The following is a 144,179-nucleotide window of genomic DNA, read 5'->3' on the forward strand; positions in this document are numbered from 1 at the left end:
AGTAGTAATAAGTGGACTGTTCGGGATATAGAAACATTTTCACGAATGGAATCAAAATTTGTGAATTCAGTTAGTTCCCAGTAGCCTGTTCTTGTACTATGTGTACTTTTAAAGATTTATCAAAATTTAGTGACCCGAATCTGAGTAACATGGTGAATTCGGTTAGTTCCCATTAGGCCGCAGTAGTAATAAGTGGACTGTTCGGGATATAGAAAAATTTTCACGAATGCAATCAAAATTTCTAGGCGAATTCAGTGAGTTCCCAATGGGACATGCTTGTATGAGTTTGCTTTTCAATATAGAGCAACATTTTGTGGAATGGAATCTAAGTATCATGGTGAATTCAGTAGGTTCCCAATAGGATTTGCATGTAGTAAGCTTGTTATTCAAGATAGTGCAACGTTTTAACGAACTCAAACACTGTTTCTTTGTGAATTCAGTTAGTTCCCAGTAGCCTGCTCTTGTACTATGTGTACTTTTAAAGATTTATCAAAATTTGGTGAGCCCAATCTGAGTAATATGGTGAATTCGGTTAGTTCCCAGTAGGCCGCAGTAGTAATAAGTGGACTGTTCGGGATATGGAAACATTTTCACGTATGGAATCAAAATTTCTTGGCGAATTCAGTGAGTTCCCAATGGGACATGCTTGTATGAGTTTGCTTTTCAAAATAGAGCAACATATTAAGGAACGGAATCTAAGTATCATGGTGAATTCAGTAGGTTCTCAATAGGATTCACATGCAATAAGCTTGTTATTCAAGATAGAGCAACGATTTAACGAACTGAATCACTGCTTCTTTGAGAATTCAGTTAGTTCCCACTAGCCTGCTCTTGTAATTTGTGTACTTTTAAAGATTTATCAAAATTTGGTGAGCCGAATCTGAGTAACATGGTGAATTCGGTTAGTTCCAATGGGCCGCTGTAGTAATAAGTGGACTGTTCGGGATATAGAAGAATTTTCAGGAATGGAATCAAAATTTCTAGGCGAATTCAGTGATTTCCCAATGGGACATGCTCGTATGAGTTTGCTTTTCAATATACAGCAACATTTTAAGGAACGGAATCTAAGTATCATGGTGAATTCAGTAGGTTCCCAATAGGATTCGCATGTAATAAGCTTGTTATTCATGATAGAGCAACGTTTTAACGAACTGAAACACTGTTTCTTTGTGAATTCAGATAGTTCCCAGTAGCCTGCTCTTGTAATATGTGTACTTTTAAAGATTCATCAAAATTTGGTGAGCCGAATCTGAGTAACATGGTGAATTCGGTTATTTCCCAATGGGCCTCAGTAGTAATAAGTGGACTGTTCGGGATATATAAAAATTTTCACTTATGCAATCAAAGTTTTTAGGCGAATTCAGTGATTTCCCAATGGGACATGCTTGTATGGGTTTGCTTTTCAATATAGAGCAACATTTTAAGGAACGGAATCTAAGTATCATGGTGAATTCAGTAGGTTCCCAATAGGATTCGCATGTAATAAGTTTGTTATTCAAGATAGAGCAACGTTTTAACGAACTGAAACACCGTTTCTTTGTGAATTCAGTTAGTTCCCAGTAGCCTGCTCTTGTACTATGTGTACTTTTAAAGATTTATCAAAATTTGTTGAGCAGAATCTGAGTAACATGGTGAATTCCGTTAGTTCCCAGTAGTCCGCAGTAGTAATAAGTGGACTGTCCGGGATATAGAAAAATTTTCACGAATGGAATCAAAATTTCTAGGCGAATTCAGTGAGTTCCCTATGGGACATGCTTGTATGAGTTTGCTTTTCTAAATAGAGCAACATTTTGTGGAACGGAATCTAAGTATCATGGTGAATTCAGTAGGTTCCCAATAGGATTCGCATGTAATAAGCTTGTTATTCAAGATAGAGCAACGTTTTAACGAACTGAAACACTGTTTCTTTGTGAATTCAGTTAGTTCCCAGTAGCCTGCTCTTGTACTATGTGTACTTTTAAAGATTTATCAACATTTGGTGAGCCGAATCTGAGTAACATGGTGAATTCGGTTACTTCCCAATAGGCCGCAGTAGTAATAAGTGGACTGTTCGGGATATAGAAAAATTTTCACGAATGCAATACAAATTTCTAGGCGAATTCAGTGAGTTCCCAATGGGACATGCTTGTATGAGTTTGCTTTTCAAAATAGAGCAACATTTTAAGGAACCGAATCTAAGTATCATGGTGAATTAATAGGTTCCCAATAGGATTTGGATGCAGTAAGCTTGTTATTCAAGATAGAGCAACGTTTTAACGAACTCAAACACTGTTTCTTTGTGAATTCAGTTAGATCCCAGTAGCCTGCTCTTGTAATATGTGTACTTTTAAAGATTTATCAAAATTTGGTGAGCCCAATCTGAGTAACATGGTGAATTCGGTTAGTTCCCAGTAGGCCGCAGTAGTAATAAGTGGACTGTTCGGGATATAGAAACATTTTCACGAATGGAATCAAAATTTCTTGGCGAATTCAGAGAGTTCCCAATGGGACATGCTTGTATGAGTTTGCTTTTCAAAATAGAGCAACATATTAAGGAACGGAATCTAAGTATCATGGTGAATTCAGTAGGTTCTCAATAGGATTTACATGTAATAAGCTTGTTATTCAAGATAGAGCAAGGTTTTAACGAACTCAAACACTGTTTCTTTGTGAATTCAGTTAGTTCCCAGTAGCCTGCTCTTGTACTATGTGTACTTTTAAAGATTTATCAAAATTTGGTGAGCCGAATCTGAGTAACATGGTGAATTCGTGTAGTTACCATAGGCCCCAGTAGTAATAAGTGGACTGTTCGGGTAATAGAAAAAATTTCACGAATGGAATCAAAATTTCTAGGCTAATTCAGTGAGTTCCCAATAGGACGTGCTTGTATGAGTTTGCTTTTCAAAATAGAGCAACATTTTAAGGTCGGAATCTAAGTATCATGTTGAATCCAGTAGGTTCAAAAAGGATTCGCATGTAGTAAGCTTGTTATTCAAGATAGAGCAACGTTTTAACGATCTGAAACACTGTTTCTTTGTGAATTCAGATAGTTCCCAGTATCCTGCTCTTGTAATATATGTACTTTTAAAGATTTATCAAAATTTGGTGAGCCGAATCTGAGTAACATGGTGCATTCGGTTAGTTCCCAATGGGCCTCAGTAGTAATAAGTGGACTGTTCGGGATATATAAAAATTTTCACTTATGCAATCAAAATATTTAGGCGAATTCAGTGATTTCCCAATGGGACATGCTTGTATGGGTTTGCTTTTCAATATAGAGCAACATTTTAAGGAACGGAATCTAAGTATCATGGTGAATTCAGTAGGTTCCCAATAGGATTCGCATGTAATAAGTTTGTTATTCAAGATAGAGCAAAGTTTTAACGAACTGAAACACTTTTTCTTTGTGAATTCAGTTAGTTCCCAGTAGCCTGCTCTTGTACTATGTGTACTTTTAAAGATTTATAGAAATTTGGTGAGCCGAATCTGAGTAACATGGTGAATTCGGTTAGTTCCCAGTAGTCCGCATAGTAATAAGTGGACTGTTCGGGATATAGAAAAATTTTCACGAATGGAATCAAAATTTCTAGGCGAATTCAGTGAGTTTTATGGGACATGCTTGTATGAGTTTGCTTTTCAAAATAGAGCAACATTTTGTGGAACGGAATCTAAGTATCATGGTGAATTCAGTAGGTTCCCAATAGGATTCGCATGTAATAAGCTTGTTATTCAAGATAGAGCAACGTTTTAACGAACTGAAGCACTGTTTCTTTGTGAATTCAGTTACTCCCAGTAGCCTGTTCTTGTACTATGTGTACTTTTAAAGATTTATCAAAATTTATTGAGCCGAATCTGAGTAACATGGTGAATTCGGTTAGTTCCCATTAGGCCGCAGTAGTAATAAGTGGACTGTTCGGGATATAGAAAAATTTTCACGAATGCAATCAAAATTTCTAGGCGAATTCAGTGAGTGCCCAATGGGACATGCTTGTATGAGTTTGCTTTTCAATATAGAGCAACATTTTGTGGAATGGAATCTAAGTATCATGGTGAATTCAGTAGGTTCCCAATAGGATTGGCATGTAATAAGCTTGATATTCAAGATAGAGCAAAGTTTTAACAAACTGAAACACTGTTTCTTTGTGAATTCAGTTAGTTCCCAGTAGCCTGCTCTTGTACTATGTGTACTTTTAAAGATTTATCAAAATTTGGTGAGCCGAATCTGAGTAACATGGTGAATTCGGTTAGTTCCCAGTAGTCCGCAGTAGTAATAAGTGGACTGTCCGGGATATAGAAAAATTTTCACGAATGGACTCAATATTTCTAGGCGAATTCAGTGAGTTCCCTATGGGACATGCTTGTATGAGTTTGCCCTTCAAAATAGAGCAACATTTTGTGGAACAGAATCTAAGTATCATGGTGAATTAATAGGTTCCCAATAGGATTCGCATGTAATAAGCTTGTTATTCAAGATAGAGCAACGTTTTAACGAACTGAAACACTGTTTCTTTGTGAATTCAGTTAGTTCCCAGTAGCCTGCTCTTGTACTATGTGTACTTTTAAAGATTTATCAACATTTGGTGAGCCGAATCTGAGTAACATGGTGAATTCGGTTACTTCCCAATAGGCCGCAGTAGTAATAAGTGGACTGTTCGGGATATAGAAAAATTTTCACGAATACAATACAAATTTCTAGGCGAATTCAGTGAGTTCCCAAGGACATGCTTGTATGAGTTTGCTTTTCAAAATAGAGCAACATTTTAAGGAACCGAATCTAAGTATCATGGTGAATTAATAGGTTCCCAATAGGATTTGCATGTAGTAAGCTTGTTACTCAAGATAGAGCAACGTTTTAACGAACTCAAACACTGTTTCTTTGTGAATTCAGTTAGTTCCCAGTAGCCTGCTCTTGTAATATGTGTACTTTTAAAGATTTATCAAAATTTGGTGAGCCCAATCTGAGTAACATGGTGAATTCGGTTAGTTCCCAGTAGGCCGCAGTAGTAATAAGTGGACTGTTCGGGATATAGAAACATTTTCATGAATGGAATCAAAATTTCTTGGCGAATTCAGAGAGTTCCCAATGGGACATGCTTGTATGAGTTTGCTTTTCAAAATAGAGCAACATATTAAGGAACGGAATCTAAGTATCATGGTGAATTCAGTAGGTTCTCAATAGGATTCACATGTAATAAGCTTGTTATTCAAGATAGAGCAAGGTTTTAACGAACTCAAACACTGTTTCTTTGTGAATTCAGTTAGTTCCCAGTAGCCTGCTCTTGTACTATGTGTACTTTTAAAGATTTATCAAAATTTGGTGAGCTGAATCTGAGTAACATGGTGAATTCGGTTAGTTACCAATAGGCCACAGTAGTAATAAGTGGACTGTTCTGGATATAGAAAAAATTTCACGAATGGAATCAAAATTTCTAGGCTAATTCAGTGAGTTCCCAATGGGACGTGCTTGTATGAGTTTGCTTTTCAAAATAGAGCAACATTTTAAGGTACGGAATCTAAGTATCATGTTGAATCCAGTAGGTTCAAAAAGGATTCGCATGTAGTAAGCTTGTTATTCAAGATAGAGCAACGTTTTAACGAACTGAAACACTGTTTCTTTGTGAATTCAGATAGCTCCCAGTAGCCTGCTCTTGTAATATATGTACTTTTAAAGATTTATCAAAATTTGGTGAGCCGAATCTGAGTAACATGGTGAATTTGGTTAGTTCCCAATGGGCCTCAGTAGTAATAAGTGGACTGTTCGGGATATAGAAAAATTTTCACGAATGCAATCAAAATTTCTAGGCGAATTCAGTGAGTTCCCAATGGGACATGCTTGTATGAGTTTGCTTTTCAATATAGAGCAACATTTTGTGGAATGGCATCTAGGTATCATGGTGAATTCAGTAGGTTCCCAATAGGATTCGCATGTAATAAGCTTGTTATTCAAGATAGAGCAACGTTTTAACGAACTGAAACACTGTTTCTTTGTGAATTCAGTTAGTTCCCAGTAGCCTGCTCTTGTACTATGTGTACTTTTAAAGATTTATCAACATTTGGTGAGCCGAATCTGAGTAACATGGTGAATTCGGTTAGTTCTCAATAGGCCGCAGTAGTAATAAGTGGACTGTTCGGGATATAGAAAAATTTTCACGAATGCAATACAAATTTCTAGGCGAATTCAGTGAGTTCCCAATGGGACATGCTTGTATGAGTTTGCTTTTCAAAATAGAGCAACATTTTAAGGAACAGAATCTAAGTCTCATGGTGAATTAATAGGTTCCCAATAGGATTCGCATGTAATAAGCTTGTTATTCAAGATAGAGCAACGTTTTAACGAACTGAAACACTGTTTCTTTGTGAATTCAGTTAGTTCTCAGTAGCCTGCTCTTGTACTATGTGTACTTTTAAAGATTTATCAAAATTTGGTGAGCCGAATCTGAGTAACATGGGGAATTCGGTTAGTTCCCAGTAGGCCGCAGTAGTAATAAGTGGACTCTTCGGGATATAGAAAAATTTTCACGAATGCAATCAAAATTTCTAGGCGAATTCAGTGAGTTCCCAATGGGACATGCTTGTATGAGTTTGCTTTTCAATATAGAGCAACATTTTGTGGAACAGAATTTAAGTATCATGGTGAATTCAGTAGGTTCCCAATAGGATTCGCATGTAATAAGCTTGTTATTCAAGATAGAGCAACGTTTTAACGAACTGAAGCACTGTTTCTTTGTGAATTCAGTTATTCCCAGTAGCCTGTTCTTGTACTATGTGTACTTTTAAAGATTTATCAAAATTTATTGAGCCGAATCTGAGTAACATGGTGAATTCGGTTAGTTCCCATTAGGCCGCAGTAGTAATAAGTGGACTGTTCGGGATATAGAAAAATTTTCACGAATGCAATCAAAATTTCTAGGCGAATTCAGTGAGTTCCCAATGGGACATGCTTGTATGAGTTTGCTTTTCAATATAGAGCAACATTTTGTGGAATGGAATCTAAGTATCATGGTGAATTCAGTAGGTTCCCAATAGGATTCGCATGTAATAAGCTTGATATTCAAGATAGAGCAACGTTTTAACGAACTGAAACACTTTTTCTTTGTGAATTCAGTTAGTTCCCAGTAGCCTGCTCTTGTACTATGTGTACTTTTAAAGATTTATCAAAATTTGGTGAGCCGAATCTGAGTAACATGGTGAATTCGGTTAGTTCCCAGTAGTCCGCAGTAGTAATAAGTGGACTGTCCGGGATATAGAAAAATCTTCACGAATGGACTCAATATTTCTAGGCGAATTCAGTGAGTTCCCTATGGGACATGCTTGTATGAGTTTGCTTTTCAAAATAGAGCAACATTTTGTGGAACGGAATCTAAGTATCATGGTGAATTAATAGGTTCCCAATAGGATTCGCATGTAATAAGCTTGTTATTCAAGATAGAGCAACGTTTTAACGAACTGAAACACTGTTTCTTTGTGAATTCAGTTAGTTCCCAGTAGCCTGCTCTTGTACTATGTGTACTTTTAAAGATTTATCAACATTTGGTGAGCCGAATCTGAGTAACATGGTGAATTCGGTTACTTCCCAATAGGCCGCAGTAGTAATAAGTGGACTGTTCGGGATATAGAAAAATTTTCACGAATGCAATATAAATTTCTAGGCGAATTCAGTGAGTTCCCAATGGGACATGCTTGTATGAGTTTGCTTTTCAAAATAGAGCAACATTTTAAGGAACAGAATCTAAGTATCATGGTGAATTAATAGGTTCCCAATAGGATTTGCATGTAGTAAGCTTGTTATTCAAGATAGAGCAACGTTTTAACGAACTCAAACACTGTTTCTTTGTGAATTCAGTTAGTTCCCAGTAGCCTGCTCTTGTAATATGTGTACTTTTAAAGATTTATCAAAATTTGGTGAGCCCAATCTGAGTAACATGGTGAATTCGGTTAGTTCCCAGTAGGCCGCAGTAGTAATAAGTGGACTGTTCGGGATATAGAAACATTTTCACGAATGGAATCAAAATTTCTTGGCGAATTCAGTGAGTTCCCAATGGGACATGCTTGTATGAGTTTGCTTTTCAAAATAGAGCAACATATTAAGGAACGGAATCTAAGTATCATGGTGAATTCAGTAGGTTCTCAATAGGATTCACATGTAATAAGCTTGTTATTCAAGATAGAGCAAGGTTTTAACGAACTCAAACACTGTTTCTTTGTGAATTCAGTTAGTTCCCAGTAGCCTGCTCTTGTACTATGTGTACTTTTAAAGATTTATCAAAATTTGGTGAGCTGAATCTGAGTAACATGGTGAATTCGGTTAGTTACCAATAGGCCCCAGTAGTAATTAGTGGACTGTTCGGGATATAGAAAAATTTTACGAATGGAATCAAAATTTCTAGGCTAATTCAGTGAGTTCCCAATGGGACGTGCTTGTATGAGTTTGCTTTTCAAAATAGAGCAACATTTTAAGGTACGGAATCTAAGTATCATGTTGAATCCAGTAGGTTCAAAAAGGATTCGCATGTAGTAAGCTTGTTATTCAAGATAGAGCAACGTTTTAACGAACTGAAACACTGTTTCTTTGTGAATTCAGATAGTTCCCAGTAGCCTGCTCTTGTAATATATGTACTTTTAAAGATTTATCAAAATTTGGTGAGCCGAATCTGAGTAACATGGTGAATTCGGTTAGTTCCCAATGGGCCTCAGTAGTAATAAGTGGACTGTTCGGGATATATAAAAATTTTCACTTATGCAATCAAAATTTTTAGGCGAATTCAGTGATTTCCCAATGGGACATGCTTGTATGGGTTTGCTTTTCAATATAGAGCAACATTTTAAGGAACGGAATCTAAGTATCATGGTGAATTCAGTAGGATCCCAATAGGATTCGCATGTAATAAGTTTGTTATTCAAGATAGAGCAACGTTTTAACGAACTGAAACACTTTTTCTTTGTGAATTCAGTTAGTTCCCAGTAGCCTGCTCTTGTACTATGTGTACTTTTAAAGATTTATCAAAATTTGGTGAGCCGAATCTGAGTAACATGGTGAATTCGGTTAGTTCCCAGTAGTCCGCAGTAGTAATAAGTGGACTGTCCGGGATATAGAAAAATTTTCACGAATGGAATCAAAATTTCTAGGCGAATTCAGTGAGTTCCCTATGGGACATGCTTGTATGAGTTTGCTTTTCAAAATAGAGCAACATTTTGTGGAACGGAATCTAAGTATCATGGTGAATTCAGTAGGTTCCCAATAGGATTCGCATGTAATAAGCTTGTTATTCAAGATATAGCAACGTTTTAACGAACTGAAACACTGTTTCTTTGTGAATTCAGTTAGTTCCCAGTAGCCTGTTCTTGTACTATGTGTACTTTTAAAGATTTATCAAAATTTAGTGAGCCGAATCTGAGTAACATGGTGAATTCGGTTAGTTCCCATTAGGCCGCAGTAGTAATAAGTGGACTGTTCGGGATATAGAAAAATTTTCACGAATGCAATCAAAATTTCTAGGCGAATTCAGTGAGTTCCCAATGGGACATGCTTGTATGAGTATGCTTTTCAAAATAGAGCAACATATTAAGGAACGGAATCTAAGTATCATGGTGAATTCAGTAGGTTCTCAATAGGATTCACATGTAATAAGCTTGTTATTCAAGATAGAGCAACGTTTTAACGAACTGAATCACTGCTTCTTTGTGAATTCAGTCAGTTCCCACTAGCCTGCTCTTGTAATTTGTGTACTTTTAAAGATTTATCAAAATTTGGTGAGCCGAATCTGAGTAACATGGTGAATTCGGTTAGTTCCAATGGGCCGCTGTAGTAATAAATGGACTGTTCGGGATATAGAAAAATTTTCAGGAATGGAATCAAAATTTCTAGGCGAATTCAGTGATTTCCCAATGGGACATGCTCGTATGAGTTTGCTTTTCAATATACAGCAACATTTTAAGGAACGGAATCTAAGTATCATGGTGAATTTAGTAGGTTCCCAATAGGATTCGCATGTAATAAGCTTGTTATTCAAGATAGAGCAACGTTTTAACGAACCTAAACACTGTTTCTTTGTGAATTCAGATAGTTCCCAGTAGCCTGCTCTTGTAATATGTGTACTTTTAAAGATTTATCAAAATTTGGTCAGCCGAATCTGAGTAACATGGTGAATTCGGTTATTTCCCAATGGGCCTCAGTAGTAATAAGTGGACTGTTCGGGATATATAAAAATTTTCACTTATGCAATCAAAATTTTTAGGCGAATTCAGTGATTTCCCAATGGGACATGCTTGTATGGGTTTGCTTTTCAATATAGAGCAACATTTTAAGGAACGGAATCTAAGTATCATGGTGAATTCAGTAGGTTCCCAATAGGATTCGCATGTAATAAGTTTGTTATTCAAGATAGAGCAACGTTTTAACGAACTGAAACACCGTTTCTTTGTGAATTCAGTTAGTTCCCAGTAGCCTGCTCTTGTACTATGTGTACTTTTAAAGATTTATCAAAATTTGTTGAGCAGAATCTGAGTAACATGGTGAATTCGGTTAGTTCCCAGTAGTCCGCAGTAGTAATAAGTGGACTGTCCGGGATATAGAAAAATTTTCACGAATGGACTCAATATTTCTAGGCGAATTCAGTGAGTTCCCTATGGGACATGCTTGTATGAGTTTGCTTTTCAAAATAGAGCAACATTTTGTGGAACGGAATCTAAGTATCATGGTGAATTAATAGGTTCCCAATAGGATTCGCATGTAATAAGCTTGTTATTCAAGATAGAGCAACGTTTTAACGAACTGAAACACTGTTTCTTTGTGAATTCAGTTAGTTCCCAGTAGCCTGCTCTTGTACTATGTGTACTTTTAAAGATTTATCAACATTTGGTGAGCCGAATCTGAGTAACATGGTGAATTCGGTTACTTCCCAATAGGCCGCAGTAGTAATAAGTGGACTGTTCGGGATATAGAAAAATTTTCACGAATGCAATATAAATTTCTAGGCGAATTCAGTGAGTTCCCAATGGGACATGCTTGTATGAGTTTGCTTTTCAAAATAGAGCAACATTTTAAGGAACAGAATCTAAGTATCATGGTGAATTAATAGGTTCCCAATAGGATTTGCATGTAGTAAGCTTGTTATTCAAGATAGAGCAACGTTTTAACGAACTCAAACACTGTTTCTTTGTGAATTCAGTTAGTTCCCAGTAGCCTGCTCTTGTAATATGTGTACTTTTAAAGATTTATCAAAATTTGGTGAGCCCAATCTGAGTAACATGGTGAATTCGGTTAGTTCCCAGTAGGCCGCAGTAGTAATAAGTGGACTGTTCGGGATATAGAAACATTTTCACGAATGGAATCAAAATTTCTTGGCGAATTCAGTGAGTTCCCAATGGGACATGCTTGTATGAGTTTGCTTTTCAAAATAGAGCAACATATTAAGGAACGGAATCTAAGTATCATGGTGAATTCAGTAGGTTCTCAATAGGATTCACATGTAATAAGCTTGTTATTCAAGATAGAGCAAGGTTTTAACGAACTCAAACACTGTTTCTTTGTGAATTCAGTTAGTTCCCAGTAGCCTGCTCTTGTACTATGTGTACTTTTAAAGATTTATCAAAATTTGGTGAGCTGAATCTGAGTAACATGGTGAATTCGGTTAGTTACCAATAGGCCCCAGTAGTAATAAGTGGACTGTTCGGGATATAGAAAAAATTTCACGAATGGAATCAAAATTTCTAGGCTAATTCAGTGAGTTCCCAATGGGACGTGCTTGTATGAGTTTGCTTTTCAAAATAGAGCAACATTTTAAGGTACGGAATCTAAGTATCATGTTGAATCCAGTAGGTTCAAAAAGGATTCGCATGTAGTAAGCTTGTTATTCAAGATAGAGCAACGTTTTAACGAACTGAAACACTGTTTCTTTGTGAATTCAGATAGTTCCCAGTAGCCTGCTCTTGTAATATATGTACTTTTAAAGATTTATCAAAATTTGGTGAGCCGAATCTGAGTAACATGGTGAATTCGGTTAGTTCCCAATGGGCCTCAGTAGTAATAAGTGGACTGTTCGGGATATATAAAAATTTTCACTTATGCAATCAAAATTTTTAGGCGAATTCAGTGATTTCCCAATGGGACATGCTTGTATGGGTTTGCTTTTCAATATAGAGCAACATTTTAAGGAATGGAATCTAAGTATCATGGTGAATTCAGTAGGTTCCCAATAGGATTCGCCTGTAATAAGTTTGTTATTCAAGATAGAGCAACGTTTTAACGAACTGAAACACTTTTTCTTTGTGAATTCAGTTAGTTCCCAGTAGCCTGCTCTTGTACTATGTGTACTTTTAAAGATTTATCAAAATTTGGTGAGCCGAATCTGAGTAACATGGTGAATTCGGTTAGTTCCCAGTAGTCCGCAGTAGTAATAAGTGGACTGTCCGGGATATAGAAAAATTTTCACGAATGGAATCAAAATTTCTAGGCGAATTCAGTGAGTTCCCTATGGGACATGCTTGTATGAGTTTGCTTTTCAAAATAGAGCAACATTTTGTGGAACGGAATCTAAGTATCATGGTGAATTCAGTAGGTTCCCAATAGGATTCGCATGTAATAAGCTTGTTATTCAAGATATAGCAACGTTTTAACGAACTGAAACACTGTTTCTTTGTGAATTCAGTTAGTTCCCAGTAGCCTGTTCTTGTACTATGTGTACTTTTAAAGATTTATCAAAATTTAGTGAGCCGAATCTGAGTAACATGGTGAATTCGGTTAGTTCCCATTAGGCCGCAGTAGTAATAAGTGGACTGTTCGGGATATAGAAAAATTTTCACGAATGCAATCAAAATTTCTAGGCGAATTCAGTGAGTTCCCAATGGGACATGCTTGTATGAGTATGCTTTTCAAAATAGAGCAACATATTAAGGAACGGAATCTAAGTATCATGGTGAATTCAGTAGGTTCTCAATAGGATTCACATGTAATAAGCTTGTTATTCAAGATAGAGCAACGTTTTAACGAACTGAATCACTGCTTCTTTGTGAATTCAGTCAGTTCCCACTAGCCTGCTCTTGTAATTTGTGTACTTTTAAAGATTTATCAAAATTTGGTGAGCCGAATCTGAGTAACATGGTGAATTCGGTTAGTTCCAATGGGCCGCTGTAGTAATAAATGGACTGTTCGGGATATAGAAAAATTTTCAGGAATGGAATCAAAATTTCTAGGCGAATTCAGTGATTTCCCAATGGGACATGCTCGTATGAGTTTGCTTTTCAATATACAGCAACATTTTAAGGAACGGAATCTAAGTATCATGGTGAATTCAGTAGGTTCCCAATAGGATTCGCATGTAATAAGCTTGTTATTCAAGATAGAGCAACGTTTTAACGAACCTAAACACTGTTTCTTTGTGAATTCAGATAGTTCCCAGTAGCCTGCTCTTGTAATATGTGTACTTTTAAAGATTTATCAAAATTTGGTCAGCCGAATCTGAGTAACATGGTGAATTCGGTTATTTCCCAATGGGCCTCAGTAGTAATAAGTGGACTGTTCGGGATATATAAAAATTTTCACTTATGCAATCAAAATTTTTAGGCGAATTCAGTGATTTCCCAATGGGACATGCTTGTATGGGTTTGCTTTTCAATATAGAGCAACATTTTAAGGAACGGAATCTAAGTATCATGGTGAATTCAGTAGGTTCCCAATAGGATTCGCATGTAATAAGTTTGTTATTCAAGATAGAGCAACGTTTTAACGAACTGAAACACCGTTTCTTTGTGAATTCAGTTAGTTTCCAGTAGCCTGCTCTTGTACTATGTGTACTTTTAAAGATTTATCAAAATTTGTTGAGCAGAATCTGAGTAACATGGTGAATTCGGTTAGTTCCCAGTAGTCCGCAGTAGTAATAAGTGGACTGTCCGGGATATAGAAAAATTTTCACGAATGGACTCAATATTTCTAGGCGAATTCAGTGAGTTCCCTATGGGACATGCTTGTATGAGTTTGCTTTTCAAAATAGAGCAACATTTTGTGGAACGGAATCTAAGTATCATGGTGAATTAATAGGTTCCCAATAGGATTCGCATGTAATAAGCTTGTTATTCAAGATAGAGCAACGTTTTAAGGAACTGAAACACTGTTTCTTTGTGAATTCAGTTAGTTCCCAGTAGCCTGCTCTTGTACTATGTGTACTTTTAAAGATTTATCAACATTTGGTGAGCCGAATCTGAGTAACATGGTGAATTCGGTTACTTCCCAATAGGCCGCAGTAGTAATAAGTGGACTGTTCGGGATATAGAAAAATTTTCACGAATGCAATATAAATTTCTAGGCGAATTCAGTGAGTTCCCAATGGGACATGCTTGTATGAGTTTGCTTTTCAAAATAGAGCAACATTTTAAGGAACAGAATCTAAGTATCATGGTGAATTAATAGGTTCCCAATAGGATTTGCATGTAGTAAGCTTGTTATTCAAGATAGAGCAACGTTTTAACGAACTCAAACACTGTTTCTTTGTGAATTCAGTTAGTTCCCAGTAGCCTGCTCTTGTAATATGTGTACTTTTAAAGATTTATCAAAATTTGGTGAGCCCAATCTGAGTAACATGGTGAATTCGGTTAGTTCCCAGTAGGCCGCAGTAGTAATAAGTGGACTGTTCGGGATATAGAAACATTTTCACGAATGGAATCAAAATTTCTTGGCGAATTCAGTGAGTTCCCAATGGGACATGCTTGTATGAGTTTGCTTTTCAAAATAGAGCAACATATTAAGGAACGGAATCTAAGTATCATGGTGAATTCAGTAGGTTCTCAATAGGATTCACATGTAATAAGCTTGTTATTCAAGATAGAGCAAGGTTTTAACGAACTCAAACACTGTTTCTTTGTGAATTCAGTTAGTTCCCAGTAGCCTGCTCTTGTACTATGTGTACTTTTAAAGATTTATCAAAATTTGGTGAGCTGAATCTGAGTAACATGGTGAATTCGGTTAGTTACCAATAGGCCCCAGTAGTAATAAGTGGACTGTTCGGGATATAGAAAAAATTTCACGAATGGAATCAAAATTTCTAGGCTAATTCAGTGAGTTCCCAATGGGACGTGCTTGTATGAGTTTGCTTTTCAAAATAGAGCAACATTTTAAGGTACGGAATCTAAGTATCATGTTGAATCCAGTAGGTTCAAAAAGGATTCGCATGTAGTAAGCTTGTTATTCAAGATAGAGCAACGTTTTAACGAACTGAAACACTGTTTCTTTGTGAATTCAGATAGTTCCCAGTAGCCTGCTCTTGTAATATATGTACTTTTAAAGATTTATCAAAATTTGGTGAGCCGAATCTGAGTAACATGGTGAATTCGGTTAGTTCCCAATGGGCCTCAGTAGTAATAAGTGGACTGTTCGGGATATATAAAAATTTTCACTTATGCAATCAAAATTTTTAGGCGAATTCAGTGATTTCCCAATGGGACATGCTTGTATGGGTTTGCTTTTCAATATAGAGCAACATTTTAAGGAACGGAATCTAAGTATCATGGTGAATTCAGTAGGTTCCCAATAGGATTCGCCTGTAATAAGTTTGTTATTCAAGATAGAGCAACGTTTTAACGAACTGAAACACTTTTTCTTTGTGAATTCAGTTAGTTCCCAGTAGCCTGCTCTTGTACTATGTGTACTTTTAAAGATTTATCAAAATTTGGTGAGCCGAATCTGAGTAACATGGTGAATTCGGTTAGTTCCCAGTAGTCCGCAGTAGTAATAAGTGGACTGTCCGGGATATAGAAAAATTTTCACGAATGGAATCAAAATTTCTAGGCGAATTCAGTGAGTTCCCTATGGGACATGCTTGTATGAGTTTGCTTTTCAAAATAGAGCAACATTTTGTGGAACGGAATCTAAGTATCATGGTGAATTCAGTAGGTTCCCAATAGGATTCGCATGTAATAAGCTTGTTATTCAAGATATAGCAACGTTTTAACGAACTGAAACACTGTTTCTTTGCGAACTCAGTTAGGTCCCAGTAGCCTGCTCTTGTACTATGTGTACTTTTAAAGATTTATCAAAATTTGGTGAGCCGAATCTGAGTAACATGGTGAATTCGGTTAGTTCCCAAAGGGCCGCAGTAGTAATAAGTGGACTGTTCGGAATATATAAAAATTTTCACGAATGCAATCAAAATTTTTAGGCGAATTCAGGGATTTCCCAATGGGACATGCTCGTATGACTTTGCTTTTCAATATACAGCAACATTTTAAGGAACGGAATCTAAGTATCATGGTGAATTCAGTAGGTTCCCAATAGGATTCGCATGTAATAAGCTTGTTATTCAAGATAGAGCAACGTTTTAACGAACTGAAACACTGTTTCTTTGTGAATTCACTTAGTTCCCAGTAGCCTGCTCTTGTACTATGTGTACTTTTAAAGATTTATCAAAATTTGTTAGGCGAATCTGAGTAACATGGTGAATTCGGTTAGTTCCCAATAGGCTGCAGTAGTAATAAGTGGACTGTTCGGGATATAGAAAAATTTTCACGAATGGAATCAAAATTTCTAGGCGAATTCAGTGAGTTCCCAATGGGACATGCTTGTATGAGTTGGCTTTTCAAAATAGAGCAACATTTTATGTAACGGAATCTAAGTATCATGGTGAATTCAGTCGGTTCCCAATATGATTCGCATGTAATAAGCTTGTTATTCAAGATAGAGCAACGTTTTAACGAACTGAAGCACTGTTCCTTTGTGAATTCAGTTAGTTCCCAGTAGCCTGTTCTTGTACTATGTGTACTTTTAAAGATTTATCAAAATTTAGTGAGCCGAATCTGAGTAACATGGTGAATTCGGTTAGTTCCCATTAGGCCGCAGTAGTAATAAGTGGACTGTTCGGGATATAGAAAAATTTTCACGAATGCAATCAAAATTTCTAGGCGAATTCAGTGAGTTCCCAATGGGACATGCTTGTATGAGTATGCTTTTCAAAATAGAGCAACATATTAAGGAACGGAATCTAAGTATCATGGTGAATTCAGTAGGTTCTCAATAGGATTCACATGTAATAAGCTTGTTATTCAAGATAGAGCAACGTTTTAACGAACTGAATCACTGCTTCTTTGTGAATTCAGTCAGTTCCCACTAGCCTGCTCTTGTAATTTGTGTACTTTTAAAGATTTATCAAAATTTGGTGAGCCGAATCTGAGTAACATGGTGAATTCGGTTAGTTCCAATGGGCCGCTGTAGTAATAAATGGACTGTTCGGGATATAGAAAAATTTTCAGGAATGGAATCAAAATTTCTAGGCGAATTCAGTGATTTCCCAATGGGACATGCTCGTATGAGTTTGCTTTTCAATATACAGCAACATTTTAAGGAACGGAATCTAAGTATCATGGTGAATTCAGTAGGTTCCCAATAGGATTCGCATGTAATAAGCTTGTTATTCAAGATAGAGCAACGTTTTAACGAACCTAAACACTGTTTCTTTGTGAATTCAGATAGTTCCCAGTAGCCTGCTCTTGTAATATGTGGACTTTTAAAGATTCATCAAAATTTGGTGAGCCGAATCTGAGTAACATGGTGAATTCGGTTATTTCCCAATGGGCCTCAGTAGTAATAAGTGGACTGTTCGGGATATATAAAAATTTTCACTTATGCAATCAAAATTTTTAGGCGAATTCAGTGATTTCCCAATGGGACATGCTTGTATGGGTTTGCTTTTCAATATAGAGCAACATTTTAAGGAACGGAATCCAAGTATCATGGTGAATTCAGTAGGTTCCCAATAGGATTCGCATGTAATAAGTTTGTTATTCAAGATAGAGCAACGTTTTAACGAACTGAAACACCGTTTCTTTGTGAATTCAGTTAGTTCCCAGTAGCCTGCTCTTGTACTATGTGTACTTTTAAAGATTTATCATAATTTGTTGAGCAGAATCTGAGTAACATGGTGAATTCGGTTAGTTCCCAGTAGTCTGCAGTAGTAATAAGTGGACTGTCCGGGATATAGAAAAATTTTCACGAATGGAATCAAAATTTCTAGGCGAATTCAGTGAGTTCCCTATGGGACATGCTTGTATGAGTTTGCTTTTCAAAATAGAGCAACATTTTGTGGAACAGAATCTAAGTATCATGGTGAATTCAGTAGGTTCCCAATAGGATTCGCATGTAATAACCTTGTTATTCAAGATAGAGCAACGTTTTAACGAACTGAAACACTGTTTCTTTGTGAATTCAGTTAGTTCCCAGTAGCCTGCTCTTGTACTATGTGTACTTTTAAAGATTTATCAACATTTGGTGAGCCGAATCTGAGTAACATTGTGAATTCGGTTACTTCCCAATAGGCCGCAGTAGTAATAAGTGGACTGTTCGGGATATAGAAAAATTTTCACGAATGCAATACAAATTTCTAGGCGAATTCAGTGAGTTCCCAATGGGACATGCTTGTATGAGTTTGCTTTTCAAAATAGAGCAACATTTTAAGGAACAGAATCTAAGTATCATGGTGAATTAATAGGTTCCCAATAGGATTTGCGTGTAGTAAGCTTGTTATTCAAGATAGAGCAACGTTTTAACGAACTGAAACACTGTTTCTTTGTGAATTCAGTTAGTTCCCAGTAGCCTGCTCTTGTACTATGTGTACTTTTAAAGATTTTTCAAAATTTGGTGAGCCCAATCTGAGTAACATGGTGAATTCGGTTAGTTCCCAGTAGTCCGCAGTAGTAATAAGTGGACTGTTCGGGATATAGAAAAATTTTCACGATTGGAATCAAAATTTCTAGGCGAATTCAGTGAGTTCCCAATGGGACATGCTTGTATGAGTGTTCTTTTCAATATATAGCAACATTTTACGGAACGGCATCTAAGTATCATGGTGAATTCAGTAGGTTCCCAATAGGATTCGCATGTAGTAAGCTTGTTATTCAAGATAGAGCAAAGTTTGAACAAACTGAAACACTGTTTCTTTGTGAACTCAGTTAGGTCCCAGTAGCCTGCTCTTGTACTATGTGTACTTTTAAAGATTTTTCAAAATTTGGTGAGCCCAATCTGAGTAACATGGTGAATTCGGTTAGTTCCCAGTAGTCCGCAGTAGTAATAAGTGGACTGTTCGGGATATAGAAACATTTTCACGAATGGAATCAAAATTTCTTGGCGAATTCAGTGAGTTCCCAATGGGACATGCTTGTATGAGTTTGCTTTTCAAAATAGAGCAACATATTAAGGAACGGAATCTAAGTATCATGGTGAATTCAGTAGGTTCTCAATAGGATTCACATGTAATAAGCTTGTTATTCAAGATAGAGCAACGTTTTAACGAACTGAATCACTGCTTCTTTGTGAATTCAGTTAGTTCCCACTAGCCTGTTCTTGTAATTTGTGTACTTTTAAAGATTTATCAAAATTTGGTGAGCCGAATCTGAGTAACATGGTGAATTCGGTTAGTTCCAATGGGCCGCAGTAGTAATAAGTGGACTGTTCGGGATATAGAAAAATTTTCAGGAATGGAATCAAAATTTCTACGCGAATTCAGTGAATTCCCAATGGGACATGCTTGTATGAGTTTGCTTTAAATATAGAGCAACATTTATGGAACGGAATCTATTTATCATGGTGAATTCAGTAGGTTCCCAATAGAATACGCATGTAATAAGCTTGTTATTCAAGATAGAGCAACGTTTTAACGAACGGAAACACTGTTTCTCTGTGAATTCAGTTAGTACCCAGTAGCCTGCTCTTGTACTATGTGTACTTTTAAAGATTTATCAAAATTTGTTGAGCAGAATCTGAGTAACATGGTGAATTCGGTTAGTTCCCAGTAGTCCGCAGTAGTAATAAGTGGACTGTCCGGGATATAGAAAAATTTTCATGAATGGAATCAAAATTTCTAGGCGAATTCAGTGAGTTCCCTATGGGACATGCTTGTATGAGTTTGCTTTTCAAAATAGAGCAACATTTTGTGGAACGGAATCTAAGTATCATGGTGAATTCAGTAGGTTCCCAATAGGATTCGCATGTAATAAGCTTGTTATTCAAGATAGAGCAACGTTTTAACGAACTGAAGCACTGTTTCTTTGTGAATTCAGTTAGTTCCCAGTAGCCTGTTCTTGTACTATGTGTACTTTTAAAGATTTATCAAAATTTAGTGAGCCGAATCTGAGTAACATGGTGAATTCGGTTAGTTCCCATTAGGCCGCAGTAGTAATAAGTGGACTGTTCGGGATATAGAAAAATTTTCACGAATGCAATCAAAATTTCTAGGCGAATTCAGTGAGTTCCCAATGGGACATGCATGTATGAGTTTGCTTTTCTATATGGAGCAACATTTTGTGGAATGGAATCTAAGTATCATGGTGAATTCAGTAGGTTCCCAATAGGATTTGCATGTAGTAAGCTTGTTATTCAAGATACAGCAACGTTTTAACGAACTCAAACACTGTTTCTTTGTGAATTCAGTTAGTTCCCAGTAGCCTGCTCTTGTACTATGTGTACTTTTAAAGATTTATCAAAATTTGGTGAGCCCAATCTGAGTAACATGGTGAATTCGGTTAGTTCCCAGTAGGCCGCAGTAGTAATAAGTGGACTGTTCGGGATATATAAACATTTTCACGATGGAATCAAAATTTCTTGGTGAATTCAGTGAGTTCCCAATGGGACATGCTTGTATGAGTTTGCTTTTCAAAATAGAGCAACATATTAAGGAACGGAATCTAAGTATCATGGTGAATTCAGTAGGTTCTCAATAGGATTCACATGTAATAAGCTTGTTATTCAAGATAGAGCAACGTTTTAACGAACTGAATCACTGCTTCTTTGTGAATTCAGTTAGTTCCCACTAGCCTGCTCTTGTAATTTGTGTACTTTTAAAGATTTATCAAAATTTGGTGAGCCGATTCTGAGTAACATGGTGAATTCGGTTAGTTCCCAATGGGCCGCAGTAGTAAATAGTGGACTGTTCGGGATATAGAAAAATTTTCAGGAATGGAATCAAAATTTCTAGGCGAATTCAGTGATTTCCCAATGGGACATGCTTGTATGAGTTTGCTTTTCAATATAGAGCAACATTTTAAGGAACGGAATCTATTTATCATGGTGAATTCAGTAGGTTACCAATAGAATTCGCATGTAATAAGCTTGTTATACAAGATAGAGCAACGTTTTAACGAACGGAAACACTGTTTCTTTGTGAATTCAGTTAGTTCCCAGTAGCCTGCTCTTGTACTATGTGTACTTTTAAAGATTTTTCAAAATTTGGTGACCCCAATCTGAGTAACATGGTGAATTCGGTTAGTTCCCAGTAGGCCGCAGTAGTAATAAGTGGACTGTTCGGGATATAGAAACATTTTCACGAATGGAATCAAAATTTCTTTGCGAATTCAGTGAGTTCCCAATGGGACATGCTTGTATGAGTTTGCTTTTCAAAATAGAGCAACATATTAAGGAACGGAATCTAAGTATCATGGTGAATTCAGTAGGTTCTCAATAGGATTCACATTTAATAAGCTTGTTATTCAAGATAGAGCAACGTTTTAACGAACTGAATCACTGCTTCTTTGTGAATTCAGTTAGTTCCCACTAGCCTGCTCTTGTAATTTGTGTACTTTTAAAGATTTATCAAAATTTGGTGAGCCGAATCTGAGTAACATGGTGAATTCGGTTAGTTCCAATGGGCCGCAGTAGTAATAAGTGGACTGTTCGGGATATAGAAAAATTTTCAGGAATGGAATCAAAATTTCTAGGCGAATTCAGTGATTTCCCAATGGGACATGCTTGTATGAGTTTGCTTTTCAATATAGAGCAACATTTTAAGGAACGGAATCTATTTATCATGGTGAATTCAGTAGGTTCCCAATAGAATTCGCATGTAATAAGCTTGTTATTCAAGATAGAGCAACGTTTTAACTAACGGAAACACTGTTTCTCTGTGAATTCAGTTAGTTCCCATTAGCCTGCTCTTGTACTATGTGTACTTTTAAAGATTTATCAAAATTTGGTGAGCCGAATCTGAGTAACATGGTGAATTCGGTTAGTTCCCAGTAGGCCGCGGTAGTAATAAGTGGACTGTTCGGGATATAGAAAAATTTTCACGAATGCAATCAAAATTTCTAGGCGAATTCAGTGAGTTCCCAATGTGACATGCTTGTATGAGTTTGCTTTTCAATATAGAGCAACATTTTGTGGAACGGAATCTAAGTATCATGGTGAATTCAGTAGGTTCCCAATAGGATTCGCATGTAGTAAGCGTGTTATTCAAGGTAGAGCAACGTTTTAACGAACTGAAACACTGTTTCTTTGTGAATTCAGTTAGTTCCCAGTAGCCTGCTCTTGTACTATGTGTACTTTTAAAGATTTATCAAAATTTGGTGAGCCCAATCTGAGTAACATGGTGAATTCGGTTAGTTCCCAGTAGGCCGCAGTAGTAATAAGTGGACTGTTCGGGATATAGAAAAATTTTCACGAATGGAATCAAAATTTCTAGGCGAATTCAGTGACTTCCCTATGGGACATGCTTGTATATTTTTGCTTTTTAAAATAGAGCAACATTTTGTGGAACGGAGTCTAAGTATCATGGTGAATTCAGTAGGTTCCCAATAGGATTCGCATGTAATAAGGTTGTTATTCAACATAGAGCAAAGTTTGAACAAACTGAAACACTGTTTCTTTTTGAACTCAGTTAGGTCCCAGTAGCCTGCTCTTGTACTATGTGTACTTTTAAAGATTTATCAAAATTTGGTGAGCCGAATCAGAGTAACATGGTGAATTCGGTTAGTTCCCAAAGGGCCGCAGTAGTAATAAGTAGACTGTTCGGAATATATAAAAATTTTCACGAATGCAATCAAAATTTTTACGCGAATTCAGGGATTTCTCAATGGGACATGCTTGTATGAATTTGCTTTTCAATATAGAGCAACATTTTAAAGAACGGAATCTAAGTATCATCGTGAATTCAGTAGGTTCCCAATAGGATTCGCATGTAATAAGCTTGTTATTCAAGATAGAGCACAATTTAACGAACTGAAACACTGTTTCTTTGTGAATTCAGTTAGTTCCCAGTAGCCTGCTCTTGTATTATGTGTACTTTTAAAGATTTATCAAAATTTGGTGAGCCGAATCTGAGTAACATGGTGAATTCGGTTAGTTCCCAGTAGGCCGCAGTAGTAATAAGTGGACTGTTCGGGATATAGAAAAATTTTCAAGAATGGAATCAAAATTTCTAGGCGAATTCAGTGAGTTCCCAATGGGACATGCTTGTATGAGTTTGCTTTTCAATATAGAGCAACATTTTGTGGAACGGAATCTAAGTATCATGGTGAATTCAGTAGGTTCCCAATAGGATTCGCATGTAATAAGCTTGTTATTCACGATAGAGCAAGGTTTTAACGAACTGAAACACTGTTTCTTTGTGAATTCAGTTAGTTCCCAGGAGCCTGCTCTTGTACTATGTGTACTTTTAAAGATTATCAAAATTTTGAGAGCCGAATCTGAGTAACATGGTGAATTCGGTTTGTTCCCAGTAGGCCGCAGTAGTAATAAGTGGACTGTTCGGGATATAGAAAAATTTTCACGAATGCAATCAAAATTTCTAGGCGAATTCAGTGACTTCCCAATGGGACATGCTTGTATGAGTTTGATTTTCAATATAGAGCAACATTTTGTGGAACAGAATCTAAGTATCATGGTGAATTCAGTAGGTTCCCAATAGGATTCGCATGTAATAAGCTTGTTATTCAAGATAGAGCAATGTTTTAACGAACTGAAACACTGTTTCTTTGTGAATTCAGTTAGTTCCCAGTAGCCTGATCTTGTACTATGTGTACTTTTAAAGATTTAACAAAATTTAGTGAGCCGAATCTGAGTAACATGGTGAATTCGGTTAGTTCCCAGTAGGCCGCAGTAGTAATAAGTGGACTGTTCGGGATATAGAAAAATTTTCAAGAATGGAATCAAAATTTCTAGGCGAATTCAGTGAGTTCCCAATGGGACATGCTTGTATGAGTTTGCTTTTCAAAATAGAGCAACATATTAAGGTACAGAATCTAAGTATCATGGTGAATCCAGTAGGTTCCCAAAAGGATTCGCATGTAGTAAGCTTGTTATTCAAGATAGAGCAATGTTTTAACGAACTGAAACACTGTTTCTTTGTGAATTCAGTTAGTTCCCAGTAGCCTGTTCTTGTAATATGTGTACTTTAAAGATTTATCAAAATTTGGTGAGCCGAATCTGAGTAACATGGTTTATTCGGTTAGTTCCCAATGGGCCTCAGTAGTAATAAGTGGACTGTTCGGGATATATAAAAATTTTCACTTATGCAATCAAAATTTTTAGGCGAATTCAGTGATTTCCCAATGGAACATGCTTGTATGAGTTTGCTTTTCAATATAGAGCACCATTTTAGGGAACGTTTTCTAAGTATAATGGTGAATTCAGTAGGTTCCCAATGGATTCGCATGTAATAAGCTTGTTATTCAAGATAGAGCAACGTTTTAACGAACTGAAACACTGTTTCTTTGTGAATTCAGTTAGTTCCCAGTAGCCTGCTCTTGTACTATGTGTACTTTTAAAGATTTATCAAAATTTGGTGAGCCGAATCTGAGTAACATGGTGAATCGGTTAGTTCCCAGTAGGCCGCAGTAGTAATAAGTGGACTGTTCGGGATATAGAAAAATTTTCACGAATGCAATCAAAATTTCTAGGCGAATTCAGTGAGTTCCCTATGGGACATGCTTGTATGAGTTTGCTTTTCAATATAGAGCAACATTTTGTGGAACGGAATCTAAGTATCATGGTCAATTTAGTAGGTTCCCAATAGGATTCGCATGTAATAAGCTTGTTATTCAAGATAGAGCAAGGTTTTAACGAACTCAAACACTGTTTCTTTGTGAATTCAGGTAGTTCCCAGTAGCCTGCTATTGTACTATGTGTACTTTTAAAGATTTTTCAAAATTTGGTGAGCCGAATCTGAGTAACATGGTGAATTCGGTTAGTTCCCAATAGGCCGCAGTAGTAATAAGTGGACTGTTCGGGATATAGAAAAATTTTCACGAATGGAATCAAAATTTCTAGGCGAATTCAGTGAGTTCCCAATGGGACATGCTTGTATGAGTTTGCTTTTCAAAATAGAGCAACATATTAAGGAACGGAATCTAAGTATCATGGTGAATTCAGTAGGTTCTCAATAGGATTCACATGTAATAAGCATGTTATTCAAGATAGAGCAACGTTTTAACGAACTGAATCACTGCTTCTTTGTGAATTCAGTTAGTTCCCACTAGCCTGCTCTTGTAATTTGTGTACTTTTAAAGATTTGTCAAAATTTGGTGAGCCGAATCTGAGTAACATGGTGAATTCGGTTAGTTCCAATGGGCCGCAGTAGTAATAAGTGGACTGTTCGGGATATAGAAAAATTTTCAGGAATGGAATCAAAATTTCTAGGCGAATTCAGTGATTTCCCAATGGGACATGCTTGTATGAGTTTGCTTTTCAATATAGAGCAACATTTTAAGGAACGGAATCTATTTATCATGGTGAATTCAGTAGGTTCCCACAGAATTCGCATGTAATAAGCTTGTTATTCAAGATAGAGCAATGTTTTAACGAACGGAAACACTGTTTCTCTGTGAATTCAGTTAGTTCCCAGTAGCCTGCTCTTGTACTATGTGTACTTTTAAAGATTTATCAAAATTTGTTGAGCCGAATCTGAGTAACATGGTGAATTCGGTTAGTTCCCATTAGTCCGCAGTAGTAATAAGTGGACTGTCCGGGATATAGAAAAATTTTCACGAATGGAATCAAAATTTCTAGGCGAATTCAGTGAGTTCCCTATGGGACATGCTTGTATGAGTTTGCTTTTCAAAATAGAGCAACATTTTGTGGAACGGAATCTAAGTATCATGGTGAATTCAGTAGGTTCCCAATAGGATTCGCATGTAATAAGCTTGTTATTCAAGATAGAGCAACGTTTTAACGAACTGAAGCACTGTTTCTTTGTGAATTCAGTTAGTTCCCAGTAGCCTGTTCTTGTACTATGTGTACTTTTAAAGATTTATCAAAATTTAGTGAGCCGAATCTGAGTAACATGGTGAATTCGGTTAGTTCCCATTAGGCCGCAGTAGTAATAAGTGGACTGTTCGGGATATAGAAAAATTTTCACGAATGCAATCAAAATTTCTAGGCGAATTCAGTGAGTTCCCAATGGGACATGCTTGTATGAGTTTGCTTTTCTATATAGAGCAACATTTTGTGGAATGGAATCTAAGTATCATGGTGAATTCAGTAGGTTCCCAATAGGATTTGCATGTAGTAAGCTTGTTATTCAAGATAGAGCAACGATTTAACGAACTCAAACACTGTTTCTTTGTGAATTCAGTTAGTTCCCAGTAGCCTGCTCTTGTACTATGTGTTCCTTTAAAGATTTATCAAAATTTGGTGAGCCCAATCTGAGTAACATGGTGAATTCGGTTAGTTCCCAGTAGGCCGCAGTAGTAATAAGTGGACTGTTCGGGATATAGAAACATTTTCACGAATGGAATCAAAATTTCTTGGCGAATTCAGTGAGTTCCCAATGGGACATGCTTGTCTGAGTTTGCTTTACAATATAGAGCAACATTTTGGGGAACGGAATCTAAGTATCATGGTGAATTCAGTAGGTTCTCAATAGGATTCACATGTAATAAGCTTGTTATTCAAGATAGAGCAACGTTTTAACGAACTGAATCACTGCTTCTTTGTGAATTCAGTTAGTTCCCACTAGCCTGCTCTTGTAATTTGTGTACTTTTAAAGATTTATCAAAATTTGGTGAGCCGATTCTGAGTAACATGGTGAATTCGGTTAGTTCCCAATGGGCCGCAGTAGTAATAAGTGGACTGTTCGGGATATAGAAAAATTTTCAGGAATGGAATCAAAATTTCTAGGCGAATTCAGTGATTTCCCAATGGGACATGCTTGTATGAGTTTGCTTTTCAATATAGAGCAACATTTTAAGGAACGGAATCTATTTATCATGGTGAATTCTGTAGGTTACCAATAGAATTCGCATGTAATAAGCTTGTTATTCAAGATAGAGCAACGTTTTAACGAACGGAAACACTGTTTCTTTGTGAATTCAGTTAGTTCCCAGTAGCCTGCTCTTGTACTATGTGTACTTTTAAAGATTTTTCAAAATTTGGTGAGCCCAATCTGAGTAACATGGTGAATTCGGTTAGTTCCCAGTAGGCCGCAGTAGTAATAAGTGGACTGTTCGGGATATAGAAACATTTTCACGAATGGAATCAAAATTTCTTTGCGAATTCAGTGAGTTCCCAATGGGACATGCTTGTATGAGTTTGCTTTTCAAAATAGAGCAACATATTAAGGAACGGAATCTAAGTATCATGGTGAATTCAGTAGGTTCTCAATAGGATTCACATGTAATAAGCTTGTTATTCAAGATAGAGCAACGTTTTAACGAACTGAATCACTGCTTCTTTGTGAATTCAGTTAGTTCCCACTAGCCTGCTCTTGTAATTTGTGTACTTTTAAAGATTTATCAAAATTTGGTGAGCCGAATCTGAGTAACATGGTGAATTCGGTTAGTTCCAATGGGCCGCAGTAGTAATAAGTGGACTGTTCGGGATATAGAAAAATTTTCAGGAATGGAATCAAAATTTCTAGGCGAATTCAGTGATTTCCCAATGGGACATGCTTGTATGAGTTTGCTTTTCAATATAGAGCAACATTTTAAGGAACGGAATCTATTTATCATGGTGAATTCAGTAGGTTCCCAATAGAATTCGCATGTAATAAGCTTGTTATTCAAGATAGAGCAACGTTTTAAGTAACGGAAACACTGTTTCTCTGTGAATTCAGTTAGTTCCCATTAGCCTGCTCTTGTACTATGTGTACTTTTAAAGATTTATCAAAATTTGGTGAGCCGAATCTGAGTAACATGGGGAATTCGGTTAATTCCCAGTAGGCCGCAGTAGTAAGAAGTGGACTGTTGGGGTTATAGAAAAATTTTCACGAATGGAATCAAATTTCTGGGCGAATTCTGTGAGTTCCCAATGGGACATGCTTGTATGAGTTTGCTTTTCAAAATAGAGCAACATTGTGTGGAACGGAATCTAAGTATCATGGTGAATTCTGTAGGTTCCCAATAGTATTCGCATGTAATAAGCTTGTTATTCAAGATAGAGCAACGTTTTAACGAACTGAAACACTGTTTCTTGGTGAATTCAGTTAGTTCCCAGTAGCCTGCTCTTGTACTATGTGTACTTTTAAAGATTTATCAAAATTTTGTGAGCCCAATCTGAGTAACATGGTGAATCGGTTAGTTCCCAGTAGGCCGCAGTAGTAATAAGTGGACTGTTTGGATATAGAAAAATTTTCACGAATGGAATCAAAATTTCTAGGCGAATTCAGTGAGTTCCCAATGGGACTTGCTTGTATGAGTTTTCTTTTAAAAATAGAGCAACATTTGTGGAACGGAATCTAAGTATCATGGTGAATTCAGTAGGTTCCCAATAGGATTCCCATGTAGTAAGCGTGTTATTTAAGGTAGAGCAACGTTTTAACGAACTGAAACACTGTTTCTTTGTGAATTCAGTTAGTTCCCAGTAGCCTGCTCTTGTACTATGTGTACTTTTAAAGATTTATCAAAATTTGGTGAGCCCAATCTGAGTAACATGGTGAATTCGGTTAGTTCCCAGTAGGCCGCAGTAGTAATAAGTGGACTGTTCGGGATATAGAAAAATTTTCTCGAATGGAATCAAAATTTCTAGGCGAATTCAGTGAGTTCCCTATGGGACATGCTTGTATATTTTTGCTTTTCAAAATAGAGCAACATTTTGTGGAACGGAGTCTAAGTATCATGGTGAATTCAGTAGGTTCCCAAAAGGATTCGCATGTAATAAGCTTGTTATTCAAGATAGAGCAACGTTTTAACGAACTGAAACACTGTTTCTTTGTGAATTCAGTTAGTTCCCAGTAGCCTGCTCTTGTACTATGTGTACTTTTAAAGATTTATCAAAATTAGGTCAGCCGAATCTGAGTAACATGGTGAATTCGGTTAGTTCCCAATGGGCCGCAGTAGTAATAAGTGGACTGTTCGGGATATAGAAAAATTTTCAGGAATGGAATCAAAATTTCTAGGCGAATTCAGTGAGTTCCCAATGGGACATGCTTGTATGAGTTTGCTTTTCAATATAGAGCAACATTTTGTGGAACGGATTCTAAGTATCATGGTGAATTCAGTAGGTTCCCAATAGGATTCACATGTAATAAGCTTGTTATTCAAGATAGAGCAACGTTTTAATGAACTGAAACACTGTTTCTTTGTGAATTCAGTTAGTTCCCAGTAGCCTGCTCTAGTACTATGTGTACTTTAAAGATTTATCAAAATTTGGTGAGCCGAATCTGAGTAACATGGTGAATTCGGTTAGTTCCCAGGAGGCCGCATTAGTAATAAGTGGACTGTTCGGGATATAGAAAAATTTTCAGGAATGGAATCAAAATTTCTAGGCGAATTCAATGAGTTCCCAATGGGACATGCATGTATGAGTTTGCTTTTCAAAATAGAGTAACATTTTAAGGAACGGAATCTAAGTATCATGGTGAATTCAGTAGGTTCCCAATAGGATTCGCATGTAATAAGCTTGTTATTCAAGATAGAGCAACGTTTTAACGAACTGAAACACTGTTTCTTTGTGAATTCAGTTAGTTCCCAGTAGCCTGCTCTTGTACTATGTGTCCTTTTAAAGTTTTATCAAAATTTGGTGAGCCGAATGTGAGTAACATGGTGAATTCGGTTAGTTCCCAATAGGCCGCAGTAGTAATAAGTGGACTGTTCGGGATATAGAAAAATTTTCACGAATGCAATACAAATTTCTAGGCGAATTCAGTGAGTTCCCAATGGGACATGCTTGTATGAGTTTGCTTTTCAAAATAGACTAACATTTTAAGGAACAGAATCTAAGTATCATGGTGAATTAGTAGGTTCCCAATAGGATTCGCATGTAATAAGCTTGTTATTCAAGATAGAGCAACGTTTTAACGAACTGAAACACTGTTTCTTTGTGAATTCAGTTAGTTCCCAGTAGCCTGCTCTTGTACTATGTGTACTTTTAAAGATTTATCAAAATTTGGTGAGCCGAATCTGAGTAACATGGTGAATTCTGTTAGTTCCCAGTAGGCCGCAGTAGTAATAAGTGGACTGTTCGGGATATAAAAAATTTTCACGAATGCAATCAAAATTTCTAGGCGAATTCAGTGAGTTCCCAATGGGAGATGCTTGTATGAGTTTGCTTTTCAAAATAGAGCAACATATTAAGGAACGGAATCTAAGTATCATGGTGAATTCAGTAGGTTCTCAATAGGATTCACATGTAATAAGCTTGTTATTCAAGATAGAGCAACGTTTTAACGAACTGAATCACTGCTTCTTTGTGAATTCAGTTAGTTCCCACTAGCCTGCTCTTGTAATTTGTGTACTTTTAAAGATTTATCAAAATTTGGTGAGCCGAATCTGAGTAACATGGTGAATTCTCTTAGTTCCAATGGGCCGCAGTAGTAATAAGTGGACTGTTCGGGATATAGAAAAATTTTCAGGAATGGAATCAAAATTTCTGGGCGAAGTCAGTGATTTCCCAATGGGACATGCTTGTATGAGTTTGCTTTTCAATATAGAGCAACATTTTAAGGAACGGAATCTATTTATCATGGTGAATTCAGTAGGTTCCCAATAGAATTCGCATGTAATAAGCTTGTTATTCAAGATAGAGCAACGTTTTAACGAACGGAAACACTGTTTCTCTGTGAATTCAGTTAGTTCCCAGTAGCCTGCTCTTGTACTATGTGTACTTTTAAAGATTTATCAAAATTTGGTGAGCCGAATCTGAGTAACATGGGGAATTCGGTTAATTCCCAGTAGGCCGCAGGAGTAAGAAGTGGACTGTTGGGGTTATAGAAAAATTTTCACGAATGGAATCAAATTTCTGGGCGAATTCAGTGAGTTCCCAATGGGACATGCTTGTATGAGTTTGCTTTTCAAAATAGAGCAACATTATGTGGAACGGAATCTAAGTATCATGCTGAATTCAGTAGGTTCCCAATAGTATTCGCATGTAATAAGCTTGTTATTCAAGATAGAGCAACGTTTTAACGAACTGAAACACTGTTTCTTGGTGAATTCAGTTAGTTCCCAGTAGCCTGCTCTTGTACTATGTGTACTTTTAAAGATTTATCAAAATTTTGTGAGCCCAATCTGAGTAACATGGTGAATCGGTTAGTTCCCAGTAGGCCGCAGTAGTATTAAGTGGACTGTTCGGGATATAGAAAAATTTTCACGAATGCAATCAAAATTTCTAGGCGAATTCAGTGAGTTCCCAATGGGACTTGCTTGTATGAGTTTTCTTTTCAAAATAGAGCAACATTTTGTGGAACGGAATCTAAGTATCATGGTGAATTCAGTAGGTTCCCAATAGGATTCGCATGTAGTAAGCGTGTTATTCAAGGTAGAGCAACGTTTTAACGAACTGAAACACTGTTTCTTTGTGAATTCAGTTAGTTCCCAGTAGCCTGCTCTTGTACTATGTGTACTTTTAAAGATTTATCAAAATTTGGTGAGCCCAATCTGAGTAACATGGTGAATTCGGTTAGTTCCCAGTAGGCCGCAGTAGTAATAAGTGGACTGTTCGGGATATAGAAAAATTTTCACGAATGGAGTCAAAATTTCTAGGCGAATTCAGTGAGTTCCCTATGGGACATGCTTGTATATTTTTGCTTTTCAAAATAGAGCAACATTTTGTGGAACGGAGTCTAAGTATCATGGTGAATTCAGTAGGTTCCCAATAGGATTCACATGTAATAAGCTTGTTATTCAAGATAGAGCAACGTTTTAATGAACTGAAACACTGTTTCTTTGTGAATTCAGTTAGTTCCCAGTAGCCTGCTCTAGTACTATGTGTACTTTAAAGATTTATCAAAATTTGGTGAGCCGAATCTGAGTAACATGGTGAATTCGGTTAGTTCCCAGGAGGCCGCATTAGTAATAAGTGGACTGTTCGGGATATAGAAAAATTTTCAGGAATGGAATCAAAATTTCTAGGCGAATTCAATGAGTTCCCAATGGGACATGCATGTATGAGTTTGCTTTTCAAAATAGAGTAACATTTTAAGGAACGGAATCTAAGTATCATGGTGAATTCAGTAGGTTCCCAATAGGATTCGCATGTAATAAGCTTGTTATTCAAGATAGAGCAACGTTTTAACGAACTGAAACACTGTTTCTTTGTGAATTCAGTTAGTTCCCAGTAGCCTGCTCTTGTACTATGTGTCCTTTTAAAGTTTTATCAAAATTTGGTGAGCCGAATGTGAGTAACATGGTGAATTCGGTTAGTTCCCAATAGGCCGCAGTAGTAATAAGTGGACTGTTCGGGATATAGAAAAATTTTCACGAATGCAATACAAATTTCTAGGCGAATTCAGTGAGTTCCCAATGGGACATGCTTGTATGAGTTTGCTTTTCAAAATAGACTAACATTTTAAGGAACAGAATCTAAGTATCATGGTGAATTAGTAGGTTCCCAATAGGATTCGCATGTAATAAGCTTGTTATTCAAGATAGAGCAACGTTTTAACGAACTGAAACACTGTTTCTTTGTGAATTCAGTTAGTTCCCAGTAGCCTGCTCTTGTACTATGTGTACTTTTAAAGATTTATCAAAATTTGGTGAGCCGAATCTGAGTAACATGGTGAATTCTGTTAGTTCCCAGTAGGCCGCAGTAGTAATAAGTGGACTGTTCGGGATATAAAAAATTTTCACGAATGCAATCAAAATTTCTAGGCGAATTCAGTGAGTTCCCAATGGGAGATGCTTGTATGAGTTTGCTTTTCAAAATAGAGCAACATATTAAGGAACGGAATCTAAGTATCATGGTGAATTCAGTAGGTTCTCAATAGGATTCACATGTAATAAGCTTGTTATTCAAGATAGAGCAACGTTTTAACGAACTGAATCACTGCTTCTTTGTGAATTCAGTTAGTTCCCACTAGCCTGCTCTTGTAATTTGTGTACTTTTAAAGATTTATCAAAATTTGGTGAGCCGAATCTGAGTAACATGGTGAATTCTCTTAGTTCCAATGGGCCGCAGTAGTAATAAGTGGACTGTTCGGGATATAGAAAAATTTTCAGGAATGGAATCAAAATTTCTGGGCGAAGTCAGTGATTTCCCAATGGGACATGCTTGTATGAGTTTGCTTTTCAATATAGAGCAACATTTTAAGGAACGGAATCTATTTATCATGGTGAATTCAGTAGGTTCCCAATAGAATTCGCATGTAATAAGCTTGTTATTCAAGATAGAGCAACGTTTTAACGAACGGAAACACTGTTTCTCTGTGAATTCAGTTAGTTCCCAGTAGCCTGCTCTTGTACTATGTGTACTTTTAAAGATTTATCAAAATTTGGTGAGCCGAATCTGAGTAACATGGGGAATTCGGTTAATTCCCAGTAGGCCGCAGGAGTAAGAAGTGGACTGTTGGGGTTATAGAAAAATTTTCACGAATGGAATCAAATTTCTGGGCGAATTCAGTGAGTTCCCAATGGGACATGCTTGTATGAGTTTGCTTTTCAAAATAGAGCAACATTATGTGGAACGGAATCTAAGTATCATGCTGAATTCAGTAGGTTCCCAATAGTATTCGCATGTAATAAGCTTGTTATTCAAGATAGAGCAACGTTTTAACGAACTGAAACACTGTTTCTTGGTGAATTCAGTTAGTTCCCAGTAGCCTGCTCTTGTACTATGTGTACTTTTAAAGATTTATCAAAATTTTGTGAGCCCAATCTGAGTAACATGGTGAATCGGTTAGTTCCCAGTAGGCCGCAGTAGTATTAAGTGGACTGTTCGGGATATAGAAAAATTTTCACGAATGCAATCAAAATTTCTAGGCGAATTCAGTGAGTTCCCAATGGGACTTGCTTGTATGAGTTTTCTTTTCAAAATAGAGCAACATTTTGTGGAACGGAATCTAAGTATCATGGTGAATTCAGTAGGTTCCCAATAGGATTCGCATGTAGTAAGCGTGTTATTCAAGGTAGAGCAACGTTTTAACGAACTGAAACACTGTTTCTTTGTGAATTCAGTTAGTTCCCAGTAGCCTGCTCTTGTACTATGTGTACTTTTAAAGATTTATCAAAATTTGGTGAGCCCAATCTGAGTAACATGGTGAATTCGGTTAGTTCCCAGTAGGCCGCAGTAGTAATAAGTGGACTGTTCGGGATATAGAAAAATTTTCACGAATGGAGTCAAAATTTCTAGGCGAATTCAGTGAGTTCCCTATGGGACATGCTTGTATATTTTTGCTTTTCAAAATAGAGCAACATTTTGTGGAACGGAGTCTAAGTATCATGGTGAATTCAGTAGGTTCCCAATAGGATTCACATGTAATAAGCTTGTTATTCAAGATAGAGCAACGTTTTAATGAACTGAAACACTGTTTCTTTGTGAATTCAGTTAGTTCCCAGTAGCCTGCTCTAGTACTATGTGTACTTTAAAGATTTATCAAAATTTGGTGAGCCGAATCTGAGTAACATGGTGAATTCGGTTAGTTCCCAGGAGGCCGCATTAGTAATAAGTGGACTGTTCGGGATATAGAAAAATTTTCAGGAATGGAATCAAAATTTCTAGGCGAATTCAATGAGTTCCCAATGGGACATGCATGTATGAGTTTGCTTTTCAAAATAGAGTAACATTTTAAGGAACGGAATCTAAGTATCATGGTGAATTCAGTAGGTTCCCAATAGGATTCGCATGTAATAAGCTTGTTATTCAAGATAGAGCAACGTTTTAACGAACTGAAACACTGTTTCTTTGTGAATTCAGTTAGTTCCCAGTAGCCTGCTCTTGTACTATGTGTCCTTTTAAAGTTTTATCAAAATTTGGTGAGCCGAATGTGAGTAACATGGTGAATTCGGTTAGTTCCCAATAGGCCGCAGTAGTAATAAGTGGACTGTTCGGGATATAGAAAAATTTTCACGAATGCAATACAAATTTCTAGGCGAATTCAGTGAGTTCCCAATGGGACATGCTTGTATGAGTTTGCTTTTCAAAATAGACTAACATTTTAAGGAACAGAATCTAAGTATCATGGTGAATTAGTAGGTTCCCAATAGGATTCGCATGTAATAAGCTTGTTATTCAAGATAGAGCAACGTTTTAACGAACAGAAACACTGTTTCTTTGTGAATTCAGTTAGTTCCCAGTAGCCTGCTCTTGTACTATGTGTACTTTTAAAGATTTATCAAAATTTGGTGAGCCGAATCTGAGTAACATGGTGAATTCTGTTAGTTCCCAGTAGGCCGCAGTAGTAATAAGTGGACTGTTCGGGATATAAAAAATTTTCACGAATGCAATCAAAATTTCTAGGCGAATTCAGTGAGTTCCCAATGGGACATGCTTGTATGAGTTTGCTTTTCAAAATAGAGCAACATATTAAGGAACGGAATCTAAGTATCATGGTGAATTCAGTATGTTCTCAATAGAATTCACATGTAATAAGCTTGTTATTCAAGATAGAGCAACGTTTTAACGAACTGAATCACTGCTTCTTTGTGAATTCAGTTAGTTCCCACTAGCCTGCTCTTGTAATTTGTGTACTTTTAAAGATTTATCAAAATTTGGTGAGCCGAATCTGAGTAACATGGTGAATTCTCTTAGTTCCAATGGGCCGCAGTAGTAATAAGTGGACTGTTCGGGATATAGAAAAATTTTCAGGAATGGAATCAAAATTTCTGGGCGAATTCAGTGATTTCCCAATGGGACATGCTTGTATGAGTTTGCTTTTCAATATAGAGCAACATTTTAAGGAACGGAATCTATTTATCATGGTGAATTCAGTAGGTTCCCAATAGAATTCGCATGTAATAAGCTTGTTATTCAAGATAGAGCATCGTTTTAACGAACGGAAACACTGTTTCTCTGTGAATTCAGTTAGTTCCCAGTAGCCTGCTCTTGTACTATGTGTACTTTTAAAGATTTATCAAAATTTGGTGAGCCGAATCTGAGTAACATGGGGAATTCGGTTAATTCCCAGTAGGCCGCAGGAGTAAGAAGTGGACTGTTGGGGTTATAGAAAAATTTTCACGAATGGAATCAAATTTCTGGGCGAATTCAGTGAGTTCCCAATGGGACATGCTTGTATGAGTTTGCTTTTCAAAATAGAGCAACATTATGTGGAACGGAATCTAAGTATCATGCTGAATTCAGTAGGTTCCCAATAGTATTCGCATGTAATAAGCTTGTTATTCAAGATAGAGCAACGTTTTAACGAACTGAAACACTGTTTCTTGGTGAATTCAGTTAGTTCCCAGTAGCCTGCTCTTGTACTATGTGTACTTTTAAAGATTTATCAAAATTTTGTGAGCCCAATCTGAGTAACATGGTGAATCGGTTAGTTCCCAGTAGGCCGCAGTAGTATTAAGTGGACTGTTCGGGATATAGAAAAATTTTCACGAATGCAATCAAAATTTCTAGGCGAATTCAGTGAGTTCCCAATGGGACTTGCTTGTATGAGTTTTCTTTTCAAAATAGAGCAACATTTTGTGGAATGGAATCTAAGTATCATGGTGAATTCAGTAGGTTCCCAATAGGATTCGCATGTAGTAAGCGTGTTATTCAAGGTAGAGCAACGTTTTAACGAACTGAAACACTGTTTCTTTGTGAATTCAGTTAGTTCCCAGTAGCCTGCTCTTGTACTATGTGTACTTTTAAAGATTTATCAAAATTTGGTGAGCCCAATCTGAGTAACATGGTGAATTCGGTTAGTTCCCAGTAGGCCGCAGTAGTAATAAGTGGACTGTTCGGGATATAGAAAAATTTTCACGAATGGAGTCAAAATTTCTAGGCGAATTCAGTGAGTTCCCTATGGGACATGCTTGTATATTTTTGCTTTTCAAAATAGAGCAACATTTTGTGGAACGGAGTCTAAGTATCATGGTGAATTCAGTAGGTTCCCAAAAGGATTCGCATGTAATAAGCTTGTTATTCAAGATAGAGCAACGTTTTAACGAACTGAAACACTGTTTCTTTGTGAATTCAGTTAGTTCCCAGTAGCCTGCTCTTGTACTATGTGTACTTTTAAAGATTAATCAAAATTAGGTCAGCCGTATCTGAGTAACATGGTGAATTCGGTTAGTTCCCAATGGGCCGCAGTAGTAATAAGTGGACTGTTCGGGATATAGAAAAATTTTCACGAATGGAATCAAAATTTCTAGGCGAATTCAGTGAGTTCCCAATGGGACATGCTTGTATGAGTTTGCTTTTCAATATAGAGCAACATTTTGTGGAACGGATTCTAAGTATCATGGTGAATTCAGTAGGTTCCCAATATGATTCACATGAAATAAGCTTGTTATTCAAGATAGAGCAACGTTTTAATGAACTGAAACACTGTTTCTTTGTGAATTCAGTTAGTTCCCAGTAGCCTGCTCTAGTACTATGTGTTCTTTAAAGATTTATCAAAATTTGGTGAGCCGAATCTGAGTAACATGGTGAATTCGGTTAGTTCCCAGGAGGCCGCATTAGTAATAAGTGGACTGTTCGGGATATAGAAAAATTTTCAGGAATGGAATCAAAATTTCTAGGCGAATTCAATGAGTTCCCAATGGGACATGCATGTATGAGTTTGCTTTTCAAAATAGAGTAACATTTTAAGGAACGGAATCTAAGTATCATGGTGAATTCAGTAGGTTCCCAATAGGATTGCATGTAATAAGCTTGTTATTCAAGATAGAGCAACGTTTTAACGAACTGAAACACTGTTTCTTTGTGAATTCAGTTAGTTCCCAGTAGCCTGCTCTTGTACTATGTGTCCTTTTAAAGATTTATCAAAATTTGTTGAGCCGAATCTGAGTAACATGGTGAATTCGGTTAGTTCCCAATAGGCCGCAGTAGTAATAAGTGGACTGTTCGGGATATAGAAAAATTTTCACGAATGCAATCAAAATTTCTAGGCGAATTCAGTGAGTTCCCAATCGGACATGCTTGTATGAGTTTGCTTTTCAATATAGAGCAACATTATGTGGAACGGAATCTAAGTATCATGGTGAATTCAGTAGGTTCCCAATAGGATTCGCATGTAGTAAGCTTGTTATTCAAGATAGAGCAACGTTTTAACGAACTGAAACACTGTTTCTTTGTGAATTCAGTTAGTTCCCAGTAGCCTGCTCTTGTACTATGTGTACTTTTAAAGATTTATCAAAATTTGGTGAGCCGAATCTGAGTAACATGGTGAATTCGGTTAGTTCCCAATAGGCCGCAGTAGTAATAAGTGGACTGTTGGGGATATAGAAAAATTTTCACGAATGGAATCAAAATTTCTAGGCGAATTCAGTGAGTTCCCAATGGGACATGCTTGTATGAGTTTGCTTTTCAAAATAGAGCAACATTTTAAGGTACGGAATCTAAGTATCATGGTGAATTAAGTAAGTTCCCAATAGGATTCGCATGTAATAAGCTTGTTATTCAAGATAGAGCAACGTTTTAACGAACTGAAACACTGTCTTTGTGAACTCAGTTAGGTCCCAGTAGCCTGCTCTTTTACTATGTGTACTTTTAAACATTTATCAAAATTTGGTGAGCCGTTCTGAGTAACATGGTGAATTCGGTTAGTTCCCAATGGGCCGCAGTAGTAATAAGTGGACTGTTCGGGATATAGAAAAATTTTCACGAATGCAATCAAAATTTTTAGGCGAATTCAGTGATTTCCCAATGGGACATGCTTGTATGAGTTTGCTTTTCAAAATAGAGCAACATTTTAAGGTACGGAATCTAAGTATCATGGTGAATTCAGTAGGTTCCCAATAGGATTCGCATGTAATAAGCTTGTTATTCAAGATAGGGCAACGTTTAACGAAGTGAAACACTGTTTCTTTGTGAATTCAGTTAGTTCCCAGTAGCCTGCTCTTGTACTATGTGTACTTTTAAAGATTTATCAAAATTTGGTGAGCCGAATCTGAGTAACATGGTGAAATCGGTTAGTTCCCAGTAGTCCGCAGTAGTAATAAGGGGACTTTCAGGATATAGAAAAATTTTCACGAATGGAATCAAAATTTCTAGGCGAATTCAGTGAGTTCCCTATGGGACATGATGTATGAGTTTGCTTTTCAAAATAGAGCAACATTTTGTGGAACGGAATCTAAGTATCATGGTGAATTCAATAGGTTCCCAATAGGATTCACATGTAATAAGCTTGTTATTCAAGATAGAGCAAAGTTTTAACGAACTGAAACACTGTTTCTTTGTGAATTCAGTTAGTTCCCAGTAGCCTGCTCTTGTACTATGTGTACTTTTAAAGATTTATCAAAATTTAGTGAGCCGAATCTGAGTAACATGGTGAATTCGGTTAGTTCCCAGTAGGCCGCAGTAGTAATAAGTGGACTGTTCGGGATATAGAAAAATTTTCACGAATGGAATCAAAATTTCTAGGCGAATTCAGTGAGTTCCCAATGGGACATGCTTGTATGAGTTTGCTTTTCAATATAGAGCAACATTTTCTGGAACGGAATCTAAGTATCATGGTGAATTAAATAAGTTCCCAATAGGATTCGCATGTAATAAGCTTGTTATTCAAGATAGAGCAACGTTTTAACGAACTGAAACACTGTCTTTGTGAACTCAGTTAGGTCCCAGTAGCCTGCTCTTTTACTATGTGTACTTTTAAACATTTATCAAAATTTGGTGAGCCGTTCTGAGTAACATGGTGAATTCGGTTAGTTCCCAATGGGCCGCAGTAGTAATAAGTGGACTGTTCGGGATATAGAAAAATTTTCACGAATGCAATCAAAATTTTTAGGCGAATTCAGTGATTTCCCAATGGGACATGCTTGTATGAGTTTGCTTTTCAAAATAGAGCAACATTTAAAGGTACGGAATCTAAGTATCATGGTGAATTCAGTAGGTTCCCAATAGGATTCGCATGTAATAAGCTAGTTATTCAAGATAGAGCAACGTTTTAACGAACTGAAACACTGTTTCTTTGTGAATTCAGTTAGTTCCCAGTAGCCTGCTCTTGTACTATGTGTACTTTTAAAGATTTATCAAAATTTGGTGAGCCGAATCTGAGTAACATGGTGAATTAGGTTAGTTCCCAGTAGTCCGCAGTAGTAATAAGTGGACTTTCGGGATATAGAAAAATTTTCAGGAATGGAATCAAAATTTCTAGGCGAATTCAGTGAGTTCCCTATGGGACATGATGTATGAGTTTGCTTTTCAAAATAGAGCAACATTTTGTGGAACGGAATCTAAGTATCATGGTGAATTCAATAGGTTCCCAATAGGATTCACATGTAATAAGCTTGTTATTCAAGATAGAGCAAAGTTTTAACGAACTGAAACACTGTTTCTTTGTGAATTCAGTTAGTTCCCAGTAGCCTGCTCTTGTACTATGTGTACTTTTAAAGATTTATCAAAATTTAGTGAGCCGAATCTGAGTAACATGGTGAATTCGGTTAGTTCCCAGTAGGCCGCAGTAGTAATAAGTGGACTGTTCGGGATATAGAAAAATTTTCACGAATGGAATCAAAATTTCTAGGCGAATTCAGTGATTTCCCAATGGGACATGCTTGTATGAGTTTGCTTTTCAATATAGAGCAACATTTTAAGGAACGGAATCTATTTATCATGGTGAATTCAGTAGGTTCCCAATAGGATTCGCATGTAATAAGCTTGTTATTCAAGATAGAGCAACGTTTTAACGAACTGAAACACAGTTTCTTTGTGAATTCAGTTAGTTCCCAGTAGCCTGCTCTTGTACTATGTGTACTTTTAAAGATTTATCAAAATTTAGTGAGCCGAATCTGAGTAACATGGTGTATTCGGTTAGTTCCCAGTAGGCCGCAGTAGTAATAAGTGGACTGTTCGGGATATAGAATAATTTTCACGAATGGAATCAAAATTTCTAGGCGAATTCAGTGAGTTCCCAATGGGACATGCTTGTATGAGTTTGCTTTTCAATATAGAGCAACATTTTGTGGAACGGAATCTAAGTATCATGGTGAATTTAGTAGGTTCCCAATAGGATTCGCATGTAATAAGCTTGTTATTCAAGATAGAGCAAGGTTTTAACGAACTCAAACACTGTTTCTTTGTGAATTCAGGTAGTTCCCAGTAGCCTGCTCTTGTACTATGTGTACTTTTAAAGATTTATCAAAATTTGGTGAGCCGAATCTGAGTAACATGGTGAATTCGGTTAGTTCCCAATAGTCCGCAGTAGTAATAAGTGGACTGTTGGGGATATAGAAAAATTTTCACGAATGGAATCAAAATTTCTAGGCGAATTCAGTGAGTTCCCAATGGGACATGCTTGTATGAGTTTGCTTTTCAAAATAGAGCAACATTTTGAGGTACGGAATCTAAGTATCATGGTGAATTAAGTAAGTTCCCAATAGGATTCGCATGTAATAAGCTTGTTATTCAAGATAGAGCAACGTTTTAACGAACTGAAACACTGTCTTTGTGAACTCAGTTAGGTCCCAGTAGCCTGCTCTTTTACTATGTGTACTTTTAAACATTCATCAAAATTTGGTGAGCCGTTCTGAGTAACATGGTGAATTCGGTTAGTTCCCAATGGGCCGCAGTAGTAATAAGTGGACTGTTCGGGATATAGAAAAATTTTCACGAATGCAATCAAAATTTTTAGGCGAATTCAGTGATTTCCCAATGGGACATGCTTGTATGAGTTTGCTTTTCAAAATAGAGCAACATTTTAAGGTACGGAATCTAAGTATCATGGTGAATTCAGTAGGTTCCCAATAGGATTCGCATGTAATAAGCTAGTTATTCAAGATAGAGCAACGTTTTAACGAACTGAAACACTGTTTCTTTGTGAATTCAGTTAGTTCCCAGTAGCCTGCTCTTGTACTATGTGTACTTTTAAAGATTTATCAAAATTTGGTGAGCCGAATCTGAGTAACATGGTGAATTCGGTTAGTTCCCAGTAGTCCGCAGTAGTAATAAGTGGACTTTCGGGATATAGAAAAATTTTCACGAATGGAATCAAAATTTCTAGGCGAATTCAGTGAGTTCCCTATGGGACATGATGTATGAGTTTGCTTTTCAAAATAGAGCAACATTTTGTGGAACGGAATCTAAGTATCATGGTGAATTTAGTAGGTTCCCAATAGGATTCGCATGTAATAAGCTTGTTATTCAAGATAGAGCAAGGTTTTAACGAACTCAAACACTGTTTCTTTGTGAATTCAGGTAGTTCCCAGTAGCCTGCTCTTGTACTATGTGTACTTTTAAAGATTTATCAAAATTTGGTGAGCCGAATCTGAGTAACATGGTGAATTCGGTTAGTTCCCAATAGGCCGCAGTAGTAATAAGTGGACTGTTGGGGATATAGAAAAATTTTCACGAATGGAATCAAAATTTCTAGGCGAATTCAGTGAGTTCCCAATGGGACATGCTTGTATGAGTTTGCTTTTCAAAATAGATTAACATTTTAAGGAACAGAATCTAAGTATCATGGTGAATTAGTAGGTTCCCAATAGGATTCGCATGTAATAAGCTTGTTATTCAAGATAGAGCAACGTTTTAACGAACTGAAACACTGTTTCTTTGTGAATTCAGTTAGGTCCCAGTAGCCTGCTCTTTTACTATGTGTACTTTTAAACATTTATCAAAATTTGGTGAGCCGTTCTGAGTAACATGGTGAATTCGGTTAGTTCCCAATGGGTCGCAGTAGTAATAAGTGGACTGTTCGGGATATAGAAAAATTTTCACGAATGCAATCAAAATTTTTAGGCGAATTCAGTGATTTCCCAATGGGACATGCTTGTATGAGTTTGCTTTTCAAAATAGAGCAACATTTTAAGGTACGGAATCTAAGTATCATGGTGAATTCAGTAGGTTCCCAATAGGATTCGCATGTAATAAGCTAGTTATTCAAGATAGAGCAACGTTTTAACGAACTGAAACACTGTTTCTTTGTGAATTCAGTTAGTTCCCAGTAGCCTGCTCTTGTACTATGTGTACTTTTAAAGATTTATCAAAATTTGGTGAGCCGAATCTGAGTAACATGGTGAATTCGGTTAGTTCCCAGTAGTCCGCAGTAGTAATAAGTGGACTTTCGGGATATAGAAAAATTTTCACGAATGGAATCAAAATTTCTAGGCGAATTCAGTGAGTTCCCTATGGGACATGATGTATGAGTTTGCTTTTCAAAATAGAGCAACATTTTGTGGAACGGAATCTAAGTATCATGGTGAATTCAATAGGTTCCCAATAGGATTCACATGTAATAAGCTTGTTATTCAAGATAGAGCAAAGTTTTAACGAACTGAAACACTGTTTCTTTGTGAATTCAGTTAGTTCCCAGTAGCCTGCTCTTGTACTATGTGTACTTTTAAAGATTTATCAAAATTTAGTGAGCCGAATCTGAGTAACATGGTGAATTCGGTTAGTTCCCAGTAGGCCGCAGTAGTAATAAGTGGACTGTTCGGGATATAGAAAAATTTTCACGAATGGAATCAAAATTTCTAGGCGAATTCAGTGATTTCCCAATGGGACATGCTTGTATGAGTTTGCTTTTCAATATAGAGCAACATTTTAAGGAACGGAATCTATTTATCATGGTGAATTCAGTAAGTTCCCAATAGGATTCGCATGTAATAAGCTTGTTATTCAAGATAGAGCAACGTTTTAACGAACTGAAACACAGTTTCTTTGTGAATTCAGTTAGTTCCCAGTAGCCTGCTCTTGTACTATGTGTACTTTTAAAGATTTATCAAAATTTAGTGAGCCGAATCTGAGTAACATGGTGTATTCGGTTAGTTCCCAGTAGGCCGCAGTAGTAATAAGTGGACTGTTCGGGATATAGAATAATTTTCACGAATGGAATCAAAATTTCTAGGCGAATTCAGTGAGTTCCCAATGGGACATGCTTGTATGAGTTTGCTTTTCAATATAGAGCAACATTTTGTGGAACGGAATCTAAGTATCATGGTGAATTTAGTAGGTTCCCAATAGGATTCGCATGTAATAAGCTTGTTATTCAAGATAGAGCAAGGTTTTAACGAACTCAAACACTGTTTCTTTGTGAATTCAGTTAGTTCCCAGTAGCCTGCTCTTGTACTATGTGTACTTTTAAAGATTTATCAAAATTTGGTGAGCCGAATCTGAGTAACATGGTGAATTCGGTTAGTTCCCAATAGGCCGCAGTAGTAATAAGTGGACTGTTGGGGATATAGAAAAATTTTCACGAATGGAATCAAAATTTCTAGGCGAATTCAGTGAGTTCCCAATGGGACATGCTTGTATGAGTTTGCTTTTCAAAATAGACTAACATTTTAAGGAACAGAATCTAAGTATCATGGTGAATTAGTAGGTTCCCAATAGGATTCGCATGTAATAAGCTTGTTATTCAAGATAGAGCAACGTTTTAACGAACTGAAACACTGTTTCTTTGTGAATTCAGTTAGGTCCCAGTAGCCTGCTCTTTTACTATGTGTACTTTTAAACATTTATCAAAATTTGGTGAGCCGTTCTGAGTAACATGGTGAATTCGGTTAGTTCCCAATGGGTCGCAGTAGTAATAAGTGGACTGTTCGGGATATAGAAAAATTTTCACGAATGGAATCAAAATTTCTAGGCGAATTCAGTGAGTTCCCTGTGGGACATGCTTGTATGAGTTTCCTTATCAAAAAAGTGCAACATTTTAAGGTACGGAATCTAAGTATCATGGTGAATTCAGTAGGTTCCCAATAGGATTCGCATGTAGTAAGCTTGTTATTCAAGATAGAGCAAAGTTTGAACAAACTGAAGCACTGTTTCTTTGTGAACTCAGTTAGTTCCCAGTAGCCTGCTCTTGTACTATGTGTACTTTTAAAGATTTATCAAAATTTGGTGAGCCGAATCTAAGTAACATGGTGAATTCTGTTAGTTCCCAATGGGCCGCAGTAGTAATAAGTGGACTGTTCGGGATATAGAAAAATTTTCAAGAATGCAATCAATTTTTAGGCGAATTCAGTGATTTCCCAATGGGACATGCTTGTATGAGTTTGCTCTTCAAAATAGAGCAATATTTTAAGGTACGGAATCTAAGTATCATGTTGAATTCTGTAGGTTCCCAATAGGATTCGCATGTAATAAGCTTGTTATTCAAGATAGAGCAACGTTTTAACGAACTGAAACACTGTTTCTTTGTGAATTCAGTTAGTTCCCAGTAGCCTGCTCTTGTTCTATGTGTACTTTTAAAGATTTATCAAAATTTGGTGAGCCGATCTGAGTAACATGGTGAATTCGGTTAGTTCCCAAAGGGCCGCAGTAGTAATAAGTGGACTGTTCGGAATATATAAAAATTTTCACGAATGCAATCAAAATTTTTAAGCGAATTCAGTGAGTTCCCTATGGGACATGCTTGTATGAGTTTGCTTTTCAAAATAGAGCAACATTTTGTGGAACGGAATCTAAGTATCATGGTGAATTCAGTAGGTTCCCAATAGGATTCGCATGTAATAAGCTTGTTATTCAAGATAGAGCAACGTTTTAACGAACTGAAGCACTGTTTCTTTGTGTATTCAGTTAGTTCCCATAGCCTGCTCTTGTACTATTTGTACTTTTAACGATTTATCAAAATTTAGTTAGCCGAATCTGAGTAACATGGTGAATTCGGTTAGTTCCAAGTAGGCCGCAGTAGTAATAAGTGGACTGTTCAGGATATAGAAAAATTTTGACGAATGGAATCAAAATTTCTAGGCCAATTCAGTGAGTTCCCAATGGGACATGCTTGTATGAGATTGCTTTTCAATATAGAGCAACATTTTAAGTAACGGAATCTAAGTATCATGGTGAATTCAGTAGGTTCCCAATAGGATTCGGATGTAATAAGCTTGTTATTCAAGATAGAGCAACGTTTTAACGAACTGAAACACTGTTTCTTTGTGAATTCAGTTAGTTCCCAGTAGCCTGCTCTTGTATTATGTGTACTTTTAAAGATTTATCAAAATATGGTGAGCCGAATCTGAGTAACATGGTGAATTCCGTTAGTTCCCAGTAGTCCGCAGTAGTAATAAGTGGACTGTTCGGGATATAGAAAAATTTTCACGAATGGAATCAAAATTTCTAGGCGAATTCAGTGAGTTCCCAACGGGACATGCTTGTATGAGTTTCCTTTTCAAAATAGAGCAACATTTTAAGGTCCGGAATCTATGTATCATGTTGAATTCAGTAGGTTCCCAATAGGATTCGCATGTAGTAAGCTTGTTATTCAACATAGAACTAAATTGAACAAACTGAAGCACTGTTTCTTTGTGAACTCAGTTAGCTCCCAGTAGCCTGCTCTTGTACTATGTGTACTTTTAAAGATTTATCAAAATTTGGTGAGCCGAATCTGAGTAACATGGTGAATTCGGTTAGTTCCCAATGGGCCGCAGTAGTAATAAGTGGACTGTTCGGGATATAGAAAAATTTTCACGAATGCAATCAAAATTTTTAGGCGAATTCAGTGATTTCCCAATGGGACATGCTTGTATGAGTTTGCTTTTCAAAATAGAGCAATATTTTAAGGTACGGAATCTAAGTATCATGTTGAATTCAGTAGGTTCCCAATAGGATTCGCATGTAATAAGCTTGTTATTCAAGATAGAGCAACGTTTTAACGAACTGAAACACTGTTTCTTTGTGAATTCAGTTAGTTCCCAGTAGCCTGCTCTTGTACTATGTGTACTTTTAAAGATTTATCAAAATTTGGTGAGCCGAATCTGAGTAACATGGTGAATTCGGTTAGTTCCCAAAGGGCCGCAGTAGTAATAAGTGGACTGTTCGTAATATATAAAAATTTTCACGAATGCAATCAAAATTTTTAGGCGAATTCAGTGAGTTCCCTATGGGACATGCTTGTATGAGTTTGCTTTTCAAAATAGAGCAACATTTTGTGGAACGGAATCTAAGTATCATCGTGAATTCAGTAGGTTCCCAATAGGATTCGCATGTAATAAGCTTGTTATTCAAGATAGAGCAACGTTTTAACGAACTGAAGCACTGTTTCTTTGTGTATTCAGTTAGTTCCCATAGCCTGCTCTTGTACTATTTGTACTTTTAACGATTTATCAAAATTTAGTTAGCCGAATCTGAGTAACATGGTGAATTCGGTTAGTTCCAAGTAGGCCGCAGTAGTAATAAGTGTACTGCTCAGGATATAGAAAAATTTTGACGAATGCAATCAAAATTTCTAGGCGAATTCAGGGAGTTCCCAATGGGACATGCTTGTATGAGATTGCTTTTCAATATAGAGCAACATTTTAAGGAACGGAATCTAAGTATCATGGTGAATTCAGTAGGTTCCCAATAGGATTCGCATGTAATAAGCTTGTTATTCAAGATAGAGCAACGTTTTAACGAACTGAAACACTGTTTCTTTGTGAACTCAGTTAGTTCCCAGTAGCCTGCTCTTGTATTATGTGTACTTTTAAAGATTTATCAAAATATGGTGAGCCGAATCTGAGTAACATGGTGAATTCGGTTAGTTCCCAGTAGTCCGCAGTAGTAATAAGTGGACTGTTCGGCATATAGAAAAATTTTAAGGAATGGAATCAAAATTTCTAGGCGAATTCAGTGATTTTCCAAAGGACATGCTTGTATGAGTTTGCTTTTCAATATAGAGCAACATTTTAAGGAACGGAATCTATTTATCATGATGAATTCAGTAGGTTCCCAATATGATTCGCATGTAATAAGCTTGTTATTCAAGATAGAGCAACGTTTTAACGAACGGAAACACTGTTTCCTTGTGAATTCAGTTAGTTCCCAGTAGCCTGCTCTTGTACTATGTGTACTTTTAAAGATTTATCAAAATTTGGTGAGCCGATCTGAGTAACATGGTGAATCGGTTAGTTCCCAGGAGGCCGCAGTAGTAATAAGTGGACTGTTCGGGATATAGAAAAATTTTCACGAATGGAATCAAATTTCTTGGCGAATTCAGTGAGTTCCCAATGGGACATGCTTGTATGAGTTTGCTTTTCAAAATAGAGCAACATTGTGTGGAACGGAATCTAACTATCATGGTGAATTCAGTAGGTTCCCAATAGGATTCGCATGTAATAAGCTTATTACACAAGATAGAGCAAACTTTTAACGAAATGAAACACTGTTTCTTGGTGAATTCAGTTAGTTCCCCGTAGCCTGCTCTTGTACTATGTGTACTTTTAAAGATCTATCAAAATTTGGTGAACCAAATCTGAGTAACGTGGTGAATCGGTTAGTTCCCAGTAGGCCGCAGTAGTAATAAGTGGACTGGTCGGGACATAGAAAAATTTTCACGAATGCAATCAAAATTTCTAGGCGAATTCAGTGAATTCCCAATGGGACTTGCTTGCATGAGTTTGCTTTTCAAAATAGAGCAACATTTTAAGGAACGGAATCTAAGTATCATGGTGAATTCCGTAGGTTCCCAATAGGATTCGCATGTAATAAGCTTGTTATTCAAGATAGAGCAACGTTTTAACGAACTGAAACACTGTTTCTTAGTGAATTCACTTAGTTCCCAGTAGCCTGCTCTTGTAGTATGTGTACTTTTAAAGATTTATCAAAATTAGGTCAGCCGAATCTGAGTAACATGGTGAATTCGGTTAGTTCCCAATGGGCCGCTGTAGTACTAAGTGGACTGTTCGGGATATAGAAAAATTTTCAGGAATGGAATCAAAATTTCTAGGCGAATTCAGTGAGTTCCCTTGGGACATGCTTGTATGAGTTTGCTTTTCAATATAGAGCAACATTTTTTGGAACGGAATCTAAGTATCATGGTGAATTCAGTAGGTTCCCAGTAGGATTCGCATGTAATAAGCTTGTTATTCAAGATAGAGCAACGTTTTAACGAGCTGAAACACTGTTTCTTTGTGAATTCAGTTAGTTCCCAGTAGCCTGCTCTTGTAGTATGTGTACTTTTAAAGATTTATCAAAATTTGGTGAGCCGAATCTGAGTAACATGGTGAATTCGGTTAGTTCCCAATAGGCCGCAGTAGTAATAAGTGGACTCTTCGGGATATAGAAAAATTTTCACGGATGGAATCAAAATTTCTAGGCGAATTCAGTGAGTTCCCAATGGGACATGCTTGTATGAGTTTCCTTTTCAAAATAGAGCAACATTTTAAGGTACGGAATCTAAGTATCATGGTGAATTCAGTAGGTTCCCAATAGGATTCGCATGTATTAGCTTGTTATTCAAGATAGAGCAAAGTTTGAACAAACTGAAGCACTGTTTCTTTGTGAACTCAGTTAGGTCCCAGTAGCCTGCTCTTGTACTATGTGTACTTTTAAAGATTTATCAAAATTAGGTCAGCCGAATCTGAGTAACATGGTGAATTCGGATAGTTCCCAGTAGTCCGCAGTAGTATTAAGTGGACTGTTCGGGATATAGAAAAATTTTCAGGAATGGAATCAAAATTTCTAGGCGAATTCAGTGAGTTCCCAATGGGACATGCTTGTATGAGTTTGCTTTTCAAAATAGAGCAACATTTTGTGGAACGGAATCTAAGTATCATGTTGAATTCAGTAGGTTCCCAATAGGATTCGCATGTAATAAGCTTGTTATTCAAGATAGAGCAACGTTTTAACGAACTGAAACACTGTTTCTTTGTGAATTCAGTTAGTTCCCAGTAGCCTGCTCTTGTACTATGTGTACTTTTAAAGATTTATCAAAATTTAGTGAGCCGAATCTGGGTAACATGGTGAATTCGGTTAGTTCCCAGTAGGCCGCAGTAGTAATAAGTGGACTGTTCCGGAGATAGAAAAATTTTCACGAATGGAATCAAAATTTCTAGGCGAATTCAGTGAGTTCCCAATGGGACATGCTTGTATGAGTTTGCTTTTCAATATAGAGCAACATTTTGTGGAACGGAATCTAAGTATCATGGTGAATTCAGTAGGTTCCCAATAGGATTCGCATGTAATAAGCTTGTTATTCAAGATAGAGCAACGTTTTAACGAACTGAAACACTGTTTCTTTGTGTATTCAGTTAGTTCCCAGTAGCCTGCTCTTGTACTATGTGTACTTTTAAAGATTTATCAAAATTTGGTGAGCCGAATCTGAGTTACACGGTGAATTCTGTTAGTTCCCTGTAGGCCGCAGTAGTAATAAGTGGACTGTTCGGGATATAGAAAAATTTTCACGAATGCAATCAAAATTTTAGGCGAATTCAGTGAGATCCCTGTGGGACATGCTTGTATGAGTTTCCTTTTCAAAATAGAGCAACATTTTAAGGAACGGAATCTAATTATCATGGTGAATTCAGTAGGTTCCCAATAGGATTCGCATGTAATAAGCATGTTATTCAAGATAGAGCAACGTTTTAACGAACTGAAACACTGTTTCTTTGTGAATTCAGTTAGTTCCCACTAGCCTGCTCTGGTACTATGTGTACTTTTAAAGATTTATCAAAATTTGTTGAGACGAATCTGAGTAACATGGTGAATTCGGTTAGCTCCCAATAGGCCGCAGTAGTAATAAGTGGACTCTTCGGGATATAGAAAAATTTTCACGAATGGAATCAAAATTTCTAGGCGAATTCAGTGAGTTCTCAATGGGACATGCTTGTATGAGTTTCCTTTTCAAAATAGAGCAACATTTTAAGGTACGGAATCTAAGTATCATGGTGAATTCAGTAGGTTCCCAATAGGATTCGCATGTAGTAAGCTTGTTATTCAAGATAGAGCAAAGTTTGAACAAACTGAAGCACTGTTTCTTTGTGAACTCAGTTAGGTCCCAGTAGCCTGCTCTTGTACTATGTGTACTTTTAAAGATTTATCCAAATTTGGTGAGCCGAATCTGAGTAACTTGGTGAATTCGGTTAGTTCCCAAAGGGCCGCAGTAGTAATAAGTGGACTGTTCGGAATATATAAAAATTTTCACGTGTGCAATCAAAATTTTTAGGCGAATTCAGTGAGTTCCCTATGGGACATTCTTGTATTTGTTTGCTTTTCAAAATAGAGCAACATTTTGTGGAACGGAATCTAAGTATCATGGTGAATTCAGTAGGTTCCCAATAAGATTCGCATGTAATAAGCTTGTTATTCAAGATAGAGCAACGTTTTAACGAACTGAAGCACTGTTTCTTTGTGTATTCAGTTAGTTCCCATAGCCTGCTCTTGTACTATGTGTACTTTTAAAGATTTATCAAAATTTAGTTAGCCGAATCTGAGTAACATGGTGAATTCGGTTAGTTCCAAGTAGGCCGCAGTAGTAATAAGTGGACTGTTCGGGATATAGAAAAATTTTGACGAATGCAATCAAAATTTCTAGGCGAATTCAGTGAGTTCCCAATGGGACATGCTTGTATGAGATTGCTTTTCAATATAGAGCAACATTTTAAGGAACGGAATCTAAGTATCATGGTGAATTCAGTAGGTTCCCAATAGGATTCGCATGTAATAAGCTTGTTATTCAAGATAGAGCAACGTTTTAACATACTGAAACACTGTTTCTTTGTGAATTCAGTTAGTTCCCAGTAGCCTGCTCTTGTATTATGTGTACTTTTAAAGATTTATCAAAATATGGTGAGCCGAATCTGAGTAACATGGTGAATTCGGTTAGTTCCCAGTAGTCCGCAGTAGTAATAAGTGGACTGTTCGGGATATAGAAAAATTTTCACGAATGGAATCAAAATTTCTAGGCGAATTCAGTGAGTTCCCTATGGGACATGCTTGTATGAGTTTGCTTTTCAAAATAGAGCAACATTTTGTGGAAGGGAATCTAAGTATCATGGTGAATTCAGTAGGTTCCCAATAGGATTCGCATGTAATAAGCTTGTTATTCAAGATAGAGCAATGTTTTAACGAACTGAAGCACTGTTTCTTTGTGAATTCAGTTAGTTCCCAGTAGCCTGTTCTTGTACTATGTGTACTTTTAAAGATTTATCAAAATTTAGTGAGCCGAATCTGAGTAACATGGTGAATTCGGTTAGTTCCCAGTAGGCCGCAGTAGTAATAAGTGGACTGTTCGGGATATAGAAAAATTTTCACGAATGCAATCAAAATTTCTAGGCGAATTCAGTGAGTTCCCAATGGGACATGCTTGTATGAGTTTGCTTTTCAATATAGAGCAACATTTTGTGGAACGGAATCTAAGTATCATGGTGAATTCAGTAGGTTCCCAATAGGATTCGCATGTAATAAGCTTGTTATTCAAGATAGAGCAACGTTTTAACGAACTGAAACACTGTTTCTTTGTGTATTCAGTTAGTTCCCAGTAGCCTGCTCTTGTACTATGTGTACTTTTAAAGATTTATCAAAATTTGGTGAGCCGAATCTGAGTTACATGGTGAATTTGGTTAGTTCCCAGTAGGCCGCAGTAGTAATAAGTGGACTGTTCCGGATATAGAAAAATTTTCACGAATGCAATCAAAATTTTAGGCGAATTCAGTGAGTTCCCTGTGGGACATGCTTGTATGAGTTTGCTTTTCAAAATAGAGCAACATTTTAAGGAACGGAATCTAAGTATCATGGTGAATTCAGTAGGTTCCCAATAGGATTCGCATGTAATAAGCTTGTTATTCAAGATAGAGCAACGTTTTAACGAACTGAAGCACTGTTTCTTTGTGTATTCAGTTAGTTCCCATAGCCTGCTCTTGTACTATGTGTATTTTTAAAGATTTATCAAAATTTAGTTAGCCGAATCTGAGTAACATGGTGAATTCGGTTAGTTCCAAGTAGGCCGCAGTAGTAATAAGTGGACTGTTCGGGATATAGAAAAATTTTGACGAATGCAATCAAAATTTCTAGGCGAATTCAGTGAGTTCCCAATGGGACATGCTTGTATGAGATTGCTTTTCAATATAGAGCAACATTTTAAGGAACGGAATCTAAGTATCATGGTGAATTCAGTAGGTTCCCAATAGGATTCGCATGTAATAAGCTTGTTATTCAAGATAGAGCAACGTTTTAACATACTGAAACACTGTTTCTTTGTGAATTCAGTTAGTTCCCAGTAGCCTGCTCTTGTATTATGTGTACTTTTAAAGATTTATCAAAATATGGTGAGCCGAATCTGAGTAACATGGTGAATTCGGTTAGTTCCCAGTAGTCCGCAGTAGTAATAAGTGGACTGTTCGGGATATAGAAAAATTTTCACGAATGGAATCAAAATTTCTAGGCGAATTCAGTGAGTTCCCTATGGGACATGCTTGTATGAGTTTGCTTTTCAAAATAGAGCAACATTTTGTGGAAGGGAATCTAAGTATCATGGTGAATTCAGTAGGTTCCCAATAGGATTCGCATGTAATAAGCTTGTTATTCAAGATAGAGCAATGTTTTAACGAACTGAAGCACTGTTTCTTTGTGAATTCAGTTAGTTCCCAGTAGCCTGTTCTTGTACTATGTGTACTTTTAAAGATTTATCAAAATTTAGTGAGCCGAATCTGAGTAACATGGTGAATTCGGTTAGTTCCCAGTAGGCCGCAGTAGTAATAAGTGGACTGTTCGGGATATAGAAAAATTTTCACGAATGCAATCAAAATTTCTAGGCGAATTCAGTGAGTTCCCAATGGGACATGCTTGTATGAGTTTGCTTTTCAATATAGAGCAACATTTTGTGGAACGGAATCTAAGTATCATGGTGAATTCAGTAGGTTCCCAATAGGATTCGCATGTAATAAGCTTGTTATTCAAGATAGAGCAAAGTTTTAACGAACTGAAACACTGTTTCTTTGTGTATTCAGTTAGTTCCCAGTAGCCTGCTCTTGTACTATGTGTACTTTTAAAGATTTATCAAAATTTGGTGAGCCGAATCTGAGTTACATGGTGAATTTGGTTAGTTCCCAGTAGGCCGCAGTAGTAATAAGTGGACTGTTCCGGATATAGAAAAATTTTCACGAATGCAATCAAAATTTTAGGCGAATTCAGTGAGTTCCCTGTGGGACATGCTTGTATGAGTTTGCTTTTCAAAATAGAGCAATATTTTAAGGAACGGAATCTAAGTATCATGGTGAATTCAGTAGGTTCCCAATAGGATTCGCATGTAATAAGCATGTTATTCAAGATAAGGCAACGTTTTAATGAGCTGAAACACTGTTTTTTTGTGAATTCAGTTAGTTCCCACTAGCCTGCTCTTGTACTATGTGTACTTTTAAAGATTTATCAAAATTTGGTGAGCCGAATCTGAGTAACATGGTGAATTCGGTTAGTTCCCAATAGGCCGCAGTAGTAATAAGTGGACTCTTCGGGATATAGAAAAATTTTCACGAATGCAATCAAAATTTCTAGGCGAATTCAGTGAATTCCCAATGGGACATGCTTGTATGAGTTTCCTTTTCAAAATAGAGCAACATTTTAAGGTACGGAATCTAAGTATCATGGTGAATTCAGTAGGTTCCCAATAGGATTCGCATGTAGTAAGCTTGTTATTCAAGATAGAGCAAAGTTTGAACAAACTGAAGCATTGTTTCTTTGTGAACTCAGTTAGGTCCCGGTAGCCTGCTCTTGTACTATGTGTACTTTTAAAGATTTATCAAAATTTGGTGAGCCGAATCTGAGTAACATGGTGAATTCGGTTAGTTCCCAAAGGGCCGCAGTAGTAATAAGTGGACTGTTCGGAATATATAAAAATTTTCACGAATGCAATCAAAATTTTTAGGCGAATTCAGTGAGTTCTCTATGGGACATGCTTGTATGAGTTTGCTTTTCAAAATAGAGCAACATTTTGTGGAACGGAATCTAAGTATCATGGTGAATTCAGTAGGTTCCCAATAGGATTCGCATGTAATAAGCTTGTTATTCAAGATAGAGCAACGTTTTAACGAACTGAAGCACTGTTTCTTTGTGTATTCAGTTAGTTCCCATAGCCTGCTCTTGTACTATGTGTACTTTTAAAGATTTATCAAAATTTAGTTAGCCGAATCTGAGTAACATGGTGAATTCGGTTAGTTCCAAGTAGGCCGCAGTAGTAATAAGTGGACTGTTCGGGATATAGAAAAATTTTGACGAATGCAATCAAAATTTCTAGGCGAATTCAGTGAGTTACCAATGGGACATGCTTGTATGAGATTGCTTTTCAATATAGAGCAACATTTTAAGGAACGGAATCTAAGTATCATGGTGAATTCAGTAGGTTCCCAATAGGATTCGCATGTAATAAGCTTGTTATTCAAGATAGAGCAACGTTTTAACGAACTGAAACACTGTTTCTTTGTGAATTCAGTTAGTTCCCAGTAGCCTGCTCTTGTATTATGTGTACTTTTAAAGATTTATCAAAATATGGTGAGCCGAATCTGAGTAACATGGTGAATTCGGTTAGTTCCCAGTAGTCCGCAGTAGTAATAAGTGGACTGTTCGGGATATAGAAAAATTTTCACGAATGGAATCAAAATTTCTAGGCGAATTCAGTGAGTTCCCTATGGGACATGCTTGTATGAGTTTGCTTTTCAAAATAGAGCAACATTTTGTGGAAGGGAATCTAAGTATCATGGTGAATTCAGTAGGTTCCCAATAGGATTCGCATGTAATAAGCTTGTTATTCTAGATAGAGCAACGTTTTAACGAACTGAAGCACTGTTTCTTTGTGAATTCAGTTAGTTCCCAGTAGCCTGTTCTTGTACTATGTGTACTTTTAAAGATTTATCAAAATTTAGTGAGCCGAATCTGAGTAACATGGTGAATTCGGTTAGTTCCCAGTAGGCCGCAGTAGTAATAAGTGGACTGTTCGGGATATAGAAAAATTTTCACGGATGCAATCAAAATTTCTAGGCGAATTCAGTGAGTTCCCTATGGGACATGCTTGTATGAGTTTGCTTTTCAAAATAGAGCAACATTTTGTGGAACGGAATCTAAGTATCATCGTGAATTCAGTAGGTTCCCAATAGGATTCGCATGTAATAAGCTTGTTATTCAAGATAGAGCAACGTTTTAACGAACTGAAGCACTGTTTCTTTGTGTATTCAGTTAGTTCCCATAGCCTGCTCTTGTACTATTTGTACTTTTAACGATTTATCAAAATTTAGTTAGCCGAATCTGAGTAACATGGTGAATTCGGTTAGTTCCAAGTAGGCCGCAGTAGTAATAAGTGTACTGCTCAGGATATAGAAAAATTTTGACGAAGGCAATCAAAATTTCTAGGCGAATTCAGGGAGTTCCCAATGGGACATGCTTGTATGAGATTGCTTTTCAATATAGAGCAACATTTTAAGGAACGGAATCTAAGTATCATGGTGAATTCAGTAGGTTCCCAATAGGATTCGCATGTAATAAGCTTGTTATTCAAGATAGAGCAACGTTTTAACGAATTGAAACACTGTTTCTTTGTGAACTCAGTTAGTTCCCAGTAGCCTGCTCTTGTATTATGTGTACTTTTAAAGATTTATCAAAATATGGTGAGCCGAATCTGAGTAACATGGTGAATTCGGTTAGTTCCCAGTAGTCCGCAGTAGTAATAAGTGGACTGTTCGGGATATAGAAAAATTTTCACAAATGGAATCAAAATATCTAGGCGAATTCAGTGAGTTCCCTATGGGACATGCTTTTATGAGTTTGCTTTTCAAAATAGAGCAACATTTTAAGGAACGGAATCTAAGTATCATGGTGAATTCAGTAGGTTCCCAATAGGATTCGCATGTAGTAAGCTTGTTATTCAAGATAGAGCAAGGTTTTAACGAACTCAAACACTGTTTCCTTGTGAATTCAGTTAGACCCAGTGCCTGCTCTTGTACTATGTGTACTTTTAAAGATTTATCAAAATTTGGTGAGCCCAATCTGAGTAACATGGTGAATTCGGTTAGTTCCCAGTAAGCCGCAGTAGTAATAAGTGGACTGTTCGGGATATAGAAACATTTTCACGAATGGAATCAAAATTTCTTGGCGAATTCAGTGAGTTCCCAATGGGACATGCTTGTATGAGTTTGCTTTTCAAAATAGAGCAACATATTAAGGAACGGAATCTAAGTATTATGGTGAATTCAGTAGGTTCTCAATAGGATTCACATGTAATAAGCTTGTTATTCAAGATAGAGCAACGTTTTAACGAACTGAAACACTGTTTCTTTGTGAATTCAGTTAGTTCCCACAAGCCTGCTCTTGTACTATGTGTACTTTTAAAGATTTATCAAAATTTGGTCAGCCGAATCTGAGTAACATGGTGAATTCGGTTAGTTCCCAATGGGCCGCAGTAGTAATAAGTGGACTGTTCGGCATATAGAAAAATTTTCAGGAATGGAATCAAAATTTCTAGGCGAATTCAGTGATTTTCCAAAGGACATGCTTGTATGAGTTTGCTTTTCAATATAGAGCAACATTTTAAGGAACGGAATCTATTTATCATGATGAATTCAGTAGGTTCCCAATATGATTCGCATGTAATAAGCTTGTTATTCAAGATAGAGCAACGTTTTAACGAACGGAAACACTGTTTCCTTGTGAATTCAGTTAGTTCCCAGTAGCCTGCTCTTGTACTATGTGTACTTTTAAAGATTTATCAAAATTTGGTGAGCCGATCTGAGTAACATGGTGAATCGGTTAGTTCCCAGTAGGCCGCAGTAGTAATAAGTGGACTGTTCGGGATATAGAAAAATTTTCACGAATGGAATCAAATTTCTTGGCGAATTCAGTGAGTTCCCAATGGGACATGCTTGTATGAGTTTGCTTTTCAAAATAGAGCAACATTGTGTGGAACGGAATCTAACTATCATGGTGAATTCAGTAGGTTCCCAATAGGATTCGCATGTAATAAGCTTATTACACAAGATAGAGCAAACTTTTAACGAAATGAAACACTGTTTCTTGGTGAATTCAGTTAGTTCCCCGTAGCCTGCTCTTGTACTATGTGTACTTTTAAAGATCTATCAAAATTTGGTGAACCAAATCTGAGTAACGTGGTGAATCGGTTAGTTCCCAGTAGGCCGCAGTAGTAATAAGTGGACTGGTCGGGACATAGAAAAATTTTCACGAATGCAATCAAAATTTCTAGGCGAATTCAGTGAATTCCCAATGGGACTTGCTTGCATGAGTTTGCTTTTCAAAATAGAGCAACATTTTAAGGAACGGAATCTAAGTATCATGGTGAATTCCGTAGGTTCCCAATAGGATTCGCATGTAATAAGCTTGTTATTCAAGATAGAGCAACGTTTTAACGAACTGAAACACTGTTTCTTAGTGAATTCACTTAGTTCCCAGTAGCCTGCTCTTGTAGTATGTGTACTTTTAAAGATTTATCAAAATTAGGTCAGCCGAATCTGAGTAACATGGTGAATTCGGTTAGTTCCCAATGGGCCGCTGTAGTACTAAGTGGACTGTTCGGGATATAGAAAAATTTTCAGGAATGGAATCAAAATTTCTAGGCGAATTCAGTGAGTTCCCTTGGGACATGCTTGTATGAGTTTGCTTTTCAATATAGAGCAACATTTTTTGGAACGGAATCTAAGTATCATGGTGAATTCAGTAGGTTCCCAGTAGGATTCGCATGTAATAAGCTTGTTATTCAAGATAGAGCAACGTTTTATCGAGCTGAAACACTGTTTCTTTGTGAATTCAGTTAGTTCCCAGTAGCCTGCTCTTGTAGTATGTGTACTTTTAAAGATTTATCAAAATTTGGTGAGCCGAATCTGAGTAACATGGTGAATTCGGTTAGTTCCCAATAGGCCGCAGTAGTAATAAGTGGACTCTTCGGGATATAGAAAAATTTTCACGAATGGAATCAAAATTTCTAGGCGAATTCAGTGAGTTCCCAATGGGACATGCTTGTATGAGTTTCCTTTTCAAAATAGAGCAACATTTTAAGGTACGGAATCTAAGTATCATGGTGAATTCAGTAGGTTCCCAATAGGATTCGCATGTATTAGCTTGTTATTCAAGATAGAGCAAAGTTTGAACAAACTGAAGCACTGTTTCTTTGTGAACTCAGTTAGGTCCCAGTAGCCTGCTCTTGTACTATGTGTACTTTTAAAGATTTATCAAAATTAGGTCAGCCGAATCTGAGTAACATGGTGAATTCGGATAGTTCCCAGTAGTCCGCAGTAGTATTAAGTGGACTGTTCGGGATATAGAAAAATTTTCAGGAATGGAATCAAAATTTCTAGGCGAATTCAGTGAGTTCCCAATGGGACATGCTTGTATGAGTTTGCTTTTCAAAATAGAGCAACATTTTGTGGAACGGAATCTAAGTATCATGTTGAATTCAGTAGGTTCCCAATAGGATTCGCATGTAATAAGCTTGTTATTCAAGATAGAGCAACGTTTTAACGAACTGAAACACTGTTTCTTTGTGAATTCAGTTAGTTCCCAGTAGCCTGCTCTTGTACTATGTGTACTTTTAAAGATTTATCAAAATTTAGTGAGCCGAATCTGGGTAACATGGTGAATTCGGTTAGTTCCCAGTAGGCCGCAGTAGTAATAAGTGGACTGTTCGGGAGATAGAAAAATTTTCACGAATGGAATCAAAATTTCTAGGCGAATTCAGTGAGTTCCCAATGGGACATGCTTGTATGAGTTTGCTTTTCAATATAGAGCAACATTTTGTGGAACGGAATCTAAGTATCATGGTGAATTCAGTAGGTTCCCAATAGGATTCGCATGTAATAAGCTTGTTATTCAAGATAGAGCAACGTTTTAACGAACTGAAACACTGTTTCTTTGTGTATTCAGTTAGTTCCCAGTAGCCTGCTCTTGTACTATGTGTACTTTTAAAGATTTATCAAAATTTGGTGAGCCGAATCTGAGTTACACGGTGAATTCTGTTAGTTCCCTGTAGGCCGCAGTAGTAATAAGTGGACTGTTCCGGATATAGAAAAATTTTCACGAATGCAATCAAAATTTTAGGCGAATTCAGTGAGATCCCTGTGGGACATGCTTGTATGAGTTTCCTTTTCAAAATAGAGCAACATTTTAAGGAACGGAATCTAATTATCATGGTGAATTCAGTAGGTTCCCAATAGGATTCGCATGTAATAAGCATGTTATTCAAGATAGAGCAACGTTTTAACGAACTGAAACACTGTTTCTTTGTGAATTCAGTTAGTTCCCACTAGCCTGCTCTGGTACTATGTGTACTTTTAAAGATTTATCAAAATTTGTTGAGACGAATCTGAGTAACATGGTGAATTCGGTTAGCTCCCAATAGGCCGCAGTAGTAATAAGTGGACTCTTCGGGATATAGAAAAATTTTCACGAATGGAATCAAAATTTCTAGGCGAATTCAGTGAGTTCTCAATGGGACATGCTTGTATGAGTTTCCTTTTCAAAATAGAGCAACATTTTAAGGTACGGAATCTAAGTATCATGGTGAATTCAGTAGGTTCCCAATAGGATTCGCATGTAGTAAGCTTGTTATTCAAGATAGAGCAAAGTTTGAACAAACTGAAGCACTGTTTCTTTGTGAACTCAGTTAGGTCCCAGTAGCCTGCTCTTGTACTATGTGTACTTTTAAAGATTTATCCAAATTTGGTGAGCCGAATCTGAGTAACTTGGTGAATTCGGTTAGTTCCCAAAGGGCCGCAGTAGTAATAAGTGGACTGTTCGGAATATATAAAAATTTTCACGTGTGCAATCAAAATTTTTAGGCGAATTCAGTGAGTTCCCTATGGGACATTCTTGTATTTGTTTGCTTTTCAAAATAGAGCAACATTTTGTGGAACGGAATCTAAGTATCATGGTGAATTCAGTAGGTTCCCAATAAGATTCGCATGTAATAAGCTTGTTATTCAAGATAGAGCAACGTTTTAACGAACTGAAGCACTGTTTCTTTGTGTATTCAGTTAGTTCCCATAGCCTGCTCTTGTACTATGTGTACTTTTAAAGATTTATCAAAATTTAGTTAGCCGAATCTGAGTAACATGGTGAATTCGGTTAGTTCCAAGTAGGCCGCAGTAGTAATAAGTGGACTGTTCGGGATATAGAAAAATTTTGACGAATGCAATCAAAATTTCTAGGCGAATTCAGTGAGTTCCCAATGGGACATGCTTGTATGAGATTGCTTTTCAATATAGAGCAACATTTTAAGGAACGGAATCTAAGTATCATGGTGAATTCAGTAGGTTCCCAATAGGATTCGCATGTAATAAGCTTGTTATTCAAGATAGAGCAACGTTTTAACATACTGAAACACTGTTTCTTTGTGAATTCAGTTAGTTCCCAGTAGCCTGCTCTTGTATTATGTGTACTTTTAAAGATTTATCAAAATATGGTGAGCCGAATCTGAGTAACATGGTGAATTCGGTTAGTTCCCAGTAGTCCGCAGTAGTAATAAGTGGACTGTTCGGGATATAGAAAAATTTTCACGAATGGAATCAAAATTTCTAGGCGAATTCAGTGAGTTCCCTATGGGACATGCTTGTATGAGTTTGCTTTTCAAAATAGAGCAACATTTTGTGGAAGGGAATCTAAGTATCATGGTGAATTCAGTAGGTTCCCAATAGGATTCGCATGTAATAAGCTTGTTATTCAAGATAGAGCAATGTTTTAACGAACTGAAGCACTGTTTCTTTGTGAATTCAGTTAGTTCCCAGTAGCCTGTTCTTGTACTATGTGTACTTTTAAAGATTTATCAAAATTTAGTGAGCCGAATCTGAGTAACATGGTGAATTCGGTTAGTTCCCAGTAGGCCGCAGTAGTAATAAGTGGACTGTTCGGGATATAGAAAAATTTTCACGAATGCAATCAAAATTTCTAGGCGAATTCAGTGAGTTCCCAATGGGACATGCTTGTATGAGTTTGCTTTTCAATATAGAGCAACATTTTGTGGAACGGAATCTAAGTATCATGGTGAATTCAGTAGGTTCCCAATAGGATTCGCATGTAATAAGCTTGTTATTCAAGATAGAGCAACGTTTTAACGAACTGAAACACTGTTTCTTTGTGTATTCAGTTAGTTCCCAGTAGCCTGCTCTTGTACTATGTGTACTTTTAAAGATTTATCAAAATTTGGTGAGCCGAATCTGAGTTACATGGTGAATTTGGTTAGTTCCCAGTAGGCCGCAGTAGTAATAAGTGGACTGTTCCGGATATAGAAAAATTTTCACGAATGCAATCAAAATTTTAGGCGAATTCAGTGAGTTCCCTGTGGGACATGCTTGTATGAGTTTGCTTTTCAAAATAGAGCAACATTTTAAGGAACGGAATCTAAGTATCATGGTGAATTCAGTAGGTTCCCAATAGGATTCGCATGTAATAAGCTTGTTATTCAAGATAGAGCAACGTTTTAACGAACTGAAGCACTGTTTCTTTGTGTATTCAGTTAGTTCCCATAGCCTGCTCTTGTACTATGTGTACTTTTAAAGATTTATCAAAATTTAGTTAGCCGAATCTGAGTAACATGGTGAATTCGGTTAGTTCCAAGTAGGCCGCAGTAGTAATAAGTGGACTGTTCGGGATATAGAAAAATTTTGACGAATGCAATCAAAATTTCTAGGCGAATTCAGTGAGTTCCCAATGGGACATGCTTGTATGAGATTGCTTTTCAATATAGAGCAACATTTTAAGGAACGGAATCTAAGTATCATGGTGAATTCAGTAGGTTCCCAATAGGATTCGCATGTAATAAGCTTGTTATTCAAGATAGAGCAACGTTTTAACATACTGAAACACTGTTTCTTTGTGAATTCAGTTAGTTCCCAGTAGCCTGCTCTTGTATTATGTGTACTTTTAAAGATTTATCAAAATATGGTGAGCCGAATCTGAGTAACATGGTGAATTCGGTTAGTTCCCAGTAGTCCGCAGTAGTAATAAGTGGACTGTTCGGGATATAGAAAAATTTTCACGAATGGAATCAAAATTTCTAGGCGAATTCAGTGAGTTCCCTATGGGACATGCTTGTATGAGTTTGCTTTTCAAAATAGAGCAACATTTTGTGGAAGGGAATCTAAGTATCATGGTGAATTCAGTAGGTTCCCAATAGGATTCGCATGTAATAAGCTTGTTATTCAAGATAGAGCAATGTTTTAACGAACTGAAGCACTGTTTCTTTGTGAATTCAGTTAGTTCCCAGTAGCCTGTTCTTGTACTATGTGTACTTTTAAAGATTTATCAAAATTTAGTGAGCCGAATCTGAGTAACATGGTGAATTCGGTTAGTTCCCAGTAGGCCGCAGTAGTAATAAGTGGACTGTTCGGGATATAGAAAAATTTTCACGAATGCAATCAAAATTTCTAGGCGAATTCAGTGAGTTCCCAATGGGACATGCTTGTATGAGTTTGCTTTTCAATATAGAGCAACATTTTGTGGAACGGAATCTAAGTATCATGGTGAATTCAGTAGGTTCCCAATAGGATTCGCATGTAATAAGCTTGTTATTCAAGATAGAGCAACGTTTTAACGAACTGAAACACTGTTTCTTTGTGTATTCAGTTAGTTCCCAGTAGCCTGCTCTTGTACTATGTGTACTTTTAAAGATTTATCAAAATTTGGTGAGCCGAATCTGAGTTACATGGTGAATTTGGTTAGTTCCCAAGGCCGCAGTAGTAATAAGTGGACTGTTCCGGATATAGAAAAATTTTCACGAATGCAATCAAAATTTTAGGCGAATTCAGTGAGTTCCCTGTGGGACATGCTTGTATGAGTTTGCTTTTCAAAATAGAGCAACATTTTAAGGAACGGAATCTAAGTATCATGGTGAATTCAGTAGGTTCCCAATAGGATTCGCATGTAATAAGCATGTTATTCAAGATAAGGCAACGTTTTAATGAGCTGAAACACTGTTTTTTTGTGAATTCAGTTAGTTCCCACTAGCCTGCTCTTGTACTATGTGTACTTTTAAAGATTTATCAAAATTTGGTGAGCCGAATCTGAGTAACATGGTGAATTCGGTTAGTTCCCAATAGGCCGCAGTAGTAATAAGTGGACTCTTCGGGATATAGAAAAATTTTCACGAATGCAATCAAAATTTCTAGGCGAATTCAGTGAATTCCCAATGGGACATGCTTGTATGAGTTTCCTTTTCAAAATAGAGCAACATTTTAAGGTACGGAATCTAAGTATCATGGTGAATTCAGTAGGTTCCCAATAGGATTCGCATGTAGTAAGCTTGTTATTCAAGATAGAGCAAAGTTTGAACAAACTGAAGCATTGTTTCTTTGTGAACTCAGTTAGGTCCCGGTAGCCTGCTCTTGTACTATGTGTACTTTTAAAGATTTATCAAAATTTGGTGAGCCGAATCTGAGTAACATGGTGAATTCGGTTAGTTCCCAAAGGGCCGCAGTAGTAATAAGTGGACTGTTCGGAATATATAAAAATTTTCACGAATGCAATCAAAATTTTTAGGCGAATTCAGTGAGTTCTCTATGGGACATGCTTGTATGAGTTTGCTTTTCAAAATAGAGCAACATTTTGTGGAACGGAATCTAAGTATCATGGTGAATTCAGTAGGTTCCCAATAGGATTCGCATGTAATAAGCTTGTTATTCAAGATAGAGCAACGTTTTAACGAACTGAAGCACTGTTTCTTTGTGTATTCAGTTAGTTCCCATAGCCTGCTCTTGTACTATGTGTACTTTTAAAGATTTATCAAAATTTAGTTAGCCGAATCTGAGTAACATGGTGAATTCGGTTAGTTCCAAGTAGGCCGCAGTAGTAATAAGTGGACTGTTCGGGATATAGAAAAATTTTGACGAATGCAATCAAAATTTCTAGGCGAATTCAGTGAGTTACCAATGGGACATGCTTGTATGAGATTGCTTTTCAATATAGAGCAACATTTTAAGGAACGGAATCTAAGTATCATGGTGAATTCAGTAGGTTCTCAATAGGATTCGCATGTAATAAGCTTGTTATTCAAGATAGAGCAACGTTTTAACGAACTGAAACACTGTTTCTTTGTGAATTCAGTTAGTTCCCAGTAGCCTGCTCTTGTATTATGTGTACTTTTAAAGATTTATCAAAATATGGTGAGCCGAATCTGAGTAACATGGTGAATTCGGTTAGTTCCCAGTAGTCCGCAGTAGTAATAAGTGGACTGTTCGGGATATAGAAAAATTTTCACGAATGGAATCAAAATTTCTAGGCGAATTCAGTGAGTTCCCTATGGGACATGCTTGTATGAGTTTGCTTTTCAAAATAGAGCAACATTTTGTGGAAGGGAATCTAAGTATCATGGTGAATTCAGTAGGTTCCCAATAGGATTCGCATGTAATAAGCTTGTTATTCAAGATAGAGCAACGTTTTAACGAACTGAAGCACTGTTTCTTTGTGAATTCAGTTAGTTCCCAGTAGCCTGTTCTTGTACTATGTGTACTTTTAAAGATTTATCAAAATTTAGTGAGCCGAATCTGAGTAACATGGTGAATTCGGTTAGTTCCCAGTAGGCCGCAGTAGTAATAAGAGGACTGTTCGGGATATAGAAAAATTTTCACGGATGCAATCAAAATTTCTAGGCGAATTCAGTGAGTTCCCAATGGGACATGATTGTATGAGTTTGCTTTTCAAAATAGAGCAACATATTAAGGAACGGAATCTAAGTATCATGGTGAATTCAGTAGGTTCTCAATAGGATTCACATGTAATAAGCTTGTTATTCAAGATAGAGCAACGTTTTAACGAACTGAAACACTGTTTCTTTGTAAATTCAGTTAGTTCCCACAAGCCTGCTCTTGTACTATGTGTACTTTTAAAGATTTATCAAAATTTGGTCAGCCAAATCTGAGTAACATGGTGAATTCGGTTAGTTCCCAATGGGCCGCAGTAGTAATAAGTGGACTGTTCGGGATATAGAAAAATTTTCAGGAATGGAATCAAAATTTCTAGGCGAATTCAGTGATTTCCCAAAGGGACATGCTTGTATGAGTTTGCTTTTCAATATAGAGCAACATTTTAAGGAACGGAATCTATTTATCATGGAGAATTCAGTAGGTTCCCAATAGGATTCGCATGTAAAAAGCTTGTTATTCAAGATAGAGCAACGTTTTAACGAACGGAAACACTGTTTCCTTTTGAATTCAGTTAGTTCCCAGTAGCCTGCTCTTGTACTATGTGTACTTTTAAAGATTTATCAAAATTTGGTGAGCCGAATCTGAGTAACATGGTGAATCGGTTAGTTCCCAGTAGGCCGCAGTAGTAATAAGTGGACTGTTCGGGATATAGAAAAATTTTCACGAATGGAATCAAATTTCTTGGCGAATTCAGTGAGTTCCCATTGGGACATGCTTGTATGAGTTTGCTTTTCAAAATAGAGCAACATTGTGTGGAACGGAATCTAAGTATCATGGTGAATTCAGTAGCTTCCCAATAGGATTCGCATGTAATAAACATGTTACACAAGAAAGAGCAAACTTTTAACGAAATGAAACACTGTTTCTTGGTGAATTCAGTTAGTTCCCAGTAGCCTGCTCTTGTACTATGTGTACTTTTAAAGATTTATCAAAATTTGGTGAACCAAATCTGAGTAACATGGTGAATCGGTTAGTTCCCAGTAGGCCGCAGTAGTAATAAGTGGACTGGTCGGGATATAGAAAAATTTTCACGGATGCAATCAAAATTTCTAGGCGAATTCAGTGAGTTCCCAATGGGAAATGCTTGTATGAGTTTGCTTTTCAAAATAGAGCAACATATTAAGGAACGGAATCTAAGTATCATGGTGAATTCAGTAGGTTCTCAATAGGATTCACATGTAATAAGCTTGTTATTCAAGATAGAGCAACGTTTTAACGAACTGAAACACTGTTTCTTTGTGAATTCAGTTAGTTCCCACAAGCCTGCTCTTGTACTATGTGTACTTTTAAAGATTTATCAAAATTTGGTCAGCCGAATCTGAGTAACATGGTGAATTCGGTTAGTTCCCAATGGGCCGCAGTAGTAATAAGTGGACTGTTCGGGATATAGAAAAATTTTCAGGAATGGAATCAAAATTTCTAGGCGAATTCAGTGAGTTCCCTATGGGACATGCTTGTATGAGTTTGCTTTTCAAAATAGAGCAACATTTTGTGGAAGGGAATCTAAGTATCATGGTGAATTCAGTAGGTTCCCAATAGGATTCGCATGTAATAAGCTTGTTATTCAAGATAGAGCAACGTTTTAACGAACTGAAGCACTGTTTCTTTGTGAATTCAGTTAATTCCCAGTAGCCTGTTCTTGTACTATGTGTACTTTTAAAGATTTATCAAAATTTGGTGAACCAAATCTGAGTAACATGGTGAATCGGTTAGTTCCCAGTAGGCCGCAGTAGTAATAAGTGGACTGGTCGGGACATAGAAAAATTTTCACGAATGCAATCAAAATTTCTAGGCGAATTCAGTGAATTCCCAATGGGACTTGCTTGTATGAGTTTGCTTTTCAAAATAGAGCAACATTTTAAGGAACGGAATCTAAGTATCATGGTGAATTCCGTAGGTTCCCAATAGGATTCGCATGTAATAAGCTTGTTATTCAAGATAGAGCAACGTATTAACGAACTGAAACACTGTTTCTCTGTGAATTCAGTTAGTTCCCAGTAGCCTGCTCTTGTAGTATGTGTACTTTTAAAGATTTATCAAAATTAGGTCAGCCGAATCTGAGTAACATGGTGAATTCGGTTAGTTCCCAATGGGCCGCAGTAGTACTAAGTGGACTGTTCGGGATATAGAAAAATTTTCAGGAATGGAATCAAAATTTCTAGGCGAATTCAGTGAGTTCCCTTGGGACATGCTTGTATGAGTTTGCTTTTCAATATAGAGCAACATTTTTTGGAACGGAATCTAAGTATCATGGTGAATTCAGTAGGTTCCCAGTAGGATTCGCATGTAATAAGCTTGTTATTCAAGATAGAGCAACGTTTTAACGAACTGAAACACTGTTTCTTTTTTAATTCAGTTAGTTCCAACTAGCCTGCTCTTGTAGTATGTGTACTTTTAAAGATTTATCAAAATTTGGTGAACCCAATCTGAGTAACATGGTGAATTCGGTTAGTTCCCAAAGGTCCGCAGTAGTAATAATTGGACTGTTCTAGATATAGAAAAATTTTGACGAATGCAATCAAAATTTCTAGGCGAATTCAGTGAGTTCCCAATGGGACATGCTTGTATGAGATTGCTTTTCAATATAGAGCAACATTTTAAGGAACGGAATCTAAGTATCATGGTGAATTCAGTAGGTTCCCAATAGGATTCGCATGTAATAAGCTTGTTATTCAAGATAGAGCAACGTTTTAACAAACTGAAACACTGTTTCTTTGTGAATTCACTTAGTTCCCAGTAGCCTGCTCTTGTATTATGTGTACTTTTAAAGATTTATCAAAATATGGTGAGCCGAATCTGAGTAACATGGTGAATTCGGTTAGTTCCCAGTAGTCCGCAGTAGTAATAAGTGGACTGTTCGGGATATAGAAAAATTTTCACGAATGGAATCAAAATTTCTAGGCGAATTCAGTGAGATCCCAATGGGACATGCTTGTATGACTTTGCTTTTCAAAATAGAGCAACATTTTGTGGAACGGAATCTAAGTATCATGGTGAATTCAGTAGGTTCCCAATAGGATTCCCATGTAATAAGCTTGTTATTCAAGATAGAGCAATGTTTTAACGAACTGAAGCACTGTTTCTTTGTGAATTCAGTTAGTTTCCAGTAGCCTGTTCTTGTACTATGTGTCCTTTTAAAGATTTATCAAAATTTAGTGAGCCGAATCTGAGTAACATGGTGAATTCGGTTAGTTCCCAGTAGGCGGCAGTAGTAATAAGAGGACTGTTCGGGATATAGAAAAATTTTCACGAATGCAATCAAAATTTCTAGGCGAATTCATTGAGTTCCCAATGGGACATGCTTGTATGACTTTGCTTTTCAATATAGAGCAACATTTTGTGGAATGTAATCTAAGTATCATGGTGAATTCAGTAGGTTCCCAATAGGATTCGCATGTAGTAAGCTTGTTATTCAAGATAGAGCAAGGTTTTAACGAACTCAAACACTGTTTCTTTGTGAATTCAGTTAGTTCCCAGTGCCTGCTCTTGTACTATGTGTACTTTTAAAGATTTATCAAAATTAGGTGAGCCCAATCTGAGTAACATGGTGAATTCGGTTAGTTCCCAGTAAGCCGCAGTAGTAATAACTGGACTGTTCGGGATATAGAAACATTTTCACGAATGGAATCAAAATTTCTTGGCGAATTCAGTGAGTTCCCACTGGGACATGCTTGTATGAGTTTGCTTTTCAAAATATAGCAACATTTTAAGGAACGGAATCTAAGTATCATGGTGAATTCCGTAGGTTCCCAATAGGATTCGCATGTAATAAGCTTGTTATTCAAGATAGAGCAACGTTTTAACGAACTGAAACACTGTTTCTTTGTGAATTCAGTTAGTTCCCAGTAGCCTGCTCTTGTAGTATGTGTACTTTTAAAGATTTATCAAAATTAGGTCAGCCGAATCTGAGTAACATGGTCTATTCGGTTAGTTCCCAATGTGCCGCAGTAGTACTAGGTGGACTGTTCGGGATATAGAAAAATTTTCAGGAATGGAATCAAAATTTCTAGGCGAATTCAGTGAGTTCCCTTGGGACATGCTTGTATGAGTTTGCTTTTCAATATAGAGCAACATTTTGTGGAACGGAATCTAAGTATCATGGTGAATTCAGTAGGTTCCCAGTAGGATTCGCATGTAATAAGCTTGTTATTCAAGATAGAGCAACGTTTTAACGAACTGAAACACTGTTTCTTTTTTAATTCAGTTAGTTCCAACTAGCCTGCTCTTGTAGTATGTGTACTTTTAAAGATTTATCAAAATTTGGTGAGCCGAATCTGAGTAACATGGTGAATTCGGTTAGTTCCCAATACGCCGCAGTAGTAATGAGTGGACTGTTCGGGATATAGAAAAATTTTCACGAATGGAACCAAAGTTCTAGGCGAATTCAGTGAGTTCCCAACGGGACATCCTTGTATGAGTTTGCTTTTCAAAACAGCAACATTTTAAGGAACGGAATCTAAGTCTCATGGTGAATTCAGTGGGTCTCCAATAGGATTCGCATGTAATTAGCTTGTTATTCAAGATAGAGCAACGTTTTAACGAACTGAAACTCTGTTTCTTTTTGAATTCAGTTAGTTCCCACTAGCCTACTCTTGTAATATGTGTACTTTTAAAGATTTATCAAAATTTGGTGAGCCGAATCTGAGTAACATGGTGAATTCGGTTAGTTCCCAATAGGCCGCAGTAGTAATAAGTGGACTGTTCGGGATATAGAAAAATTTTCACGAATGGAATCAAAATTTCTAGGCGAATTCAGTGAGTTCCCTATGGGACATGCTTGTATGAGTTTGCTTTTAAAAATAGAGCAACATTTTGTGGAACGGAATCTAAGTATCATGGTGAGTTCAGTAGGTTCCCAATAGGATTCGCATGTAATAAGCTTGTTATTCAAGATAGAGCAACGTTTTAACGAACTGAAACACTGTTTCTTTGTGAATTCAGTTAGTTTCCAGAGGCCTGCTCTTGTACTATGTGTACTTTTAAAGATTTATCAAAATTTAGTGAGCCGAATCTGAGTAACATGGTGAATTCGGTTAGTTCCCAGTAGGCCGCAGTAGTAATAAGTGGACTGTTCGAGATATAGAAAAATTTTCACGAATGCAATCGAAATTTCTAGGCGAATTCAGTGAGTTCCCATTGGGACATGCTTGTATGAGTTTGCTTTTCAATATAGAGCAACATTTCGTGGAACGGAATCTAAGTATCATGGTGAATTCAGTAGGTCCCCAATAGGATTCGCATGTAATAAGCTTTTTATTCAAGATAGAGCAAGGTTTTAACGAACTGAAACACTGTTTCTTTGTGAATTCAGTTAGTTCCCAGTAGCCTTCTCTTGTACTATGTGTACTTTTAAAGATTTATCAAAATTTGGTGAGACGAATCTGAGTAACATGGTGAATACGGTTAGTTCCCAGTAGGCCGCAGTAGTAATAAGTGCACTGTTCGGGATATAGAAAAATTTTCACGAATGGAATCAAAATTTCTAGGCGAATTCAGTGAGTTCCCAATGGGACATGCTTTTATGAGTTTGCTTTTCAAAATAGAGCAACATTTTAAGGAACGGAATCTAAGTATCATGGTGAATTCAGTAGGTTCCCAATAGGATTCGCATGTAATAAGCGTGTTATTCAAGATAGAGCAACGTTTTAACGAACTGAAACACTGTTTCTTTGTGAATTCAGTTAGTACCCGGTAGCCTGATCTTATAATATGTGTACTTTTAAAGATTTATCAAAATTAGGTCAGCCGAATCTGAGTAACATGGTGAATTCGGTTAGTTCCCAGTAGTCCGCAGTAGTAATAAGTGGACTGTTTGGGATATAGAAAAATTTTCACGAATATAATCAATATTTCTAGGCGAATTCAGTGAGTTCCCTATGGGACATGCTTGTATGAGTTTGCTTTTAAAAATAGAGCAACATTTTAAGGAACGGAATCTAAGTATCATGGTGAATTCAGTAGGTTCCCAGTAGGATTCGCATGTAGTAAGCTTGTTATTCAAGATAGAGCAAAGTTTGAACAAACTGAAACACTGTTTCTTTGTGTATTCAGTTAGTTCCCAGTACCCTGCTCTTGTACTATGTGTACTTTTAAATATTTATCAAAATTTGGTGAGCCGAATCTGAGTAACATGGTGAATTCGGTTAGTTCCCAATGGGCCGCAGTAGTAATAAGTGGACTGTTCGGGATATAGAAAAATTTTCACGAATGCAATCAAAATTTTTAGGCGAATTCAGTGATTTCCCAATGGGACATGCTTGTATGAGTTTGCGTTTCAAAATAGAGCAACATTTTAAGGTACGGAATCTAAGTATCATGGTGAATTCAGTAAGTTCCCAATAGGATTCGCATGTAATAAGCTTGTTATTCAAGATAGAGCAACGTTTTAACGAACTGGAACACTGTCTTTGTGAACTCAGTTAGGTCCCAGTAGCCTGCTCTTTTACTATGTGTACTTTTAAAGATTTATCAAAATTTGGTGAGCCGTTCTGAGTAACATGGTGAATTCGGTTAGTTCCCAATGGGCCACAGTAGTAATAAGTGGACTGTTCGGGATATAGAAAAATTTTCACGAATGCAATCAAAATTTTTAGGCGAATTCAGTGATTTCCCAATGGGACATGCTTGTATGAGTTTGCTTTTAAAATAGAGCAACATTTTAAGGTACGGAATCTAAGTATCATGGTGAATTCAGTAGGTTCCCAATAGGATTCACATGTAATAAGCTAGTTATTCAAGATAGAGCAACGTTTTAACGAACTGAAACACTGTTTCTTTGTGAATTCAGTTAGTTCCCAGTAGCCTGCTCTTGTACTATGTGTACTTTTAAAGATTTATCAAAATTTGGTGAGCCGAATCTGAGTAACATGGTGAATTCGGTTAGTTCCCAGTAGTCCGCAGTAGTAATAAGTGGACTTTCGGGATATAGAAATATTTTCACGAATGGAATCAAAATTTCTAGGCGAATTCAGTGAGTTCCCTATGGGACATGATGTATGAGTTTGCTTTTCAAAATAGAGCAACATTTTGTGGAACGGAATCTAAGTATCATGGTGAATTCAGTAGGTTCCCAATAGGATTCGCATGTAATAAGCTTGTTATTCAAGATAGAGCAACGTTTTAACGAACTGAAATACTGTTTCTTTGTGAATTCAGTTAGTTCCCAGTAGCCTGCTCTTGTACTATGTGTACTTTTAAAGATTTATCAAAATTTAGTGAGCCGAATCTGAGTAACATGGTGAATTCGGTTAGTTCCCAGTAGGCCGCAGTAGTAATAAGTGGACTGTTCGGGAGATAGAAAAATTTTCACGAATGGAATCAAAATTTCTAGGCGAATTCAGTGAGTTCCTGTGGGACATGCTTGTATGAGTTTGCTTTTCAAAATAGAGCAACATTTTAAGGAACGGAATCTAATTATCATGGTGAATTCAGTAGGTTCCCAATAGGATTCGCATGTAATAAGCATGTTATTCAAGATAGAGCAACGTTTTAACGAACTGAAACACTGTTTCTTTGTGATTTCAGTTAGTTCCCACTAGCCTGCTCTGGTACTATGTGTACTTTTAAAGATTTATCAAAATTTGGTGAGACGAATCTGAGTAACATGGTGAATTCGGTTAGCTCCCAATAGGCCGCAGTAGTAATAAATGGACTCTTTGGGATATAGAAAAATTTTCACGAATGGAATCAAAATTTCTAGGCGAATTCAGTGAGTTCCCAATGGGACATGCTTGTATGAGTTTCCTTTTCAAAATAGAGCAACATTTTAAGGTACGGAATCTAAGTATCATGGTGAATTCAGTAGGTTCCCAATAGGATTCGCATGTAGTAAGCTTGTTATTCAAGATAGAGCAAAGTTTGAACAAACTGAAGCACTGTTTCTTTGTGAACTCAGTTAGGTCCCAGTAGCCTGCTCTTGTACTATGTGTACTTTTAAAGATTTATCAAAATTTGGTGAGCCGAATCTGAGTAACATGGTGAATTCGGTTAGTTCCCAAAGGGCCGCAGTAGTAATAAGTGGACTGTTCGGAATATATAAAAATTTTCACGAATGCAATCAAAATTTTTAGGCGAATTCAGTGAGTTCCCCAAGGGACATGCTTGTATAAGTTTGCTTTTCAAAATAGAGCAACATTTTGTGGAACGGAATCTAAGTATCATGGTGAATTCAGTAGGTTCCCAATAGGATTCGCATGTAATAAGCTTGTTATTCAAGATAGAGCAACGTTTTAACCAACTGAAGCACTGTTTCTTTGTGTATTCAGTTAGTTCCCATAGCCTGCTCTTGTACTATGTGTACTCTTAAAGATTTATCAAAATTTAGTTAGCCGAATCTGAGTAACATGGTGAATTCGGTTAGTTCCAAGTAGGCCGCAGTAGTAATAAGTGGACTGTTCGGGATATAGAAAAATTTTGACGAATGCAATCAAAATTTCTAGGCGAATTCAGTGAGTTCCCAATGGGACATGCTTGTATGAGATTGCTTTTCAATATAGAGCAACATTTTAAGGAACGGAATCTAATTATCATGGTGAATTCAGTAGGTTCCCAATAGGATTCGCATGTAATAAGCTTGTTATTCAAGATAGAGCAACGTTTTAACGAACTGAAACACTGTTTCTTTGTGAATTCAGTTAGTTCCCAGTAGCCTGCTCTTGTATTATGTGTACTTTTAAAGATTTATCAAAATATGGTGAGCCGAATCTGAGTAACATGGTGAATTCGGTTAGTTCCCAGTAGTCCGCAGTAGTAATAAGTGGACTGTTCGGGATATAGAAAAATTTTCACGAATGGAATCAAAATTTCTAGGCGAATTCAGTGAGTTCCCTATGGGACATGCTTGTATGAGTTTGCTTTTCAAAATAGAGCAACATTTTGTGGAAGGGAATCTAAGTATCATGGTGAATTCAGTAGGTTCCCAATAGGATTCGCATGTAATAAGCTTGTTATTCAAGATAGAGCAATGTTTTAACGAACTGAAGCACTGTTTCTTTGTGAATTCAGTTAGTTCCCAGTAGCCTGTTCTTGTACTATGTGTACTTTTAAAGATTTATCAAAATTTAGTGAGCCGAATCTGAGTAACATGGTGAATTCGGTTAGTTCCCAGTAGGCCGCAGTAGTAATAAGTGGACTGTTCGGGATATAGAAAAATTTTCACGAATGCAATCAAAATTTCTAGGCGAATTCAGTGAGTTCCCAATGGGACATGCTTGTATGACTTTGCTTTTCAATATAGAGCAACATTTTGTGGAATGTAATCTAAGTATCATGGTGAATTCAGTAGGTTCCCAATAGGATTCGCATGTAGTAAGCTTGTTATTCAAGATAGAGCAAAGTTTTAACGAACTCAAACACTGTTTCTTTGTGAATTCAGTTAGTTCCCAGTGCCTGCTCTTGTACTATGTGTACTTTTAAAGATTTATCAAAATTTGGTGAGCCCAATCTGAGTAACATGGTGAATTCGGTTAGTTCCCAGTAAGCCGCTGTAGTAATAAGTGGACTGTTCGGGATATAGAAACATTTTAACGAATGGAATCAAAATTTCTTGGCGAATTCAGTGAGTTCCCAATGGGACATGCTTGTATGAGTTTGCTTTTCAATATAGAGCAACATTTTAAGGAACGGAGTCTATTTATCATGGTGAATTCAGTAGGTTCCCAATAGGATTCGCATGTAATAAGCTTGTTATCAAGATAGAGCAACGTTTTAACGTACTGAAACACTGTTTCCCTGTGAATTCAGTTAGTTCCCAGTAGCCTGCTCTTGTACTGTGTGTACTTTTAAAGATTTATCAAAATTTGGTGAGCCGAATCTGAGTAACATGGTGAATTCGGTTAGTTCCCAGTAGGCCGCAGTAGTAATAAGTGGACTGTTCGGGATATAGAAAAATTTTCACGAATGGAATCAAATTTCTTGGCGAATTCAGTGAGTTCCCAATGGGACATGCTTGTATGAGTTTGCTTTTCAAAATAGAGCAACATTTTAAGGTACGGAATCTAAGTATCATGGTGAATTCAGTAGGTTCCCAATAGGATTCGCATGTAGTAAGCTTGTTATTCAAGATAGAGCAAAGTTTGAACAAACTGAAGCACTGTTTCTTTGTGAACTCAGTTAGGTCCCAGTAGCCTGCTCTTGTACTATGTGTACTTTTAAAGATTTATCAAAATTTGATGAGCCGAATCTGAGTAACATGGTGAATTCGGTTAGTTCCCAAAGGGCCGCAGTAGTAATAAGTGGACTGTTCGGAATATATAAAAATTTTCACGAATGCAATCAAAATTTTTAGGCGAATTCAGTGAGTTCCCTATGGGACATGCTTGTATGAGTTTGCTTTTCAAAATAGAGCAACATTTTGTGGAACGGAATCTAAGTATCATGGTTAATTCAGTAGGTTCCCAATAGGATTCGCATGTAATAAGCTTGTTATTCAAGATAGAGCAACGTTTTAACGAACTGAAGCACTGTTTCTTTGTGTATTCAGTTAGTTCCCATAGCCTGCTCTTGTACTATGTGTACTTTTAAAGATTTATCAAAATTTAGTTAGCCGAATCTGAGTAACATGGTGAATTCGGTTAGTTCCAAGTAGGCCGCAGTAGTAATAAGTGGACTGTTCGGGATATAGAAAAATTTTGACGAATGCAATCAAAATTTCTAGGCGAATTCAGTGAGTTCCCAATGGGACATGCTTGTATGAGATTGCTTTTCAATACAGAGCAACATTTTAAGGAACGGAATCTAAGTATCATGGTGAATTCAGTAGGTTCCCAATAGGATTCGCATGTAATAAGCTTGTTATTCAAGATAGAGCAACGTTTTAACGAACTCAAACACTGTTTCTTTGTGAATTCAGTTAGTTCCCATTAGCCTGCTCTTGTACTATGTGTACGTTTAAAGATTTATCAAAATTTGGTGAGCCGAATCTGAGTAACATGGTGAATTCGGTTAGTTCCCAGCAGGCCGCAGTAGTAATAAGTGGACTGTTCGGGATATAGAAAAATTTTCACGAATGGAATCAAAATTTCTAGGCGAATTCAGTGAGTTCCCTATGGGACATGCTTGTATGAGTTTGCTTTTCAAAATAGAGCAACATTTTGTGGAAGGGAATCTAAGTATCATGGTGAATTCAGTAGGTTCCCAATAGGATTCGCATGTAATAAGCTTGTTATTCAAGATAGAGCAATGTTTTAACGAACTGAAGCACTGTTTCTTTGTGAATTCAGTTAGTTCCCAGTAGCCTGTTCTTGTACTATGTGTACTTTTAAAGATTTATCACAATTTAGTGAGCCGAATCTGAGTAACATGGTGAATTCGGTTAGTTCCCAGTAGGCCGCAGTAGTAATAAGTGGACTGTTCGGGATATAGAAACATTTTCACGAATGGAATCAAAATTTCTTGGCGAATTCAGTGAGTTCCCAATGGGACATGCTTGTATGAGTTTGCTTTTCAATATAGAGCAACATTTTAAGGAACGGAATCTATTTATCGTGGTGAATTCAGTAGGTTCCCAATAGGATTCGCATGTAATAAGCTTGTTATTCAAGATAGAGCAACGTTTTAACGAACTGAAAGACTGTTTTTTTGTGAATTCAGTTAGTTCCCAGTAGCCTGCTCTTATAATATGTGTACTTTTAAAGATTTATGAAAATTAGGTCACCCGAATCTGAGTAACATGGTGAATTCGGTTAGTGCCCAGTAGTCCGCAGTAGTAATAAGTGGACTGTTTGGTATATAGAAAAATTTTCACGAATGTAATCAATATTTCTAGGGGAATTCAGTGAGTTCCCTATGGGACATGATTGTATGAGTTTGCTTTTAAAAATAGAGCAACATTTGTGGAACGGAATCTAAGTATCATGGTGAATTCAGTAGGTTCCCAATAGGATTCGCATGTAATAAGCTTGTTATTCAAGATAGAGCAACGTTTTAACGAACTGAAACACGGTTTCTTTGTGAATTCAGTTAGTTTACAGTAGCCTGCTCTTGTACTATGTGTACTTTTAAAGATTTATCAAAATTTAGTGAGCCGAATCTGACTCACATGGTGAATTCGGTTAGTTCCCAGTAGGCCGCAGAAGTAATAAGTGGACTGTTCGAGATATAGAAAAATTTTCACGTGTGCAATCAAAATTTCTACGCGAATTCAGTGAGTTCCCAATGGGACATGCTTGTATGAGTTTGCTTTTCAATATAGAGCAACATTTTGTGGAACGGAATCTAAGTATCATGGTGAATTCAGTAGGTCCCCAATAGGATTCGCATGTAATAAGCTTGTTATTCAAGATAGAGCAAGGTTTTAACGAACTGAAACACTGTTTCTTTGTGAATTCACTTAGTTCCCAGTAGCCTGCTCTTGTACTATGTGTACTTTTAAAGATTTATCAAAATTTGGTGAGCCGAATCTGAGTAACATGGTGAATTCGGTTAGTTCCCAGTAGGCCGCAGTAGTAATAAGTGCACTGTTCGGGATATAGAAAAATTTTCACGAATGGAATCAAAATTTCTAGGCGAATTCAGTGAGTCCCAATGGGACATGCTTGTATGAGTTTGCTTTTAAAAATAGAGCAACATTTTGTGGAACGGAATCTAAGTATCATGGTGAATGCAGTAGGTTCCCAATAGGATTCGCATGCAATAAGCTTGTTATTCAAGATAGAGCAAAGTTTTAACGAACTGAAACACTGTTTCTTTGTGAATTCAGTTAGTTTCCAGTAGCCTGCTCTTGTACTATGTGTACTTTTAAAGATTTATCAAAATTTAGTGAGCCGAATCTGAGTTCATGGTGAATTCGGTTAGTTCCCAGTAGGCCGCAGTAGTAATATGTGGACTGTTCGAGATATAGAAAAATTTTCACGAATGCAATCAAAATTTCTAGGCGAATTCAGTTAGTTCCCAGTGGGAAATGCTTGTATGAGTTTGCTTTTCAATATAGAGCAACATTTTGTGGAACGGAATCTATGTATCATGGTGAATTCAGTAGGTCCCCAATAGGATTCGCATGTAATAAGCTTGTTATTCAAGATAGAGCAAGGTTTTAACGAACTGAAACACTGTTTCTTTGTGAATTCAGTTAGTTCCCAGTAGCCTGCTCTTGTACTATGTGTACTTTTAAAGATTTATCAAAATTTAGTGAGCCGAATCTGAGTAACATGGTGAATTCGGTTATTTCCCAATACGCCGCAATAGTAATGAGAGGACTGTTCGGGATATAGAAAAATTTTCACGAATGGAACCAAAGTTCTAGGTGAATTCAGTGAGTTCCCAACGGGACATGCTTGTATGAGTTTGCTTTTCAAAACAGCAACATTTTAAGGAACGGAATCTAAGTCTCATGGTGAATTCAGTAGGTTCCCAAGAGGATTTGCATGTAATAAGCATGTTATTCAAGATAGAGCAACGTTTTAACGAACTGAAACACTGTTTCTTTGTGAATTCAGTTAGTTCCCACTAGCCTGCTCTGGTACTATGTGTACTTTTATAGATTTATCAAAATTTGGTGAGACGAATGTGAGTAACATGGTGAATTCGGTTAGCTCCCAATAGGCCGCAGTAGTAATAAATGGACTCTTCGGGATATAGAAAAATTTTCATGAATGGAATCAAAATTTCTAGGCGAATTCAGTGAGTTCCCAATGGGACATGCTTGTATGAGTTTCCTTTTCAAAATAGAGCAACATTTTAAGGTACGGAATCTAAGTATCATGGTGAATTCAGTAGGTTCCCAATAGGATTCGCATGTAGTAAGCTTGTTATTCAAGATAGAGCAAAGTTTGAACAAACTGAAGCACTGTTTCTTTGTGAACTCAGTTAGGTCCCAGTAGCCTGCTCTTGTACTATGTGTACTTTTAAAGATTTATCAAAATTTGGTGAGCCGAATCTGCGTAACATGGTGAATTCGGTTAGTTCCCAAAGGGCCGCAGTAGTAATAAGTGGACTGTTCGGAATATATAAAAATTTTCACGAATGCAATCAAAATTTTTAGGCGAATTCAGTGAGTTCCCTATGGGACATGCTTGTATGAGTTTGCTTTTCAAAATAGAGCAACATTTTGTGGAACGGAATCTAAGTATCATGGTGAATTCAGTAGGTTCCCAATAGGATTCGCATGTAATAAGCTTGTTATTCAAGATAGAGCAACGTTTTAACGAACTGAAGCACTGTTTCTTTGTGTATTCAGTTAGTTCCCATAGCCTGCTCTTGTACTATGTGTACTTTTAAAGATTTATCAAAATTTAGTTAGCCGAATCTGAGTAACATGGTGAATTCGGTTAGTTCCAAGTAGGCCGCAGTAGTAATAAGTGGACTGTTCGGGATATAGAAAAATTTTGACGAATGCAATCAAAATTTCTAGGCGAATTCAGTGAGTTCCCAATGGGACATGCTTGTATGAGATTGCTTTTCAATACAGAGCAACATTTTAAGGAACGGAATCTAAGTATCATGGTGAATTCAGTAGGTCCCCAATAGGATTCGCATGTAATAAGCTAGTTATTCAAGATAGAGCAAGGTTTTAACGAACTGAAACACTGTTTCTTTGTGAGTTCACTTAGTTCCCAGTAGCCTGCTCTTGTACTATGTGTACTTTTAAAGATTAATCAAAATTTGGTGAGCCGAATCTGAGTAACATGGTGAATTCGGTTAGTTCCCAGTAGGCCGCAGTAGTAATAAGTGCACTGTTCGGGATATAGAAAAATTTTCACGAATGGAATCAAAATTTCTAGGCGAATTCAGTGAGTTCCCAATGGGATTTGCTTGTATGAGTTTGCTTTTCAAAATAGAGCAACATTTTAAGGAAAGGATTCTAAGTATCATGGTGAATTCAGTGGGTTCCCAATAGGATTCGCATGTAATAAGCTTGTTATTCAAGATAGAGCAACGTTTTAACGAACTGAAACACTGTTTCTTTGTGAATTCAGTTAGTTCCCAGTAGCCTGCTCTTATAATATGTGTACATTTAAAGATTTATCAAAATTAGGTCAGCCGAATCTGAGTAACATTGTGAATTCTGTTAGTTCCCAGTAGTCCGCAGTAGTAATAAGTGGACTGTTTGGGATATAGAAAAATTTTCACGAATGTAATCAATATTTCTAGGCGAATTCAGTGAGTTCCCGATGGGACATGCTTGTATGAGTTTGCTTTTAAAAATAGAGCAACATTTTGTGGAACGGAATCTAAGTATCATGGTGAATGCAGTAGGTTCCCAATAGGATTCGCATGCAATAAGCTTGTTATTCAAGATAGAGCAACGTTTTAACGAACTGAAACACTGTTTCTTTGTGAATTCAGTTAGTTCCCAGTAGCCTGCTCTTGTACTATGTGTACTTTTAAAGATTTATCAAAATTTGGTGAGCCGAATCTGAGTAACATGGTGAATCGTTTAGTTCCCAGTAGGCCGCAGTAGTAATAAGTGGACTGTTCGGGATATAGAAAAATTTTCACGAATGCAATCAAAATTTCTAGGCAAATTCAGTGAGTTCCCAATGGGACTTGCTTGTATGAGTTTGCTTTTCAAAATAGAGCAACATTTTAAGGAACGGAATCTAAGTATCATGGTGAATTCAGTAGGTTCCCAATAGGATTCGCATGTAATAAGCTTGTTATTCAAGATAGAGCAACGTTTTAACGAACTGAAACACTGTTTCTTTGTGAATTCAGTTAGTTCCCAGTAGCCTGCTCTTATAATATGTGTACTTTTAAAGATTTATCAAAATTAGGTCAGCCGAATCTGAGTAACATGGTGAATTCGGTTAGTTCCCAGTAGTCCGCAGTAGTAATAAGTGGACTGTTTGGGATATAGAAAAATTTTCACGAATGTAATCAATATTTCTAGGCGAATTCAGTGAGTTCCCGATGGGACATGCTTGTATGAGTTTGCTTTTAAAAATAGAGCAACATTTTGTGGAACGGAATCTAAGTATCATGGTGAATGCAGTAGGTTCCCAATAGGATTCGCATTCAATAAGCTTGTTATTCAAGATAGAGCAACGTTTTAACGAACTGAAACACTGTTTCTTTGTGAATTCAGTTAGTTTCCAGTAGCCTGCTCTTGTACTATGTGTACTTTTAAAGATTTATCAAAATTTAGTGATGCCAATCTGATTTCATGGTGAATTCGGTTAGTTCCCAGTAGGCCGCAGTAGTAATAAGTGGACTGTTCGAGATATAGAAAAATTTTCACGAATGCAATCAAAATTTCTAGGCGAATTCAGTTAGTTCCCAGTGGGAAATGCTTGTATGAGTTTGCTTTTCAATATAGAGCAACATTTGTGGAACGGAATCTAAGTATCATGGTTAATTCAGTAGGTTCCCAATAGGATTCGCATGTAATAAGCTTGTTATTCAAGATAGAGCAACGTTTTAACGAACTGAAGCACTGTTTCTTTGTGTATTCAGTTAGTTCCCATAGCCTGCTCTTGTACTATGTGTACTTTTAAAGATTTATCAAAATTTAGTTAGCCGAATCTGAGTAACATGGTGAATTCGGTTAGTTCCAAGTAGGCCGCAGTAGTAATAAGTGGACTGTTCGGGATATAGAAAAATTTTGACGAATGCAATCAAAATTTCTAGGCGAATTCAGTGAGTTCCCAATGGGACATGCTTGTATGAGATTGCTTTTCAATACAGAGCAACATTTTAAGGAACGGAATCTAAGTATCATGGTGAATTCAGTAGGTTCCCAATAGGATTCGCATGTAATAAGCTTGTTATTCAAGATAGAGCAACGTTTTAACGAACTGAAACACTGTTTCTTTGTGAATTCAGTTAGTTCCCAGTAGCCTGCTCTTGTATTATGTGTACTTTTAAAGATTTATCAAAATATGGTGAGCCGAATCTGAGTAACATGGTGAATTCGGTTTGTTCCCGGTAGTCCGCAGTAGTAATAAGTGGACTGTTCGGGATATAGAAAAATTTTCACGAATGGAATCAAAATTTCTAGGCGAATTCAGTGAGTTCCCTATGGGACATGCTTGTATGAGTTTGCTTTTCAAAATAGAGCAACATTTTGTGGAAGGGAATCTAAGTATCATGGTGAATTCAGTAGGTTCCCAATAGGATTCGCATGTAATAAGCTTGTTATTCAAGATAGAGCAATGTTTTAACGAACTGAAGCACTGTTTCTTTGTGAATTCAGTTAGTTCCCAGTAGCCTGTTCTTGTACTATGTGTACTTTTAAAGATTTATCACAATTTAGTGAGCCGAATCTGAGTAACATGGTGAATTCGGTTAGTTCCCAGTAGGCCGCAGTAGTAATAAGTGGACTGTTCGGGATATAGAAACATTTTCACGAATGGAATCAAAATTTCTTGGCGAATTCAGTGAGTTCCCAATGGGACATGCTTGTATGAGTTTGCTTTTCAATATAGAGCAACATTTTAAGGAACGGAATCTATTTATCATGGTGAATTCAGTAGGTTCCCAATAGGATTCGCATGTAATAAGCTTGTTATTCAAGATAGAGCAACGTTTTAACGAACTGAAAGACTGTTTTTTTGTGAATTCAGTTAGTTCCCAGTAGCCTGCTCTTATAATATGTGTACTTTTAAAGATTTATGAAAATTAGGTCACCCGAATCTGAGTAACATGGTGAATTCGGTTAGTGCCCAGTAGTCCGCAGTAGTAATAAGTGGACTGTTTGGTATATAGAAAAATTTTCACGAATGTAATCAATATTTCTAGGGGAATTCAGTGAGTTCCCTATGGGACATGATTGTATGAGTTTGCTTTTAAAAATAGAGCAACATTTGTGGAACGGAATCTAAGTATCATGGTGAATTCAGTAGGTTCCCAATAGGATTCGCATGTAATAAGCTTGTTATTCAAGATAGAGCAACGTTTTAACGAACTGAAACACGGTTTCTTTGTGAATTCAGTTAGTTTACAGTAGCCTGCTCTTGTACTATGTGTACTTTTAAAGATTTATCAAAATTTAGTGAGCCGAATCTGACTCACATGGTGAATTCGGTTAGTTCCCAGTAGGCCGCAGAAGTAATAAGTGGACTGTTCGAGATATAGAAAAATTTTCACGTGTGCAATCAAAATTTCTACGCGAATTCAGTGAGTTCCCAATGGGACATGCTTGTATGAGTTTGCTTTTCAATATAGAGCAACATTTTGTGGAACGGAATCTAAGTATCATGGTGAATTCAGTAGGTCCCCAATAGGATTCGCATGTAATAAGCTTGTTATTCAAGATAGAGCAAGGTTTTAACGAACTGAAACACTGTTTCTTTGTGAATTCACTTAGTTCCCAGTAGCCTGCTCTTGTACTATGTGTACTTTTAAAGATTTATCAAAATTTGGTGAGCCGAATCTGAGTAACATGGTGAATTCGGTTAGTTCCCAGTAGGCCGCAGTAGTAATAAGTGCACTGTTCGGGATATAGAAAAATTTTCACGAATGGAATCAAAATTTCTAGGCGAATTCAGTGAGTCCCAATGGGACATGCTTGTATGAGTTTGCTTTTAAAAATAGAGCAACATTTTGTGGAACGGAATCTAAGTATCATGGTGAATGCAGTAGGTTCCCAATAGGATTCGCATGCAATAAGCTTGTTATTCAAGATAGAGCAAAGTTTTAACGAACTGAAACACTGTTTCTTTGTGAATTCAGTTAGTTTCCAGTAGCCTGCTCTTGTACTATGTGTACTTTTAAAGATTTATCAAAATTTAGTGAGCCGAATCTGAGTTCATGGTGAATTCGGTTAGTTCCCAGTAGGCCGCAGTAGTAATATGTGGACTGTTCGAGATATAGAAAAATTTTCACGAATGCAATCAAAATTTCTAGGCGAATTCAGTTAGTTCCCAGTGGGAAATGCTTGTATGAGTTTGCTTTTCAATATAGAGCAACATTTTGTGGAACGGAATCTATGTATCATGGTGAATTCAGTAGGTCCCCAATAGGATTCGCATGTAATAAGCTTGTTATTCAAGATAGAGCAAGGTTTTAACGAACTGAAACACTGTTTCTTTGTGAATTCAGTTAGTTCCCAGTAGCCTGCTCTTGTACTATGTGTACTTTTAAAGATTTATCAAAATTTAGTGAGCCGAATCTGAGTAACATGGTGAATTCGGTTATTTCCCAATACGCCGCAATAGTAATGAGAGGACTGTTCGGGATATAGAAAAATTTTCACGAATGGAACCAAAGTTCTAGGTGAATTCAGTGAGTTCCCAACGGGACATGCTTGTATGAGTTTGCTTTTCAAAACAGCAACATTTTAAGGAACGGAATCTAAGTCTCATGGTGAATTCAGTAGGTTCCCAAGAGGATTTGCATGTAATAAGCATGTTATTCAAGATAGAGCAACGTTTTAACGAACTGAAACACTGTTTCTTTGTGAATTCAGTTAGTTCCCACTAGCCTGCTCTGGTACTATGTGTACTTTTATAGATTTATCAAAATTTGGTGAGACGAATGTGAGTAACATGGTGAATTCGGTTAGCTCCCAATAGGCCGCAGTAGTAATAAATGGACTCTTCGGGATATAGAAAAATTTTCATGAATGGAATCAAAATTTCTAGGCGAATTCAGTGAGTTCCCAATGGGACATGCTTGTATGAGTTTCCTTTTCAAAATAGAGCAACATTTTAAGGTACGGAATCTAAGTATCATGGTGAATTCAGTAGGTTCCCAATAGGATTCGCATGTAGTAAGCTTGTTATTCAAGATAGAGCAAAGTTTGAACAAACTGAAGCACTGTTTCTTTGTGAACTCAGTTAGGTCCCAGTAGCCTGCTCTTGTACTATGTGTACTTTTAAAGATTTATCAAAATTTGGTGAGCCGAATCTGCGTAACATGGTGAATTCGGTTAGTTCCCAAAGGGCCGCAGTAGTAATAAGTGGACTGTTCGGAATATATAAAAATTTTCACGAATGCAATCAAAATTTTTAGGCGAATTCAGTGAGTTCCCTATGGGACATGCTTGTATGAGTTTGCTTTTCAAAATAGAGCAACATTTTGTGGAACGGAATCTAAGTATCATGGTGAATTCAGTAGGTTCCCAATAGGATTCGCATGTAATAAGCTTGTTATTCAAGATAGAGCAACGTTTTAACGAACTGAAGCACTGTTTCTTTGTGTATTCAGTTAGTTCCCATAGCCTGCTCTTGTACTATGTGTACTTTTAAAGATTTATCAAAATTTAGTTAGCCGAATCTGAGTAACATGGTGAATTCGGTTAGTTCCAAGTAGGCCGCAGTAGTAATAAGTGGACTGTTCGGGATATAGAAAAATTTTGACGAATGCAATCAAAATTTCTAGGCGAATTCAGTGAGTTCCCAATGGGACATGCTTGTATGAGATTGCTTTTCAATACAGAGCAACATTTTAAGGAACGGAATCTAAGTATCATGGTGAATTCAGTAGGTCCCCAATAGGATTCGCATGTAATAAGCTAGTTATTCAAGATAGAGCAAGGTTTTAACGAACTGAAACACTGTTTCTTTGTGAGTTCACTTAGTTCCCAGTAGCCTGCTCTTGTACTATGTGTACTTTTAAAGATTAATCAAAATTTGGTGAGCCGAATCTGAGTAACATGGTGAATTCGGTTAGTTCCCAGTAGGCCGCAGTAGTAATAAGTGCACTGTTCGGGATATAGAAAAATTTTCACGAATGGAATCAAAATTTCTAGGCGAATTCAGTGAGTTCCCAATGGGATTTGCTTGTATGAGTTTGCTTTTCAAAATAGAGCAACATTTTAAGGAAAGGATTCTAAGTATCATGGTGAATTCAGTGGGTTCCCAATAGGATTCGCATGTAATAAGCTTGTTATTCAAGATAGAGCAACGTTTTAACGAACTGAAACACTGTTTCTTTGTGAATTCAGTTAGTTCCCAGTAGCCTGCTCTTATAATATGTGTACATTTAAAGATTTATCAAAATTAGGTCAGCCGAATCTGAGTAACATTGTGAATTCTGTTAGTTCCCAGTAGTCCGCAGTAGTAATAAGTGGACTGTTTGGGATATAGAAAAATTTTCACGAATGTAATCAATATTTCTAGGCGAATTCAGTGAGTTCCCGATGGGACATGCTTGTATGAGTTTGCTTTTAAAAATAGAGCAACATTTTGTGGAACGGAATCTAAGTATCATGGTGAATGCAGTAGGTTCCCAATAGGATTCGCATGCAATAAGCTTGTTATTCAAGATAGAGCAACGTTTTAACGAACTGAAACACTGTTTCTTTGTGAATTCAGTTAGTTCCCAGTAGCCTGCTCTTGTACTATGTGTACTTTTAAAGATTTATCAAAATTTGGTGAGCCGAATCTGAGTAACATGGTGAATCGTTTAGTTCCCAGTAGGCCGCAGTAGTAATAAGTGGACTGTTCGGGATATAGAAAAATTTTCACGAATGCAATCAAAATTTCTAGGCAAATTCAGTGAGTTCCCAATGGGACTTGCTTGTATGAGTTTGCTTTTCAAAATAGAGCAACATTTTAAGGAACGGAATCTAAGTATCATGGTGAATTCAGTAGGTTCCCAATAGGATTCGCATGTAATAAGCTTGTTATTCAAGATAGAGCAACGTTTTAACGAACTGAAACACTGTTTCTTTGTGAATTCAGTTAGTTCCCAGTAGCCTGCTCTTATAATATGTGTACTTTTAAAGATTTATCAAAATTAGGTCAGCCGAATCTGAGTAACATGGTGAATTCGGTTAGTTCCCAGTAGTCCGCAGTAGTAATAAGTGGACTGTTTGGGATATAGAAAAATTTTCACGAATGTAATCAATATTTCTAGGCGAATTCAGTGAGTTCCCGATGGGACATGCTTGTATGAGTTTGCTTTTAAAAATAGAGCAACATTTTGTGGAACGGAATCTAAGTATCATGGTGAATGCAGTAGGTTCCCAATAGGATTCGCATTCAATAAGCTTGTTATTCAAGATAGAGCAACGTTTTAACGAACTGAAACACTGTTTCTTTGTGAATTCAGTTAGTTTCCAGTAGCCTGCTCTTGTACTATGTGTACTTTTAAAGATTTATCAAAATTTAGTGATGCCAATCTGATTTCATGGTGAATTCGGTTAGTTCCCAGTAGGCCGCAGTAGTAATAAGTGGACTGTTCGAGATATAGAAAAATTTTCACGAATGCAATCAAAATTTCTAGGCGAATTCAGTTAGTTCCCAGTGGGAAATGCTTGTATGAGTTTGCTTTTCAATATAGAGCAACATTTGTGGAACGGAATCTAAGTATCATGGTGAATTCAGTAGGTCCCCAATAGGATTCGCATGTAATAAGCTTGTTATTCAAGATAGAGCAAGGTTTTAACGAACTGAAACACTGTTTCTTTGTGAATTCAGTTAGTTCCCAGTAGCCTGCTCTTGTACTATGTGTACTTTTAAAGATTTATCAAAATTTGGTGAGCCGAATCTGAGTAACATGGTGAATTCGGTTAGTTCCCAGTAGGCCGCAGTAGTAATAAGTGCACTGTTCGGGATATAGAAAAATTTTCACGAATGGAATCAAAATTTCTAGGCGAATTCAGTGAGTTCCCAATGGGACATGCTTGTATGAGTTTGCTTTACAAAATAGAGCAACATTTTAAGGAACGGAATCTAAGTATCATGGTGAATTCAGTAGGTTCCCAATAGGATTCGCATGTAATAATCTTGTTATTCAAGATAGAGCAACGTTTTAACGAACTGAAACACTGTTTCTTTGTGAATTCAGTTAGTTCCCAGTAGCCTGCTCTTATAATATGTGTACTTTTAAAGATTTATCAAAATTAGGTGAGCCGAATCTGAGTAACTGGTGAATTCGGTTAGTTCCCAGTAGTCCGCAGTAGTAATAAGTGCACTGTTTGGGATATAGAAAAATTTTCACGAATGTAATCAATATTTCTAGGCGAATTAAGTGAGTTCCCGATGGGACATGCTTGTATGAGTTTGCTTTTAAAAATAGAGCAACATTTTGTGGAACGGAATCTAAGTATCATGGTGAATTCAGTAGGTTCCCAATAGGATTCCCATGTAATAAGCTTGTTATTCAAGATAGAGCAACGTTTTAACGAACTGAAACACTGTTTCTTTGTGAAGTCAGTTAGTTTCCAGTAGCCTGCTCTTGTACTATGTGTACTTTTAAAGATTTATCAAAATTTAGTGAGGCGAATCTGAGTTCATGGTGAATTCGGTTAGTTCCCAGTAGGCCGCAGTAGTAATAAGTGGACTGTTCGAGATATAGAAAAATTTTCACGAATGCAATCAAAATTTCTAGGCGAATTCAGGTAGTTCCCAATGGGACATGCTTTTATGAGTTTGCTTTTCAAAATAGAGCAACATTTTAAGGTACGGAATCTAAGTATCATGGTGAATTCAGTAGGTTCCCAGTAGGATTCGCATGTAGTAAGCTTGTTATTCAAGATAGAGCAAAGTTTGAACAAACTGAAACACTGTTTCTTTGTGAATTTAGTTAGTTCCCAGTAGCCTGCTCTTGTACTATGTGTACTTTTAAAGATTTATCAAAATTTAGTGAGCCGAATCTGAGTAACATGGTGAATTCTGTTAGTTCCCAGTAGGCCGCAGTAGTAATAAGTGGACTGTTCGGGATATAGAAAAATTTTCACGAATGCAATCAAAACTTCTAGGCGAATTCAGTCAGTTCCCAATGGGACATGCTTGTATGAGTTTGCTTTTCAATATAGAGCAACATTTTGTGGAACGGAATCTAAGTATCATGGTGAATTCAGTAGGTCCCCAATAGGATTCGCATGTAATAAGCTTGTTATTCAAGATAGAGCAAGGTTTTAACGAACTGAAACACTGTTTCTTTGTGAATTCACTTAGTTCCCAGTAGCCTGCTCTTGTACTATGTGTACTTTTAAAGATTTATCAAAATTTGGTGAGCCGAATCTGAGTAACATGGTGAATTCGGTTAGTTCCCAGTAGGCCGCAGTAGTAATAAGTGCACTGTTCGGGATATAGAAAAATTTTCACGAATGTAATCAAAATTTCTAGGCGAATTCAGTGAGTTCCCAATGGGACATGATTTTATGAGTTTGCTTTTCAAAATAGAGCAACATTTTAAGGAACGGAATCTAAGTATCATGGTGAATTCAGTAGGTTCCCAATAGGATTCGCATGTAATAAGCTTGTTATTCAAGATAGAGCAACGTTTTAACGAACTGAAACACTGTTTCTTTGTGAATTCAGTTAGTTCCCACTAGCCTGCTCTTGTACTATGTGTACTTTTAAAGATTTATCAAAATTTAGTTAGCCGAATCTGAGTAACATGGTGAATTCGGTTAGTTCCAAGTAGGCCGCAGTAGTAATAAGTGGACTGTTCGGGATATAGAAAAATTTTGACGAATGCAATCAAAATTTCTAGGCGAATTCAGTGAGTTCCCAATGGGACATGCTTGTATGAGATTGCTTTTCAATACAGAGCAACATTTTAAGGAACGGAATCTAAGTATCATGGTGAATTCAGTAGGTCCCCAATAGGATTCGCATGTAATAAGCTAGTTATTCAAGATAGAGCAAGGTTTTAACGAACTGAAACACTGTTTCTTTGTGAGTTCACTTAGTTCCCAGTAGCCTGCTCTTGTACTATGTGTACTTTTAAAGATTAATCAAAATTTGGTGAGCCGAATCTGAGTAACATGGTGAATTCGGTTAGTTCCCAGTAGGCCGCAGTAGTAATAAGTGCACTGTTCGGGATATAGAAAAATTTTCACGAATGGAATCAAAATTTCTAGGCGAATTCAGTGAGTTCCCAATGGGATTTGCTTGTATGAGTTTGCTTTTCAAAATAGAGCAACATTTTAAGGAAAGGATTCTAAGTATCATGGTGAATTCAGTGGGTTCCCAATAGGATTCGCATGTAATAAGCTTGTTATTCAAGATAGAGCAACGTTTTAACGAACTGAAACACTGTTTCTTTGTGAATTCAGTTAGTTCCCAGTAGCCTGCTCTTATAATATGTGTACATTTAAAGATTTATCAAAATTAGGTCAGCCGAATCTGAGTAACATTGTGAATTCTGTTAGTTCCCAGTAGTCCGCAGTAGTAATAAGTGGACTGTTTGGGATATAGAAAAATTTTCACGAATGTAATCAATATTTCTAGGCGAATTCAGTGAGTTCCCGATGGGACATGCTTGTATGAGTTTGCTTTTAAAAATAGAGCAACATTTTGTGGAACGGAATCTAAGTATCATGGTGAATGCAGTAGGTTCCCAATAGGATTCGCATGCAATAAGCTTGTTATTCAAGATAGAGCAACGTTTTAACGAACTGAAACACTGTTTCTTTGTGAATTCAGTTAGTTCCCAGTAGCCTGCTCTTGTACTATGTGTACTTTTAAAGATTTATCAAAATTTAGTGAGCCGAATCTGAGTAACATGGTGAATTCGGTTATTTCCCAATACGCCGCAATAGTAATGAGAGGACTGTTCGGGATATAGAAAAATTTTCACGAATGGAACCAAAGTTCTAGGTGAATTCAGTGAGTTCCCAACGGGACATGCTTGTATGAGTTTGCTTTTCAAAACAGCAACATTTTAAGGAACGGAATCTAAGTCTCATGGTGAATTCAGTAGGTTCCCAAGAGGATTTGCATGTAATAAGCATGTTATTCAAGATAGAGCAACGTTTTAACGAACTGAAACACTGTTTCTTTGTGAATTCAGTTAGTTCCCACTAGCCTGCTCTGGTACTATGTGTACTTTTAAAGATTTATCAAAATTTGGTGAGACGAATCTGAGTAACATGGTGAATTCGGTTAGCTCCCAGTAGGCCGCAGTAGTAATAAGTGCACTGTTCGGGATATAGAAAAATTTTCACGAATGGAATCAAAATTTCTAGGCGAATTCAGTGAGTTCCCAATGGGACATGCTTGTATGAGTTTCCTTTTCAAAATAGAGCAACATTTTAAGGTACGGAATCTAAGTATCATGGTGAATTCAGTAGGTTCCCAATAGGATTCGCATGTAGTAAGCTTGTTATTCAAGATAGAGCAAAGTTTGAACAAACTGAAGCACTGTTTCTTTGTGAACTCAGTTAGGTCCCAGTAGCCTGCTCTTGTACTATGTGTACTTTTAAAGATTTATCAAAATTTGGTGAGCCGAATCTGCGTAACATGGTGAATTCGGTTAGTTCCCAAAGGGCCGCAGTAGTAATAAGTGGACTGTTCGGAATATATAAAAATTTTCACGAATGCAATCAAAATTTTTAGGCGAATTCAGTGAGTTCCCTATGGGACATGCTTGTATGAGTTTGCTTTTCAAAATAGAGCAACATTTTGTGGAACGGAATCTAAGTATCATGGTGAATTCAGTAGGTTCCCAATAGGATTCGCATGTAATAAGCTTGTTATTCAAGATAGAGCAACGTTTTAACGAACTGAAGCACTGTTTCTTTGTGTATTCAGTTGGTTCCCATAGCCTGCTCTTGTACTATGTGTACTTTTAAAGATTTATCAAAATTTAGTTAGCCGAATCTGAGTAACATGGTGAATTCGGTTAGTTCCAAGTAGGCCGCAGTAGTAATAAGTGGACTGTTCGGGATATAGAAAAATTTTGACGAATGCAATCAAAATTTCTAGGCGAATTCAGTGAGTTCCCAATGGGACATGCTTGTATGAGATTGCTTTTCAATACAGAGCAACATTTTAAGGAACGGAATCTAAGTATCATGGTGAATTCAGTAGGTCCCCAATAGGATTCGCATGTAATAAGCTAGTTATTCAAGATAGAGCAAGGTTTTAACGAACTGAAACACTGTTTCTTTGTGAGTTCACTTAGTTCCCAGTAGCCTGCTCTTGTACTATGTGTACTTTTAAAGATTAATCAAAATTTGGTGAGCCGAATCTGAGTAACATGGTGAATTCGGTTAGTTCCCAGTAGGCCGCAGTAGTAATAAGTGCACTGTTCGGGATATAGAAAAATTTTCACGAATGGAATCAAAATTTCTAGGCGAATTCAGTGAGTTCCCAATGGGATTTGCTTGTATGAGTTTGCTTTTCAAAATAGAGCAACATTTTAAGGAAAGGATTCTAAGTATCATGGTGAATTCAGTGGGTTCCCAATAGGATTCGCATGTAATAAGCTTGTTATTCAAGATAGAGCAACGTTTTAACGAACTGAAACACTGTTTCTTTGTGAATTCAGTTAGTTCCCAGTAGCCTGCTCTTATAATATGTGTACATTTAAAGATTTATCAAAATTAGGTCAGCCGAATCTGAGTAACATTGTGAATTCTGTTAGTTCCCAGTAGTCCGCAGTAGTAATAAGTGGACTGTTTGGGATATAGAAAAATTTTCACGAATGTAATCAATATTTCTAGGCGAATTCAGTGAGTTCCCGATGGGACATGCTTGTATGAGTTTGCTTTTAAAAATAGAGCAACATTTTGTGGAACGGAATCTAAGTATCATGGTGAATGCAGTAGGTTCCCAATAGGATTCGCATGCAATAAGCTTGTTATTCAAGATAGAGCAACGTTTTAACGAACTGAAACACTGTTTCTTTGTGAATTCAGTTAGTTCCCAGTAGCCTGCTCTTGTACTATGTGTACTTTTAAAGATTTATCAAAATTTGGTGAGCCGAATCTGAGTAACATGGTGAATCGGTTAGTTCCCAGTAGGCCGCAGTAGTAATAAGTGGACTGTTCGGGATATAGAAAAATTTTCACGAATGCAATCAAAATTTCCAGGCAAATTCAGTGAGTTCCCAATGGGACTTGCTTGTATGAGTTTGCTTTTCAAAATAGAGCAACATTTTAAGGAACGGAATCTAAGTATCATGGTGAATTCAGTAGGTTCCCAATAGGATTCGCATGTAATAAGCTTGTTATTCAAGATAGAGCAACGTTTTAACGAACTGAAACACTGTTTCTTTGTGAATTCAGTTAGTTCCCAGTAGCCTGCTCTTATAATATGTGTACTTTTAAAGATTTATCAAAATTAGGTCAGCCGAATCTGAGTAACATGGTGAATTCGGTTAGTTCCCAGTAGTCCGCAGTAGTAATAAGTGGACTGTTTGGGATATAGAAAAATTTTCACGAATGTAATCAATATTTCTAGGCGAATTCAGTGAGTTCCCGATGGGACATGCTTGTATGAGTTTGCTTTTAAAAATAGAGCAACATTTTGTGGAACGGAATCTAAGTATCATGGTGAATGCAGTAGGTTCCCAATAGGATTCGCATTCAATAAGCTTGTTATTCAAGATAGAGCAACGTTTTAACGAACTGAAACACTGTTTCTTTGTGAATTCAGTTAGTTTCCAGTAGCCTGCTCTTGTACTATGTGTACTTTTAAAGATTTATCAAAATTTAGTGATGCCAATCTGATTTCATGGTGAATTCGGTTAGTTCCCAGTAGGCCGCAGTAGTAATAAGTGGACTGTTCGAGATATAGAAAAATTTTCACGAATGCAATCAAAATTTCTAGGCGAATTCAGTTAGTTCCCAGTGGGAAATGCTTGTATGAGTTTGCTTTTCAATATAGAGCAACATTTGTGGAACGGAATCTAAGTATCATGGTGAATTCAGTAGGTCCCCAATAGGATTCGCATGTAATAAGCTTGTTATTCAAGATAGAGCAAGGTTTTAACGAACTGAAACACTGTTTCTTTGTGAATTCAGTTAGTTCCCAGTAGCCTGCTCTTGTACTATGTGTACTTTTAAAGATTTATCAAAATTTGGTGAGCCGAATCTGAGTAACATGGTGAATTCGGTTAGTTCCCAGTAGGCCGCAGTAGTAATAAGTGCACTGTTCGGGATATAGAAAAATTTTCACGAATGGAATCAAAATTTCTAGGCGAATTCAGTGAGTTCCCAATGGGACATGCTTGTATGAGTTTGCTTTACAAAATAGAGCAACATTTTAAGGAACGGAATCTAAGTATCATGGTGAATTCAGTAGGTTCCCAATAGGATTCGCATGTAATAATCTTGTTATTCAAGATAGAGCAACGTTTTAACGAACTGAAACACTGTTTCTTTGTGAATTCAGTTAGTTCCCAGTAGCCTGCTCTTATAATATGTGTACTTTTAAAGATTTATCAAAATTAGGTCAGCCGAATCTGAGTAACTGGTGAATTCGGTTAGTTCCCAGTAGTCCGCAGTAGTAATAAGTGCACTGTTTGGGATATAGAAAAATTTTCACGAATGTAATCAATATTTCTAGGCGAATTAAGTGAGTTCCCGATGGGACAAGCTTGTATGAGTTTGCTTTTAAAAATAGAGCAACATTTTGTGGAACGGAATCTAAGTATCATGGTGAATTCAGTAGGTTCCCAATAGGATTCCCATGTAATAAGCTTGTTATTCAAGATAGAGCAACGTTTTAACGAACTGAAACACTGTTTCTTTGTGAAGTCAGTTAGTTTCCAGTAGCCTGCTCTTGTACTATGTGTACTTTTAAAGATTTATCAAAATTTAGTGAGGCGAATCTGAGTTCATGGTGAATTCGGTTAGTTCCCAGTAGGCCGCAGTAGTAATAAGTGGACTGTTCGAGATATAGAAAAATTTTCACGAATGCAATCAAAATTTCTAGGCGAATTCAGGTAGTTCCCAATGGGACATGCTTTTATGAGTTTGCTTTTCAAAATAGAGCAACATTTTAAGGTACGGAATCTAAGTATCATGGTGAATTCAGTAGGTTCCCAGTAGGATTCGCATGTAGTAAGCTTGTTATTCAAGATAGAGCAAAGTTTGAACAAACTGAAACACTGTTTCTTTGTGAATTTAGTTAGTTCCCAGTAGCCTGCTCTTGTACTATGTGTACTTTTAAAGATTTATCAAAATTTAGTGAGCCGAATCTGAGTAACATGGTGAATTCTGTTAGTTCCCAGTAGGCCGCAGTAGTAATAAGTGGACTGTTCGGGATATAGAAAAATTTTCACGAATGCAATCAAAACTTCTAGGCGAATTCAGTCAGTTCCCAATGGGACATGCTTGTATGAGTTTGCTTTTCAATATAGAGCAACATTTTGTGGAACGGAATCTAAGTATCATGGTGAATTCAGTAGGTCCCCAATAGGATTCGCATGTAATAAGCTTGTTATTCAAGATAGAGCAAGGTTTTAACGAACTGAAACACTGTTTCTTTGTGAATTCACTTAGTTCCCAGTAGCCTGCTCTTGTACTATGTGTACTTTTAAAGATTTATCAAAATTTGGTGAGCCGAATCTGAGTAACATGGTGAATTCGGTTAGTTCCCAGTAGGCCGCAGTAGTAATAAGTGCACTGTTCGGGATATAGAAAAATTTTCACGAATGTAATCAAAATTTCTAGGCGAATTCAGTGAGTTCCCAATGGGACATGCTTTTATGAGTTTGCTTTTCAAAACAGAGCAACATTTTAAGGAACGGAATCTAAGTATCATGGTGAATTCAGTAGGTTCCCAATAGGATTCGCATGTAATAAGCTTGTTATTCAAGATAGAGCAACGTTTTAACGAACTGAAACACTGTTTCTTTGTGAATTCAGTTAGTTCCCACTAGCCTGCTCTTGTACTATGTGTACTTTTAAAGATTTATCAAAATTTAGTTAGCCAAATCTGAGTAACATGGTGAATTCGGTTAGTTCCAAGTAGGCCGCAGTAGTAATAAGTGGACTGTTCGGGATATAGAAAAATTTTGACGAATGCAATCAAAATTTCTAGGCGAATTCAGTGAGTTCCCAATGGGACATGCTTGTATGAGATTGCTTTTCAATACAGAGCAACATTTTAAGGAACGGAATCTAAGTATCATGGTGAATTCAGTAGGTCCCCAATAGGATTCGCATGTAATAAGCTAGTTATTCAAGATAGAGCAAGGTTTTAACGAACTGAAACACTGTTTCTTTGTGAGTTCACTTAGTTCCCAGTAGCCTGCTCTTGTACTATGTGTACTTTTAAAGATTAATCAAAATTTGGTGAGCCGAATCTGAGTAACATGGTGAATTCGGTTAGTTCCCAGTAGGCCGCAGTAGTAATAAGTGCACTGTTCGGGATATAGAAAAATTTTCACGAATGGAATCAAAATTTCTAGGCGAATTCAGTGAGTTCCCAATGGGATTTGCTTGTATGAGTTTGCTTTTCAAAATAGAGCAACATTTTAAGGAAAGGATTCTAAGTATCATGGTGAATTCAGTGGGTTCCCAATAGGATTCGCATGTAATAAGCTTGTTATTCAAGATAGAGCAACGTTTTAACGAACTGAAACACTGTTTCTTTGTGAATTCAGTTAGTTCCCAGTAGCCTGCTCTTATAATATGTGTACATTTAAAGATTTATCAAAATTAGGTCAGCCGAATCTGAGTAACATTGTGAATTCTGTTAGTTCCCAGTAGTCCGCAGTAGTAATAAGTGGACTGTTTGGGATATAGAAAAATTTTCACGAATGTAATCAATATTTCTAGGCGAATTCAGTGAGTTCCCGATGGGACATGCTTGTATGAGTTTGCTTTTAAAAATAGAGCAACATTTTGTGGAACGGAATCTAAGTATCATGGTGAATGCAGTAGGTTCCCAATAGGATTCGCATGCAATAAGCTTGTTATTCAAGATAGAGCAACGTTTTAACGAACTGAAACACTGTTTCTTTGTGAATTCAGTTAGTTCCCAGTAGCCTGCTCTTGTACTATGTGTACTTTTAAAGATTTATCAAAATTTGGTGAGCCGAATCTGAGTAACATGGTGAATCGGTTAGTTCCCAGTAGGCCGCAGTAGCAATAAGTGGACTGTTCGGGATATAGAAAAATTTTCACGAATGCAATCAAAATTTCTAGGCAAATTCAGTGAGTTCCCAATGGGACTTGCTTGTATGAGTTTGCTTTTCAAAATAGAGCAACATTTTAAGGAACGGAATCTAAGTATCATGGTGAATTCAGTATGTTCCCAATAGGATTCGCATGTAATAAGCTTGTTATTCAAGATAGAGCAACGTTTTAACGAACTGAAACACTGTTTCTTTGTGAATTCAGTTAGTTCCCAGTAGCCTGCTCTTATAATATGTGTACTTTTAAAGATTTATCAAAATTAGGTCAGCCGAATCTGAGTAACATGGTGAATTCGGTTAGTTCCCAGTAGTCCGCAGTAGTAATAAGTGGACTGTTTGGGATATAGAAAAATTTTCACGAATGTAATCAATATTTCTAGGCGAATTCAGTGAGTTCCCGATGGGACATGCTTGTATGAGTTTGCTTTTAAAAATAGAGCATCATTTTGTGGAACGGAATCTAAGTATCATGGTGAATGCAGTAGGTTCCCAATAGGATTCGCATTCAATAAGCTTGTTATTCAAGATAGAGCAACGTTTTAACGAACTGAAACACTGTTTTTTTGTGAATTCAGTTAGTTTCCAGTAGCCTGCTCTTGTACTATGTGTACTTTTAAAGATTTATCAAAATTTAGTGATGCCAATCTGATTTCATGGTGAATTCGGTTAGTTCCCAGTAGGCCGCAGTAGTAATAAGTGGACTGTTCGAGATATAGAAAAATTTTCACGAATGCAATCAAAATTTCTAGGCGAATTCAGTTAGTTCCCAGTGGGAAATGCTTGTATGAGTTTGCTTTTCAATATAGAGCAACATTTGTGGAACGGAATCTAAGTATCATGGTGAATTCAGTAGGTCCCCAATAGGATTCGCATGTAATAAGCTTGTTATTCAAGATAGAGCAAGGTTTTAACGAACTGAAACACTGTTTCTTTGTGAATTCAGTTAGTTCCCAGTAGCCTGCTCTTGTACTATGTGTACTTTTAAAGATTTATCAAAATTTGGTGAGCCGTATCTGAGTAACATGGTGAATTCGGTTAGTTCCCAGTAGGCCGCAGTAGTAATAAGTGCACTGTTCGGGATATAGAAAAATTTTCACGAATGGAATCAAAATTTCTAGGCGAATTCAGTGAGTTCCCAATGGGACATGCTTGTATGAGTTTGCTTTACAAAATAGAGCAACATTTTAAGGAACGGAATCTAAGTATCATGGTGAATTCAGTAGGTTCCCAATAGGATTCGCATGTAATAATCTTGTTATTCAAGATAGAGCAACGTTTTAACGAACTGAAACACTGTTTCTTTGTGAATTCAGTTAGTTCCCAGTAGCCTGCTCTTATAATATGTGTACTTTTAAAGATTTATCAAAATTAGGTCAGCCGAATCTGAGTAACTGGTGAATTCGGTTAGTTCCCAGTAGTCCGCAGTAGTAATAAGTGCACTGTTTGGGATATAGAAAAATTTTCACGAATGTAATCAATATTTCTAGGCGAATTAAGTGAGTTCCCGATGGGACATGCTTGTATGAGTTTGCTTTTAAAAATAGAGCAACATTTTGTGGAACGGAATCTAAGTATCATGGTGAATTCAGTAGGTTCCCAATAGGATTCCCATGTAATAAGCTTGTTATTCAAGATAGAGCAACGTTTTAACGAACTGAAACACTGTTTCTCTGTGAATTCAGTTAGTTCCCAGTAGCCTGCTCTTGTACTATGTGTACTTTTAAAGATTTATCAAAATTTGGTGAGCCGAATCTGAGTAACATGGTGAATTCGGTTAGTTCCCAGTAGGCCGCAGTAGTAATAAGTGCACTGTTCGGGATATAGAAAAATTTTCACGAATGGAATCAAAATTTCTAGGCGAATTCAGTGAGTTCCCAATGGGACATGCTTGTATGAGTTTGCTTTACAAAATAGAGCAACATTTTAAGGAACGGAATCTAAGTATCATGGTGAATTCAGTAGGTTCCCAATAGGATTCGCATGTAATAATCTTGTTATTCAAGATAGAGCAACGTTTTAACGAACTGAAACACTGTTTCTTTGTGAATTCAGTTAGTTCCCAGTAGCCTGCTCTTATAATATGTGTACTTTTAAAGATTTATCAAAATTAGGTCAGCCGAATCTGAGTAACTGGTGAATTCGTTTAGTTCCCAGTAGTCCGCAGTAGTAATAAGTGCACTGTTTGGGATATAGAAAAATTTTCACGAATGTAATCAATATTTCTAGGCGAATTAAGTGAGTTCCCGATGGGACATGCTTGTATGAGTTTGCTTTTAAAAATAGAGCAACATTTTGTGGAACGGAATCTAAGTATCATGGTGAATTCAGTAGGTTCCCAATAGGATTCCCATGTAATAAGCTTGTTATTCAAGATAGAGCAACGTTTTAACGAACTGAAACACTGTTTCTTTGTGAAGTCAGTTAGTTTCCAGTAGCCTGCTCTTGTACTATGTGTACTTTTAAAGATTTATCAAAATTTAGTGAGGCGAATCTGAGTTCATGGTGAATTCGGTTAGTTCCCAGTAGGCCGCAGTAGTAATAAGTGGACTGTTCGAGATATAGAAAAATTTTCACGAATGCAATCAAAATTTCTAGGCGAATTCAGGTAGTTCCCAATGGGACATGCTTTTATGAGTTTGCTTTTCAAAATAGAGCAACATTTTAAGGTACGGAATCTAAGTATCATGGTGAATTCAGTAGGTTCCCAGTAGGATTCGCATGTAGTAAGCTTGTTATTCAAGATAGAGCAAAGTTTGAACAAACTGAAACACTGTTTCTTTGTGAATTTAGTTAGTTCCCAGTAGCCTGCTCTTGTACTATGTGTACTTTTAAAGATTTATCAAAATTTAGTGAGCCGAATCTGAGTAACATGGTGAATTCTGTTAGTTCCCAGTAGGCCGCAGTAGTAATAAGTGGACTGTTCGGGATATAGAAAAATTTTCACGAATGCAATCAAAACTTCTAGGCGAATTCAGTCAGTTCCCAATGGGACATGCTTGTATGAGTTTGCTTTTCAATATAGAGCAACATTTTGTGGAACGGAATCTAAGTATCATGGTGAATTCAGTAGGTCCCCAATAGGATTCGCATGTAATAAGCTTGTTATTCAAGATAGAGCAAGGTTTTAACGAACTGAAACACTGTTTCTTTGTGAATTCACTTAGTTCCCAGTAGCCTGCTCTTGTACTATGTGTACTTTTAAAGATTTATCAAAATTTGGTGAGCCGAATCTGAGTAACATGGTGAATTCGGTTAGTTCCCAGTAGGCCGCAGTAGTAATAAGTGCACTGTTCGGGATATAGAAAAATTTTCACGAATGGAATCGAAACTTCTAGGCGAATTCAGTGAGTTCCCAATGGGACATGCTTGTATGAGTTTGCTTTTCAATATAGAGCAACATTTTGTGGAACGCAATCTAAGTATCATGGTGAATTCAGTAGGTTCCCAATAGGATTCGCATGTAATAAGCTTGTTATTCAAGATAGAGCAACGTTTTAACGAACTGAAACACTGTTTCTTTGTGAATTCAGTTAGTTCCCAGTAGCCTGCTCTTATAATATGTGTACTTTTAAAGATTTATCAAAATTAGGTCAGCCGAATCTGAGTAACATGGTGAATTCGGTTAGTTCCCAGTAGGCCGCAGTAGTAATAAGTGGACTGTTTGGGATATAGAAAAATTTTCACGAATGTAATCAATATTTCTAGGCGAATTCAGTGAGTTCCCTATGGGACATGCTTTTATGAGTTTGCTTTTAAAAATAGAGCAAGATTTTGTGGAACGGAATCTAAGTATCATGGTGAATTCAGTAGGTTCCCAATAGGATTCGCATGTAATAAGCTTGTTATTCAAGATAGAGCAACGTTTTAACGAACTGAAACACTGTTTCTTTGTGAATTCAGTTAGTTTCCAGTAGCCTGCTCTTGTACTATGTGTACTTTTAAAGATTTATCAAAATTTAGTGAGCCGAATCTGAGTAACATGGTGAATTCGGTTAGTTCCCAATAGGCCGCAGTAGTAATAAGTGGACTGTTCGAGATATAGAATAATTTTCACGAATGCAATCAAAATTTCTAGGCGAATTCAGTGAGTTCCCAATGGGACATGCTTGTATGAGTTTGCTTTTCAATATAGAGCAACATTTTGTGGAACGGAATCTAAGTATCATGGTGAATTCAGTAGGTCCCCAATAGGATTCGCATGTAATAAGCTTGTTATTCAAGATAGAGCAAGGTTTTAACGAACTGAAACACTGTTTCTTTGTGAATTCACTTAGTTCCCAGTAGCCTGCTCTTGTACTATGTGTACTTTTAAAGATTTATCAAAATTTGGTGAGCCGAATCTGAGTAACATGGTGAATTCGGTTAGTTCCCAGTAGGCCGCAGTAGTAATAAGTGGACTGTTCGGGATATAGAAAAATTTTCACGAATGCAATCAAAACTTCTAGGCGAATTCAGTCAGTTCCCAATGGGACATGCTTGTATGAGTTTGCTTTTCAATATAGAGCAACATTTTGTGGAACGGAATCTAAGTATCATGGTGAATTCAGTAGGTCCCCAATAGGATTCGCATGTAATAAGCTTGTTATTCAAGATAGAGCAAGGTTTTAACGAACTGAAACACTGTTTCTTTGTGAATTCACTTAGTTCCCAGTAGCCTGCTCTTGTACTATGTGTACTTTTAAAGATTTATCAAAATTTGGTGAGCCGAATCTGAGTAACATGGTGAATTCGGTTAGTTCCCAGTAGGCCGCAGTAGTAATAAGTGCACTGTTCGGGATATAGAAAAATTTTCACGAATGGAATCGAAACTTCTAGGCGAATTCAGTGAGTTCCCAATGGGACATGCTTGTATGAGTTTGCTTTTCAATATAGAGCAACATTTTGTGGAACGCAATCTAAGTATCATGGTGAATTCAGTAGGTTCCCAATAGGATTCGCATGTAATAAGCTTGTTATTCAAGATAGAGCAACGTTTTAACGAACTGAAACACTGTTTCTTTGTGAATTCAGTTAGTTCCCAGTAGCCTGCTCTTATAATATGTGTACTTTTAAAGATTTATCAAAATTAGGTCAGCCGAATCTGAGTAACATGGTGAATTCGGTTAGTTCCCAGTAGGCCGCAGTAGTAATAAGTGGACTGTTTGGGATATAGAAAAATTTTCACGAATGTAATCAATATTTCTAGGCGAATTCAGTGAGTTCCCTATGGGACATGCTTTTATGAGTTTGCTTTTAAAAATAGAGCAAGATTTTGTGGAACGGAATCTAAGTATCATGGTGAATTCAGTAGGTTCCCAATAGGATTCGCATGTAATAAGCTTGTTATTCAAGATAGAGCAACGTTTTAACGAACTGAAACACTGTTTCTTTGTGAATTCAGTTAGTTTCCAGTAGCCTGCTCTTGTACTATGTGTACTTTTAAAGATTTATCAAAATTTAGTGAGCCGAATCTGAGTAACATGGTGAATTCGGTTAGTTCCCAATAGGCCGCAGTAGTAATAAGTGGACTGTTCGAGATATAGAATAATTTTCACGAATGCAATCAAAATTTCTAGGCGAATTCAGTGAGTTCCCAATGGGACATGCTTGTATGAGTTTGCTTTTCAATATAGAGCAACATTTTGTGGAACGGAATCTAAGTATCATGGTGAATTCAGTAGGTCCCCAATAGGATTCGCATGTAATAAGCTTGTTATTCAAGATAGAGCAAGGTTTTAACGAACTGAAACACTGTTTCTTTGTGAATTCACTTAGTTCCCAGTAGCCTGCTCTTGTACTATGTGTACTTTTAAAGATTTATCAAAATTTGGTGAGCCGAATCTGAGTAACATGGTGAATTCGGTTAGTTCCCAGTAGGCCGCAGTAGTAATAAGTGGACTGTTCGGGATATAGAAAAATTTTCACGAATGCAATCAAAACTTCTAGGCGAATTCAGTCAGTTCCCAATGGGACATGCTTGTATGAGTTTGCTTTTCAATATAGAGCAACATTTTGTGGAACGGAATCTAAGTATCATGGTGAATTCAGTAGGTCCCCAATAGGATTCGCATGTAATAAGCTTGTTATTCAAGATAGAGCAAGGTTTTAACGAACTGAAACACTGTTTCTTTGTGAATTCACTTAGTTCCCAGTAGCCTGCTCTTGTACTATGTGTACTTTTAAAGATTTATCAAAATTTGGTGAGCCGAATCTGAGTAACATGGTGAATTCGGTTAGTTCCCAGTAGGCCGCAGTAGTAATAAGTGCACTGTTCGGGATATAGAAAAATTTTCACGAATGGAATCGAAACTTCTAGGCGAATTCAGTGAGTTCCCAATGGGACATGCTTGTATGAGTTTGCTTTTCAATATAGAGCAACATTTTGTGGAACGCAATCTAAGTATCATGGTGAATTCAGTAGGTTCCCAATAGGATTCGCATGTAATAAGCTTGTTATTCAAGATAGAGCAACGTTTTAACGAACTGAAACACTGTTTCTTTGTGAATTCAGTTAGTTCCCAGTAGCCTGCTCTTATAATATGTGTACTTTTAAAGATTTATCAAAATTAGGTCAGCCGAATCTGAGTAACATGGTGAATTCGGTTAGTTCCCAGTAGGCCGCAGTAGTAATAAGTGGACTGTTTGGGATATAGAAAAATTTTCACGAATGTAATCAATATTTCTAGGCGAATTCAGTGAGTTCCCTATGGGACATGCTTTTATGAGTTTGCTTTTAAAAATAGAGCAAGATTTTGTGGAACGGAATCTAAGTATCATGGTGAATTCAGTAGGTTCCCAATAGGATTCGCATGTAATAAGCTTGTTATTCAAGATAGAGCAACGTTTTAACGAACTGAAACACTGTTTCTTTGTGAATTCAGTTAGTTTCCAGTAGCCTGCTCTTGTACTATGTGTACTTTTAAAGATTTATCAAAATTTAGTGAGCCGAATCTGAGTAACATGGTGAATTCGGTTAGTTCCCAATAGGCCGCAGTAGTAATAAGTGGACTGTTCGAGATATAGAATAATTTTCACGAATGCAATCAAAATTTCTAGGCGAATTCAGTGAGTTCCCAATGGGACATGCTTGTATGAGTTTGCTTTTCAATATAGAGCAACATTTTGTGGAACGGAATCTAAGTATCATGGTGAATTCAGTAGGTCCCCAATAGGATTCGCATGTAATAAGCTTGTTATTCAAGATAGAGCAAGGTTTTAACGAACTGAAACACTGTTTCTTTGTGAATTCACTTAGTTCCCAGTAGCCTGCTCTTGTACTATGTGTACTTTTAAAGATTTATCAAAATTTGGTGAGCCGAATCTGAGTAACATGGTGAATTCGGTTAGTTCCCAGTAGGCCGCAGTAGTAATAAGTGCACTGTTCGGGATATAGAAAAATTTTCACGAATGGAATCAAAATTTCTAGGCGAATTCAGTGAGTTCCCAATGGGACATGCTTTTATGAGTTTGCTTTTCAAAATAGAGCAAAATTTTAAGGAACGGAATCTAAGTATCATGGTGAATTCAGTAGGTTCCCAGTAGGATTCGCATGTAATAAGCTTGTTATTCAAGATAGAACAACGTTTTAACGAACTGAAGCACTGTTTCTTTGTGAATTCAGTTAGTTCCCAGTAGCCTGCTCTTGTACTATGTGTACTTTTAAAGATTTATCAAAATTTGGTGAGCCGAATCTGAGTAACATGGTGAATTCGGTTAGTTCCCAGTAGGCCGCAGTAGTATTAAGTGGACTGTTCGGGATATAGAAAAATTTTCACGAATGCAATCAAAATTTCTAGGCGAATTCAGTGAGTTCCCAATGGGACATGCTTGTATGAGTTTGCTTTTCAATATAGAGCAACATTTTGTGGAACGGAATCTAAGTATCATGGTGAATTCAGTAGATTCCCAATAGGATTCGCATGTAGTAAGCTTGTTATTCAAGATAGAACAAAGTTTTAACGAACTCAAACACTGTTTCCTTGTGAATTCAGTTAGTTCCAAGTAGCCTGCTCTTGTACTATGTGTACTTTTAAAGATTTATCAAAATTTGGTGAGCCCAATCTGAGTAACATGGTGAATTCGGTTAGTTCCCAGTAGGCCGCAGTAGTAATAAGTGCACTGTTCGGGATATAGAAAAATTTTCACGAATGGAATCAAAATTTCTAGGCGAATTCTGTGAGTTCCCAATGGGACATGCTTGTATGAGTTTGCTTTTCAAAATAGAGCAACATTTTAAGGTACGGAATCTAAGTATCATGGTGAATTCAGTAGGTTCCCAATAGGATTCGCATGTAGTAAGCTTGTTTTCAAGATAGAGCAACGTTTTAACGAACTGAAACACTGTTTCTTTGTGAATTCAGTTAGTTCCCAGTAGCCTGCTCTTCTACTATGTGTACTTTTAAAGATTTATCAAAATTGGGTGAGCCGAATCTGAGTAACATGGTGAATTCGGTTAGTTCCCAATGGGCCTCAGTAGTAATAGGTGGACTGTTTGGGATATATAAAAATTTTCACGAATGCAATCAAAATTTTTAGGTGAATTCAGTGATTTCCCAATGGGACATGCTTGTATGAGTTTGCTTTTCAAAATAGAGCAACAATTTAAGGAACGGAATCTAAGTATCATGGTGAATTCAGTAGGTTCCCAATAGGATTCGCATGTAATAAGCTTGTTATTCAAGATAGAGCAACGTTTTAACGAACTGAAACACTGTTTCTTTGTGAATTCAGTTAGTTCCCAGTAGCCTGCTCTTGTACTATATGTACTTTTAAAGATTTATCAAATTTTGGTGAGCCGAATCTCAGTAACATGGTGAATTCGGTGAGTTCCCAGTAGTCCGCAGTAGTAATAAGTGGACTCTTCGGTATATAGAAAAACTTACACGAATGGAATCAAAATTTCTAGGCGAATTTTGTGAGTTCCCTATGGGACATGCTTGTATGAGTTTGCTTTTCAAAATAGAGCAACATTTTGTGGAACGGATTCTAAGTATCATGGTGAATTCAGAGGGTCCCAAAAGGATTCGCCTGTAATAAGCTCGTTATTCAAGACAGAGCAACGTTTTAACGAACTGAAGCACTGTTTCTTTGTGAATTCAGTTAGTTCCCAGTAGCCTGCTCTTGTACTATGTGTACTTTTAAAGATTTATCAAAATTTAGTGAGCCGAATCTGAGTAACATGGTGAATTCGGTTAGTTCCCAATAGGCCGCAGTAGTAATAAGTGGACTGTTCGGGATATAGAAAAATATTCACGAATGCAATCAAAATTTCTAGGCGAATTCAGTGATTTCCCAAGGGGACATGCTTGTATGAGTTTGCTTTTCAATATAGAGCAACTTTTTTAGGAACGGAATCTATTTATCATGGTGAATTCAGTAGGTTCCCAATAGGATTCACATGTAATAAGCTTGTTATTCAAGATAGAGCAACGTTTTAACAACGGAAACACTGTTTCTTTGTGAATTCAGTTAGTTCCCAGTAGCCTGCTCTTGTAATATGTGTACTTTTAAAGATTTATCAAAATTAGGTCAGCCGAATCTGAGTAACATGGTGAATTCGGTTAGTTCCCAATGGGCCGCAGTAGTAATAAGTGGACTGTTCGGGATATAGAAAAATTTTAAGGATTGGAATCAAAATTTCTAGGCGAATTCAGTGAGTTCCCAATGGGACATGCTTGTATGAGTTTGCTTTTCAATATAGAGCAACATTTTGTGGAACGGAATCTAAGTATCATGGTGAATTCAGTAGGTTCCCAATAGGATTCGCATGTAATAAGCTTGTTATTCAAGATAGAGCAACGTTTTAACGAACTGAAACACTGTTTCTTTGTGAATTCAGTTAGTTCCCAGTAGCCTGCTCTTGTACTATGTGTACTTTTAAAGATTTATCAAAATTTGGTGAGCCGAATATGAGTAACATGGTGAATTCGGTTAGTTCCCAGTAGGCCGCAGTAGTAGTAAGTGCATGTTCGGTATATAGAAACATTTTCACGAATGGAATCAAAATTTCTTGGGGATTTCAGTGAGTGCCCAATGGGACATGCTTGTATGAGTTTGCTTTTCAAAATAGAGCAACATATTAAGGAACGGAATCTAAGTATCATGGTGAAATCAGTAGGTTCTCATAGGATTCACATGTAAAAGCTTGTTATTCAAGATAGAGCAACGTTTTAACGAACTGAAACACTGTTTCTTTGTGAATTCAGTTAGTTCCCACTAGCCTGCTCTTGTACTATGTGTACTTTTAAAGATTTATCAAAATTTGTTCAGCCGAAAATGAGTAACATGGTGAATTCGGTTAGTTCAAAATGGGCCGCAGTCGTAATAAGTGGAATGTTCGGGATATAGAAAAATTTTCAGGAATGGAATCAAAATTTCTAGGCGAATTCAGTGATTTCCCAATGGGACATGCTTGTATGAGTTTGCTTTTCAATATAGAGCAACATTTTAAGGAACGGAATCTATTTATCATGGTGAATTCAGTAGGTTCCCAACAGGATTCGCATGTAATAAGCTTGTTATTCAAGATAGAGCAACGTTTTAACGAACGGAAACCCTGTTTCTTTGTGAATTCAGTTAGTTCCCAGTAGCCTGCTCTTGTACTATGTGTACTTTTAAAGATTTATCATAATTTGATGAGCCGAATCTGAGTAACATGGTGAATTCGGTTAGTTCCCAGTAGGCCGCAGTAGTAATAAGTGGACTGTTCGAGATATAGAAAAATTTTCACGAATGCAATCAAAATTTCTAGGCGAATTCAGGTAGTTCCCAATGGGACATGCTTTTATGAGTTTGCTTTTCAAAATAGAGCAACATTTTAAGGTACGGAATCTAAGTATCATGGTGAATTCAGTAGGTTCCCAGTAGGATTCGCATGTAGTAAGCTTGTTATTCAAGATAGAGCAAAGTTTGAACAAACTGAAACACTGTTTCTTTGTGAATTTAGTTAGTTCCCAGTAGCCTGCTCTTGTACTATGTGTACTTTTAAAGATTTATCAAAATTTAGTGAGCCGAATCTGAGTAACATGGTGAATTCTGTTAGTTCCCAGTAGGCCGCAGTAGTAATAAGTGGACTGTTCGGGATATAGAAAAATTTTCACGAATGCAATCAAAACTTCTAGGCGAATTCAGTCAGTTCCCAATGGGACATGCTTGTATGAGTTTGCTTTTCAATATAGAGCAACATTTTGTGGAACGGAATCTAAGTATCATGGTGAATTCTGTAGGTCCCCAAAAGGATTCGCATGTAATAAGCTTGTTATTCAAGATAGAGCAAGGTTTTAACGAACTGAAACACTGTTTCTTTGTGAATTCACTTAGTTCCCAGCAGCCTGCTCTTGTACTATGTGTACTTTTAAAGATTTATCAAAATTTGGTGAGCCGAATCTGAGTAACATGGTGAATTCGGTTAGTTCCCAGTAGGCCGCAGTAGTAATAAGTGCACTGTTAGGATATAGAAAAATTTTCACGAATGTAATCAAAATTTCTAGGCGAATTCAGTGAGTTCCCAATGGGACATGCTTTTATGAGTTTGCTTTTCAAAATAGAGCAACATTTTAAGGAACGGAATCTAAGTATCATGGTGAATTCAGTAGGTTCCCAATAGGATTCGCATGTAATAAGCTTGTTATTCAAGATAGAGCAACGTTTTAACGAACTGAAACACTGTTTCTTTGTGAATTCAGTTAGTTCCCACTAGCCTGCTCTTGTACTATGTGTACTTTTAAAGATTTATCAAAATTTAGTTAGCCGAATCTGAGTAACATGGTGAATTCGGTTAGTTCCAAGTAGGCCGCAGTAGTAATAAGTGGACTGTTCGGGATATAGAAAAATTTTGACGAATGCAATCAAAATTTCTAGGCGAATTCAGTGAGTTCCCAATGGGACATGCTTGTATGAGATTGCTTTTCAATACAGAGCAACATTTTAAGGAACGGAATCTAAGTATCATGGTGAATTCAGTAGGTCCCCAATAGGATTCGCATGTAATAAGCTAGTTATTCAAGATAGAGCAAGGTTTTAACGAACTGAAAAAATGTTTCTTTGTGAGTTCACTTAGTTCCCAGTAGCCTGCTCTTGTACTATGTGTACTTTTAAAGATTAATCAAAATTTGGTGAGCCGAATCTGAGTAACATGGTGAATTCGGTTAGTTCCCAGTAGGCCGCAGTAGTAATAAGTGCACTGTTCGGGATATAGAAAAATTTTCACGAATGGAATCAAAATTTCTAGGCGAATTCAGTGAGTTCCCAATGGGATTTGCTTGTATGAGTTTGCTTTTCAAAATAGAGCAACATTTTAAGGAAAGGATTCTAAGTATCATGGTGAATTCAGTGGGTTCCCAATAGGATTCGCATGTAATAAGCTTGTTATTCAAGATAGAGCAACGTTTTAACGAACTGAAACACTGTTTCTTTGTGAATTCAGTTAGTTCCCAGTAGCCTGCTCTTATAATATGTGTACATTTAAAGATTTATCAAAATTAGGTCAGCCGAATCTGAGTAACATTGTGAATTCTGTTAGTTCCCAGTAGTCCGCAGTAGTAATAAGTGGACTGTTTGGGATATAGAAAAATTTTCACGAATGTAATCAATATTTCTAGGCGAATTCAGTGAGTTCCCGATGGGACATGCTTGTATGAGTTTGCTTTTAAAAATAGAGCAACATTTTGTGGAACGGAATCTAAGTATCATGGTGAATGCAGTAGGTTCCCAATAGGATTCGCATGCAATAAGCTTGTTATTCAAGATAGAGCAACGTTTTAACGAACTGAAACACTGTTTCTTTGTGAATTCAGTTAGTTCCCAGTAGCCTGCTCTTGTACTATGTGTACTTTTAAAGATTTATCAAAATTTGGTGAGCCGAATCTGAGTAACATGGTGAATCGGTTAGTTCCCAGTAGGCCGCAGTAGTAATAAGTGGACTGTTCGGGATATAGAAAAATTTTCACGAATGCAATCAAAATTTCTAGGCAAATTCAGTGAGTTCCCAATGGGACTTGCTTGTATGAGTTTGCTTTTCAAAATAGAGCAACATTTTAAGGAACGGAATCTAAGTATCATGGTGAATTCAGTAGGTTCCCAATAGGATTCGCATGTAATAAGCTTGTTATTCAAGATAGAGCAACGTTTTAACGAACTGAAACACTGTTTCTTTGTGAATTCAGTTAGTTCCCAGTAGCCTGCTCTTATAATATGTGTACTTTTAAAGATTTATCAAAATTAGGTCAGCCGAATCTGAGTAACATGGTGAATTCGGTTAGTTCCCAGTAGTCCGCAGTAGTAATAAGTGGACTGTTTGGGATATAGAAAAATTTTCACGAATGTAATCAATATTTCTAGGCGAATTCAGTGAGTTCCCGATGGGACATGCTTGTATGAGTTTGCTTTTAAAAATAGAGCAACATTTTGTGGAACGGAATCTAAGTATCATGGTGAATGCAGTAGGTTCCCAATAGGATTCGCATTCAATAAGCTTGTTATTCAAGATAGAGCAACGTTTTAACGAACTGAAACACTGTTTCTTTGTGAATTCAGTTAGTTTCCAGTAGCCTGCTCTTGTACTATGTGTACTTTTAAAGATTTATCAAAATTTAGTGATGCCAATCTGATTTCATGGTGAATTCGGTTAGTTCCCAGTAGGCCGCAGTAGTAATAAGTGGACTGTTCGAGATATAGAAAAATTTTCACGAATGCAATCAAAATTTCTAGGCGAATTCAGTTAGTTCCCAGTGGGAAATGCTTGTATGAGTTTGCTTTTCAATATAGAGCAACATTTGTGGAACGGAATCTAAGTATCATGGTGAATTCAGTAGGTCCCCAATAGGATTCGCATGTAATAAGCTTGTTATTCAAGATAGAGCAAGGTTTTAACGAACTGAAACACTGTTTCTTTGTGAATTCAGTTAGTTCCCAGTAGCCTGCTCTTGTACTATGTGTACTTTTAAAGATTTATCAAAATTTGGTGAGCCGAATCTGAGTAACATGGTGAATTCGGTTAGTTCCCAGTAGGCCGCAGTAGTAATAAGTGCACTGTTCGGGATATAGAAAAATTTTCACGAATGGAATCAAAATTTCTAGGCGAATTCAGTGAGTTCCCAATGGGACATGCTTGTATGAGTTTGCTTTACAAAATAGAGCAACATTTTAAGGAACGGAATCTAAGTATCATGGTGAATTCAGTAGGTTCCCAATAGGATTCGCATGTAATAATCTTGTTATTCAAGATAGAGCAACGTTTTAACGAACTGAAACACTGTTTCTTTGTGAATTCAGTTAGTTCCCAGTAGCCTGCTCTTATAATATGTGTACTTTTAAAGATTTATCAAAATTAGGTCAGCCGAATCTGAGTAACTGGTGAATTCGGTTAGTTCCCAGTAGTCCGCAGTAGTAATAAGTGCACTGTTTGGGATATAGAAAAATTTTCACGAATGTAATCAATATTTCTAGGCGAATTAAGTGAGTTCCCGATGGGACATGCTTGTATGAGTTTGCTTTTAAAAATAGAGCAACATTTTGTGGAACGGAATCTAAGTATCATGGTGAATTCAGTAGGTTCCCAATAGGATTCCCATGTAATAAGCTTGTTATTCAAGATAGAGCAACGTTTTAACGAACTGAAACACTGTTTCTTTGTGAAGTCAGTTAGTTTCCAGTAGCCTGCTCTTGTACTATGTGTACTTTTAAAGATTTATCAAAATTTAGTGAGGCGAATCTGAGTTCATGGTGAATTCGGTTAGTTCCCAGTAGGCCGCAGTAGTAATAAGTGGACTGTTCGAGATATAGAAAAATTTTCACGAATGCAATCAAAATTTCTAGGCGAATTCAGGTAGTTCCCAATGGGACATGCTTTTATGAGTTTGCTTTTCAAAATAGAGCAACATTTTAAGGTACGGAATCTAAGTATCATGGTGAATTCAGTAGGTTCCCAGTAGGATTCGCATGTAGTAAGCTTGTTATTCAAGATAGAGCAAAGTTTGAACAAACTGAAACACTGTTTCTTTGTGAATTTAGTTAGTTCCCAGTAGCCTGCTCTTGTACTATGTGTACTTTTAAAGATTTATCAAAATTTAGTGAGCCGAATCTGAGTAACATGGTGAATTCTGTTAGTTCCCAGTAGGCCGCAGTAGTAATAAGTGGACTGTTCGGGATATAGAAAAATTTTCACGAATGCAATCAAAACTTCTAGGCGAATTCAGTCAGTTCCCAATGGGACATGCTTGTATGAGTTTGCTTTTCAATATAGAGCAACATTTTGTGGAACGGAATCTAAGTATCATGGTGAATTCAGTAGGTCCCCAATAGGATTCGCATGTAATAAGCTTGTTATTCAAGATAGAGCAAGGTTTTAACGAACTGAAACACTGTTTCTTTGTGAATTCACTTAGTTCCCAGTAGCCTGCTCTTGTACTATGTGTACTTTTAAAGATTTATCAAAATTTGGTGAGCCGAATCTGAGTAACATGGTGAATTCGGTTAGTTCCCAGTAGGCCGCAGTAGTAATAAGTGCACTGTTCGGGATATAGAAAAATTTTCACGAATGTAATCAAAATTTCTAGGCGAATTCAGTGAGTTCCCAATGGGACATGCTTTTATGAGTTTGCTTTTCAAAATAGAGCAACATTTTAAGGAACGGAATCTAAGTATCATGGTGAATTCAGTAGGTTCCCAATAGGATTCGCATGTAATAAGCTTGTTATTCAAGATAGAGCAACGTTTTAACGAACTGAAACACTGTTTCTTTGTGAATTCAGTTAGTTCCCACTAGCCTGCTCTTGTACTATGTGTACTTTTAAAGATTTATCAAAATTTAGTGAGCCGAATCTGAGTAACATGGTGAATTCGGTTAGTTCACAGTAGGCCGCAGTAGTAATAAGTGGACTGTTCGGGATATAGAAAAATTTTCACGAATGGAATCGAAACTTCTAGGCGAATTCAGTGAGTTCCCAATGGGACATGCTTGTATGAGTTTGCTTTTCAATATAGAGCAACATTTTGTGGAACGCAATCTAAGTATCATGGTGAATTCAGTAGGTTCCCAATAGGATTCGCATGTAATAAGCTTGTTATTCAAGATAGAGCAACGTTTTAACGAACTGAAACACTGTTTCTTTGTGAATTCAGTTAGTTCCCAGTAGCCTGCTCTTATAATATGTGTACTTTTAAAGATTTATCAAAATTAGGTCAGCCGAATCTGAGTAACATGGTGAATTCGGTTAGTTCCCAGTAGGCCGCAGTAGTAATAAGTGGACTGTTTGGGATATAGAAAAATTTTCACGAATGTAATCAATATTTCTAGGCGAATTCAGTGAGTTCCCGATGGGACATGCTTGTATGAGTTTGCTTTTAAAAATAGAGCAACATTTTGTGGAACGGAATCTAAGTATCATGGTGAATTCAGTAGGTTCCCAATAGGATTCGCATGTAATAAGCTTGTTATTCAAGATAGAGCAACGTTTTAACGAACTGAAACACTGTTTCTTTGTGAATTCAGTTAGTTTCCAGTAGCCTGCTCTTGTACTATGTGTACTTTTAAAGATTTATCAAAATTTAGTGAGCCGAATCTGAGTAACATGGTGAATTCGGTTAGTTCCCAATAGGCCGCAGTAGTAATAAGTGGACTGTTCGAGATATAGAATAATTTTCACGAATGGAATCAAAATTTCTAGGCGAATTCAGTGAGTTCCCAATGGGACATGCTTGTATGAGTTTGCTTTTCAATATAGAGCAACATTTTGTGGAACGGAATCTAAGTATCATGGTGAATTCAGTAGGTCCCCAATAGGATTCGCATGTAATAAGCTTGTTATTCAAGATAGAGCAAGGTTTTAACGAACTGAAACACTGTTTCTTTGTGAATTCACTTAGTTCCCAGTAGCCTGCTCTTGTACTATGTGTACTTTTAAAGATTTATCAAAATTTGGTGAGCCGAATCTGAGTAACATGGTGAATTCGGTTAGTTCCCAGTAGGCCGCAGTAGTAATAAGTGCACTGTTCGGGATATAGAAAAATTTTCACGAATGGAATCAAAATTTCTAGGCGAATTCAGTGAATTCCCAATGGGACATGCTTTTATGAGTTTGCTTTTCAAAATAGAGCAAAATTTTAAGGAACGGAATCTAAGTATCATGGTGAATTCAGTAGGTTCCCAATAGGATTCGCATGTAATAAGCTTGTTATTCAAGATAGAGCAACGTTTTAACGAACTGAAACACTGTTTCTTTGTGAATTCAGTTAGTTCCCAGTAGCCTGCTCTTGTACTATGTGTACTTTTAAAGATTTATCAAAATTTGGTGAGCCGAATCTGAGTAACATGGTGAATTCGGTTAGTTCCCAGTAGTCCGCAGTACTAATAAGTGGACTCTTCGGATATAGAAAAATTTTCACGAATGCAATCAAAATTTCTAGGCGAATTCAGTGAGTTCCCTATAGGACATGCTTGTATGAGTTTGCTTTTCAAAATAGAGCAACATTTTGTGGAATGGAATCTAAGTATCATGGTGAATTCAGTAGGTTCCCAGTAGGATTCGCATGTAATAAGCTTGTTATTCAAGATAGAACAACGTTTTAACGAACTGAAGCACTGTTTCTTTGTGAATTCAGTTAGTTCCCAGTAGCCTGCTCTTGTACTATGTGTACTTTTAAAGATTTATCAAAATTTGGTGAGCCGAATCTGAGTAACATGGTGAATTCGGTTAGTTCCCAGTAGGCCGCAGTAGTATTAAGTGGACTGTTCGGGATATAGAAAAATTTTCACGAATGCAATCAAAATTTCTAGGCGAATTCAGTGAGTTCCCAATGGGACATGCTTGTATGAGTTTGCTTTTCAATATAGAGCAACATTTTGTGGAACGGAATCTAAGTATCATGGTGAATTCAGTAGATTCCCAATAGGATTCGCATGTAGTAAGCTTGTTATTCAAGATAGAACAAAGTTTTAACGAACTCAAACACTGTTTCCTTGTGAATTCAGTTAGTTCCAAGTAGCCTGCTCTTGTACTATGTGTACTTTTAAAGATTTATCAAAATTTGGTGAGCCCAATCTGAGTAACATGGTGAATTCGGTTAGTTCCCAGTAGGCCGCAGTAGTAATAAGTGCACTGTTCGGGATATAGAAAAATTTTCACGAATGGAATCAAAATTTCTAGGCGAATTCTGTGAGTTCCCAATGGGACATGCTTGTATGAGTTTGCTTTTCAAAATAGAGCAACATTTTAAGGTACGGAATCTAAGTATCATGGTGAATTCAGTAGGTTCCCAATAGGATTCGCATGTAGTAAGCTTGTTTTCAAGATAGAGCAACGTTTTAACGAACTGAAACACTGTTTCTTTGTGAATTCAGTTAGTTCCCAGTAGCCTGCTCTTCTACTATGTGTACTTTTAAAGATTTATCAAAATTGGGTGAGCCGAATCTGAGTAACATGGTGAATTCGGTTAGTTCCCAATGGGCCTCAGTAGTAATAGGTGGACTGTTTGGGATATATAAAAATTTTCACGAATGCAATCAAAATTTTTAGGTGAATTCAGTGATTTCCCAATGGGACATGCTTGTATGAGTTTGCTTTTCAAAATAGAGCAACAATTTAAGGAACGGAATCTAAGTATCATGGTGAATTCAGTAGGTTCCCAATAGGATTCGCATGTAATAAGCTTGTTATTCAAGATAGAGCAACGTTTTAACGAACTGAAACACTGTTTCTTTGTGAATTCAGTTAGTTCCCAGTAGCCTGCTCTTGTACTATATGTACTTTTAAAGATTTATCAAATTTTGGTGAGCCGAATCTCAGTAACATGGTGAATTCGGTGAGTTCCCAGTAGTCCGCAGTAGTAATAAGTGGACTCTTCGGTATATAGAAAAACTTACACGAATGGAATCAAAATTTCTAGGCGAATTTTGTGAGTTCCCTATGGGACATGCTTGTATGAGTTTGCTTTTCAAAATAGAGCAACATTTTGTGGAACGGATTCTAAGTATCATGGTGAATTCAGAGGGTCCCAAAAGGATTCGCCTGTAATAAGCTCGTTATTCAAGACAGAGCAACGTTTTAACGAATTGAAGCACTGTTTCTTTGTGAATTCAGTTAGTTCCCAGTAGCCTGCTCTTGTACTATGTGTACTTTTAAAGATTTATCAAAATTTAGTGAGCCGAATCTGAGTAACATGGTGAATTCGGTTAGTTCCCAATAGGCCGCAGTAGTAATAAGTGGACTGTTCGGGATATAGAAAAATATTCACGAATGCAATCAAAATTTCTAGGCGAATTCAGTGATTTCCCAAGGGGACATGCTTGTATGAGTTTGCTTTTCAATATAGAGCAACTTTTTTAGGAACGGAATCTATTTAACATGGTGAATTCAGTAGGTTCCCAATAGGATTCACATGTAATAAGCTTGTTATTCAAGATAGAGCAACGTTTTAACAACGGAAACACTGTTTCTTTGTGAATTCAGTTAGTTCCCAGTAGCCTGCTCTTGTAATATGTGTACTTTTAAAGATTTATCAAAATTAGGTCAGCCGAATCTGAGTAACATGGTGAATTCGGTTAGTTCCCAATGGGCCGCAGTAGTAATAAGTGGACTGTTCGGGATATAGAAAAATTTTAAGGAATGGAATCAAAATTTCTAGGCGAATTCAGTGAGTTCCCAATGGGACATGCTTGTATGAGTTTGCTTTTCAATATAGAGCAACATTTTGTGGAACGGAATCTAAGTATCATGGTGAATTCAGTAGGTTCCCAATAGGATTCGCATGTAATAAGCTTGTTATTCAAGATAGAGCAACGTTTTAACGAACTGAAACACTGTTTCTTTGTGAATTCAGTTAGTTCCCAGTAGCCTGCTCTTGTACTATGTGTACTTTTAAAGATTTATCAAAATTTGGTGAGCCGAATATGAGTAACATGGTGAATTCGGTTAGTTCCCAGTAGGCCGCAGTAGTAGTAAGTGCATGTTCGGTATATAGAAACATTTTCACGAATGGAATCAAAATTTCTTGGGGATTTCAGTGAGTGCCCAATGGGACATGCTTGTATGAGTTTGCTTTTCAAAATAGAGCAACATATTAAGGAACGGAATCTAAGTATCATGGTGAAATCAGTAGGTTCTCATAGGATTCACATGTAAAAGCTTGTTATTCAAGATAGAGCAACGTTTTAACGAACTGAAACACTGTTTCTTTGTGAATTCAGTTAGTTCCCACTAGCCTGCTCTTGTACTATGTGTACTTTTAAAGATTTATCAAAATTTGTTCAGCCGAAAATGAGTAACATGGTGAATTCGGTTAGTTCAAAATGGGCCGCAGTCGTAATAAGTGGAATGTTCGGGATATAGAAAAATTTTCAGGAATGGAATCAAAATTTCTAGGCGAATTCAGTGATTTCCCAATGGGACATGCTTGTATGAGTTTGCTTTTCAATATAGAGCAACATTTTAAGGAACGGAATCTATTTATCATGGTGAATTCAGTAGGTTCCCACAGGATTCGCATGTAATAAGCTTGTTATTCAAGATAGAGCAACGTTTTAACGAACGGAAACCCTGTTTCTTTGTGAATTCAGTTAGTTCCCAGTAGCCTGCTCTTGTACTATGTGTACTTTTAAAGATTTATCATAATTTGATGAGCCGAATCTGAGTAACATGGTGAATTCGGTTAGTTCCCAGTAGGCCGCAGTAGTAATAAGTGGACTGTTCGAGATATAGAAAAATTTTCACGAATGGAATCAAATTTCTAGGTGAATTCAGTGAGTTCCCAATGGGACATTCTTGTATGTGTTTGCTTTTCAAAATAGAGCAACATTGTGTGGATCGGAATCTAAGTATCATGGTGAATTCAGTAGGTTCCCAATAGGATTCGCATGTAATAAGCTTGTTATTCAAGATAGAGCAACGTTTTAACGAACTGAAACACTGTTTCTTTGTGAATTCAGTTAGTTCCCAGTAGCCTGCTCTTGTACTATGTGTACTTTTAAAGATTTATCAAAATTTGGTGAGCCGAATCTGAGTAACATGGTGATTCGGTTAGTTCCCAGTAGGCCGCAATAGTAATAAGTGGACTGTTAGGTATATAGAAAAATTTTCACGAATGCAATCAAAATTTCTAGGCGAATTCAGTGATTTCCCAATGGGACTTGCTTATATGAGTTTGCTTTTCAAAATAGAGCAACATTTTAAGGAACGGAATCTAAGTGTCATGGTGAATTCAGTAGGTTCCCAATAGGATTCGCATGTAATAAGCTTGTTATTCAAGATAGAGCAACGTTTTAACGAACGGAAATACTGTTTCTTTGTGAATTCAGTTAGTTCCCAGTAGCCTGCTCTTGTAATATGTGTACTTTTAAAGATTTATCAAAATTTGGTGAGCCGAATCTGAGTAACATGGTGAATTCGGTTAGTTCCCAATGGGCCGCAGTAGTAATAAGTGGACTGTTCGGGATATAGAAAAATTTTCAGGAATGGAATCAAAATTTCTAGGCGATCAGTGAGTTCCCAATGGGACATGCTTGTATGAGTTTGCTTTTCAATGTAGAGCAACATTTTGTGGAACGGAATCTAAGTATCATGGTGAATTTGTAGGTTCCCAATAGGATTCGCATGTAATAAGCTTGTTATTCAAGATAGAGCAAGTTTTAAGGAACTGAAACACTGTTTCTTTGTGAATTCAGTTAGTTCCCAGTAGCCTGCTCTTGTACTATGTGTACTTTTAAAGATTTATCAAAATTTGGTGAGCCGAATCTGAGTAACATGGTGAATTCGGTTAGTTCCCAGTAGGCCGCAGTAGTAATAAGTGGACTGTTCGGGATATAGAAAAATTTTCACGAATGGAATAAATATTTCTAGGCGACTTCAGTGAGTTCCCAATGGGACATGCTTGTATGAGTTTGCTTTTCAATATAGAGCAACATTTTAAGGAGCGGTATCTAAGTATCATGGTGAATTCAGTAGGTTCCCAATAGGATTCGCATGTAATAAGCTTGTTATTCAAGATAGAGCAACGTTTTAACGAACTGAAACACTTGTTTCTTTGTGAATTCAGTTAATTCCCAGTAGCCTGCTCTTGTACTATGTGTACTTTTAAAGATTTATCAAAATTTGGTGAGCCGAATCTGAGTAACATGGTGAATTCGGTTAGTTCCCAATAGGCCGCAGTAGTAATAAGTGGACTGTTCGGGATATAGAAAAATTTTCACGAATGAAATCAAAATTTCTAGGCGAATTCAGTGAGTTCCCAATGGGACATTCTTGTATGAGTTTGCTTTTCAAAACAGAGCAACATTTTAAGGAAAGGAATCTAAGTATCATGGTGAATTCAGTAGGTTCCCAATAGGATTCGCATGTAATAAGCTTGTTATTCAAGATAGAGCAACGTTTTAACGAACGAAAACACTGTTTCTTTGTGAATTCAGTTAGTTCCCAGTAGCCTGCTCTTGTACTATGTGTACTTTTAAAGATTTATCAAAATTTGATGAGCCGAATCTGAGTAACATGTTGAATTCGGTTAGTTCCAAGTAGGCCGCAGTAGTAATAAGTGGACTGTTCGGGATATAGAAAAATTTTCACGAATGCAATCAAAATTTCTGGGCGAATTCAGTGAGTTCCCAATGGGACATGCTTTTATGAGTTCGCTTTTCAAAATAGAGAAAAATTTTAAGGAACGGAATCTATCATGGTGAATTCAATATGTTCCCAATAGGTTTCGCATGTAATAAGCTTGTTATTCAAGATAGAGCAACGTTTTAAGGAACTGAAACACTGTTTCTTTGTGAATTCAGTTAGTTCCCAGTAGCCTGCTCTTGTACTATGTGTACTTTTAAAGATTTATCAAAATTTGGTGAGCCGAATCTGAGTAACATGGTGAATTCGGTTAGTACCCAATAGGCTGCAGTAGTAATAAGTGGACTTCGGGATATAGAATAATTTTCACGAATGAAATCAAAATTTCTATGATAATTCAGTGAGTTCCCAATGGGACATGCTTGTATGAGTTCGCTTTTCAAAATAGAGCAACATTTTAAGGAACGGAATCTAAGTATCATGGTGAATTCAGTAGGTTCCCAAAAGGATTCGCATGTAATAAGCTTGTTATTCAAGATAGAGCAACGTTTTAAGGAACTGAAACACTGTTTCTTTGTGAATTCAGTTAGTTCCCAGTAGCCTGCTCTTGTACTATGTGTACTTTTAAAGATTTATCAAAATTTGGTGAGCCGAATCTGAGTAACATGGTGAATTCGGTTAGTTCCCAGTAGGCCGCAGTAGTAACAAGTGGAGTGTTCGGGAAATAGAAATACTTTCAGTAATGTAATCAAAATTTATAGGCGACTTCAGTGAGTTCCCAATGGGACATGCTTGTATGAGTTTGCTTTTCAATATAGAGCAACATTATCTGGAACGGATCTAAGTATCATGGTGAATTCAGTAGGTTCCCAATAGGATTCGCATGTAATAAGATTGTTATTCAAGATAGAGCAACTTTTTAACGAACTGAAACACTTGTTTCTTTGTGAATTCAGTTAATTCCCAGTAGCCTGCTCTTGTACTATGTGTACTTTTAAAGATTTATCAAAATTTGGTGAGCCGAATCTGAGTAACATGGTGAATTCGGTTAGTTCCCAATAGGCCGCAGTAGTAATAAGTGGACTGTTCGGGATATAGAAAAATTTTCACGAATGAAATCAAAATTTCTAGGCGAATTCAGTGAGTTCCCAATGGGACATGCTTGTATGAGTTTGCTTTTCAAAATAGAGCAACACTTTAAGGAAAGGAATCTAAGAATCATGGTTAATTAGTAGGTTCCCAATAGGATTCGCATGTAATAAGCTTGTTATTCAAGATAGAGCAACGTTTTAACGAACTGAAACACTGTTTCTTTGTGAATTCAGTTAGTTCCCAGTAGCCTGCTCTTGTACTATGTGTACTTTTAAAGATTTATCAAAATTTGGTGAGCCGAATCTGAGTAACATGGTGAATTTGGTTAGTTCCCAGTAGGCCGCAGTAGTAATAAGTGGACTGTTAGGGATATAGAAAAATTTTCACGAATGGAATCAAAATTTCTAGGCGAATTCAGTGAGTTCCCAATGGGACATGCTTGTATGAGTTTGCTTTTCAAAATAGAGCAACATTATAGGAACGGAATCTAAGTATCATGGTGAATTCAGTAGGTTCCCAATAGGATTCGCATGTAATAAGCTTGTTATTCAAGATAGAGCAACGTTTTAACGAACGGAAACACTGCTTTTTGTGAATTCAGTTAGTTCCCAGTAGCCTGCTCTTGTAATATGTGTACTTTTAAAGATTTATCAAAATTAGGTCAGCAGAATCTGAGTAACATGGTGAATTCGGTTAGTTCACAATGGGCCGCAGTAGTGATAAGTGGACTGTACGGGATATAGAAAAATTTTCAGGAATGCAATCAAAATTTCTAGGCGAATTCAGGAGTTCCCAATGGGACATGCTTGTATGAGTTTGCTTTTCAAAATGAGCAACATTTTCTGGAACGGAATCTAAGTATCATGGTGAATTCAGTAGGTTCCCAATAGGATTTGCATGTAATAAGTTTGTTATTCAAGATAGAGCAACGTTTTAACGAACTGAAACACTGTTTCTTTGTGAATTCAGTTAGTTCCCAGTAGCCTGCTCTAGTAATATGTGTACTTTTAAATATTTATCAAAATTATGTCAGCCGAATCTGAGTAACATGGTGAATTCGGTTAGTTCCCAATGGGCCGCAGTAGTAATAAGTGGACTTTTCGGGATATTTAAAAATTTTCACGAATGCAATCAAAATTTCTAGGCGATCAGTGATTTCCCAATGGGACATGCTTGTATGAGTTCGCTTTCCAAAATAGAACAAAATTTTAAGGAATGGAATCTAAGTATCATGGTGAATTTGTAGGTTCCCAATAGGATTCGCATGTAATAAGCTTGTTATTCAAGATAGAGCAACGTTTTAAGGAACTGAAACACTGTTTCTTTGTGAATTCAGTTAGTTCCCAGTAGCCTGCTCTTGTACTATGTGTACTTTTAAAGATTTATCAAAATTTGGTGAGCCGAATCTAAGTAACATGGTGAATTCGGTTAGTTCCCAGTAGGCCGCAGTAGTAATAAGTGGACTGTTCAGGATATAGAAAAATTTTCACGAATGGAATAAAAATTTCTAGGCGACTTCAGTGAGTTCCCAATGGGACATGCTTGTATGAGTTTGCTTTTCAATATAGAGCAACATTTTAAGGAGCGGAATCTAAGTATCATGGTGAATTCAGTAGGTTCCCAATAGGATTCGCATGTAATAAGCTTGTTATTCAAGATAGAGCAACGTTTTAACGAATTGAAACACTGTTTCTTTGTGAATTCAGTTAATTCCCAGTAGCCTGCTCTTGTACTATGTGTACTTTTAAAGATTTATCAAAATTTGGTGAGCCGAATCTGAGTAACATGGTGAATTCGGTTAGTTCCCAATAGGCCGCAGTAGTAATAAGTGGACTGTTCGGGATATAGAAAAATTTTCACGAATGAAATCAAAATTTCTAGGCGAATTCAGTGAGTTCCCAATGGGACATGCTTGTATGAGTTTGCTTTTCAAAATAGAGCAACATTTTAAGGAACAGAATCTAAGTATCATGGTGAATTAGTAGGTTCCCAATAGGATTCGCATGTAATAAGCTTGTTATTCAAGATAGAGCAACGTTTTAACGAACTGAAACACTGTTTCTTTGTGAATACAGTTAGTTCCCAGTAGCCTGCTCTTGTACTATGTGTACTTTTAAAGATTTATCAAAATTTGATGAGCCGAATCTGAGTAACATGGTGAATTCGGTTAGTTCCAAGTAGGCCGCAGTAGTAATAAGTGGACTGTTCGGGATATAGAAAAATTTTCACGAATGCAATCAAAATTTCTGGGCGAATTCAGTGAGTTCCCAATGGGACATGCTTGTATGAGTTCGCTTTTCAAAATAGAGCAAAATTTTAAGGAACGGAATCTATCATGGTGAATTCAATATGTTCCCAATAGGTTTCGCATGTAATAAGCTTGTTATTCAAGATAGAGCAACGTTTGAAGGAACTGAAACACTGTTTCTTTGTGAATTCAGTTAGTTCCCAGTAGCCTGCTCTTGTACTATGTGTACTTTTAAAGATTTATCAAAATTTGGTGAGCCGAATCTGAGTAACATGGTGAATTCGGTTAGTTCCCAGTAGGCCGCAGTAGTAACAAGTGGAGTGTTCGGGAAATAGAAATACTTTCAGTAATGGAATCAAAATTTCTAGGCGACTTCAGTGAGTTCCCAATGGGACATGCTTGTATGAGTTTGCTTTTCAATATAGAGCAACATTATCTGGAACGGATCTAAGTATCATGGTGAATTCAGTAGGTTCCCAATAGGATTCGCATGTAATAAGATTGTTATTCAAGATAGAGCAACTTTTTAACGAACTGAAACACTTGTTTCTTTGTGAATTCAGTTAATTCCCAGTAGCCTGCTCTTGTACTATGTGTACTTTTAAAGATTTATCAAAATTTGGTGAGCCGAATCTGAGTAACATGGTGAATTCGGTTAGTTCCCAATAGGCCGCAGTAGTAATAAGTGGACTGTTCGGGATATAGAAAAATTTTCACGAATGAAATCAAAATTTCTAGGCGAATTCAGTGAGTTCCCAATGGGACATGCTTGTATGAGTTTGCTTTTCAAAATAGAGCAACATTTTAAGGAACGGAATCTAAGTATCATGGTGAATTCAGTAGGTTCCCAATAGGATTTGCATGTAATAAGTTTGTTATTCAAGATAGAGCAACGTTTTAACAAACTGAAACACTGTTTCTTTGTGAATTCAGTTAGTTCCCAGTAGCCTGCTCTTGTACTATGTGTACTTTTAAAGATTTATAGAAATTTGGTGAGCCGAATCTGAGTAACATGGTGAATTCGGTTAGTTCCCAGTAGGCCGCAGTAGTAATAAGTGGACTGTTCGGGATATAGAAAAATTTTCACGAATGGAATAAAAATTTCTAGGCGACTTCAGTTAGTTCCCAATGGGACATGCTTGTATGAGTTTGCTTTTCAATATAGAGCAACATTTTAAGGAGCGGAATGTAAGTATCATGGTGAATTCAGTAGGTTCCCAATAGGATTCGCATGTAATAAGCTTGTTATTCAAGATAGAGCAACTTTTTAACGAACTGAAACACTGTTTCTTTGTGAATTCAGTTAATTCCCAGTAGCCTGCTCTTGTACTATGTGTACTTTTAAAGATTTATCAAAATTTGGTGAGCCGAATCTGAGTAACATGGTGAATTCGGTTAGTTCCCAATAGGCCGCAGTAGTAATAAGTGGACTGTTCGGGATATAGAAAAATTTTCACGAATGAAATCAAAATTTCTAGGCGAATTCAGTGAGTTCCCAATGGGACATGCTTGTATGAGTTTGCTTTTCAAAATAGAGCAACATTTTAAGGAACAGAATCTAAGTATCATGGTGAATTAGTAGGTTCCCAATAGGATTCGCATGTAATAAGCTTGTTATTCAAGATAGAGCAACGTTTTAACGAACTGAAACACTGTTTCTTTGTGAATACAGTTAGTTCCCAGTAGCCTGCTCTTGTACTATGTGTACTTTTAAAGATTTATCAAAATTTGGTGAGCCGAATCTGAGTAACATGGTGAATTCGGTTAGTTCCCAGTAAGCCGCAGTAGTAATGAGTGGACTGTTCGGGATATAGAAAAATTTTCACGAATGGAATCAAAATTTCTAGGCGAATTCAGTGAGTTCCCAATGGGACATGCTTGTATGAGTTTGCTTTTCAAAATAGAGCAACATTTTAAGGAACGGAATCTAAGTATCATGGTGAATTCAGTAGGTTCCCAATAGGATTCGCAAGTAATAAGCTTGTTATTCAAGATAGAGCAACGTTTTAACGAACTGAAACACTGTTTCTTTGTGAATTCAGTTAGTTCCCAGTAGCCTGCTCTTGTACTATGTGTACTTTTAAAGATTTATCAAAATTTGGTGAGCCGAATCTGAGTAAGATGGTGAATTCGGTTAGTTCCCAGTAGGCCGCAGTAGTAATAAGTGGACTTTTCGGGATATAGAATAATTTTCACGAATGAAATCAAAATTTCTATGATAATTCAGTGAGTTCCCAATGGGACATGCTTGTATGAGTTCGCTTTTCAAAATAGAGCAACATTTTAAGGAACGGAATCTAAGTATCATGGTGAATTCAGTAGGTTCCCAATAGGATTTGCATGTAATAAGAATGTTATTCAAGATAGACCAACTTTTTAACGAACTGAAACACTTGTTTCTTTCTGATTTCAGTTAATTCCCAGTAGCCTGCTCTTGTATATGTGTACTTTTAAAGATTTATCAAAATTTGGTGAGCCGAATCTGAGTAACATGGTGAATTCGGTTAGTTCCCAATAGGCCGCAGTAGTAATAAGTGGACTCTTCGGGATATAGAAAAATTTTCACGAATGCAATTAAAATTTCTAGGCGAATTCAGTGAGTTCCCAATGGGACATGCTTGTATGAGTTTGCTTTTCAAAATAGAGCAACATTTTAAGGAAAGAATCTAAGTATCATGGTGAATTCAGTAGGTTCCCAATAGGATTTGCATGTAATAAGCTTGTTATTCAAGATAGAGCAACGTTTTAACGAACTGAAACACTGTTTCTTTGTGAATTCAGTTAATTCCCAGTAGCCTGCTCTTGTACTATGTGTACTTTTAAAGATTTATCAAAATTTGGTGAGCCGAATCTGACTAACATGGTGAATTCGGTTAGTTCCCAGTAGACCGCAGTAGTAATGAGTGGACTGTTCGGGATATAGAAAAATTTTCACGAATGGAATCAAAATTTCTAGGCGAATTCAGTGAGTTCCCAATGGGACATGCTTGTATGAGTTTGCTTTTCAAAATAGAGCAACATTTTAAGGAACTGAATCTAAGAATCATGGTTAATTAGTAGGTTCCCAATAGGATTCCCTTTAATAAGCTTGTTATTCAAGATAGAGCAACGTTTTAACGAACTGAAACACTGTTTCTTTGTGAATTCAGTTAGTTCCCAGTAGCCTGCTCTTGTACTATGTGTACTTTTAAAGATTTATCAAAATTTGGTGAGCCGAATCTGAGTAACATGGTGAATTTGGTTAGTTCCCAGTAGGCCGCAGTAGTAATAAGTGGACTGTTAGGGATATAGAAAAATTTTCACGAATGCAATCAAAATTTCTAGGCGAGTTCAGTGAGTTCCCAATGGGACTTGCTTGTATGAGTTTGCTTTTCAAAATAGAGCAACATTTTAAGGAACGGAATCTAAGTATCATGGTGAATTCAGTAGGTTCCCAATAGGATTCGCATGTAATAAGCTTGTTATTCAAGATAGAGCAACGTTTTAACGAACGGAAACACTGCTTTTTGTGAATTCAGTTAGTTCCCAGTAGCCTGCTCTTGTAATATGTGTACTTTTAAAGATTTATCAAAATTAGGTCAGCAGAATCTGAGTAACATGGTGAATTCGGTTAGTTCACAATGGGCCGCAGTAGTAATAAGTGGACTGTTCGGGATATAGAAAAATTTTCAGGAATGCAATCAAAATTTCTAGGCGAATTCAGGAGTTCCCAATGGGACTTGCTTGTATGAGTTTGCTTTTCAAAATGAGGAACATTTTAAGGAACGGAATCTAAGTATCATGGTGAATTCAGTAGGTTACCAATAGGATTCGCATGTAATAAGCTTGTTATTCAAGATAGAGCAACGTTTTAACGAAATGAAACACTGTTTCTTTGTGAATTCAGTTAGTTCCCAGTAGCCTGCTCTAGTAATATGTGTACTTTTAAATATTTATCAAAATTATGTCAGCCGAATCTGAGTAACATGGTGAATTCGGTTAGTTCCCAATGGGCCGCAGTAGTAATAAGTGGACTTTTCGGGATATTTAAAAATTTTCACGAATGCAATCAAAATTTCTAGGCGATCAGTGATTTCCCAATGGGACATGCTTGTATGAGTTCGCTTTCCAAAATAGAACAAAATTTTAAGGAATGGAATCTAAGTATCATGGTGAATTTGTAGGTTCCCAATAGGATTCGCATGTAATAAGCTTGTTATTCAAGATAGAGCAACGTTTTAAGGAACTGAAACACTGTTTCTTTGTGAATTCAGTTAATTCCCAGTAGCCTGCTCTTGTACTATGTGTACTTTTAAAGATTTATCAAAATTTGGTGAGCCGAATCTGAGTAACATGGTGAATTCGGTTAGTTCCCAGTAGGCCGCAGTAGTAATAAGTGTACTGTTCGGGATATAGAAAAATTTTCACGAATGGAATAAAAATTTCTAGGCGACTTCAGTGAGTTCCCAATGGGACATGCTTGTATGAGTTTGCTTTTCAATATAGAGCAACATTTTAAGGAGCGGAATCTAAGTATCATGGTGAATTCAGTAGGTTCCCAATAGGATTCGCAAGTAATAAACTTGTTATTCAAGATAGAGCAACGTTTTAACGAACTGAAACACTGTTTCTTTGTGAATTCAGTTAGTTCCCAGTAGCCTGCTCTTGTACTATGTGTACTTTTAAAGATTTATCAAAATTTGGTGAGCTGAATCTGAGTAAGATGGTGAATTCGGTTAGTTCCCAGTAGGCCGCAGTAGTAATAAGTGGACTTTTCGGGATATAGAATAATTTTCACGAATGAAATCAAAATTTCTATGATAATTCAGTGAGTTCCCAATGGGACATGCTTGTATGAGTTCGCTTTTCAAAATAGAGCAACATTTTAAGGAACGGAATCTAAGTATCATGGTGAATTCAGTAGGTTCCCAATAGGATTTGCATGTAATAAGATTGTTATTCAAGATAGAGCAACTTTTTAACGAACTGAAACACTTGTTTCTTTCTGAATTCAGTTAATTCCCAGTAGCCTGCTCTTGTACTATGTGTACATTTAAAGATTTATCAAAATTTGGTGAGCCGAATCTGAGTAACATGGTGAATTCGGTTAGTTCCCAATAGGCCGCAGTAGTAATAAGTGGACTGTTCGGGATATAGAAAAATTTTCACGAATGCAATTAAAATTTCTAGGCGAATTCAGTGAGTTCCCAATGGGACATGCTTGTATTAGTTTGCTTTTCAAAATAGAGCAACAATTTAAGGAAAGGAATCTAAGTATCATGGTGAATTCAGTAGGTTCCCAATAGGATTTGCATGTAATAAGCTTGTTATTCAAGATAGAGCAACGTTTTAACGAACTGAAACACTGTTTCTTTGTGAATTCAGTTAATTCCCAGTAGCCTGCTCTTGTACTATGTGTACTTTTAAAGATTTATCAAAATTTGGTGAGCCGAATCTGAGTAACATGGTGAATTCGGTTAGTTCCCAGTAGACCGCAGTAGTAATGAGTGGACTGTTCGGGATATAGAAAAATTTTCACGAATGGAATCAAAATTTCTAGGCGAATTCAGTGAGTTCCCAATGGGACATGCTTGTATGAGTTTGCTTTTCAAAATAGAGCAACATTTTAAGGAACTGAATCTAAGAATCATGGTTAATTAGTAGGTTCCCAATAGGATTCGCATGTAATAAGCTTGTTATTCAAGATAGAGCAACGTTTTAACGAACTGAAACACTGTTTCTTTGTGAATTCAGTTAGTTCCCAGTAGCCTGCTCTTGTACTATGTGTACTTTTAAAGATTTATCAAAATTTGGTGAGCCGAATCTGAGTAACATGGTGAATTTGGTTAGTTCCCAGTAGGCCGCAGTAGTAATAAGTGGACTGTTAGGGATATAGAAAAATTTTCACGAATGCAATCAAAATTTCTAGGCGAATTCAGTGAGTTCCCAATGGGACTTGCTTGTATGAGTTTGCTTTTCAAAATAGAGCAACATTTTAAGGAACGGAATCTAAGTATCATGGTGAATTCAGTAGGTTCCCAATAGGATTCGCATGTAATAAGCTTGTTATTCAAGATAGAGCAACGTTTTAACGAACGGAAACACTGCTTTTTGTGAATTCAGTTAGTTCCCAGTAGCCTGCTCTTGTAATATGTGTACTTTTAAAGATTTATCAAAATTAGGTCAGCAGAATCTGAGTAACATGGTGAATTCGGTTAGTTCACAATGGGCCGCAGTAGTAATAAGTGGACTGTTCGGGATATAGAAAAATTTTCAGGAATGCAATAAAAATTTCTAGGCGAATTCAGGAGTTCCCAATGGGACTTGCTTGTATGAGTTTGCTTTTCAAAATGAGGAACATTTTAAGGAACGGAATCTAAGTATCATGGTGAATTCAGTAGGTTACCAATAGGATTCGCATGTAATAAGCTTGTTATTCAAGATAGAGCAACGTTTTAACGAAATGAAACACTGTTTCTTTGTGAATTCAGTTAGTTCCCAGTAGCCTGCTCTTGTAATATGTGTACTTTTAAATATTTATCAAAATTATGTCAGCCGAATCTGAGTAACATGGTGAATTCGGTTAGTTCCCAATGGGCCGCAGTAGTAATAAGTGGACTTTTGGGATATTTAAAAATTTTCACGAATGCAATCAAAATTTCTAGGCGATCAGTGATTTCCCAATGGGACATGCTTGTATGAGTTCGCTTTCCAAAATAGAACAAAATTTTAAGGAATGGAATCTAAGTATCATGGTGAATTTGTAGGTTCCAAATAGGATTCGCATGTAATAAGCTTGTTATTCAAGATAGAGCAACGTTTTAAGGAACTGAAACACTGTTTCTTTGTGAATTCAGTTAGTTCCCAGTAGCCTGCTCTTGTACTATGTGTACTTTTAAAGATTTATCAAAATTTGGTGAGCCGAATCTGAGTAACATGGTGAATTCGGTTAGTTCCCAGTAGGCCGCAGTAGTAATAAGTGTACTGTTCGGGATATAGAAAAATTTTCACGAATGGAATAAAAATTTCTAGGCGACTTCAGTGAGTTCCCAATGGGACATGCTTGTATGAGTTTGCTTTTCAATATAGAGTAACATTTTAAGGAGCGGAATCTAAGTATCATGGTGAATTCAGTAGGTTCCCAATAGGATTCGCATGTAATAAGCTTGTTATTCAAGATAGAGCAACGTTTTAACGAACTGAAACACTGTTTCTTTGTGAATTCAGTTAATTCCCAGTAGCCTGCTCTTGTACTATGTGTACTTTTAAAGATTTATCAAAATTTGGTGAGCCGAATCTGAGTAACATGGTGAATTCGGTTAGTTCCCAATAGGCCGCAGTAGTAATAAGTGGACTGTTCGGGATATAGAAAAATTTTCACGAATGAAATCAAAATTTCTAGGCGAATTCAGTGAGTTCCCAATGGGACATGCTTGTATGAGTTTGCTTTTCAAAATAGAGCAACATTTTAAGGAACAGAATCTAAGTATCATGGTGAATTAGTAGGTTCCCAGTAGGATTCGCATGTAATAAGCTTGTTATTCAAGATAGAGCAACGTTTTAACGAACTGAAACACTGTTTCTTTGTGAATTCAGTTAGTTCCCAGTAGCCTGCTCTTGTACTATGTGTACTTTTAAAGATTTATCAAAATTTGGTGAGCCGAATCTGAGTAACATGGGGAATTCGGTTAATTCCCAGTAGGCCGCAGTAGTAATAAGTTGACTGTTGGTGTTATCGAAAAATTTTCAGGAATGGAATCAAATTTCTAGGCGAATTCAGCGAGTTCCCAATGGGACATGCTTGTATGAGTTTGCTTTTCAAAATAGAGCAACATTTTGTGGAACGGAATCTAAGTATCATGGTGAATTCAGTAGGGTCCCAATAGGATTCGCATGTAATAAGCTTGTTATTCAAGATACAGCAACGTTTTAACGAACTTAAGCACTGTTTCTTTGTGAATTCAGTTGGTTCCCAGTAGCCTGCTCTTGTACTATGTGTACTTTTAAAGATTTATCAAAATTTAGTGAGCCGAATCTGAGTAACATGGTGAATTCGGTTAGTTCCCAGTAGACCACAGTAGTAATAATGGACTGTTCGCGATATAGAAAAATTTTCACGAATGCAATCAAAATTTCTAGGCGAATTCAGTGAGTTCCCAATGGACATGCTTGTATGAGTTTGCTTTTCAATATAGAGCAACATTTTGTGGAACGGAATCTAAGTATCATGGTGAATTCAGTAGGTTCCCAATAGGATTCGCATTTAGTAAGCTTGTTATTCAAGATAGAGCAACGTTTTAACGAACTCAAACACTGTTTCTTTGTGAATTCAGTTAGTTCCCAGTAGCCTGCTCTTGTACTATGTGTACTTTTAAAGATTTATCAAAATTTCGTGAGCCCAATCTGAGTAACATGGTGAATTCGGTTAGTTCCCAGTAGGCCGCAGTAGTAATAAGTGGACTTTTCGGGATACAGAAAAATTTTCACGAATGGAATCAAAATTTCTTGGCGAATTCAGTGAGTTCCCAATGGGACATGCTTGTATGAGTTTTCTTTTCAAAATAGAGCAACACATTAAGGAACGGAATCTAAGTATCATGGTGAATTCAGTAGGTTCTCAATAGGATTCACATGTAGTAAGCTTGTTATTCAAGATAGAGCAACGTTTTAACAAACTGAAACACTGTTTCTTTGTGAATTCAGTTAGTTCCCATTAGCCTGCTCTTGTACTATGTGTACTTTTAAAGATTTATCAAAATTTGGTGAGCCGAATCTGAGTAAGATGGTGAATTCGGTTAGTTCCCATTAGGCCGCAGTAGTAATAAGTGGACTTGTCGGGATATAGAATAATTTTCACGAATGAAATCAAAATTTCTATGATAATTCAGTGAGTTCCCAATGGGACATGCTTGTATGAGTTCGCTTTTCAAAATAGAGCAACATTTTAAGGAACGGAATCTAAGTATCATGGTGAATTCAGTAGGTTCCCAATAGGATTTGCATGTAATAAGATTGTTATTCAAGATAGAGCAACTTTTTAACGAACTGAAACACTTGTTTCTTTCTGAATTCAGTTAATTCCCAGTAGCCTGCTCTTGTACTATGTGTACTTTTAAAGATTTATCAAAATTTGGTGAGCCGAATCTGAGTAACATGGTGAATTCGGTTAGTTCCCAATAGGCCGCAGTAGTAATAAGTGGACTGTTCGGGATATAGAAAAATTTTCACGAATGCAATTAAAATTTCTAGGCGAATTCAGTGAGTTCCCAATGGGACATGCTTGTATGAGTTTGCTTTTCAAAATAGAGCAACATTTTAAGGAAAGGAATCTAAGTATCATGGTGAATTCAGTAGGTTCCCGATAGGATTCGCATGTAATAAGCATGTTATTCAAGATAGAGCAACGTTTTAACGAACTGAAACACTGTTTCTTTGTGAATTCAGTTAGTTCCCAGTAGCCTGCTCTTGTACTATGTGTACTTTTAAAGATTTATCAAAATTTGGTGAGCCGAATCTGAGTAACATGGTGAATTTGGTTAGTTCCCACTAGACCGCAGTAGTAATGAGTGGACTGTTCGGGATATAGAAAAATTTTCACGAATGGAATCAAAATTTCTAGGCGAATTCAGTGAGTTCCCAATGGGACATGCTTGTATGAGTTTGCTTTTCAAAATAGAGCAACATTTTAAGGAACGGAATCTAAGTATCATGGTGAATTCAGTAGGTTCCCAATAGGATTCGCATGTAATAAGCTTGTTATTCAAGATAGAGCAACGTTTTAACGAACTGAAACACTGTTTCTTTGTGAATTCAGTTAGTTCCCAGTAGCCTGCTCTTGTACTATGTGTACTTTTAAAGATTTATCAAAATTTGGTGAGCCGAATCTGAGTAACATGGTGAATTCGGTTAGTTCCCAGTAGGCCGCAGTAGTAACAAGTGGAGTGTTCGGGAAATAGAAAAATTTTCAGGAATGGAATCAAAATTTCTAGGCGACTTCCGTGAGTTCGCAATGGGACATGCTTGTATGAGTTTGCTTTTCAATATAGAGCAACATTTTCTGGAACGGAATCTAAGTATCATGGTGAATTCAGTAGGTTTCCAATAGGATTTGCATGTAATAAGCTTGTTATTCAAGATAGAGCAACGTTTTAACGAACAGAAACACTGTTTCTTTGTGAATTCAGTTAATTCCCAGTAGCCTGCTCTTGTACTATGTGTACTTTTAAAGATTTATGAAAATTTGGTGAGCCGAATCTAAGTAACATGGTGAATTCTGTTAGTTCCCAATAGGCCGCAGTAGTAATAAGTGCACTGTTCGGGATATAGAAAAATTTTCACGAATGCAATCAAAATTTCTAGGCGAATTCAGTGAGTTCCCAATGGGACATGCTTGTATGAGTTCGCTTTTCAAAATAGAGCAAAATTTTAAGGAACGGAATCTAAGTATCATGGTGAATTCAATATGTTCCCAATAGGATTCGCATGTAATAAGCTTGTTATTCAAGATAGAGCAACGTTTTAAGGAACTGAAACACTGTTTCTTTGTGAATTCAGTAGTTCCCAGTAGCCTGCTCTTGTACTATGTGTACTTTTAAAGATTTATCAAAATTTGGTGAGCCGAATCTGAGTAACATGGTGAATTCGGTTAGTACCCAGTAGGCTGCAGTAGTAATAAGTGGACTTTTCGGGATATAGAATAATTTTCACGAATGAAATCAAAATTTCTAGGCGAATTCAGTGAGTTCCCAATGGGACATGCTTGTATGAGTTCGCTTTTCAAAATAGTGCAACATTTTAAGTAACGGAATCTAAGTATCATGGTGAATTCAGTAGGTTCCCAATAGGATTCGCATGTAATAAGCTTGTTATTCAAGATAGAGCAACGTTTTAAGGAACTGAAACACTGTTTCTTTGTGAATTCAGTTAGTTCCCAGTAGCCTGCTCTTGTACTATGTGTACTTTTAAAGATTTATCAAAATTTGGTGAGCCGAATCTGAGTAACATGGTGAATTCGGTTAGTTCCCAGTAGGCCGCAGTAGTAACAAGTGGAGTGTTCGGGAAATAGAAATACTTTCAGGAATGGAATCAAAATTTCTAGGCGACTTCAGTGAGTTCCCAATGGGACATGCTTGTATGAGTTTGCTTTTCAATATAGAGCAACATTATCTGGAACGGATCTAAGTATCATGGTGAATTCAGTAGGTTCCCAATAGGATTTGCATGTAATAATATTGTTATTCAAGATAGAGCAACGTTTTAACGAACTGAAACACTGTTTCTTTGTGAATTCAGTTAATTCCCAGTAGCCTGCTCTTGTACAATGTGTACTTTTAAAGATTTATCAAAATTTGGTGAGCCGAATCTGAGTAACATGGTGAATTCGGTTAGTTCCCAGTAGGCCGCAGTAGTAATAAGTGGACTGTTCGGGATATAGAAAAATTTTCACGACTGAAATCAAAATTTCTAGGCGAATTCAGTGAGTTCCCAATGGGACATGCTTGTATGAGTTTGCTTTTCAAAATAGAGCAACATTTTAAGGAACTGAATCTAAGAATCATGGTGAATTAATAGGTTCCCAATAGGATTCGCATGTAATAAGCTTGTTATTCAAGATAGAGCAACGTTTTAACGAACTGAAACACTGTTTCTTTGTGAATTCAGTTAGTTCCCAGTAGCCTGCTCTTGTACTATGTGTACTTTTAAAGATTTATCAAAATTTGGTGAGCCGAATCTGAGTAACATGGTGAATTCGGTTAGTTCCCAGTAGGCCGCAGTAGTAATAAGTGGACTGTTAGGGATATAGAAAAATTTTCACGAATGCAATCAAAATTTCTAGGCGAATTCAGTGAGTTCCCAATGGGACTTGCTTGTATGAGTTTGCTTTTCAAAATAGAGCAACATTTTAAGGAACGGAATCTAAGTATCATGGTGAATTCAGTAGGTTCCCAATAGGATTCGCATGTAATAAGCTTGTTATTCAAGATAGAGCAACGTTTTAACGAACGGAAACACTGCTTTTTGTGAATTCAGTTAGTTCCCAGTAGCCTGCTCTTGTAATATGTGTACTTTTAAAGATTTATCAAAATTAGGTCAGCAGAATCTGAGTAACATGGTGAATTCGGTTAGTTCCCAATGGGCCGCAGTAGTAATAAGTGGACTGTTCGGGATATAGAAAAATTTTCAGGAATGCAATCAAAATTTCTAGGCGAATTCAGGAGTTCCCAATGGGACTTGCTTGTATGAGTTTGCTTTTCAAAATGAGGAACATTTTAAGGAACGGAATCTAAGTATCATGGTGAATTCAGTAGGTTCCCAATAGGATTCGCATGTAATAAGCTTGTTATTCAAGATAGAGCAACGTTTTAACGAACTGAAACACTGTTTCTTTGTGAATTCAGTTAGTTCCCAGTAGCCTGCTCTAGTAATATGTGTACTTTTAAAGATTTATCAAAATTTGGTGAGACGAATCTGAGTAACATGGTGAATTCGGTTAGTTCCCAATGGGCCGCAGTAGTAATAAGTGGACTGTTCGGGATATAGAAAAATTTTCAGGAATGCAATCAAAATTTCTGGGCGAATTCAGTGAGTTCCCAATGGGACATGCTTGTATGAGTTTGCTTGTCAAAATAGAGCAACATTTTAAGGAACGGAATCTATTTATCATGGTGAATTCAGTAGGTTCCCAATAGGATTCGCATGTAATAAGCTTGTTAATCAAGATAGAGCAACGTTTTAACGACCGGAAACACTGTTTCTTTGTGAATTCCGTTAGTTCCCAGTAGCCTGCTCTTGTACTATGTGTACTTTTAAAGATTTATCAAAATTTGGTGAGCCGAATCTGAGTAACATGGTGAATTCGGTTAGTTCCCAGTAGGCCGCAGTAGTAACAATTGGAGTGTTCGGGAAATAGAAATATTTTCAGGAATGGAATCAAAATTTCTAGGCGACTTCAGTGAGTTCCCAATGAACATGCTTGTATGAGTTATCTTTTCAATATAGAGCAACATTTTGTGGAACGGAATCTAAGTATCATGGTGAATTCAGTAGGTTCCCAATAGGATTCGCATGTACTAAGCTTGTTATTCAAGATAGAGCAACGTTTTAACGAACTCAAACACTGTTTCTTTGTGAATTCAGTTAGTTCCCAGTAGCCTGCTCTTGTACTATGTGTACTTTTAAAGATTTACCAAAATTTCGTGAGCCCAATCTGAGTAACATGGTGAATTCGGTTTGTTCCCAGTAGGCCGCAGTAGTAATAAGTGGACTGTTCGGGATATAGAAAAATTTTCACGAATGGAATCAAAATTTCTAGGCGAATTCAGTGAGTTCCCAATGGGACATGCTTGTATGAGTTTGCTTTTCAAAATAGAGCAACATTTTAAGGAACGGAATCTAAGTATCATGGTGAATTCAGTAGGTTCCCAATAGGATTCGCATGTAATAAGCTTGTTATTCAAGATAGAGCAACGTTTTAACGAACTGAAACACTGTTTCTTTGTGAATTCAGTTAGTTCCCAGTAGCCTGCTCTTGTACTATGTGTACTTTTAAAGATTTATCAAAATTTGGTGAGCCGAATCTGAGTAACATGGTGAATTCGGTTAGTTCCCAGTAGGCCGCAGTAGTAATAGGTGGACTTTTGGGGTTATCGAAAAAATTTCACGAATGGAATCAATTTCTAGGCGAATTCGGCGAGTTCCCAATGGGACATGCTTGTATGAGTTTGCTTTTCAAAATAGAGCAACATTGTGTGGAACGGAATCTAAGTATCATTTTGAATTCAGTAGGTACCCAATAGGATTCGCATGTAATAAGATTGTTATTCAAGATAGAGCAACGTTTTAACGAACTGAAACACTTGTTTCTTTGTGAATTCAGTTAATTCCCAGTAGCCTGCTCTTGTACTATGTGTACTCTTAAAGATTTATCAAAATTTGGTGATCCGAATCTGAGTAACATGGTGAATTCAGTTAGTTCCCAATAGGCCGCAATAGTAATAAGTGGACTGTTCGGGATATAGAAAAATTTTCACGAATGCAATCAAAATTTCTAGGCGAATTCAGTGAGTTCCCAATGGGACATGCTTGTATGAGTTTGCTTTTCAAAATAGAGCAACATTTTAAGGAACGGAATCTAAGTATCATGGTGAATTCAGTAGGTTCCCAAAAGGATTCACATGTAATAAGCTTGTTATTCAAGATAGAGCAACGTTTTAACGAACGAAAACACTGTTTCTTTGTGAATTCTGTTAGTTCCCAGTAGCCTGCTCTTGTACTATGTGTACTTTTAAAGATTTATCAAAATTTGATGAGCCGAATCTGAGTACCTGGTGAATTCGGTTAGTTCCAAGTAGGCCGCAGTAGTAATAAGTGGACTGTTCGGGATATAGAAAAATTTTCACGAATGCAATCAAAATTTCTGGGCGAATTCAGTGAGTTCCCAATGGGACATGCTTGTATGAGTTTGCTTGTCAAAATAGAGCAACATTTTAAGGAACGGAATCTGTTTATCATGGTGAATTCAGTAGGTTCCCAATAGGATTCGCATGTAATAAGCTTGTTATTCAAGATAGAGCAACGTTTTAACGAACGGAAACACTGTTTCTTTGTGAATTCCGTTAGTTCCCAGTAGCCTGCTCTTGTACTATGTGTACTTTTAAAGATTTATCAAAATTTGGTGAGCCGAATCTGAATAACATGGTGAATTCGGTTAGTTCCCAGTAGGCCGCAGTAGTAATAAGTGGACTGTTCGGGATATAGAAAAATTTTCACGAATGGAATCAAAATTTCTAGGCGAATTCAGTGAGTTCCCAATGGGACATGCTTGTATGAGTTGGCTTTTCAAAATAGAGCAACATTTTAAGGAACGGAATCTAACTATCATGGTGACTTCAGTAGGTTCCCCATAGGATTCACATGTAATAAGCTAGTTATTCAAGATAGAGCAACGTTTTAACGAACGGAAACACTGTTTCTTTGTGAATTCAGTTAGTTCCCAGTAGCCTGCTCTTGTACTATGTGTACTTTTAAAGATTTATCAAAATTTGGTGAGCCGAATCTGAGTAACATGGTGAATTCGGTTAATTCCCAGTAGGCCGCAGTAGTAATAAGTGGACTGTTGGGGTTATAGAAAAATTTTCACGAATGGAATCAAATTTCTAGGCGAATTCAGTGAGTTCCCAATGGGACATGCTTGTATGAGTTTGCTTTTCAAAATAGAGCAACATTGTGTGGAACGGAATCTAAGTATCATGGTGAATACAGTAGGTTCCCTATAGGATTCGCATGTAATAAGCTTGTTAGTCAAGATAGAGCAACGTTTTAACGAAATGAAACACTGTTTCTCTGTGAATTCCGTTAGTTCCCAGTAGCCTGCTCTTGTACTATGTGTACTTTTAAAGATTTATCAAAATTTAGTGAGCCGAATCTGAGTAACATGGTGAATTCGGTTAGTTCCCAGTAGACCGCAGTAGTAATAATGGACTGTTCGCGATATAGAAAAATTTTCACGAATGCAATCAAAATTTCTAGGCGAATTCAGTGAGTTCCCAATGGGACATGCTTGTATGAGTTTGCTTTTCAATATAGAGCAACATTTTGTGGAACGGAATCTAAGTATCATGGTGAATTCAGTAGGTTCCCAATAGGATTCGCATTTAGTAAGCTTGTTATTCAAGATAGAGCAACGTTTTAACGAACTCAAACACTGTTTCTTTGTGAATTCAGTTAGTTCCCAGTAGCCTGCTCTTGTACTATGTGTACTTTTAAAGATTTATCAAAATTTCGTGAGCCCAATCTGAGTAACATGGTGAATTCGGTTAGTTCCCAGTAGGCCGCAGTAGTAATAAGTGGACTTTTCGGGATACAGAAAAATTTTCACGAATGGAATCAAAATTTCTTGGCGAATTCAGTGAGTTCCCAATGGGACATGCTTGTATGAGTTTTCTTTTCAAAATAGAGCAACATATTAAGGAACGGAATCTAAGTATCATGGTGAATTCAGTAGGTTCTCAATAGGATTCACATGTAATAAGCTTGTTATTCAAGATAGAGCAACGTTTTAACAAACTGAAACACTGTTTCTTTGTGAATTCAGTTAGTTCCCATTAGCCTGCTCTTGTACTATGTGTACTTTTAAAGATTTATCAAAATTTGGTGAGCCGAATCTGAGTAACATGGTGAATTCGGTTAGTTCCCAGCAGGCCGCAGTAGTAATAAGTGGACTGTTCGGGATATAGAAAAATTTTCACGAACGGAATCAAAATTTCTAGGCGAATTCAGTGAGTTCCCAATGGGACATGCTTGTATGAGTTTGCTTTTCAAAATAGAGCAACATTTTAAGGAACGGAATCTAAGTATCATGGTGAATTCAGTAGGTTCCCAATAGGATTTGCATGTAATAAGCTTGTTATTCAAGATAGAGCAAGGTTTTAAATAACTGAAACACTGTTTCTTTGTGAATTCAGTTAGTTCCCAGTAGCCTGCTCTTGTACTATGTGTACTTTTAAAGATTTATCAAAATTTAGTTAGCCGAATCTGAGTAACATGGTGAATTCGGTTAGTTCCCAGTAGGCCGCAGTAGTAATAAGTGGACTGTTCGGGATATAGAAAAATTTTCACGAATGCAATCAAAATTTCTAGGCGAATTCAGTGAGTTCCCAATGGGACATGCTTGTATGAGTATGCTTTTCAATATAGAGCAACATTTTGTGGAACGGAATCTAAGTCTCATGGTGAATTCAGTAGGTTCCCAATAGGATTCGCCTGTAATAAGCTTGTTATTCAAGATAGAGCAACGATTTAACGAACTGAAACACTGTTTCTTTGTGAATTCAGTTAGTTCCCAGTAGCCTGCTCTTGTACTATGTGTACTTTTAAAGATTTATCAAAATTTGGTGAGCCGAATATGAGTAACATGGTGAATTCGGTTAGTTCCCAGTAGGCCGCAGTAGTAATAAGTGGACTGTTCGGGATATAGAAAAATTTTCACGAATGCAATCAAAATTTCTAAGCGAATTCAGTGAGTTCCCAATGGGACATGCTTGTATGAGTTTGCTTTTCAAAAAAGAGCAACATTGTTTGGAACGGAATCTAAGTATCATGGTGAATTCAGTAGGTTCCCAATAGGATTCGCATGTAATAAGCTTGTTATTCAAGATAGAGCATCGTTTTAACGAACTGAAACACTGTTTCTTTGTGAATTCAGTTAGTTCCCAGTAGCCTGCTCTTGTAATATGTGTACTTTTAAAGATTTATCAAAATTAGGTCAGCCGAATCTGAGTAACATGGTGAATTCGGTTAGTTCCCAGGAGGCCGCAGTAGTAATAAGTGGACTGTTCGGGATATAGAAAAATTTTCACGAATGCAATCAAAATTTCTAGGCGAATTCAGTGAGTTCCCAATGGGACATGCTTGTATGAGTGTGCTTTTCAAAATAGAGCAACATTTTAGGGAACGGAATCTAAGTATCATGGTGAATTCAGTAGGTTCCCAATAGGATTCGCATGTAATAAGCTTGTTATTCAAGATAGAGCAACGTTTTAACGAACTCAAACACTGTTTCTTTGTGAATTCAGTTAGTTCCCAGTAGCCTGCTCTTGTACTATGTGTACTTTTAAAGATTTATCAAAATTTGGTGAGCCCAATCTGAGTAACATGGTGAATTCGGTTAGTTCCCAGTAGGCCGCAGTAGTAATAAGTGGACTGTTCGGGATATAGTAAATTTTCACGAATGGAATCAAAATTTCTAGGCGAATTCAGTGAGTTCCCAATGGGACATGCTTGTATGAGTGTGCTTTTCAAAATAGAGCAACATTTTAAGGAACGGAATCTAAGTATCATGGTGAATTCAGTAGGTTCCCAATAGGATTCGCATGTAATAAGCTTGTTATTCAAGATAGAGCAACGTTTTAACGAACTCAAACACTGTTTCTTTGTGAATTCAGTTAGTTCCCAGTAGCCTGCTCTTGTACTATGTGTACTTTTAAAGATTTATCAAAATTTGGTGAGCCCAATCTGAGTAACATGGTGAATTCGGTTAGTTCCCAGTAGGCCGCAGTAGTAATAAGTGGACTGTTCGGGATATAGTAAATTTTCACGAATGGAATCAAAATTTCTAGGCGAATTCAGTGAGTTCCCAATGGGACATGCTTGTATGAGTTTGCTTTTCAAAATAGAGCAACATTTTAAGGAACGGAATCTAAATATCATGGTGACTTCAGTAGGTTCCCCATAGGATTCACATGTAATAAGCTAGTTATTCAAGATAGAGCAACGTTTTAACGAACGGAAACACTGTTTCTTTGTGAATTCAGTTAGTTCCCAGTAGCCTGCTCTTGTACTATGTGTACTTTTAAAGATTTATCAAAATTTGGTGAGCCGAATCTGAGTAACATGGTGAATTCGGTTAATTCCCAGTAGGCCGCAGTAGTAATAAGAGGACTGTTGGGGTTATAGAAAAATTTTCACGAATGGAATCAAATTTCTAGGCGAATTCAGTGAGTTCCCAATGGGACATGCTTGTATGAGTTTGCTTTTCAAAATAGAGCAACATTGTGTGGAACGGAATCTAAGTATCAAGGTGAATTCAGTAGGTTCCCTATAGGATTCGCATGTAATAAGCTTGTTAGTCAAGATAGAGCAACGTTTTAACGAACTGAAACACTGTCTCTTTGTGAATTCAGTTACCTCCCAGTAGCCTGCTCTTGTACTATGTGTACTTTTAAAGATTTATCAAAATTTGGTGAGCCGAATCTGAGTAACATTGTGAATCGGTTAGTTCCCAGTAGGCCGCAGTAGTAATAAGTGGACTGTTCGGGATATAGAAAAATTTTCACGAATGCAATCAAAATTTCTATTCGAATTCAATGAGTTCCCAATGGGACTTGCTTGTATGAGTTTGCTTTTCAAAATAGAGCAACATTTTAAGGAACGGAATCTAAGTATCATGGTGAATTCAGTAGGTTCCCAAAAGGATTCGCATGTAATAAGCTTGTTATTCAAGATAGAGCAACGTTTTAACGAACTCAAACACTGTTTCTTTGTGAATTCAGTTAGTTCCCAGTAGCCTGCTCTTGTACTATGTGTACTTTTAAAGATTTATCAAAATTTGGTGAGCCGAATCTGAGTAACATGGGGAATTCGGTTAATTCCCAGTAGGCCGCAGTAGTAATAAGTGGACTGTTGGGGTTATCGAAAAATTTTCACGAATGGAATCAAATTTCTAGGCGAATTCAGCGAGTTCCCAATGGGACATGCTTGTATGAGTTTGCTTTTCAAAATAGAGCAACATTGTTTGGAACGGAATCTAAGTATCATTGTGAATTCAGTAGGTTCCCAATAGGATTCGCTTGTAATAAGCTTGTTATTCAAGATAGAGCGACGTTTTAACGAACTGAAACACTGTTTCTTTGTGAATTCAGTTAGTTCCCAGTAGCCTGCTCTTGTAATATGTGTACTTTTAAAGATTTATCAAAATTAGGTCAGCCGAATCTGAGTAACATGGTGAATTCGGTTAGTTCCCAGTAGGCCGCAGTAGTAATAAGTGGACTGTTCGGGATATAGAAAAATTTTCACGAATGCAATCAAAATTTCTAGGCGAATTCAGTGAGTTCCCAATGGGACATGCTTGTATGAGTGTGCTTTTCAAAATAGAGCAACATTTTAAGGAACGGAATCTAAGTATCCTGGTGAATTCAGTAGGTTCCCAATAGGATTCGCATGTAATAAGCTTGTTATTCAAGATAGAGCAACGTTTTAACGAACTCAAACACTGTTTCTTTGTGAATTCAGTTAGTTCCCAGTAGCCTGCTCTTGTACTATGTGTACTTTTAAAGATTTATCAAAATTTGGTGAGCCCAATCTGAGTAACATGGTGAATTCGGTTAGTTCCCAATAGGCTGCAGTAGTAATAAGTTGACTGTTCGGGATATAGAAAAATTTTCACGAATGGAATCAAAATTTCTAGGCGAATTCAGTGAGTTCCCAATGGGACATGGTTGTATGAGTTGGCTTTTCAAAATAGAGCAACATTTTATGGAACGGCATCTAAGTATCATGGTGAATTCACTAGGTTCCCAATAGGATTCGCATGTAATAAGCTTGTTATTCAAGTTAGAGCAACGTTTTAACGAACTGAAACACTGTTTCTTTGTGAATTCAGTTAGTTCCCAGTAGCCTGCTCTTGTACTATGTGTAATTTAAAGATTTTTCAAAATTTGGTGAGCCGAATCTGAGTAACATGGTGAATTCGGTTAGTTCCCAGTAGGCCGCAGTAGTAATAAGTGGAGTGTTCGGGAAATAGAAAAATTTTCAGGAATGGAATCAAAATTTCTAGGCGAATTCAGTGAGTTCCCAATGGGACATGCTTGTATGAGTTTGCTTTTCAATATAGAGAAACATTTTCTGGAACGGAATCTAAGTATCATGGTGAATTCAGTAGGTTCCCAATAGGATTCGCATGTAATAAGCTTGTTATTCAAGATAGAGCAACGTTTTAACGAACTGAAACACTGTTTTTTTGTGAATTCAGTTAATTCCCAGTAGCCTGGTCTTGTACTATGTGTACTTTTAAAGATTTATCAAAATTTGGTGAGCCGAATCTGAGTAACATGGTGAATTCCGTTATTTCCCAATAGGCCGCAGTAGTAATAAGTGGACTGTTCGGGATATAGAAAAATTTTCACGAATGGAATCAAAATTTCTAGGCGAATTCAGTGAGTTCCCAATGGGACATGCTTGTATGAGTTTGCTTTTCAAAATAGAGCAACATTTTAAGGAACGGAATCTAAATATCATGGTGACTTCAGTAGGTTCCCCATAGGATTCCCATGTAATAAGCTTGTTATTCAAGATAGAGCAACGTTTTAACGAACGGAAACACGGTTTCTTTGTGAATTCAGTTAGTTCCCAGTAGCCTGCTCTTGTACTATGTGTACTTTTAAAGATTTATCAAAATTTGGTGAGGCGAATCTGAGTAACATGGGGAATTCGGTTAATTCACAGTAGGCCGCAGTAGTAATAAGTGGACTGTTGGGGTTATAGAAAAATTTTCACGAATGGAATCAAATTTCTAGGCGAATTCAGTGAGTTCCCAATGGGACATGCTTGTATGAGTTGGCTTTTAAAAATAGAGCAACATTGTGTGGAAGGGAAACTAAGTTTCATGGTGAATTCAGTAGGTTCCCAATAGGATTCGCATGTACTAAGCTTGTTATTCAAGATAGAGCAAAGTTTTAACGAACTGAAACACTGTTTCTTTGTGAATTCAGTTAGTTCCCAGTAGCCTGCTCTTGTACTATGTGTACTTTTAAAGATTTATCAAAATTTGGTGAGCCGAATATGAGTAA

This window comes from Rattus norvegicus, chromosome 7 (genome assembly GCF_021556685.1).
Source record: "Rattus norvegicus strain SHRSP/BbbUtx chromosome 7, alternate assembly SHRSP_T2T, whole genome shotgun sequence".
In the NCBI taxonomy this organism is placed as follows: domain Eukaryota; kingdom Metazoa; phylum Chordata; class Mammalia; order Rodentia; family Muridae; genus Rattus; species Rattus norvegicus.